General features: G+C 45.5%; 1 long non-coding RNA gene across 1 annotated transcript; it reads right to left on the bottom strand.

Annotated features, from left to right (window-relative positions):
• Window positions 1-77,880: 77,880 nt before the first annotated feature.
• Window positions 77,881-143,307, bottom strand: LOC136012199 (uncharacterized). The gene is made up of 4 exons (XR_010611608.1): window positions 143,232-143,307; window positions 81,140-81,282; window positions 78,241-78,372; window positions 77,881-78,105 (listed from the first exon to the last, which is right to left on the bottom strand). It is a non-coding gene; the product is annotated as an uncharacterized LOC136012199 (long non-coding RNA).
• Window positions 143,308-144,179: the final 872 nt, after the last annotated feature.

Genomic DNA, 144,179 nt, shown 5'->3' with positions numbered 1-144,179 from the left:
TATATTACCCTCCTCATAGAATCACAGGAGCAGCTGAGTTGGAAAGGACCTTTAAGATCAGGTTCAGCCTTAAGGCAGGAAATTCCTGCTAGGCATGGTGTCTTATTTTCTTATGGACTCTCTAGCCATTGTTCCTGTCTGTAGCTATTTCTTGTCTCACTTTTGGCTTTTACTTGTCCCATTCCACAGAGACGGAGAGCAGGCTTACCAACAAAGCACTACAAAATGTGCAATTGGGAGGGAGTAATCCCTGAAAGTCTCTCCAGAGCAATCAGATGCCCAAGCTACAGGTCTCCTTCTTTAGCAAGGCTAGGAAGAATTTGTAAAGCCAGCTCAGCTCCAGCAGGGATGGACACTACCTGCCCCAGGGCGCTGTCAAGGCTGAGCCATCAGAGCACATATTGCAAATGCACAGCACTAACAAGGAGGCAGTGGGAACCATCAGGCTACCTGTCATCCTCACATCCCTTCGTGGACAATAAAATCACTGTTGTGCAGAGGGAGAGCAGCAAGTGTGGAGTGTACAGGGGGACAAAGAGATGCCTCCTCCCCTCCCAACTCTTTGTAGCATCCCCTTGAGGAGCAGGATGCTGCCCCTGTGGGGTACCAGGGGACAGGTTAGGCATTTCTGAAGGCCACCTTAAACTTACTCTTTACATCCTCACCCCTTCCCTCCCCTCTACCTTGTAGAAAGCAGTGTTGTTGCCCATCATTACAACCTCTGGGATCTGACGAAACAATGTTTTGTCATGCACACTTTCCTAACAACAGACTTCCTCTGTTCTAGAAAGCTGGAACCAATCATTATGTTCCCCCTGCCTCATTTTCTTCTTCCTTCAACTCAAATCAGTGATGGGCTTGGAAAACTGAGTGCAACCAGTGGCTTCCAGCCTGACATTGAACGCTGTGCAACTCAAGCATAGAAGCATAGGATACTTTGGGTTGGAAGGGACCTTCAAAGGTCATAGGGATGTATCAGGGGCATGGGGGCTGCTGAGATGGCTTTGCATGTGGTTGCAGAAGTAGGAAGCTCCAGCCAAAGAGGTTCTTCTCTAAAATACCCATGAAGTTCCAGGACACCCCGTTTTTCCCCCCAGTTTCTCTCCATGGGTGCTATTAACACCATTCTGCTCTGAGGCTGCAGAAATGCCATTTACCACGAGAGGACACCATCCTACCTCCGACTTCCTCCACGCACAACGGCTGGGTAAAAATATCCATAATAATATTACAGCGACCGACTGGAACACACACGTTGGAGAGGAGAGCAAGAAAGAAACAATATGTTTATCATCCTGCTATATCCAGCAAGAACACTGCCCTCCCATTTATTTATGCAGCAAGCAGCCCTTTAAATATACAAATCGCAGGAACATTAGGCTGTAATAGGCAGACCAGGGATTAGTCTGAATATACTTCATCTGGTAATTTGCGAGTGCCTGCGTGTGAAAGGGTACGTATGTGTGCATGCGTGTGTGTTGGTTGACTTTAAAATGGAATAAACCACATTTAGCAGCTAGGTAGCTATGGAAACATAACCAAAATTGTTCTACCACCTTTCTGCCGCACTGCTTTCTGCAGCCCTGCAAATACTGTCAAGGGAGGACTGAATATTGTTTCTTATAAATAATAGAATGTAAAGAGCTACAGAAAGAATCATTAAATTAGGATCTTGAAGTGGAGATAGTTCAGGAAAAAAAAAAATAAATGCCCAGTTGCTGTAATATTAGTTTCTGATGACTTAGCAATGGTGAAGGACTTGATTTTGTTCTTTTGTCTGTATTTTTGTAATGTAGAGAAAGATGCAGGCTGAGGAAACGTACGTATTTTGGTGCATGTACTTGCGGGGAGGTAAGGATGTGTGTGTATGTATATAAATATACATGCACAAACACAGTCCAAATGGCATATGCACAAACAGAAATCTATCAACAGCATTTTGGTGTTTAAAAAGCAAAGGGCTTCGCCTGCTCCCAGCTTTTTCTGCACACCACAGCCACAGCCAGAAGCAATCCCAGCTCTGCAGCTTTGCTCTGCCCTGGCTGGGCTCCCCAGTTTCTCTCCCAACCTAAGGATTTGCCATTAATCCTGCCCATGGCCCTTCCGAAGCGCTGCCAATCTTGTTGAGGTATTTAGAGGCTGAGAAGACTGGTTATATATCACAGCTGATTTAAAGAGCCTTTAAAATGTGGAATTAAATCCTGGCCCACTGGATTCAACCAGAAAATGCTCTGTTGTTTGCACTGGGGCCAGGATGTAATCCTCAGATGCACAGAGGTTTTCCAGTACTAAGCAGTCAGGGCGAGTCCATTTAAGTTTTTTAGGGCTGCAGTTTGTCACCCAGTGCAGCCCAGATGACAGCACGATGTACAAATGGCACCTTCCTGCTACCTGCCTTGCAACCCTCCCCCAAGCAAGAGGAGCTGACTGCGAACGGCCAGGATAAGGAATGGGGGAAAGGTGGCACTTGCTGTCTATAGGCAAATGCAGCAGGGGTCCAATTAGGTGTGCTCCTTCTTACTGATCTGCCCTCACTGATCTAACTCTTTTGGGTGCTGGCACAGTTCAGTTGTTCTAACTGCTGAATACAGAGACCCGCAGTTGTTCCTCTGTACAGCATTAGCTCTGGCCAGCTCCATGCCCACATTCTCCAAGCCACTCATGACTTTCTTCCTCCTTTGCTCCTTCAGTCCTCTTCATTTTAAGGTCTCCTGGTGACCGAAAGTCCTGCTGTTACAATAGGTAGCTCTGGTTTCCTTTCACATCTTCCATTGTGCCTGACCCCATGAGACACAGACACCAGAAATAGACTTAGCATCCGAGTACCATGAGATGCACAATCACATAATAACAGGCCCTGTTTTATTGTCCATTTCTTCCTTGCATTGCACTTGCCTTTGTGATCACTGCTGGCATTTCCAGAAATGGCATGCAATGCCTCTATAATCTCCTTCCAGAGAGATAAATAGCTCGTTTAGATCATGCCACTGTACAGGTTGGCCACTGTTGATTTTTCTCCATGTGCAGCTGGCAACCACAAATCTCCTCTGTGATGTGTCGTCACTTAGCCATCGGTATGCTGCTACCGTTCTGGACTTCTTTGTAGTCAGCTTTTGCTGGCACTGCCCTGAATAATGCTATGTCCTTGCAAATTTTGTTCCTCTGTCTGCTCCTCTTCCCAGGTCCCTTGTAGATAGGGCAGCAAAAGCCCTGCCACAGATCCCTGGAGGACATCACATGATATCCGTGTGCAAAGGGATTGCTGTTTCTCAGACACCACTGGAGAAGGCTGTTGGTTCACAACAGCACCTTCACTCCTACCCCATGGCAACTATCTTTCAAAAGCCTTTTTGAAAGAAAAGCAACTCAGAAAAGCATCTCAGTGCCCAAAATTTTCTGAGCTTATGCAAATACTGCTTTATGTCAGAAACACAAGCAATCAGCCCTCTCCTTTTCATCTTGGTGCACGTGCACACTTGCTTTCTGTCCCTCTTCTCCCTTCAAGCCAGCAAAGTCACACCTTGCCCTGCTCTCACATTTGGGGATCCATTGGATAAAGCTTCCAAAAGAACCAGCTCATCAGCCACCAGGTTGGTCTCCAGCAGCACCTGGATTTCACACCGCACTACAGTTCAAAACAAGGGTAGAAGCTTCTTCTGCATCTGAACCACTGACCCTCCTATGTGATCCGCCAGGCACCCAGTGAATGGGAACCTCTATCAGGACTGAGACTTGAGCTAGAAGACAGCTTGCATTGGGCTTGCCCAGGACTAAAAGAACTTAGTAAGGTGCAGGAAGCCCATCACCCCTCGCTAGGACTGCTGTGCTTGCAGCCAGAGTTCTCCAAGGGAGGTGGATGCTGAAGCACACATTTACTGTATTTTAGGGTCTGAAGCCGGATTTCCTCCTGCAGACCTTAGCCTGTCTACATGTCAGATGTCAAAAATATTCATGTAGAATCAAACTATGATCTGTCCAGAGAGGTCAACCCCTCTGGATACTGAGCTCTCCTTAGACAGGATGAGTGATCCTAGGAAGTCCTGTCTTTCTCCTGTGATTGCAAGAGGAGCCAGGCCAATCAACTCAACACAGGAGCCAGGCTGGAGAGGTGATGTTGGGAGAGAACCCTACGGCCCAGTGAAAGTACAAAAAAACAACAACCCAACTTTAAGAAATCACTTTCACAGTTCAGAGCTAGCTATCAACCTGCACCAGATTGCCTGAACGTTTTACACCCAAATATCACATGAGCTCTGTGCCTGAACCAGCTTAGGCTGCTACGAGGACAGAAGAGATGGCAGAGATTGTTCATTCTCCAGACCCACTGGTGGAGAATTTGGCTCCCACCAAGGCCTCTTAGCAGAGATGCCTTCTGGCACGGAGGAAGGAGAACAAGTGATGGAGCAAATACCTTTGGCAAGCTTCACAGACTTAATGCTGCTGATTAGCAACAACAGAGGGCTTCAAAGACAGCTGTGCTGCTCCATCCCCTTTGCCATCATCAGGCCAGCCTTGTGATGAGGCCCTGACCTTCTTCAGATATTGGATTTGCTGTGCACGGAAGCGGTAATGCCAACTTTTTCATCCTGCCTGATGGACAGTTGTATCACAAACCCTTATTGTCATTCTAGATTCAGAGATTGGGAGCAGGTCCCTCTTCAGCCCAACCTGTTGTTGCTTTAACAATCAGAAGGATGGAAAACCAAAACCCTTTACTGTTCATTGTTAAACTTTACTGTCTAATGTTTTAATAAACAGTCAAGTTCTTCCTCCGATCATTAAATCAGCAGTAAAGCAGGATGGAGACTGGTTTATGAGATTCTATCACAAACATACAAATGTGAGGTCTTGGCAGCTGCAAACAGCTACTCCCAGTAGCATGGCTTCCTGCCCACTTCAAGAGCTGGATCTGCTGCTGGTTTGGAAGAAGTACAGCTCATCCTGCCTCATGAGAGATGGGAATGAAGATACTGTAGATATGAAGTTCTGCCCCCAAGAAGGATTAGGAAATCCTCCTGGAAATGGTGAATGGGGTACATCTTCTCAGAATGGTTTAGGATAGGCAAGCAGAGCAGTGCTGTTTACTCCTAAGTCTTTGGCAATTGAAAGGAAGCATTAAATGGCAGCAGCTGACCATGTACGATGGTCAGAGGCACACTTTACAATTAGCCTATTAGCTAATCGCTCCTGTTGTACATTCACAGCATTTCAGAGGGGGTCATCAGGAGTCTCAAAGGATGACTCTATAGATGGAAACTAAACCAGCTACAGATATGGGCTTTAAAGTAGAAATAATTAAAACTACAGGGTCTGGGGTGAGATGGATGAGGCATATTATCACACGTCTTGGGTGGAACCCAACAATCATCCTCCATCAACAGATTCTGGCTCTGTGCTCCACAGCATTAAAGCTGAGACACTGCTCAGTGGACTCAAGTGCCATGTCATTAGATGGCACCTAAAGGAACTCAAACCCTTTATTATCTCTGGGATGATTCATGTTTGCTTGAAAGCATTAATACCCTTTTGTCTTTGTTTTTTCCAGAAATCCCCAGCATCCAGCCCAGCAGCTGTGGGCTTTATGGAGCCGAGTCCATAGTGGTCCATTACATTCACTCCATGTAGGACTAACTTCTAAACACCTTCCAAAAAGCTTATCTGCCACTTTTACTCTGAAAGTGGTAACGATCATCCTACCACCCATCCCCCAAGTAATTTTTAATAGCTCACAGTTGTTGCATCAACTTTGATTACTAACAGTAAGGTTTTATCTCCTCAGGGGTGGTTCTGTTGGCAATAGATATCAGGTTTCCTGCTTACCACCATTTGTGGGCTTTTCCAACTGTTTGTCCAGTCATAAAATTATTAACGCATTATCCCTGGGTAATGGCTTGTAATTTTCTCTTTTTATTACTCAATAAACAGTTTGGAAACCAACCCCCCAGAGTGAGAATAGAAACTGACTTACTACTTACACATACTTAACTGATGCCGCAAAGAGAGATGGTGAAGGAACACCGAAAGCTATCAAAAAAAAAAAAACCCAACAGAAAGGACAGAACACTTTTTAAGACTTTATATATATATATATATATATATATATATATATAATGAAAGGAAAATGTGGTATAAGACGTTTTCAGGGGAACGGAAGAAAGAGGCCAAACCTTGAGAAGTCCTGCAGGAATAAATCTCCTTGATACCAGCTGCAGCAGCGCTAGTGCTGGTTTTCCATACTTTGGTCACAAATGCCAACACTCCCAAGTGAGCATGTCTAGATGCCTGGAGAGCCTTGGGAAACTAAAATACAGCAGTTAGCTGACACAGTATAGCTATAGTCATTCCAGCTATATTATAGCTATATATTTTTAGCTATGGCTAGGAGAAGGGGCTTTGATGGAGGAAGGAGATTGTTCTACATGAAAAAGAAATGCAGTTTACAGAGTGTGAAAACTAGTCCTAAATCTATGCCTAATTGATTTATAAATAGCCTGGATGCTTTCTTTCCATTCATAAGCTTGTTAAACTTCTGAATATATGTATATGTAATCTTAAATTTGCTAAACATTTCTATTCAATTTTCTGTTTCAATGTGACATTTTCTATTTCAAAGTTGACCTATTTTTAAGCGTAAGAAAATTAGCGTATTCCTCCAAATCAAAATGCTTCACTCTGGGTTGAATAAAATGCTGTGGTTTTTTTCCTTTCTCCAAAGAAATATACTCCTCACTGGGAGCTACCAGAACAGATTTTATTTATTCTTTTGAAGTCCAGCTCAGCCATGGAACAGAAGACCCAAACTTCTGTACAATTTGAACAGCAATGATTTCCAGCCTACCTTCACATTTCCAATTAAACTATCCAATCTATTCCATAGATTTAGGATACAGGAATTTGAAGTGTAACTAGAGATTGATAAATTGAGTAATGGGTTTTGTCTAAAACAAAGGCTTCTTGGAGCAGTATCTCCCACAAAAGAACTGATTGTAGCTTACTCTGCCCTGGTGGACACAGACTTATCTTGATACCCACCACTGCAGTTCATCGGCAGCTTTGGACATGAAGGTGAGCAGAAATCTTGTATTGCACACCAGTCTGACAGACCAATCCCTGGATGAATTCACTCACAGCTGAGTAGCAGCTTTTAGGAGTCATTCTTCAAATATTTGGAACCTCCCCTGTCAGTATTTGATTACAGAGATTTTTAATCAATGCTCAATACCTGACAATACAGCTGCCATTGGGGTGAGAGGAAGTAAAAACTTCACAACGGTCCTGAAAGCCGAAGATCTATACTAGGGCACTTGTGCAAGCCTGCATGTTTCAGTTTGTTGTTCTTGGAGACGCTTGTTAATAAGGATGTCTTAATCTTTGCAAACAGCTGCAATGCTTTGGTACATGAGAGATGGGCCTCGACAGAGCTGGGAAAGACTGTCCCACTGGAAGGTCTGTGCAACATGACACGGCAGGAGGTTTTCTTTCTGATGCAGTTTACTTCGGAGCTATCCTGATGCCATGTTACCACTCTGCAGCAGCGTTAGACTGGAGTTAAAAAAAATACAAATCCATTTGGATTACTATTTGCACATCTCACAGAGCCTTTGCTCCAGGCTGCCTGGAGGCTGTTGGACAACTCTGCGCCATCACCAGGTTTCTTTGACAGTGCCTACAAGATTTTCTTTCTAAAGCTGGACTCTGAGGCACAGATCTCTGCACACCAGCCCCTGCAAACCAGTCCTCATTTGAAGATTCAGCCGCCAGAATATGTGATGGAGTGAGACCTGTGTAACATTCTGATAGCATAGCAGGAAGCTCAACTTTCCAAAACTTTTCACAAAAGGTTGTGTTGGGACTGCTCAGTGCAATCAGTGCATGAGCTGTTAATGTGGAACTCATGATTGCTTGCAGCAATCACGGGGTCTGAAAACGCAGCAGGATTCAAAGGAAGATCAGCCACTCACACAAGGTAACAAGGACATCTTAAAATGAGCAGCTATTGAATTGGGATTGGGAGCTAATTTATCCCAAGGGAAGGTTATTTGTTAACTGCCTCTTGAAGAGTTTCTGATAGAGCTGAAGGAAGGGTGACAATTCCTCTTCACAACAACCCCCAAGGATTATTCATCCTTATCTGGAATGAAAACTAAAGCTTCTTGAAGGAGGCGGACAGGGACTACAGAGAGCAGCGCAGATCCTTCAGGTTCAAATCCCTGGTGCCTGAGCAAGATGAAGGTTCTCCAGTCCCAGAGACCAGGTCTGACACCATCCTGTTTGAGATGTCCCAGCATATCCACCATCCCAGCTTGCTGCCATTCCAGATGGGTACATCATATCTGCAGCTACTGTACAGGTACTCAGTACCTGTCACTAGTACCAAACACCACAGTAAGGTGCCTGCATTAAAAAATGTCTTCAGCCAAATAGTGGGCATTTGAGATACAAAAAACCTTCTTATTCAGGCAAAGATGCTTCTTCTGATTCCACTGCCATTCATACTCCCTTGCTTTGATAGGCAGCTGTATCACTGATGACTTGCTAGACCCTTGGTTGGCCAACTCCCAAAGCCAGAAACATCACAAATACATCAGTCTTTATTTCTCTCCCTTAAATTTCTTGCAACATTTCCCAATCCTTCTCTTAGGATCTCTGTGAGAGACACATCTCATCAGCCTGAGACACACCTGGGCCCTGCTTACCTTCAGGCACTTCAACAGGCACAGTGTTTTCACATGGATAACATGTGACTGTCTCACATAGAAAAATTTCCTTTAAGGTGTTTAGAATCCTGAGGACATGGTAGAGCTGGTCAAATGGAGTAAGTCCCCTAAAAGATCAAGGACATGGAGCTCAGACAGATAGGCTCAATCTGAACAGCCAGTTCTGGGTGGCTGCAAGAAGTCAGAAGTCTGAGATTGAGAAGCAGAGTTATTTCCTCCTAGGAAGTTCAGTGGGTCACGTTCCTCCCGAACTACCAGATCATTCAGACCCAGGCAGAGCTGAACATCCACTTTTATCAGCCCTCAAATGCCCTTCAGGATGGAGACCGTTTAACCCCTTAAAACCTCAGGTAAGTGGACCACAGCCCTGTGAAAGTGAGGGTGCCCTATGCAGGCAACGCATCCTGGCGTCGCCGCAGAAGGCATCCAGCATCCAGTCCTGGGGCTCTGCTCCACAGACAGCATCTGACCCGAAATGCAAGCAAAGACAGAAAAAGAGGCTCAGAGAGAGCAATAAAATAAATCAGTGACAGAATCTCAAAAAGAGACAAATGAAGTTGAAATTCATCCTTGCTTATGTTAATGTTTGAAATGTTCTCGAGGTGATTTATACCCCCACTGCAGTGTGTTTCTCTCTCTTTGTCTCGCTCTCTCCCCTCCCTCTTTTTAACTTTAAAACAAAAACAAACAAAAAAACCCAACAAAAAAAACAAAAAAAAAAAAAAAAGAAAAAGGGAAAAAATATTTGGGAGTTAATTGGATTTCCAGGTTTCGCAGCCAGACACTGTAATTGATCTCCAAAGAGATGGATTTGTCAGTTATCTGGGCATGAATCTGACAACAGGAGAGGGAGTGGAAGAAAGATTTCCGCCTGCACACAGAGCACACTGTCAGAGCCTGCAACCCAGGGCAAAGACTCCCCCTTTTTCCTGACCTTGTCCTGGATTTCCAACTTAAATATCACTTGTTACTTCGGGCTCCTTCAAATAAGATGGCCAGGACATTTGAGCTGACCATGCCCTTGTTTAGAGCTATGTCTCAGGAATTTTTAGGCTTCTATTTTGTCCCAGGTTTTTGAAGCTACACGTAGAAAAATGTCTGTTTGCCATTCATCTGTGACATGGGATACCCATTGCTTTCCCATCCGCTCCTCTTTTTTGCCCTGCCTTGATAGTCCATTACTTCCAAAGTATGGATGCCTGAAGCAAGATGCCCATAACTAGCATCTTAAATCTCGAGTTTCTTGTCACAGTAGACTAGTTCACGCTGTGAAGTGGAGGCATTGAGTTGGGGGGGGTACAAGAATACACCTGACTGCCCATACCCATTTTGCCCAACCAGTTTCCAAGAGTTCCAGTGAAGCCAAGTTCACACTGTGAGCCAGGGGGCTGGTAGGCAGCACAACAAACCTTCACCATGCAACAGAGGTTTCTTGTCTGTTGTATGTAGAAAAGAAATGCATATTCTGGTGTCAGCTTAGCTACTGTGAGAGGCCTGATTCTGTCGTATGGACCGAGCTGTACTGGAGGATGCTGTGTCTGAAGGTACTTTGCTAAAACCTGTCACAGTCCCCTGCTCTCTACTGCCCAGCTCTGCAACAGATGGCAAGCAGCCGTTCCTGACAGACTGCAGCATGCTCTGGCAGCACCCATGGGGAATCCAGGCTCCCACAAATCTCTGCAGGTAAGCCCACATGGGAATTCTGTGCAAAATGCACATAGGAGCAAATTTCCAGAAGTCATCTGCATGGTTTAGCATCATCTGCCTCCAGAGCAGACAAGAAAGGCATTTCTGGGAGTGTCACTACACAGTGCAGCAACAGGACAAGCACTGGCTTCCCAAAGAGATCATCCTCCTCCCGTCACAGAAGTGCACCTACCCCAGAACACTCGAGCCTAAGCTACCAAAAGGCTTTAGTTATCCTGGAGAGTGCCACATCACAGGGAAAAAGCTGTCCACAAAATTCATCTCTTCAGTGTGAGACCCTCCTTGGCTCATTTCAGTTTTTGCTTCAGAGTTATCCAAAATCCCAGTCTGGCAGTCCACCGGTAGAGCTTGCAAGGAACCAGGAAAAATCAACAGCCTTTCTGAGACAGACTCCCCTTTCCCCTTATGGGTAGCCCAAAGGAAGGTATCACATTCCCACACACCTCCCAAACTGCCCTGGAGATGAGGAATTGCAGTCCTTTTATCTTTTAGAGGCCTGTCTGAAAAGCCAAGCACAGTCGGAGCCTGCACTAGTTATGCTGTGCTGATGTTTCGCCATTCAGAAGCAACCCTATAATGATTGACCCAGCATTTCTGTGCTGCTGACACCACCCTGGCAGAGGCCTGCAGAAGGAAACACAGGGTTTGCACAATGCATAATTAAGCTATGGAGCTAACTTCCATGGGAAGTTATCGTGGCCAAGAATTTGTGACATTTCAGAGAGGAAGCAGGCAGGTACACGGATAACAAGAATAGCCGGAGTTACAACAGCTAAATACCAACATTACTGCTGAAAGTGATATTAATATTGCAGGCACTCTCCAGCTATTGGTGGTGATGGAGGAGGTCTAACACAGGGCAGGTTTGCCTTCTGTTACACCTCCCTTTGCAATACCTGCTTCTGGCCACCCCTCGAAGATGATATGAAATTACATGGATCCTACCCAGTTTCAGTAGTTCCTCTCTTTTTTTCTATCCCAAAGCCCGTGTAAAAAATATTATGCAGTCTTATTTTGTCACTGTTTGCACTGGATATAAAATTCTATGCAATGGGACATTTTTGGAATTGCAAAGCAAGTTTATAGGCAGAAATGCTGCTCTGTGCAGGTGTAAGATATCACTCACTCCTGAGCACTACAGCTACTACCAAACTGTGACAAGAAAGAAACTCACAAATGGTCACGCAAAGGAAAACATCTGTTACGAGCTAGCAGGTACACAGATCATCTGCAAATTGCACAGCTTGTGCCTGATTTTCTCTTGCTTTGTTTAGCAACTTGCAGTGCCGCGATGCGGGAGGCAGCTGCTCACAGAAGGGACCTCCACGGCGCAGAGCTGGAGATGATGGAGACAAGGCAGAATCAGGCTCAGCGTCCCCCTGACCCTGCAGAAGATGTAGATCATGCCACAGGCATTATTTAACTCAGGGCCACTTGAGAAAGTCAGGTTACACTTTACAGCAGGCATGGTGCCCCTTACCCCTGAAGAGCCAGGTCTCTCTGGCCCAGAGGTGCCTAATTGTCCCTCTGCATGGGTTCCTCAGGCAGGCAGCACGCAGCGCTGCTGTTTGCCTCCACCTTGCATACAAAAGATTTCCTGATCTTGACTAGACCTTTACATCTGCTTTGTGTTATGGGGCTCAGATCAGGAAACAGAAGGATTCTGTTTCCATAAGACAGGATCTCTGGTTGATCTCCAGCCAACCTTGGGAATCAACAGCCATTCCCAACACCACATGCCTCCGTGGAAAGCAGCATCCTCCCGCACCTCTCCTGGTCACCTACTCCCTGCATTCCCACCTGTGTAAAAGGACTCAATCAGTGCAGATGCAGAGCACAGCACTGGTTGTGCCCAAAATCTCTCTGCCTGCTCAGAATCCAGGCCTCTGGAACCCTTCTTAGCATTGCATAAACCCTGCCTCCATCCATCAGGGAGACAAGGGTACATTTTTTGCCTTGTTTCTTCTCTTTCTTTAAAAAAAAAAAGAAAGAAGGATTTAACAATTTTTATATGCTCTTTACTCTTTGAGCAAAGCCAAGGGGGCAGGAAGAGAAGACCTGTCCCTGGCTCCACACTGTCATTGCCTGCTTGAGCCTGCCCCTCTCAGCTATCAGACATATCAATGCCTTTAGCACGTGATTTATCATGTCAAGAGGAATTCACCACTTATGCGCTGAGCAACAAGACTTATCCAGTCCTGGACACACACCTTCGCAATCAATAGGAATTTCAACTAGACTTCCTTGAGAAAGGGATCAAACCTTTTAAAATCCCATTCCTCAAACACAATGGTCTTGCATGTTACAGAAGCCCCATGTAAACACTGGGGCTTCTTAAGCATCTGCATGTACTTCAGGTGGGCGAAGGGTCACTGTACAGAGTCTGGTGAGACCGCACATGAAGCATTGCAACCCTTGTAACCCAAAATTGGGGTCAAGGACAGTGAGCTCAGACTGGAACTGGCTCAGAGGAAAGCTATCCAGACCATCAGAGCAAAGGTGGCCTTCTACAAGAGTCAGCTGCTAGGAAAGCCTGACTTGTTAGTCTAAGAAAATGAAGGTGGAGAGGTGATAAAATTGTTCTCTCTCCATGTATCAGGAGGTTTAACATGAAGGAAGAAAAACTGCTATTTAAGGTGAAAGGACAACATCAGCAAAAGGTCACAAATCACCCATGAATAAATTTAAGTGAGACACTAGAATAAGGCTTCTCACTGTCCAAACAATTCAGGGAAAAGCCAATGCAATATGAAGGGGTGTTTCAGCCTAGGAGAGGGACAAGAGCCTTCATCAGCAGAAAGCAGGACTTGATGGCTTGGAAGTCCTGCACCCACCCTATTTTGGTTGTTAAAGCAACATTACTGCAGTGTTGCAGACTAAGGATGCTAGAGGGGCAAAGCAAGAGACCACACATTTGTGCACAGTCAACTGCTTTAGCTGGAAAAAAAGCGACAAGTTTGAGGTTTGGATCTGACGTAGAGCAGTAAACACCAAGGGAAACATATATAAAAAGAATACAATAATGCCCAGAAATCAGCTGACCAGCCACCGAGTGCCAGGGGAAGAGAGGACAAAGCACGAGCAGAAGCTCTCTGCTGACAGAACAGCTCTGGCTGTTCCACAGCAGCCCGCACAGAAATCCATATAGAAAATCATTAAACAATTACAGCCTCTGTTGGAAGATCATCCTTTGAAGACATTTCCCCAGAAAGCTCCGTTCGCAGCTTTCAAATAACCCCCTGCCTCATCAGAATAATTGCCAGAAGTAAATGCTTTGTAGATCAGCAAACACTAAGCAGAAGGAGAGCAAAGCAAAACAAGCCAAAGCAGCACCATAAGCTCTATCTCTGTGCAAAGCCGTGGGCCCCATACCAAGTCGAACCAAAATACCACCGCATCAAGCACCCATGGAGCTGTCAGCAGCTTCAACCCTTACAAGCCGTGGTGACCTCCAGGGAAACAGTTTGTTTCCAGTGGAGGAAAGGCTTTATTCATAGAATAATCACTCCGTGCAAGCTCAGTGGTTTGCCAGAGGAAATGATCCGCCTCAAAAGATTACGCAGCCAAAAAAGTAAGGTCTCACACACTGGCTGATTTAACACACAGTATTATCACTCCCTACAGATGGAAGCTTCTCTTATTTTGAAGGTGCTTAAGCACCTGATTTCAGTTAGGCCTAAATACTTCTTGAAAATCTGGTCCTTCATGCAGAACTAAGATTGTCTTTGAAGACACAGAAACTCAACCGCCTTTGCTAAGTCAATCTCGCTGGTATTTTATTCAGAGTAAAAAAGTTCCCAGGGATCACTTTTCTACCAGAACTTGTTAACATTTTACAACTATCACCTTAATCATTAAAAACAAACAATGGAAAAGGGGAAAAAAAGGATAAATCATTCAATTAATCCTTGATCTGGAATCCCAGAAGAGAAAATTAAGTGTTTTTTAAGACTGCAAGAATTAGGGGCCAACCTTCCAGATCATGTTAAAACATGAAAAAGCAAGCGTCTGCTTATGCTGCCAGGCAGCATCTGAGGCTGCTGGAGGATGGGAGGGGGTTTTACATTGCTTTGAAGCTCTTTGCTGTCATTCTCTACGGAGCCTGGCAACCACATTGTGATAGAGCAAGGCAACGTTCAAGGCAGGATGAGCCTTTAAAGCTTTCAGAATTATTTCCAAAGGAGCATGGGCTGCATTGAGCATTGCAGTTAATGTGCTGGAGCTGTACTGTGATAACTTCAGCCTGAGCAAGGAGATCCAAGGCCTGCTGAAACACCACAAGGACCCGGACCTCAGCCTGCCACCCCTGGGCTTTTGGGGAAAGCACATGGCTCTTTCCTAGGAAGCTCTGACTGCTCTGCCACACTGTGTTCCCATTAAAATTAACATTCCTCCCACCCTTCCGTGTTTCTGACAGCCGAGTGGGCTCCTGGTCCCTGACCAAACTCATAAATTAAGGTAACAAGGCCTGTAGGAAACATTAGGAGCTTTTATTAGACCAGTTGATAGAGACAGAAACAAGGACACATCTTGGATGCAAATGCTGCTCTTGTCTCATGAGACTCCAAGCCAACACACTTGTCAAGTTTGGGTTGGATTTTTTCCGTTGTTTTTCTGTCCTCCTGTTTGGACTAATAAAGGTATAAACTGTCCTATGAAAACCAATTCACCACACTTACAACCCCACCATCACTAAAATAAATGCCTGTGTTAGATGGAGAAAAAACAGCACAGGGGCAGGAGGAGGGGGGAAGCACCTTTCAGTGCAGGACAGGGGAAGACTGAAGCAGACCTCATGATAGGATCCCAGTCTCAATCCCAGCCCAAGGTTTGCCAACACATACTTCATGCCCTGCATGTAATTGCGTAACTGAAGGTGATAATGGGAACGAATGGACTAAGGTATGAAAGCTGAAGGGAGAAAACATGCTCTCCAGCTAACTGCATGCATGCACAATACTGGACCTAGCTCACATATAGTGAGGCCTGGAAAATACAGTATTTCCTTCCGCTTGCCTGAAGGAAGCATTCTTCTTCAACAGAGCAACGTGCACATGGCTAAGCAGGCTGGTCTACCCAACAGAGGGCACTGATACACTGACCATGGCACCATCCTTTCCCAGTCCTCCCCACAAGTGTTACCTTCTCCTCCCCGTCACACCAGTGACGACCTTCCCACTATCCAGTTCTCCATCAGACTTCTGGCAGGGGCTGCCACATCCCCACCCAACACAAATCAATGGGGCGTCACCTCCGTGGGGCAAGGACGGAAGGGAATGTCCCAGCACCGTGCCAAACTGACTTCCTTACCGGTGCTGCCAAGATGTGAAGGGGCAGTCAGAAAGAATGCTGGTGGAAAAACCTGGGTGGAGGGGGGGAGAGTGGGGGAAATGGGGGCCTTCACTTTTTCAGGCTGTTAACTGTAATTAGCCTGGTTTCTGAGATGTAATTATCTCGCAATCTCAAAGCAAACACCCTGGAGGAAATTGCACAGTTAAAGACAGCATGGCATTAAAAATAAATTATGAGAGTCCTGCCTGCTATTGCTGCGGATCTGTCAGCATTTTCACTCTAAAATCCCTGGCTTGGGGGAGCTGGAATCACCCAGCTGTGACTTTCCCTGCCAAACTGTCTGCCTAGACAGAGGATTGCGCTGCCTCTCTCTTACAACGCAGAATTACAAACAGCAACCCTTCCCCGATCAGGAGGCATTCAGCTTTGTCACAGCCCAATTACAACACCGCCGCGCTCTGGGGGTGGGGAGGCTGCTCTGGTTTGGGTTTTTTCCCAGAGGAGTTAAATTCTGCAGGCTATTTAATACAGCGCACGAACAAAGCGTACTAGGTGTTTGGAAACAAGTCAGCTGCTAACAGATCACAATAGTCCTTCCTCTTGCAGAAGGAGCTCCCGAGCCTTTTTAACATTGCCCTTTCTGTTGCTCCTTGAGTGATTCCTGTAATTAGGATTGTGCTTTATCCCAAATCACCATGCCAGGGGCTCATCCAGGGAGGTGGAGGAACCCAAATAGTTCAAGAGCTGCAGTCAATGGGAAGCTGCATCGCCCCAGAGACTCATGGCTCATCCTTTGCTTAGGCTCTCACCTGCAGAGTTTTGCTCAGCCCCCAGCTCCATGGCCAGGCCACTGCTCTGAGATGGGTGTCTGAAGTGTGGGTGAGGGAAAGGAGAAGAGGGAAGCAGGGCTGAGGTCCTCACAGAGCTATAGAGCATGCAGTGAAGCCACCAGGGAGGACTTGAAGCTTGCTGTTGGCTTACTTCTCATTTTGGAGCGCTGTAAGACACCATCAGCCCAGACTCGGACTGGCTTAGCTCAGCAGGAGACCCCCCCCAACATCATACCAAAATGCCTTCCCTTGTGGCACTCCTCTCCCATGGCAAGTCCCTTCATGTGGGCAAAACTTCAGATCACAAGAAGGTATGAACTTACTGGAGCACACGTCCCAACCAAGACGTGGTGCATCACACAGAAGAACATCCTGGGAAGGAATCTGTACCTTAATGACTTTAAAAGCTGTGAGCAACACTCAAACACCTCCTTAACAGCTGCAGAGAGCTGGGACATGCCACTATATCCAAACCTCATTGCACAAACCACCACTTCATTTATTCTGCCCAGTTGAGGTGGGAAAAGGGACTCCAACAAACACGCTGAGCCCCTGATAAGATGCTCTCTCTACAAGAGATGACTCAAAAACGGTCACAGCTGTGCCTTTCATCAAAAACACAGCTTCCTTTATGAGTCCTACAAATGGGCTTCTCCAGAGCAGAGCCCTGCTCTATGTTGTGGGTAACTAGTGGGCACGTCTGGAGAACGAGATACAACCTCAAGCAGCACCAAGCCCCTCTTAGTTAAAACCCTAATACTTCTTACAGTGTGAATCAATCCCACTGTCTCTCCTCTCCACATATCTAGTCACTCAGAGAACGCAAAAAGCAAGTCTGGAGAGCCCATTAAAAGCCACTCAACTGGAAAATAGTTTCTGGCCTAATTCTAGCACTGGGGTCTTAGTCAGGGAGAGAAATCTGACAGCAAGAGTGTGTCTGCAGGGAGGAGGAGGCAGAGCTGTTAACTACTTCACCAATCTAATGTATAGCACTCTCCAAGAGTAATTAATAATTAATATTCGTAGCCTGCTTAAATCTGTTGACTCTGTAAACCACAGCCTCTCACTTAAAGGACTCTCGGCATGCTGAGACAAACTGAAGAACATTCCCCATGGAGAGACTCAGCATAAACAAGTGCAATGGCAACTCCCAGCTACTCAGCCCTAGTTTTAATCCCTCTGCTTCTCTTGCTTTCTTTGTCTTGTTGAATTAATTATAATTCCTCAGCAGTGTCTCTGACCAGAGATGGACAGAAAGTTCAGCAGCACTGCTACTGCTTCAACTGGAGCAGTAAGATCCTGTGTTGGCACAGGACACTGAAGTCACCAAGTCCAGCCTCCTTCAAAGGGCCGGCTCAGATGTTCACGGGCCACAGGCCACACACACTGCACACCAGAGGACATGCAGGACAGCAGTGGAGAAGGGTCTTTATTACAGACAAATGCTGCCAACAAATGGTACTCTTGTCTCCTTTCAAGCACTTGAGGTTATCAACCAAGATAGGTTATCAGAATTATAGATGGATTTATCAGATTCAGGAGTTGAGCTTATTGCATCAAAGATCAATTAGAGCTTTCAGAAGACTGAAATGCACCATTAGAGCATTTCAGCTCATCTTGTAGAAGCTCTGAGCCTGCCGTAATTCAAATCATTGCCCTCTTTTGCAACAGCCAAGCGGTGAAGGACTTTTTGAGAAGGCTGAAGCTCTGCACACTTCCCTCAGCAACAGCTGACCATATTAAGATGATAATAAACTAGCCACCAGTGATCCCTTATTCTTTCAGAGTAATGTTCAAGCACAGCTCCCTGTCTGCTCTTCACTAGCATCCAGACTCACTCCAAACTCTGCACTGTGGTGGGAAATCACAGCTAGGTACAGAGCTGGATGGTTTAAAGTCAGCACAGAGATGCAACATTACAAGCTGTCAATGTGAATCTGCCCTTCTGTGAGCATACTGCTCAAGGTCCATTTCTCAAGTGACCTCCAGGTACTAGTGAACTAAGATGGCCCAAAACTAATGTAATACAGGCAGGGCAATAGCAAGGTCTTTCTCAGAAGAAGCTGCTTAGGCCCACATGAAAAGTCACAGCTTTGGTCACAAAACTCCAGTTCACTGCCTTCACTCCAACCAGTTCTTCTTTCTGTGGTGCAGCACATAATCCGTTTAGCCCTCTTTCAAAGCTGCAGATGTAACTCAGTTTCCCTCTTTTTTCCACTTCCCAGCATTGTCTCAATCTTAATCTGAGTTTCAGCCACCACAAAATGCTAGATTGCCTAGGCCTCATGGGCATGGTATCTGTGGAATTTGGGTCATACGAGTTAATAGCACAGGGCTGCCTATCAACAGTGTCGTGGTTTAAGCCCAGCCATGCAGCTCATTCACTCACTCCCCCCTCTTCCTCCTTCAGCTCCTGGAGGGATGGGGAGGAGAATCGAAAGAATGTAACTCCCATGGGCTGAGATAAGAACAGTCCAGTCGCTAAGGTATAACACAAACCACTGCTGCTACCACCAATAATGATAATGATAAGGGAAATAACAAGGGAAGAGAATACAACCGCTCACCACCCGCCAACCGATACCCAGCCCGACCCCGGCAGTGATCTAGCCCTTTCAGGTAACTGCCCCCAGTTCTACATCCTGGGCATGACATGCTGTGATATGGAATACCTCTTTGGCTAGTTTGGGTCAGGTGTCCCATTTCTGCTTCCTCCTGGCTTCCACTCCTCCCTGGCAGAGCATGAGACTCACAAAGTCCTTGGTCAGAGTAAACGTTACTGAGCAGCCACTAAAAACATTAGTGTTATCATCTCTGTTTCCAGGCTGAAAGTCAAAACCACAGCACTGCACCAGCTACTAAGAAGGAGAAAAATGACTGCTACCGCTGAACCCAGGACAAATAGCATGCTGAAATCAAGCTACAGTAAACCACTTGAGGTTTCCCATGTTGAAAAGTGGTGATACAGGGCAGGACAGATTTTCCTCATGGGAACTACAACTCTTGAAGAACAAGATCTTCTCCTCCTAATGTCATAAACCAGAAGAATTAGGCACCTTTGTGAATTTGGCCTATGGGATCACCCGAACTGTCCTAATTTTGTTTCTGTAGCATCATCCCCAGTGTTAAGCTGACTTCCACAGAAATCACAGATGGCCTTTTCTTTTGGCTTTACTCAGGACTTGAAGGAGACCCTTTAAATATCACACATTGGGGTAAGTTGATATACACATGCATGACTTCTTTTGTAGCAGATTTGAGTCATTCATTACATGCGTATATTACTACTTCTGCTGTATTCCAGGTTTGGTAGAACACAAATAAATCCTTTCACATTATTCTATGATTTGCATTATGAGTTATATTTTATCGTAGTTACAATTTAATCTGGTGATAGCCTTCTAAGATACAGGAAATAGTTTAACATAGTAGGTCACATTTTATACCTTATTTCCCATGAAAACTCTAAATTCTGTTTAGTTACTTTAATCAGTATTCAACAAATACAGTCCCACTGAAATTTGTTTTTCTTTCCAAAGTGTAATGGAAAAAAGGCCTGCTTGCTAGCATTCAGATGTGAGCACACCAAAAAACACCTAATATCAGGAAACAATTACACATCTTCCTTTGAATTAATAATTTGCATTTAGAAAGGAGGAAAATACACTCGTAAATAACTTTTTCCCTAGCTTCTTATAAAAGCAAGGACAACCAATGTTATTCCATAGTTAAAATGTACCAAGGACATGGTTGTCCTGCAAAGATGTGAGCATGTTTTAAATACTGAGAAACCAAGCCTTGTGAGAATGAACCATGGGAGAATGTGGCAATTTTTGCACTGTGGTGTAAAACATCAATATTTTGGAGAAAAAAAAAAGAACCCAAAGAAACCTCGGTTGTTACCTGCCTCTGATTTTGTGCATGTTGCCTTTACACTCCAAGCCAGTAAGACCTTCCCTGGAGATTCACAGTGAGACAGATACTTAACAGTTCTAGTTCCCCAAAGGTTTAAAAACCTAAGCAAAAATTAATAAATACTTTTATTTGCTTTTCTACTAAAATGAGCAAAGCAATCATCTGCGTTTGAATGAAACCTCTTACTCAAACAAAATGCTTCATTTGGTCACCAAGCATCTGTAAACAGCTTCATGAGATTTCCAGACAAATGTGTGTAAGAGTTGAAATCTGAAGTCCAACATTTTCATTAGGACACGAAACAGAAGGCATCAAGGCAAAACAGGAGGTTTTGGGGGTACAATTTCTTTCCCATATCCCTCACCCTTATATGAGGGAAATCTAAATGAATTTCCAAATGTTTCAGGGTTGTCAAATACTGGGAGGGAGGCCACAATAAAAAAAATGCCCCTAGTGAAAACAGTAATCTACTCAACCCTCTATCAAGGGTTTATCAAGGAAGACCCATTGGGTCCACAATCTCTGCTATAGCTTCCAATTGCTAATGAGATAGGTGCCACCACGCAGGCAACGGGTTTGCTGGGCTCACCTTACAGCAGTTGAGTGCTGTCAGCTGAATTCCAGGCTTTTCCACTTCATCGGTGTATTTCAGTCGTCAGAGCAAAAGCATCGTTCCATGTCCAAGAAACATGGGTTTAAAGGGGGAAGTATCACACTGTACTGCCAGGAACAGACCTAAGGCACACCAAACACAGAAGGAGCATGGGAAAATGGCTGCCTTTTTCTCTAATTTCTACTGATGTTGCCATTAGCAGCTTCTCTGAGCTTACTGCTGCTAAACTTGACACCCACCAGCACTCTCTCACACCAATTCTTCTCCATGTAATCTCCATTCTTTCTTCACCCCCTTAGGTTCAACCCTACTGAGAACAACAATATCTCCCTGTAAGAAAGATGGAACAAGCAAGGTTGGAGAGCACAAGTCTCCTCCTGAAAGCACTCCCACAGCCAGCAGCTCCGGACAACAACATCCATTTTGCTAATGACTGGAATAATGATGGCATTCTTGTTAGTAACTGTGGAGATAACAAGGCAAACACTAGTCGTAATTATTGTAAAATGTGCAGAAAGCAATTCAGAATAATAAATGTTTCGAATGCAGAGAGCACACGCGCACACAAAAGAGCCCATAGCTAGCTGGATCTCTCCGCCTGTGGTATACAAGGGCCCTCCTGATTGCATTGTCTAGAACAACGTGTCGTGTGGTGGTGCTCAAATTGAACAACGCCAGGTCCCCCCCACTTTGCTGGCATAAGTGGGATGTGCTGGGGCCGCTGTTTGCAAGGCATCCTCCTGGCTTTCCAGCCAAAACAGAAAAATAAAGGCTGACCCAAGTTCCCAGGGAGGAGAGGAAACAAACAGTGCTCATGGGAAGAACAACCCCAGAGCTGGGGTACTCCAATGTTTCTCCCCCATGCAGATACCATCCTGATACCCCAGCAGGAGGCACGCCACCCGCCTGGCCATGAAGTAAGATACCATATTCAACAAGCCTGGTATTGAATGGGGACATCTCTTTGTGGCAGAAGAAGACTAGTTTCCATGCATGGATAAACCTTTGTGCTTATGTGCTGGAGAGGAACTTTTTACAAAGGATGTAGTGACAGGACAAGGAGGAATGGCTTTAAACTGACAGAGGGGAGATTTAAATTAGATATTAATAAGAAATTGTTTTACTGTGAGGGTGGTAAGACACTGGAAAAGGCTGCCCAGAGAAGCTGTGGCTGCCCCATCCCTGGTAGTGTTGAAGGCCAGGTTGGACGGGACTTGGAGCAACTTGATCTAGTGGAAAGTGTCCCAGCCCATGGCAGGGGGTTGGAACTGGATGAGCTTTAAGGTCCCTTCCAACCCAAACAAATCTGTGATTCTATATAAGGCAGCATTTGGGGTGAAATGTGAATTATGGGCAGCAGCAGGAGATGAGAGGCCAGGAAAGAGACCAAAGGGAGAAGAAGAAAGGTGGAGTAAGAAGAGGGGTCCAGAGGATGAGCAAAGTGGAGGAAGAAAGCACAGGAGAAGAAGAGGGACCTGGGAAGCTCTCATTTAAAAAGCTGGAAGCTCCCTGCCAAAGTAAACAGTTGGACATGTAGGGCTCTACATGTCTCTGCTTAATTTTGACCATCTGGCATTTACTGAAATTGCCTCCCTTTGTATTTGCTATGATGAAGTGGTTTTGCATTCCTACTTTCTCTCCCTCCTTTCTACTCTCAGTCTGACATGTAGCTTCTGTCCTGCCTTTCATCTGAACACGTCCCTGCGGTGACTGTTGAGCAAAGAAGACAACTGTGGGGAGCGAATCCCAAGAGGGTACCAGGCAGGGGGAGCGAATGCCTGCATACAGACAGCCATGGAGAGCTTACAGCTCTGCCCATACTGCTACCCCTAGTCTTACGTATTTCACTTCCCTTGGCTCCAATCTGGGAAAGTAACAGACTGAGAGGAAAGAAGGAAAGAGAAATCAGAGCAGAAGTTAAACAGGATAACAGAAAAGCAGGGAAGAAAAAAAACTTTAAAAAGGTGAAATTGGAAAGTGATGACAGGCTGGTGGAAGGGAATTAGCAGAGAGGAGAGCTCTGTTCACGTCCTCCTCTCCCTGAACTGCCGTGTGATTAGCCAAAAGAGCCATTTTGTAGGGAACTTTGGCGTCAGCCACTCTCCTGCATCAAGGGCGAGAGACTGAAATAATCAACATTTTCTGCAGAACAGAAATGCAAACATTCAAATTCACATCTCAACTGACAGTTTCAGTCAAAATACATCACCCTGACGTTCTTCAATTAGAAGAGATTCACAGACTCATTTCATGGCGTAGCCTGCAGTCCCAGGCCAAATTATACAGCCACGCTGCCATAGCTTGTATTTCCTGTAAGTGAGCAAGAAACCTCTGAGGCTCACCGTGCACTCCCAAGCCTATAGCAAGGAGAAGCTTTTGCCGTAGTTTTTCCAGGAAGCCTGTCCCAGTGGAAAAAAGACATGAAAGCAATACAACTACAAGGGTGGGGAAACGTTTCTTTTGCCCTGTTCAGCCTCTGAACACTTCAGAGCCAGAACATTATTCATTGCAAGGCCTTACCCAGCAAATGCATAGCCCTGTCACTCTGGTATACTGTTGCCATGCTTTTCATAGCCACAGTGCTGGGAGGACTGCAGGCAGAAAGAAGCTCAGTGGCTGTGCTGGCACAAATTAACGGAGCTGAAACTTTAGATCAGTGACAGAGAGTCTGCCTCCTGGGAGCAGTAAATTGTGATGCTGGTCCCTAAAGACCCTCCTTGCCATTAAGTGATTAATGAATTCATTAACACCTCTTAGAACACAGGAAATATGACATGGACAGCCCGCCTAGGCTTTGCAAAGGTTTTTGGTTGGGTTTTGGTCTTTTTTTCCTTTTAAGAACAGCAGAGAATAGTGACTAATTAAGCTATAAGGCCCATGGTAGCACTACTACATTTATCCACTCGGGATGAGCAATGCGGTGAGATTCTCTTGTCTCATGCTCTGGCAAGATTTTATTTGACCCATAACAAGATGCTAAAATAAAGGGTTTATTGCTAATATAAACCTTTCATTTGAAAGGGAGGGGGGAAGACTTTCTGCTGTAATGGCTTTAAATGTCTTTCCCAGTGTTGCCAATCCAACGGTGGAATAGTCCCAGGGTAACTGGAGGTAACAGTTGGGGCAAGGAGAGGGGGAGGAATTGCACAATGGTCTCTTCAAGCCCTACAGAGAGCCTTAATTCTTGCCCTAAAGCCACATTCAAGACCATTTCAGTGACAGTTTTATTTACCAAATGTAACATACCCAACAGGCTAAACACTTGGGATAAAGTGTGAGCTGGACTCAGTGTCTGACACCTGCATTAAATCAGGGCACAAGATTACCTCCCACACTGTACATCAGCAAGACACTCCTGGTGCTCCTGTGGCTCCAGCCAAGCAGCTGACAAGAGGTAATCATCCCCTGCCACAGTGATGACAAGTGCCTCTCACCCCACATGTGTCTTGGGAGGGTATCTGAGGTCCAGCTTCCTGCTGAGCCTGCAATCTAACCTCACCAGTCATGGATGAAGATGCCCCAGCAGCAGCCAGGAAGGGCTAGCACTGCCTTGCTCAGGAAGTGATGCTCACATTACCCACTCTGAAGGGACAAATAGCTGCTACTTGCAGCTCATTTCCTTTTACTCCTCTTGGGTTTGCTTGTACCCATGTCATATATTTGGTGTATGACTGTAGAGAACGCAGGTTTCATCTCTGCATCCACCAACTTCCGCAGAAATTCCTTTCGATAATGCAAATGGAACAACTGCCCTTCACCACAAAATGGCACAGCAGCCCTGAGGCTGGATCTTTTCCTTAGTTTCCAGTGTCCTATAAGACCTGCCATGGGAACATGAGCTTGGGCTGTGTCACAGTTCACTTCTAGATACAGTCTGAGTTTGCTTGTGAAGGGCCACACAAGTCCAAGGGGACAAGAGGTGCTCTGTACATGACACTTTGTGCCACTGAAGATAAATGGAGGTGACAAGGAGCCACCAAGTATTCCTGCCTGTGGGCAAGTGTTAGGGCTTTGGGAAATTTGAAATTGTGGAGAATCGGGCCCAAAGACAACACTTTCAAAGACAGTAAAATGAAGAGAGCTGAAAGAAAACCCCTACACAAAGATTAAAGGGCATGAGGTATTGATTTACTTAGGAAGATCAAAAGAGCTATATTTGTATATAGTAGTTCAGCTAAGTGATGACTAAGTGTTTAAAAGGAAGAGTTTGAAGGACATAAACCAAGAGAGGGACCATTAGGGTGAGTGCAGTGAAGAGGGCTTAACAGGAGTAGTAGAGTGACAGAAAAGGAAATTAAGATCTCAACCACTTGCCCACAGACACTTTTTGGCAGGCCCCATCAACACTGAACCCAAAGCCACATTTGTCAAACTAGCTTCCCAATGCATTCCAAGCCCCATCCTGAACCCTGCAGCTCACTGCACCTCCACTAACGATGCAGCTTGTGCAACACCACAGCATCCAGGAGCATGCAGGAAGGTCCTCAAGAGGACTTGGTACCATCACAGCCCATGCAGCATTTTTCAACATGGCAATACCAACGTATCTCAAACTCTCAACTGTGGAAGCCCTGTGCCTGCCCAGCTCACCTAATACCCCAGACAGACACAGAAACGAGGGAGCTGTATATCTCAGAATCACTTCTGAGGACTCAAGTGTCCTGCTGCATCCACTCCAAGGCCTAAGGACCTCGTCCCCGACTTTAAACTTATTTAAACTTTGTCGGAGCTATCGCTTCTTGTCTGGAAATGGTGTTTGCAAAGCACTAACCTGAGTAATGGCACAAAACTTAATCCATCCGCATGGTTCAGTAACACCCCAGCTTGCAGGAGACCTTCTGCTGGATTCTGCTTTCTCAGACTGCTCTACCTTTACTGAGCTACACAGGATTTGCAGGGCTAGAGCTGGGATCACAGCCAGAATACCAAAAGCTATTCTGTTCCTCAAGATAATTCAGACCCAGGTGAGAAAAAGTTAGTTAAAGTGACTTTTTAATAAGTGACCTTCCCTTAGCCTCCCTCTGTGGGCTCAAGTTGACAGATGTCTACCTAGTGCTTCCAAAAGCAGCAGCCAGAAGCATTTCAGAGACTGGTACCTTGGAAATCCTCCATGGAAAAGCAGTCTGTGTACATAAGACTGGCAAGAAACACATCTTTCCCATCCTGGGGAGTCTGACGGTGAGCCTCGAGGCACGAGGGTGTGCAGGACTGGATCTGGGGAGGACCCGGAGGCCAGATGTTTCGTTAAGCAGCTGAATTTTTGCATTACCTCACAGTGTCATGTCTGCTTACTCTGTTAAAGGCTGCAGCTGCCCATTCTAGCAATGCATAACCAACCCTTTAGAGATAGCATTTCCTACCCTGATGGAGAAGGGAAAGATAAACAAGACAAAGAGAATCTGATAAGAGAGCCTGATGGAACTGTTCTGCCATTGCCTGGAATATCCTGAAAACTTTATAACCTCACTTCTTAGTCCAAAAAAACACCAACAAAAAGCTTTTGCTCTGGGATTGACAGGTACTTCCAGGCAGTTTAAATCAATGCCAATGCTCTGAACCCTGTTCACATCATTCGGCACTTTATCCACCATTTGCTGGAGCTATACTCTTTGCTGGGCACATTTATAGACAGCAGAAAGAGAGGTCATGCAATAAGTAATGATGAGAACATGGTAGGCTACAGAGTAGGCTAAATGAGATCAGATACAAGGAGCAGGATTCACGGCCCGTTACAGAACCACTAAATACATTTTAGTCACCCTATTCTATCAGGTGTCAACAGAGCCTACCCCTGATCGAGGGGCCCCTGATCCATGGATTCAAGAGGATCAACATTCACACACCTTCAACAAGCAGGTGACATAACATACAGGCTGTTTTGTTCAGCTGTATACGGTCCCTTCACCACAAGCTGCTCACCCCTGATCTGCATTGCCTAGGTACATTACTGGGGAAAAAAGTCTTCTGATGCAACCAAATGCAAGATAACACCTCTGGGAACCAGGAATGCAAATTGCAGCTACTTACAGTATGAGAGATTACCTCAGAAAGCACTGACTGCATTGAGGACTGAAAATGCTTTCCATAGAGTAAGTGAATATTCATCCAAGCAGGGACAGGAACTGTGCTTTCCCTGCCCCTTTTCATTTGCTCTCTCTGTTACCCACCATTTTGCTGCTCTTTTATCTCCATTTACATGACTCCATATGGAAAAAAAAGAACAAAACCAAACCCTTCAACATTTTAAATAGATGTTTAGCTCTTGTGCAGAGCATTCCATAGGTCTCCATTTAGAGAGCTTTTCCAGGAGATGCAGGGATGTCTTAGGTAGAAAATACAACTATCCCTTCTTCAGCTACCATGAGCCATTCAGGGGTGGGGGACATCAATACATCTCTTTCCAGGAGAGCTGTGGGGCAAGTGTGGACCATATGAGGTTAACACAGGATGCTGTCAGTTTGAACTCAGCAGCCAGCTGCTCAACCTTCCTAAGGCACTGCCTCTGGGACTGGCCAAGCAGGACATGGGGGTGACAACAAAGCTGCTAAATATTCAACCATGTGCAACCAACCTTCTCTTCCATAGACTGTGCCTCAGCCCTTGGTGTCCATGCAGGGAGAGGAGACATCAGGGGGCATTCAAAAGGAGGCCAGAGACATGGCTGAGAGCTGGAAAAGCTCATAACTCAGCCCATTCAGTTTGTCAAAGAGTTGCTTAAGAGATCACAATGTGTCTAGACATCTCAAACATGGAAATATCCTGGGTTGCAGGGCACTTCCTAGGCCTTTGACAAAGACATGGCGAGATTCAATGCCTGGAAGTTCAGGTCAGATAAATCCCCAAATACAGTGCAATTTCCCAGCAGGGAGGGAAACCGAACACTGGAGGACCTCACAAGGGTGTGGATCGTCTTCATTTGACATCATTAGCCCAGCAGCAGATAACTTTTGAACAGCTAGGCTTTAATCCAGCTGGAGGGGGAAATCCAAACCCCAGGCTTGGAGGGAGTGGAGCTGGATGGCGCAGGGCATACCTCTGTGCCCCTGCTCCCTTCCTTCTCCCCTCAACCATGACAAGAACAGGAAATTCTGCATAATCTGCTGCTCAGCCTCCGAGCTCCTCATTAAGCCAGTAGCTGCAGTCCAGCCTCATTCCCCAAGACCTCAGCTGGTTGCCTGCAGACATAAGGAAGGAATTCATTTATTTGTTTTCCTCCTCCAGGCTCATTTGGCCAGACAGATGTTGCTTGCTATTTCTGTATGCTTGGTTTAGGTTTGTTTTTCCTTCCTTTCCTCTGAATGATCAGAGATTTAACTATAGCTGGAGACACCTCGCTGAAGGTTCAGCCCAGGGTTTACAGATGTACCGAAAGTGGGGTATGGGGATTGCCTTTTGCTGCACCCTTTGGGATCAGTTAACGCCACCTCATCCAGTTACCTGGACAGCATCTGCTGTAATGTGGGTTATAGACAAGGAGGTTCAGTGAAGTTCTGCTGTCATGGCCAGTATTATATGCAGAGTTCGCAACCCATACATCAGAAGCTCTGGTCTTTCAAGTGATACCGCTATTCAGAGTCTTGCAGACTGCCTAAATAAACATATGTAAGAGTTTAAATTCAATCTCTCCCTTGCCCTGTCCCCTGTAAAACTCTTTGATGACTAAGCCCATTAGGGGAGGAGCAAATCTCTTTTGAAATGTCACAGCTGATCTCTTCTGACCTTATCAAAGTGTAGGATCAATACGCTGACCCATTCGGAGTAGAAAACCTGAAGCAAAAGCCAGAGAGAAGCAATTATAGCAGAATTTCAAGAATGAGAGGGGAGGAGGGGGAAGAAATACCCTGTTACATCTCTGGAGAGTGGAAAACCAAATGAGCCAAAAGTAACCACGATGCTTAGAATTATCATATACATAATTAGTATTTGATAAAGCAGGAAATAAAACATAACATCCATTCATCATGCTGACAGCTTCAGGAATATATTGCAGGCTCTCACGTGTTAGCGGTGTGTGTGCGTGAGTGCCTGTGGCATTGCAGGTACTAATCCACACCACCAGCTCAGGGAGCCAAACACACTGTGCACTTTGCAGGATGCTGGCAGCACATCTCAGGGTCTGGGTCGGAGTGTGGAAGGCATGATCACGTGTTCCTGACTGCCTGGATTCAAAGGATGGAGAGGCATCAGTAAAAGCCTTGGTAGCAGCCAAGGTGCTTCCAGCAAGTCTATGAACTTCAGGCATACAGGGATGTTCAGGCATCCTAGAAAGCTAAACCAGATTTCCTGACATCTGGAGCTTAGCCAACTCCACCATCTCACGATTGCAGCAGCCCCTGACACGGTTTTGAACTGGGCTAATTATCACCAGTTTGATCAACAGCTTGTTCCATCTTGAGAGATGGCAAGGCCATTTCAAATAAATAACCTGCAGACAGCAGAAGTACAGACAGGGGCCAGGGAACAGCTACGGGTACCCAAATATATGCAGCCAAAGGGTTTATGGTCAGACACAACCCATTTCCCTGGCACCTATAAACCATAAAGCAGCACCTGAACCACCTAGCGCCAAGGCCCCATGATTCTTCATAAGACGTAGAAGTATTTTCAGATAAACTTGTCATTAACCTTCCCATTAAGAGGGCAGTCAGCAGGGTAGAGAACCGAGGTCAAAGAGCAGCTATGATTCCCATGGAGAAGAGTTGACATAGAAGGAGTAGATGACACAGAAAACACTGAACAAAATCAGAGAGGGGGATTGAAAGCTAACTAACTTGTAGGACTGCAGGCTCTGTCTAGAGCAGGTCTCTCTACAGGGCTTTGCCCAAATGAGGGAGGTTTTTTCTCCCCTTCATGGATGTTTTTGAGATTTACCTTTCCTCACAAGTGAACACGAGCCATTTACAAGCAACTCAGCGACAAAACAGGAAGATATCAACTTCTGCCTCGCCTGACAAAAATAGCCAAGTGCCTGATGGCAAAGCCACACACCCATCCCTGCTCTGCCTGGCTGGAACGGAGCTGTGCCACAGGCTCCCACGGCACATGCTGCTCGCCAGATTGCTGACTTGGGATAGGTCCCTGTCCATCTGTCGAGGCAGAATTATTCCACTTGAAAAACACTAAAAAAATTCCCTGGAGTACTGCAACTGTCCCAGTTCCCACGTGAACCGTCTCACCGTCAACCGCAAGCTGCTCTGAGGAATGGGAAGAGCTCCTGTCAAAGCCCTTCCCCTCATTCCCACCCTTTTTATTTGCAGATAAAGCCACCACCTCTAACTTCATCAACCTTTTTTTTATGGCTGTCTCCTTATAAACCTGTTAACCAACATAAGGCAGGATCCTCAGCTCTCTGGCTGTCCATCTTCATCCAGCAGAGAAAGAGCACTGTGAACAATCTCCTTTGGAGGTTATCAAAAAAGCAATCAAAGAAAGTCTCTGCTGTCCTGGGAAATTTTCTATGCACTGGGAGTATCATCAAACCAGGGGAAAGAAAGCAATAGCAAATTTAACAGTGCCATCCATAGCAGACACAGATGGCTGCAGTTCCTAAATAAGCATTACATTAGTGCAAAGGAGAGGGGAAAAAAATTAAAGGGAGAAAGAAAAATATAACAGCTGTATCTTAAGCCTGGAGGCTGATGCTACATCTATGTTTGTAGATGCTTTCAGCACTGGCAATAAAAGTCAAGTTGCTTCCATGTTAAAGGGGCACAGCTGAGTGCTTTATGCACTGTCCTTGACCTGCTAATCATTTGGTGGGAATACCCTCCAGCTGCCTGTCAGTCTGAGGCACCTGCAGCAGAACAGGAGGAGACAGGGGCAGAGAAGGAGAGCAGTGGGGGAAAGCATTAATATTTAAAGCAGTGCTTTGCACTGCTGTGAATGGAGTTCTGGTTAATAAAAAAATAAATTAAAGAAATCAATAGCACACGATGGCCTGCACTGCACTGACAGAAAGATCATTCGCCCCTTCGTCACTGCTGGCAAGCTAAGGCCACAGCTCAGACACTTTCCCCAGCACACGTCCTGTAATCCTGCCGGGCAGACAAAAAGGAGGTAAAAGAATAGAGGAACCCTAGAGTTGAAATGCTGACCCCTCCGAAGAGCAGTGCCTCGCTCGGGAGGGAACAGGGAGCTCAGGCAGGGTTCAGAGAAAGCTCTGCTCTCAGCCCGGGGATGCTGGAGATTTTTCTCCACAGTCTGGAAGGGAAAACATGAGGTTGATGCCAGCAAAGATCACAGTTGACACAAATATTGGAGGAGCAGTAAATGACGGCATGAATGGGTTGGTTACAGTAGGCAAGCTGTGTTGGCAGATAGGCAGGCTAAAAGTGGCCTTTAAAATACCCACGTGCCAAGCTGGGCCTGAGAAACAAAAGACTGTAAGTGCACTTAAAAGTGCAGGCAGTTTGAGGAGAGCTTTCTGGGTCAAGAGTATAACCCCATTCCTGGAGGTACAAACAAGGAAGCAATAAGGAAGGAGTTCTTCCAATACCGTGCAAGACTGGCACCATGGTCCTGAATCAATCTGGTCTCCATACTTGCGACCACATCCAGTGTGCAGCAAATTCAGCCAAGCACTTGAGAGAAGCATTTTCCTGAGTGAGCATCTGTCCTACGGATGGATGCAGCGCGCAGGCTGCTCCTCTGCAATGCACCTGGTCTTCATAAACAGAGGCAACTTAAATCACTTAGGATCCTGAAACACCAAGCTCAAATGACACAAGTGTTGGCCTTCGGGGGATGAGGTTTCTTGCAATCTCACACATCTGGTTTTCCCCTCCTCTGCTTTGTTGAAGCAATCAGTGAGGTTTCATTCCTGCTGTTTCCATTAGTCTATGACAAAGTGCAAAATTTCCCATCTCTGCTGTGTCAGAACTGTGGTACCTTCTGCCTCTTGTTGACCTGGGTCAGCATTATTTATCAATTGCCCTCTGTGACTATCCCCATAGCTCACAAACATTGAAGCATTATTACATTTTGCCATGATATTCTCTATAGTAGCTACACCGATTACTTATCAGCCTTTGGGATTGCTCATAGAGCACAAGTCTTAAGGCTGAGTAGTGAAAAGGATGGCATGTGGGCAAGGTTTGGCTGCTTTTACCAGAACTGCTTGGGGATTTTCCATCAGGAGAATGCTGATTTCTTGCAAAAAAAAAAAAAAAAAAAACAAACCCAAACAACTCATCTGGGCCTGCCAATATCAACATGTTCTTGTTTCCAAACAAAAGAATTACCTGAAAGTTTAGATAACATCAAAACATCATGTTTCCTGAATATGAGGGCATATAATACTTGGATATTCATTCTAAAGCAACTTTTCACTTGGAAGTGATATATATATACACCAATTGATTTAAAATGCCAAAATCAACTCAAAATACATAACAAATTTTTAAATAGTTTCACAAGGCCATTTTTGAACAAAAACTCTATTTAAATTAAATGCCAGAATTTTGCCAGGAAATAGAAAATAGATTTCTTGTTCAGCTCTAGACATGAGCACAACACCTTGATAAGCTTTAATATAACTGAGAGAACACACTGGGCTAACAGGGGCAGCTGTAAAAATGCAGGCTGAGCTGGGAGAGCAAGGAGGCAGAAGGATGAGCTGAGAGCAACGCTGTAGGTCAGGGAAATGTGAATTTGTGATGCCAGGTGGGGTACCTGCACATGGGCCAGCTTTCAGGGAGTCTGGGGATGCGAATGGAGAAGCTGCCAAACAAGGATATTTCAGAGCATTCACTTCAAGGGCAAACCACTGAATCATTTTAAATCACACTAGTTAGTGGAAAAAACCCCAAACCAAACCAAATTTCCTTCTCTCCAAAGCAGACTCCCTGATGTGCCAATTCGGAGTGCCATAGTGGTGTTCTTGGTGGCATCAAGAAGGAAATTGGGAAGCATCATCTCTGTCTGCCCAAGCCACTCTGAACCCTGGTCATCAGAGAACGTGGATCAGTGCTGAGTGGATGGCTGAGATAAAAGGTATAGCCATGCTCTAAAGCACATTAATTGCTTATTAATTACCCCATTAATCATGGTGACACCTTTGTCTGCATTCCCAGTAACACGCTTGCAGTTAGCTGGGACTGTCACACTGCTTTGTGTAAACTGACATAGCTTTGCTGCCTCCTTCCACGCCCTCCTGGATCCCAAAGGGTGAAAAACAAACCCAAGAACTCCCACAGCTTAGCAAGCATCCCATCGGTAGCACATCAGTCTGTGACCCAGTGCAGGCAGTTTGGAAACATGCCCCTCAATGGCAATGGGCAGGACAAGAAAACACAGATGACAGGGTACTCATAGGAAAATGATGAGCTGAAGTCCTCAACAGTTTGAGATCCAGGTTACAATTTGCAAAGCATCACCTTATGGAACCCGTCCAGGGCTTTGCTGCAGCTTCCCACAAGGAACTGCAAGTTCCCATTAAATCACAGAGAGCTGTAAACCAATCACCACAGAAAATTTCTCTTCCATCACCAGTGCTCCTTCTTTATTTTTTTTATTTATAGCACTCTCTGATTGCCAGCAACTTTTTTATTATAAAAAAATTATTTTCTTTGTCTGAAAATTGATATAAAAAGAAATCCATCTCTCAGCCGTCATTTCTCTTAATGATGTTTACATCAGCAGATGGGGAAAAAATCACTTTTTAAACAGAATTTATTACCCGCTGACCCAAAGCTTTACCATATATCACTGTGGTTTCAGAAAGTTAGTTTCCACAGCAACATGATGTAACTCTCCAGCGTGTCTGTGAGCTGCTGATGTTAACTCTTCCAGCTCCTAGCCTCGTTTTTGTGAAGGGGTATCTTGACCACATGGCAGTCACTAGGAGACCTCAAAGTCACTTAAGATAGGGGAGCTCATGCTCAGGAACCCTGTGCAGATAGGGCCAGCTTTAAATTCCCTCATTTAATGAGATAACAAGTAGCAGCTTAAAGCAACAGTGAAAGACTGCAGGTATCCCAGGCAAAGGGCACAGCTCTGTGCCCACCAGCAGCACCAGCTGGGTAGAGGTAGCACAGAAGGAAGAAGACAACAGATGACTAGAGATACCTACTAGTACAGTATGCTTGCCCAGAGAATGGGGTGGCAAAACAATACAGTCATTGGGATGCTTCAGAAAAAGGGAGACTAGTCTCTCTAGTCTCTTAGAGAGACTAGGAGAGTCTAGTCAAGCATACAAGCATATCCATAGTATGTTTGCGCAGATACTTAGGGACAAGCAGATACTACTGTTTTTATCTATACTACACTGCTTGTATCTATAGTATACTGCTTGCAAGCAGTAGCATCTGCTTGTCTGTAAGCAAAGACATCCTCACCTCTGGGTGAGGAACTGGGCTGGGTATCTTGTTCCATGGTTCTCCTCTTCACTGTGAAAATGTGGCTTGGTGTAGAAATACCCAAAGACTAGATGCCTTCCTGACTACTGATCACATTTGTGCAAGCATCTACAGAGCAATCACAGCTAGACAGCAAAGAGATCAAAGAATGAGCACAGGGCAATAAGAGCCACTGTCCTGAGGAAGGGAAGGGTCTGGGACGGCAAAAGGCAACTGCCTGCTCCTCTGAAGACTTGTGCTCTGAGATCACCCCCAAAGTTTGGCCACACAGGTACAGCCAAGCATCAGGCACAATCGGCTTTAGCAAAAAAGCTGGCTACCTAGCAATCAAGGTTCAGCTCCAATAGAGACAGTTGCACCTATCACTGCACTTATTGATTGCTGGGATGTTGATAAACAATTGATTTTTTCTGCAAATGTCACCTGGAAGGAGTTTTATACTTCTCTCTACAGGGAGCAAATGATAGTGAGAACCTGACAAACACACAGAAAGCAAAGAAACTAAATCTTCTGCTACGGCTGATAATTCTTGATAGAAAGTGGCCAAGTAATAGAATTAAGTTGCTTATACTGGGATTTGGGAGTCTACCATGGTGGGAGATGGGAAAAGCATTACTCAGTGCTTTGGCTCAGACTTCAGAATGACACTTTGGCACCTTATCAAAGAAATCCAACATCTACAGCCCCTTGGCTTGAGCCAAATACAGAGCAATAACTGATCCACCTGATGAGAGATGTTAATCAGCTTTCAGCAATAGATCATAGGCCAGGAGAATAAAGGCTGTTGGGACCGTGGGAAGTGCATGACAATATGTAGAGACACAAACTGTGCAGAGGAGAAAGCAAACTCAGATAAGGCAGGTTCCAAAAACACCACACATGGAGCTCTTGAGAAAAAACAACAGGCATTTACAGAGAGGACGAGAAGACTGCAAGTTACCTGGCTCTAATGCTACCTGAAAATTGATGCTATGTATCATGTTTGGAGCCAGAGGACCATTAGAAGACCACTGTATCATCCTAACTTGAGAAATTTAATGTAGCATTCACAAGAGACAGCAAAGCACGAAGGGCAGCAACACACAGGAAACCAGACCCTGCCAGCTCTGATCTCCTGAAGAATCCTTGGGAGATCAGAGTTGGTAAGGCAAAGCTCTGCTGGGAGAGTCCTCTCACGAATCCCGAACATACTTTGCAGTCTAAATCTGGGCATTTCTCTCTAGACATCAGCCCCATGTGTACTATACACACTGACATAACTACTATAAGGGTCTACTGAGGCAGACCTTCTTCCCATTCCAGGCTCGGGAAGACCCCAAAAGATTGCTGCAGGAACTGCAATGCCATCACCAGTTCATTTCTACTGATCAGTCTTCCAGACAGACCAAGCAGCACTTGGGAGGAAAGCTAGCAGCTTTTGTTCGCTGCCATGCTTGCAGCCTTGCTTGTAATAGTAAGCATCTGGCCTTGAAGACCGAGGTCCCAAAGCCATTGAGCACAAAAAGATCTAAACTCAATCTCCACACCCCAGCACTGTAACCATTGGGTCTGAAGGACAGATAAACCTCCCCAGTCCTAACATATTTCTTTCTGCTCTACCTTGCGCATTTCAAAAGCCTTCACACGATGGCCAGAAACGTTCCCCAACATACAGTATGAGAGGTGCTTCACAATCCATCAGCCACAGCCTATAAGGATGCAATGCAACCCTGTACCGAACCTCTTCTCACCTTTCCCAAAGCACAAAGCTCCCCAGACCTCATGGCTTCCTGAGTAGCACAAATAAAGGTAGACTCTGTCCTCCTCTGCCTGAATAAAAGGATTTGTAGCATTTGGAGATGTTTTCTGAAACAAAAAAGTCCCCATTCATAAATGCATTTTGACTGGTGTGTCGAATGTGTACTCATCACTACAATAATTAATCAGCAAACACGTATCAAGTTTGGGAAAGCTGTCTCCGGAAGTTACGACCATATTTAGCCAAAACCACTTGTTCTCATTGATTTTTTACCTAAAAACAATTCAAGCTTCCTTTTTTGCATTCAGTATGGCAGCTCTTGCACAAGTTAAAGTCTCCAGTAAAGCTCCTCTGTGCTAATAAGCATTGGTTCTGCCAAAGAAAGACACCAGCCACATTTTCAGAGATATGAGCAGTACACTGACAGGGTTAGTATCGTTATCAAAGATCAGATACAAGATTAGTATCATTATCAAAATCAGCCTACCAATGCCATTTCCTCCACTCACCTTAAAATCCTGGAGTCTATCAGAGGATGTTGACCTTTATATCAAAAAATGTCAAGCAGCCTATTTAGTAGAAAGCTTCAAATTAGATGACCTAGAAGGGAAAAGCTTTTCTAGAAGCAGCTCCCACCCCCTTCAACAGGGAGATGGTCCGTGTGCTGCAAAAGGCACAGGCAGGTTAGAGCCCACACCTCGGGAAGCCAGCTTCAGGCTCGTCAAAATAGTCTGCTTGATGGAAGGAGATGTACTAATTGATGGGGCATCACAGTCATGAGGTGTTGTACAATTCCTGCCGAGGACGGAGAGATACATCCATCATCACAGCTGGCTACGCCAGGCAGCAGCAGCGTGTGCAGCAGAGCTTTAAAACCTCGGCCTTTTTAACAATGCTGTCCTGTGCTATGAGACGAGGCTTTTGATTGAGCTTGCAACGGAGGAAGTCGCAGCACCATCACATCATGCTGTGGACAGGATCACGGGACTGGGAAATGTGCATTCCTGCCCTGTGCTCTGTGCAAGGGCCACGGTCCTTCTCCTGCTCAGGGATGCTGTGAGAGAAACCACGGTGGATGCAGGACTCCGGACCGGGTTGTGGATGTGTGTTCCCACATCAACGACAGTCCTTTCCCAAAGCTTTCCATATCCATTGCTTGGGTCAGGCTATAGTTCATCTCCAGCTCTGACAGTAATTTGAGCTAGTGAAAAATGAATCTGTTGGAAAGCAAAGACCAGGATACACAAACCATGACAGCGTCTTGAGCTCAGGCAAGTGAGCAGTAGAAATAACCCCACGTATGCTCCCAGCCCTTTGACAAGAGGTGTGCCAGTAGCCAGCCACTGCAGCTTAGCAGGCGTCTGGGCAGGATTTGCCTGTGATCATCTGTCTGTCCTCAGATCCAGCATCCTTCATTCATTTCCTGTGATCCCAAGGTCCTCACAACATGCTACCACATAAACTGGGGCCACTCGAGATCTTGCTACCGACCCTACCTGCCACAAGATGCTCCTTCACAGCCTTTCTGCCCCAGGGATCTGTCATTGAACTCAGCCTGAGTCCACCACCATTCACTCAAAACTCCCACTGGATTTAAAAGGAACATTAAATAAAACCAGCTGCTCTTTGCTGTCACAGCCTAAGTGCATTAATGTCTTTTTATCTACATGGGGGCACTGCAGCTGACCCCTGTTTCCATGCAATTGGTGTTAATAAAATCTTTCTCTGCAGAAGTGACAAGGGAAAGATACACTTCAATTGGCATGTTTTATCTGAATTGAAATTTGAGTGCAAGTCTCATGATTCATAAAAACCTGTGTTGATAACTCTGATCCACAACCCTCCTCTGAGACCAGCTTTTGGGCTGACTATTTCTGAAGAAAATGCTTAGGAAACATCTATATAAGGCAGCCCCCAGTGCTGGCTTACAATCAAGTCATCTTTGAAACGCTTATTTCAGGCAGTTTAGGTTACTTTCACTACAAAATTAGAAGCAAAAATTGTCCAGAGACAAAGCATTACAAAGAGCATATGGGAAATAAGATACAGAATAGGTCTTGAATCTTGGCCGAAAACTGGTTAGTTTAGATTTATGTAAGAGTCCTTGGAGCCAAGAAGCAGTAAGCTGAAGCTAAACCTGAGGAAATTAAAATAGCTGTTACAGCCTCTTTTTCAGCAAGCGTGGGCAAAGGAGGACAGTAGCTGTAGTCTGTAGCTGAGCACAGCTGTCCAACAGCTCCACAGGAGGAAGAAATGCTATTGCAATAGGTGGGAAGGAAGAAGAGAACCGGGCATGCAGCTGAGCAAGAAACACCTGGCTGGATCCCTGGATGCAGCAAAAACGGAGAGAAAGCTAGCAAGTATTTTTGACTACCTACAGAAGCAGAAGGAACATCTCTGAAGCATAACAGGTAGGCTCACCATGTGACCAAAATGTGCAGAAAGGCAGCAATATGGAAGGGAAGCAAAGGGATTGCTGAAGAAGGCCAGGTTAGCAACATCTTCCTGGGATGCCACAGAAATTGAGCTGTATTCCCCTGCTGTCCTGACACACACAAGGATAAATGCATGCATCTGTGTCTGTTTATGTGCTGTACTCTAGGGGTTATGCAGACACTGTGGCTGTACCCCGCATGCCACCTTCTAGTTAGTCCTGAATGTCCATGCGAAGTCCTCAAGCCATTCAGAAATGCTTCTGGAGGTATTTCACTGGAACCTTGACGGCCTAAGGACCAAGGCAAGACACAGTCTCAATACCTATTCTCTGATCTCCCCAGCTATACCGGCCCAAACTTTTCCTTTCCCCATGTCCTGGTTTATACTGGGATAGAGTCACTTTTCTTCCTAGTAGCTGGTACAGTGCTGTGTTTTGAATTTAATATGAGAATAATGTTGAAAACACTTCCAACTTGAAAGTTGGAAGAAAATTACCTCTAATCAGCAGAAACCAGTACGACCCATCTACAAAATAAGTTGATCCTGCTTAGATCTTCCTCCTTGCTCTTGAAGTGATGTTCATAGCAGGTTTTCTTCAGTTTCAAACTACTTCTACCTCTTCCCTATAGATCACTTATTCTGTTTTAAATGTATATTAACCGTTTTGCCAGAAGCTCCTTTTCTAAGCAAGCTCCTATATCAAGACCAACTGTACCTGTCCATGCCAAATGAAAAGAAATGATAAATGTGCTTCATCAGTCAGGGCAGAAAAAGTGATAGTAATGTGAAGAGACAGTAAATAAGCAAAGCATCCACAGAGTATTTCAAAAGTAAATCAAGTTATGGAAACAATTAAAAGAAATAGAGAATTTTTGTGCAATTAGTACTCATATTGCTTCTCCCACCCATACAGTCAGTTCTGCAGTATCAAAATGAAGAACTGACTTGCATTTTTAAAGTCTCAACATTTCATTAGTAATAGCAGATTTTTTTCCAATTGGGAGAAGAGGTATAATCTCCCTCTCTTCCTTCCTATTTAGACAGCTCTGCTGAGAGGTAACTCAGTTGTAACTTGAATATTAGATTCAAAAACAAGGCAGGAATGAAGCTACAGTAGTTGAAACTCAGCCAAGACCCCCCTGCCCACAGGTCCAGTAGAGCTTTTTGCAGGAGGTTTCAACCAGATAGGAAATAAATGCAGACCAAAAGCAAAACACAGCTGAAAGATTTAATTTGCCATTCTCCTGGTGCATTTTTCAGAAGTTCCCATTATAGCAGGTGAACCTCACTCTTCCCAGTCTTTATTAAAACAATGGCAATAACGATTGCTTGGTCTACGCTATCTCTGCCGAATGCACATAGTACTGCCACCTTGGTACTGAAAAAGGCTAAATTAATGACTGGCACTATCTGATCGATTGTGGAAGGCAAATGATTATAGACTGGGAAAGAGGGCAGTGATTTGTGTAAATTTTACAATTAATCTGATTAATAACCCCCAATTTATTTATTTCTATCTTGCCATAGGCAAAAGGGGAGGTGTGACTGCTGCAGATGAAGACACAGGCCAGCATCTCTGACAGCTTCAGGGTGACAGCTCAAGCTTGCAAGGGTCACTGCTGTCCCAGGCACCACTTCAAAATCCAAAACCCCTTTTGTGAGCATGGGGGAATGGACCAACCCTCCTCAGAGATATTCTCTGACAATAAGTGCGCTTAAACTTCTGATGTGCTCAGACACAGGGAGACAGAAGCCGAGACAGAAGGATACATCTCTCCTGCAAGGCACTGGAGCATAGCAGCCCCGCAGGATCTTGCCTTCAGCTAGGAGAATGCCCTTGTAATGCTCTCCCTGTTAAAATCTTTATGCTTTGAGCTGCCTGCAACCCTTTCCATCCCAAACAAGCTACTTCAGAAAGCAGAATCCTGCAGCAGAGATTCTCGTAGGTAAAATAAATATAGATTTCTCCCTCAGTGTGGAGTTTTTTCGAGGTTTATTTGACCTATGGATAAGCTGAATGAAATTTTTTGGGAAGCATTTGTTGCAAAACTGAGATGGAAACTCTTCACCTGGTCCAGCCTATGGGAAGGGTCTGAATCTCCGTAACACTCCCCAGGACTCCAGGCCCTCACTCTTGGGGCAGCCTGGGATTTTAAGGAGCAAGAATAAATTGAGTTTCTTTCACTGCAGAAAGAATGAAAACAACGATTTGCACAAGTTGGAAGCTGTCTCAAGAGGAGCCTAACTGCAGTCAGTTAAGACCTTTAGCATCACAGCCTAAGTTAAGGCTCCCCAGTCTCACTCCCACCTTCCTCTTTCTTACCTTGCTGAAACTTCCAGTCTCCCACATAGTCACCTCAGTCAAAGTCCCAGAGGAGATAAGACAGTTCACATCACTGTCTTCTTATAATCATTCTAATCATCTCAGTATGCACCTCACATTTACTCCAGCATGGGGACAGAGCAGGAGAGGCAAGGCAGCCTTTCCCATATCAAGCTCACTGCCCTGAGGCTGGAGGGGGACAGCCATTCTAGAGACAGAAAGCAGAAAGAGAAGCCAAAAATGGCTACAAATCAGGCAGATTGGAGCAAATTATGAAGCCCACTTGTCGAACATATATGGCAGTGTCAGGCTTTGCCTGGAGCTTCCCTTCCTGCTAAAAGAAATGTGACAAATTAGAGTAGGGAAGCATACACTATTGCTGTCCTGAAGAGCAGGGGAGATGTTTTATGCATTTTGCTCTCAGAAGTCAGACAGAAGTTCCGCAACTCCTAAAGTTTGCAAAACAACAACAACAAAAAAAAACCCAACAAAACAACACTCCCCCCCCCCCCAAAAAAAAAAAAAAAAAGAGAAGAAATTTGGCCCAAGGATTGTGTTGCTCCAGTCTGAATTAGGGCAAACTTCAGCTCATCTGAAAGTCCCGCAAAGCAACCGGAGCTTTTGATTTAAAGAGAATATTTTAAACATCCCAGATTTGCTGCTTTTAAACTTATTTTTGTTTTAATCAAATGGAAAAATGATTTCAAAAAATATTCCTCGGTAAAAAAGCAGGTTTTCAGGGGAAAGCTTCTGAAATGAAAAATTCTTCTGCAGGTTTCCTCTGAAGAGGAAAAGGCATTATGCATTTTTCATTGAAATGGGTGGCATGTGTCTTTTTTCCCGATGAAAGAGAACGGTGCTTCTAGACAAATCCTGAGCTGGCGCAGAGGTGGATTATAACATACCCAGCTCCAGCCAGCAGCAAGGAAATGGTATGAGAAGCCCAAACAGCTCTGTGCTGCTGCTTGCTTAACCAACTCGGACAGATGTAATGGAGTTTCCCCCAAAGTGAGACTCAGAATAGAATCAAGAAAAACTCAGTTTTATCTTAACTTGGGATGCCTTGAGATCCTTTCAGAGCTGGACTTCTAAGCTATGTGTTTCTGCAAAGTCGTGGAGTCATAGGAGTGGTAGCTTGGGATTGTCAGTCTGTTTTCCGAGGTGCTCCTTTCCTCTGGCTAAGGGCACGACACTAGAGAGCACAGTAAAGATGAGCTCACTCCAAGGAGGACAGCCCATGCCAAGGAACAGAGCATCTTCATTACAGTTCCCCAAAACCAGCCCTGGCAGAAGCTCTCCAGCATCGCATTTACTAACTGCAGGTTTCGGTTCATTTAAAGCAAAGAATATGATTCAATCTCAAACAAAGCTCTTCGGTTTGGATTTGCCCCAGTTTTAGGGTTTTGGTCGGTTGTTTGTTGGCTTTTTTGTACACTGTAAGCTAGAAATCAAGAATTACAGAAATTGCTATGCCCATGTAACTAGCATTTCCACCGCAGTGGAAAATTCCCATCCAGCTCTGGCCCCAAGCTGAGAGCAGGTCCTAAACACATTATTCGCTTTGAAGAACCAAATGAATTTTCCTCCAAGTTACATCAGGAAGCTGTAATGAAATATCCTCTTCTAGAATAAAAAACACCCTGCTAACTTCCAGCAAAAATCCCAGCATTAAAAGGGTTCATTAATGCAGGCAAGATTTGCCCTGCCAGACAAGAGCACTGGTGCCCTACCAGTGCAGAGCGTTGTCTCTGGAAGTGCTTAATTCCATATGCTTCAGAGGACAGAAGAGGAAAAAAAAAAATAATTAAAAGGCTCTTAATGCATCTGGCCAATTAAGTAAAGCTGTAAATGGTGAGGAAATAATTCCTTCCTGACCCCTGCAGCAATCATCTGCTGACCTGAAGCATGAGAATTGATTAGCCTTATCTTACTGTAGCATGTATAACTACAAATGTTATTATTGGCCATAAAATCATCCAGCCCTTTATGGAACCCATTGGTGGCATTTGGCTCCATGGCCTCCCAAACCATGAATTTTGATAGCTAGAACAAATCCCCATGTGGTGGGAGAAGCCCTGCTTTGCTTTCCTGTCAAAGTGGGTCAAAAGGGAAATGGTTTGCTGTGGTGGGCAGCACTATCCCTGTTTACCAAAGTCTAGCCCTCAATAGATTTGGTGATGTGCAGGGTAAAGTGCTCAAAAGAATAAGATAACACTTACAGCTCTGAACTTCTGGTATCATTCTTCACTGCCAACATCTTAGCCTTTGTGCTGACATGGGGGTAAAAGAGGAGAGCCCAGGCTTCACCTCACCTCCTCTCACTCAGTTAATAACACAGCTGTCAGCACCAGGTTAAATGAGACTCCTCAGAGACAGCAAAGGCTGGGGTGTGATCTACCCTTATCGTCTTCAACCCTACTCATCAAGATAAACCCATCTCCCTAATGCAGGTGCTCACTCAGCATCTGTGCTGGAGCCCCCTCCAGACCAATGCCACTTACAAAAGCTGAAGCATCACCTCCTGAGCTAATCAATAAGTAATTGCTGGCTCTCTCACAGCACAGAGTGGTCTCTCCATCTGTCATGCCTCTTTCTGCTACCTCCCTTGACCTTTTCTGCTGGACTAGATGCACAGGGAATCATGTTTGGTCTTCAGGATGTCTGAGAAGCAAACTGCCAAGTGACATTAGGAATAGGGAACAACTTATCTCCTTTAAGAGATGGAGCTGTATCTGTCAACAGCACTGATGAGGCTACATGGTATGATCAGAAAAACTGGATAAACAACAGTACTTGGTGACTTCAGTACTTAAAGGGTATGGAGGGTATCTCGATAGAGATACTGGAGTTGTAGCCCAAAATCTGCAGTCTCTGAGAGGTTTTGTGCAGCTCAACCTGTCAAGATCATTAGGGCACAGATATTTCCTATGTCCCAGACAAACCTAGAGGGCACGGGCATTTGGAAAGAGATTGCTCCATGGCATAACGGAGATCCTACCACACTTCAACCATTACTATCGCTCTGGAACAATGAGTGTTTAGAGTGCTACCGAAAGCAGTGGTGCTCTGAGGAATTAATCACACTTGCACTGCACTGAGAAGGGAGTCGGAAAGAGGAATGATTAGCTCTGGCCACTCCTGGGCACCAGCAAAACCCAGCCTTTAAAGCCTGACAACATGAGATTGAGTACTGAAAAAATACTGAGATGGTGCAAGTGATCAGCACACAGAGCAGTGGCCTAATAGGAACAGCCCACCCTGTCTGGGGCGCAGCATTAGAGATTGTTGAAGTGAGATGATGCATAGGGATGCTAGGACACAGACTGTCAGAGACGTTAATTGCACCAGGCTTTCTCTCCTTCCCAGGCTTTTCTAGAAGCCTGGCTGCAGACAGGAGATGCTCCATGTCAAGAACTTGGCAGTCCTGGGGTAACGGTTGGACTTGATGACCTTGGAGGTCTTTTTCAACAAAGTTGGTTCTATGATTCTAAGGAACATGCCCCTACTAATGCTTCACAATACTAGCATTATACCACCCTTCAAGCAGCAGGTCCCTGCACTGCATTGCATTGCCTGCGTGCCTCTCTGAAGTTACTTGGATACCGAGTTTCACCCCTCGTGATCAGGGGAGCACATTCACATTCATGAACCCAAAATAAAACATTAAAAAATAGAAACAGAGGTGAGAGAGAAGAAAAAACAGAAGGCAGAAGGGGAAGGGGGACAAAAGGGAATGGGCAGCTGCACGCTTCAGATCCAGACCTGCTTGAACTCAGCTCATCTGGAAACTCATTTCTTTTGATGACAGCCCCAATTAAGCTTGAGGCTGGCTGGCAACCCAGGCAGCAGGGAGCTGGTCTCTATGGAGAGCTGGAGATGGAGGGAAAATTTCATTCACCTGCATGGCTGGAAAAAGCCAGATGCACTTAAATCTTTTAGATAGATGCCCATGGTCATATTTAATGTTGCCACATAACTAGAGCTGAGAAAGGTGGTGAGTGTCTTGAGTCAGTGTGAACATGTAGCTTCCCAGCTGGCTTCTGCTCTGGCTCTTCCCTCATTGGCTTGTGACACTCGGGTCCTGCTCAGAGAAAGGCACACACCACGAGGTGCTATGAATTCACAACAGAAGGCAGTACTCACGAGGCACATGCTTTTATGTGATTTCTCTGAGGACCTCCCTACAATGGCATAAAGGCCAGACAAAATGAGACTGCTCCTCCAGAGCCACACTCTTCCCCTTCACTTAAACAAAGGGAGGTGGCAGCAGAAATAGGATTTGTCATCCATTTTGACCATCAGAAGCCTGGAAAAAAAAAAATTACATGTATTTTGCTTCTCGCATCTTTGCATCTCTCCTACTCAGTACCAATTCTTCCCAGCTTCTGGGCAGGGATGTGTCCCATCAGGTGATGAGCAGATGGGAACTCTTCAATCCAAGTGGCAGGTGCTAGGAACAGAGAAGTGAGAAGTGGAATAAAGAGAGCAAGGAGATGGCAGTGAAGAGAAAGGAAGCAAAATAAAGAGGTGAGTGGACACAAGAACATGAGGCAGGGAGGGCTAGCCGAATCCATTAGAGGAACGTCTTGCCAGCTGCTCCCTGCCTTCACCCTGAGCTTTGCAGGAGCTTTACAGCTAAGTCCAACAACAAATATCCACTGTACCAAAGAGATTATCAACGTTTAAACAAGCAAGAAAGAAGAAAGGCTTGAACAGAGAAACAAAAGGCATCCCTCAGGGCTGAGCAGGACATTCCAGCTCCTGGATGCTGGTGGTTGCTTCACACCCGCATTGCTCAGCACACCATGGGAAGCAGTACTGCTGGGAAGCCCAGACCAAAGGCTCTATCTGATGTCTGGATGTCAGGACCAAGACAGTGCAACCTAATGCAGCATCTGATTAAATCTTTTTAATCACCTCCACAAGCTCTAGATTTCAGCTAGGTTTAACCACACACAACTGCACTTGTGAAAGCTTTAACTTATTGGTAACTCCAGGGTGAAAAGCAGCGTAATTTTAGGTCACACACATATGCCCAGGTGAATGCTTTATAAATATCTCTATTTGCCTAAAAGAGGTAATAACCTTAACTCTGCCTTCCATTTTCAAGCAAAAATCAAAACACAAGACAGGCCTGCAAGTACACCAAGATGTTAGCAGGAAGCATGCAGGCTTTGAAATGTGGCACACAAATAACAGTAACATTGAACAAAATGTAATAAATCTCCCTTATTAAATCTCTTCCTGCAAAATCCAAGGTACAAAACACATGGCCAGGCCTCCTTATTCGGTCTCCCCTCAGCTTAAATACATCATCCAAATCGAGGCAAGGCTCCAGGACATGCAGTTCAAATAAATTCAAGTGTTTCTGGAGTTTCCTAGCCAAGCAGCTTTTGGGATTCCAAAATGCAAACCAAGTTAGGAATGTTACTCAGACAGTAAATAAAATGCTTTACCAGACTCCTTAATAATACGCATCTTTAAAAAAAAAATAAATACAAAAAACCCTGGATTGGATGAGTATGTTTAATTAAAGTTTTATTTATGTTTTTACATTTCCTCATCCTCACTGATGCACTAAGTGCAGCTTGAGCATCAAACAACATGACTAACATCTGTCACACATGGTACCTTCTTCACACCCTTCTCTCCCAACCTCCTCTTACCACCTCTCTCCACACAGAAAGGAGGAAAACTGTGCAATGCAGTGTTTGCTTTCAGTGGGATTTTGATTTGGGGGGATTATTATTTTAGTTTCTACTCTTCTAAACCAGTACTTGACTTAAAAGGGGGCAAGGTATCACACTTGTGTTTGAGGAAAAGTCAAAATGCAGCACTCTCATTCTAAACATGCAATTTTTGCACAAAAATGCCACCTGGAGTTATTTTCTTCTTTTTCTTTCAGTAAATACCATAAAGAAAATAAAAACATCTGAGGCCAAACCAAAGGGCTCCAAACTATCACACAACAACTGACTTCTTAGCAGAGTTGGGTGAGCTCTTGATAAAATCCAGTAGTCACTTGACTTAACGCTGGAATTCACTATACCACTTTTTTTCTATCTACTTGCACGTGCTTACAAACCAGAAATGTATAAACAAAAACACAAGCACAAGAAAGCACCCGCAGGCATCATTTGAGTGTACTGAATCCTGCTGTAGCACCCCTTGAATGGGACATGAGGTACTGACTCAGCTGAAGCTCTGCTGGTGACTCAGATCTGATTAGACTGTGTCATGGCAGGTTTTACACCACATCAACTCCTTTTCCTTGGCCAGCATAAACCCCATGTCATGAGATCTGGATAATCCAACAGAGGTGAAGCAACACACCAGCATCTGAGTTAAATTCATGTAACATGGGTTGACTGGAAGTTCCCAAACCGGAAGATCCTGAAACCACAGTTCCCAAACCCAAAAATCTCACAAGCCTTCACCCCTTATACTTTGTTGAACTTCCAACAGGAGAAGAGGATAAATGGCATATGACCTAATCAGCCCATCTGAACTGAATTGTCTGCATACACATCAGATGTATTGAGCTTTTTTAGGACATTCCTTGGAGCAGACACAGCTTGGTTTGCAGCTTGATCTTGTCTCCCATTTCAAAGGCCAGCAAAACTATATCAAGTCATTCTAGGTGCAGCTGAACTTACAAAGCAGCACAGATACACCATCCTGGCACTGCTTTCAGATACGTTGGTTTCCTCTCTTTACAGTGAAGCTGCCATGTGGCCAGTATATAGCAACTTTTTTTTCTCCTTTTCATTAAAACTAATTGATTCTAAGCAGGAAGCACTTTTTAATTTCCTTTAGCATTAGAAATAATGTTAGCCACCGTAGATGATATGAAAGACACCTCCCAAAATGCATTTTTAAATGTTCCCTAAATAGCAAATGACATTTAAATCTGATGCAGCCAGAATTGTAATTGGAAGCTGCAAAGAGTCCTCTTTCAGGATTCATAATAATTGCTGTTTCACTGAAAATGCTCATGTAATAAAAAGCCTTTGAAAATAAGGACCAGCTTCTCCAAAACAGACAGCTAATTCTAGTCACTCAAGCAATACAAAGTGCCCAAAAACTCCCTTTAGCAGTCAGGTAAACTACATGGATAGTGTCACCACATAGTTACAGAGGTGCAAAGAGAAGGAATACAGCAGGGGAAGGTTCACAGAAGGACAACAAGTATGATATAAGGTCTTGAATGGCTCCTCTGTAAAGAGCAGCTCAATGGGTTGGGATGCTTCAGCTCACAAAAGCAGGAGGTAAGGAGGATTTAATAAATCTTGAGTCCGCTGGAGGAGTGGGTGAGGATTACTTGCTAACCATCTTGCCCAACCCAAGAACTAGGAGTATCAAAGGAAAGTAACCAAACAGGCCCACAGCAAATGAAAGGAGATGGTTCGCCATGTGAAAGGTGGTGGGTGCTTATGAGAAGATGGGGATGTGAAAAGTTTACAGGGGCTCAAGGCAAGGCTGGGCAAGTACTTAAAAGGGCGATCCAGCAAGGATTATTAAGACAGATGAGATGTACCAGACACAGAAAATACCCTAAGAATATAACTAGAGCCCACAGGAGTACTCAAGGAAAGTATAACAGTTTGCCTCTTCTTAACTGTTCTCCAGGAAGGCAAATATGGCCAGTGGGTTTCTACAGATGTTTGGGTTTTTCTTCCTAGCAACTGTCTTTACTGGGATCTCCCTGCAGTGCCAGTATCAATCTGACCAAGCTTCAACACCTGCCTAGGGAAGGGTAGAGCCATGCAGAAGGAAAAAGAATACAGAGAAATCAACTAATGTCAGGGGACAAGAATGGAAAACAGGGAGGTAGGTAAATGAGATGACCACAGATGTACATGTTGTCTAGGTTGCTCTTATGACTCTAATCCAGGTCTTACTGACTTCAAGTGAAAGGGAGGAGAGGGCTAAGCTTCTGCAGCTGGGCTGTTGTAGCTGTAATCGTTTCAGAAGAGGAATGTGAAGAAGTTTATAGGGAAAGGTAACATTTTCAAGCAAGACACAAGCTCAGTCAGCCTTCTTGATATGCAAACACCCTATATCGAGCCCATGAAGAAATCTCAAGTGGCCCTTGTGCATCCCAAAAACTCACCTATTTCACTCTCATACAGGTTTATCACTCTTGAACTAATACAGGATGATAGCTCTCCTTCCAAATCTTAACTCACTGAGTCTCAGTAAGACAGATGATACCCAAATAAGAATCAATAACCAGGTTTTGAATAAGGAAAGATGTACCACGTAGCAAATGGATACTGAAAAGGGCAAGTTCTAGGGAGGAATAATGACAGGGGATGAGGGGTTGGCATGCTGTGAAGCAGAGGAAGCCATGCTGCTCAGCTCCTCAGGCTTTCAGGAAAGGAAGATTTTAGAAGGAGAGCTGCATCCAGCAGTTAGGAATCCAGATGCTGGTGAAAATGCACTGGCACTACCAGTGCTGTGGGGTTTAGACAGCAGAAGGGACAGATCCAGGGACTAAGGAAGGAGGTAGCAAGTTATGAAGGGACATTTCTCAAAAAGAGAGGCTTATGCTAGTAGCAGACAACTCAAGAGGGAATACAGAAAAAAACCCCAAACCACTCATCTTAAAGTCCCTGTCTGTTTTGCCTAGAATAGTCTTATCTTTTTCAGTTATCATCTCCTTCCAGTCCATAACCCTGTGGCCAGCAAGGCTGCCATCACACTAAGAAACCCTTCAGTCTTAGGTCTCTGTCAGGATGTGGGGGAAGACAATAAAGACACCTTTTCCAACAGCAGCTGCACAGCTTGCACTAAACACAGGGTGCTTGGAGCAATGTTACCTCTGAGGAAATTATTAAAAGAATCGGGCTAATTTTGTAATTCACACCTGCGCTGCAAATGTGAAAGTCTGCAATAATCTCTAATGAAATATTACACTGTTTAAAGAGTTCCCAGTGAAATTCGCCCTTAATTGATTTTTGATCTGTGAAAAAACACTGTGGAGAGAGAGAGGAGATATTAGTCATATTCCTGTTTTATCACTCCTGCAAGCATTTTCCTTCCTTTGTTTCCTTTGTCCCCAGAGAACCAACACGGCGCTGAAGAAAACAGCCTGGAAGATACTACAGAACTGATAAATAACATTCGAATGGGAATCCTGAACCTCACACATCCTCCTAAATCATCCTGAAAAAGGTAAAACAGTCTCCTAGGACAACTAAAATGTCAGAACATGGGTTCATAGCTATCACTGTCCTGGGCAAGCCCCATAGGCTGAGTTCTTCTCCACCCGCTAGGAACCTCCCCGTCAGGACCCAGACCAACTATTTGTGCAGATGCACGTTTCATCTCACTCTCAGGATAGCACAGGGGAGCTAGCTCCAGAAATGAATGACTTACAGCAACAGCCAAAATTATTGACTGCAAAAGGCTGACAGAAAAATCATTACAGCATTAACGTCAGATCAGGATGCACCAGGGCACGAACAGCTGCTGAAGCCAAAGAAGCAGGTCACTATTAACTCCCAAGTTAAGTCACTGAAAAGCTCTTCCAAAAACCAGCAGCAAATGATCACACAGTAAAATATAGCTAGAAGAGACAAGTGGAAATGCATCTATAAACATCACTGGAGACCAAAAAAGCTGCTGAAAGAGATGACTGTAAAACACTAGCCACTCAATGAGACTTTAACCGACATTTAGAGCAGCCAGAACATTTGTTTAGGATAAAGCAAAGTTAATAACTGGGAGGGAGAAAGAAACCAACAAAAAAAAACCCAACAACCAAACCCCTGATGACCACCATGTACAAAGGTTTTCTTAAGAGCTGCTGTATAAACACACATCACAGACTTGCCAACTAAGCAGGCATGGTAACACCTTTCATGGCAAACAAGTTGTGATGGGTGGATAGTAGGTTGAAATCTGTGAGGCTTTTAAGTGAAATGGAAATCCCTAGGCAGGCTGAACACTTTCAACAACAAAGCCTTTAACAAAAAAAAAAAAAAAAAAAAAAAAAAGGATAACATTTATTACATAATAAAGAGGAGAATAGTATTCCGGAATTATGGAAAAAATAAGTAGTGTTGAGTTAGTGTAAGAGAAGGATGAACCAAGTGACTGAAGTAGAAGGTGAAGTAGTTTTTCCCCATCTAGGTACAGTGGGACAGCAGGAACCTGCACAGGTCTAGGCAGATTTAAAATGCCTTTGAAAATAAAGTTGTCTGGAAATCATGAAGCACTAGTAGCATTCAGCAAGTAGCAAATGTGAGATCCACCACCCGACAGGCAGCTGGAAAAACATGACCAAGGGCCTGGCTATGACTGCTGCACAGAGCACCATGAGCTGGGATGACCACATAGGAGACCAAAGTCATGGGATAATTCACTATGTTTGTCATCTGCCTTTACAGCTGTTTCCCTGACTAGCTCTCATGTCTTCTCCAAGTCCACCATTCTGTGCTCAAAGGAATTTGTCTCACTGACCTTTCCCAGTTTCTATTTGGTGTAACACCTTCTGGTATCAAGCAAAATCCCACTCTCCTCCCCTGGCACTGTGAGGTCTGTGTACCTCTACTAAGACACTGATTTCCACTGGTACCTCATCATTTTAGATTTAGAGGCTTTCACCTCTTTAGATTAATTCTGTATCTCCTTCTCCTCATGCAGCTAAACCCCAAACATGTTTGCTCTGAGCCACCACCTCCCACTGTTCCTGTGTTTGCCTGCTACCTTTCAGCCCATTGATTTCATTAACATCCATTAGAGATCAACAAAGCAAGGTGAAGGCCTGGTGAAGTTGCAAGATAACAATGGAAAAGACCATTTAGCAAATTACTCATTAGGATGAAATCCACTCCCATCCATACACAGCTCAAATACTTAGCTTCATGGGAACAGGACCAGAATAGCAGCTGTGGGGAAGTCAGATGAACCCTGTTTTCTTTTAGACTCAGCAGAAAAGTCCACTGGAAATCTTGTTTAGCTTCTGACATGGTTCATATTGCTCACTACTTACTGTCAGGGAGGCACCTGCTCAGGCAGGACGACTCAAGAGCAAGAGTCTGATTTGAAATGCAGGTTTTGAGATGGGAAAGAGCCGCTGTATGTGAAATATATTTATTCTGCCTCAGTTTCCTGGGTGTAATCATGAACAGCTGACTTTTAAAAATCCAACATAAGCTAAAACCATTTCATACCTTGTACAGCCCTTTTCCTTCTGGGCAAAAATAAATAAGCAAAGAACTAGCTACATACGATAGCCATCAGCGATACCCCTGGAAGATTACAGGTTCCAAGGCAGTCCGTACAGAAAGGACCTTCAGGTAGCTCTTTTCACATCTGCTGATCTTAAAAAGCATCATTTATGTCAGGTACCTGCTCTATTGCAAAAGCACAGAAGTTAGTGCACAAGGACATATGGTGATCTGAGCAAGGTCACAAAGCCCATTGGCAGGGACACAACTGGGAGCTAGGTCTCCATGGTCCCAAGCCTCTGCTTTATTCACTCTGCCTGGAGGTGGAGGCGCTTGTTTTGTTGTTTAAGGTACAATTTAGTGTACTTCTTACCTGATTCCTTTGAATATAACATTCTCAATTTGTTTTTTCTGCCTTGAAAGTCTGCTGGTTACTAATTCATATTAATCTGTCTAGTTTTCCTTGTTCCTTGTACACTGTCATTTTTCTAACTGCAACGTATTCAACTACATCATCCCAGGCACTTTATTTGTGTGGTTCTGCACTAACGGCTAGCTTAGCTGTTTCAAATTATGCCTTGCTTTCAGTTTTGCTTGAGTGTAAAAATGTCGTGTAAAAATGAACTACTCTGATGAAGGCTTTCAGACTTCCCATTTGAGGAACAGCATGTGGCTTTTTTGGGGAGCAATGGGAGAAGGATCAATCCAGCTTTTGTTTTACAAATTGCTACAATAGATAGCTTCCCCGTAGGAAGTGTTACAGTACTGTATTATGCTTATATAAAGGATAATGACTGGGAACTTGGAGAACTCTATCCTTAGGAAGTGCCTGAAGAGCGAGAACAGCAGGTGTGGAGGAAGAAGAAAGCCTAAATATCTTTCTATCCTGACTTTCTCTTCTTTTATGTTTGGAGACTAAACTCAGTGTCAGAAGCAAGTCAGCTCCTGCAGGTACATGAAAGGGAACGGTATGAAAGTGGAAAGAAAGGAAACCCAAACAAACAGAGTAAAGGAGCCCCAAAACCTGTCCCTGAGTGGGTGGTTTTGAAAGACATTGTGCTCAGCAATAGGACACTCTTTGGCTCACTATGGGTAAAATAAGAAGTTACAAGAGGGGCTGGATAAAGGAGAAAAAGTGACAGCAAGCACGCTGCTAAGGTGGGGAAAGGCTGCTTCATGTTACAAGAACCTCTGGCTATGGCAGCAGGCAAGCTGAGAAAAAAACCACACATAAACCCCTGAATAGGCTCGACAAAGCCATTTTTCAGCCATTTTTCACCCGGATAAACATCAAATGCAAAAGATGTCTGTTCTTGTAGACCTGATGCTAGATGTGCCTTCATGCTGCTCAACAGCATAACAAGCCCACCACAGAGAAAAATACTCTAAAGAAGTACCCTTTGCTTTGTGTATAGTAGGCACAAAAGATGTAAAAGCCCAAAAGGAAGACCCAGAAAATGCCAAGAAGACCCATGATCTGCCGGAGTCTGAACTGCAAGGGCCTGCAGTAGACAATGCTGATTCAGACAACAGCTCAGGGAAGGCACACAAGGGTCTTCTGCGAAAGCAAAGACACAACCCAGCACAAGAGGGAGAACTGAGATGAAGGCTGCTGCTCCAAGCAATGCAATGAACAGCTCTTGGGATTGAATGAGAAGCTGCTGTTTGCCTGGTTTACCCCTGACGAAAACACAGTCTGGATCTAGAAATATCAGTCTCCTCACTCTTGTCCAGAACCTTTGGTCATCTCAAAGTCTGAGTCAGAGTTGCAATGGGGGCTTTCCCAGTTCTGGGGGTTGCACCTGCCTGGATTACCTCTGTTCCCTACCCTGGTGCATGTTTAGCTCCATGATGTCCAACTTTCTGGTGGCCTTCAAGAATAACTGAAATAAACACAATTAACTAAAAAGCATCAGGAAATTGCCTGAATGGAGGCTTGTAGGAAATGACTGAGGGATAAGAAAACCCCTATGTGTTACACTAGTCACTGTAAGCATTGCTAAAATCAACCTAATAAAGGGGCAAGAAGCTGCCCAGACAACACAGTATTGCACATGTTGGTTCAGAACATGGACTGGAACACCTCAACGATATGGCTTGCTTCCCTTTCCAGGTTGAGTTTTATGAAACCAGCAGTTCACAACCAAGCAGGCAAAGAGATGGTGAAGCATAGCATCAGTGAGCATGCTGCACAGCAAAGACCGATGCACTGTGAGGAACGAAACAAAATACAACCAAATTAAAATGTCTCTACCAGTCACAATACCATGAAGACAATACAAGTCACAATGCCAAGGGAAACTAGAGAAACTGAAATACTAAGCAGTACAGCCAGTGCAGAAGCTGTTACATGAGCCTAAAATACAACTTCATCCATGAAGCTTCAATGCAAAAGTTGCAGGAAATGAATATACAGCAGACACACATGCAACAAGAAACTGAAAGAGGGAGTGACCTCCACAATCAGCTCACGAGAAAATATCAAATGGTATTTGAAGGAGTGGGATGGCTCTCCAGCATGCTACAACCAGAACTGGATAAGAAGAGAGCAACACAGCAACACATTACAAGAGCAATATGTACTGGGAATGCACTGCATTGAATGAAAAACACTATGAGAGCAATAGACGTTTCTGATCCAGAAATCTCCCCATCACAGGATAAGGTGCAAAGCAAAGGAGCCTAGCAAACAAAACATCTGCATGCAACTGAGCAAATTCACCCCTGGCCAGAGAGCTCACATCCAGATAACAAGTGACCTTTGTCAGAAGCAAAAGGAGTCAGCAAACTCTAGCCCTGGAAGCAGAGCACACAAAAATCACACATTTCTGAGCCAGGGAAGCAGCAGCATTACCGTAATCTCTACATTGGCAGTCAAGAGGTGCAGGGACAGGAACGCTTCCTGGGGTCCAGACTGCAGGGGAAGATCTCCAGTTCCACCAGTAAGTAGTGCAAGCAACGCTCTAAGCGGTTAGGATCCCCTCTGATGCCACTATGCTGTATGTTTGAACTCCCCACACATGATTATGGAGCTGGCATACAAGGACTAACTCTCCTCTGACTGCTGGAAACAGCCAGAAGGGGAGAGCTAAAATGAAAATGGAACAGATAGACAATCATACACAAGCAATTTCCCATCTTCAGGTTACAACCCCATCCCAAAAAGCAAAAGCAGCACAGCTGACATCTAAAGATACTGGAGAGACTCAGAGATTATTAGGACTTGTGGATGATCTGATAAAACACCTTCCTAGTCCTGCTGTCCCCCAAAGGCAATGCCTGGACAAACACACAGTACAGCTGCATTAAGACGACACAGCTGCTATATAAAACAAGCAGCTTTGTCAGAAATGCCTTGATGCGAATGAAGGCGAAATCAAACCGCATGATGGCAGGGAACAGGGACCTAAATTCACCCCTTATGCAAAAGGAACAGCTAATACCTGCGGTCATAATGATCCCTGGAACAAGTCTGTCTTGCTGCAGAGCCTGCATACAAAAAGAGACACAATATATATCCAAAGTCAGTAAGTCTTCACGAAGAAAGCCTCAAACCACTGTTGAGTATTCTTTTTAAAGCCACAGTTTGCAGTCCAAAATATCTCCCGTGCCTCCCACTGAACCTGAAATATCAGCGCTTTGCCATGCACTGCTGAAGGAGGGTTCTCTTCAGGGATGCTTCTCTCTCAGGGTGTTATTCCAGCATCAGCTGCAATGCTGGGATCTTCACCCAAAAACAAAATCAGAAAACTGCCCACCAAAGACATGAAAAGCATCAAAACAAGATATCCACTTTGCCAGCTCCAAAGCCAGGCTTGGATAATCTCTGGGAACAATACAAGACCAAGCTTTCTTCTGCGGGAGCTCCCATCCATCATCCCATCATAATGGGCAGATACCAGATCTAGTGCCAGGCTGTGGAGAAAGGTTAAGCATGGAGGCCGGTGCTGGCCATGCAGGTCCACACCAGGACAATAATGCAAAAGTCAGGTCATGGCATTTCTGGAGTAGCTGGAAAACCATAAAGCTATAGGAGATGGTGGCAGAGTCTGCTGACATTCTTTCTGCCCCAACTCTACCTGTAGCACTCTTGAGAGCTCCTTTTCTGCAGGTTAAGCTGAATGGGAGTAGGGATGTCAGAGGTGTGGCAAGTATCAAAAATAGAAATACTGATCAGAAAGCAAAGACATACATGAAATACACACAATCCTTAAGAGACCTAACAGCGAAGTAAGGAGGAGCCTGACATGGAGAACAACACCTTATAATTAACCTCGCCTCTTCAGCCTTCCAGAGAACCTTCTCATGGGGCTGCAGGAGGTGCCACGGAAAACATAGCGAAGCCAGTTGGCAGCAGGTTTATCCCAACACATGCTTGTTCAGACAGCAGGCTCCAGGCTACTTGCTGCTCCTTTGTACCATTTACCTGGGAAAGGAAACAGCCAGATCATTAGCACTGGGTCACAGTAACTGCAAGTGTGGAATCCACAATCAAACAGCTATGAATTAGCTAAAGAAAAGGTGCGGAAAACAAAACGGGAAGCAAGCCACTGCCAAACACTCCTGCTCGGGCAACACTAGATGTCTACATCCAGCGTCTCTCACTCTCTGTGACTCCAGCTAGTAGTGCTGGGAATGGTAACCAGAGATAAAGAGGACTCATGCAGGTGAACATCAGTGTTACTGGAATAAGCGACCCAAGGGACCTAGAATTAGTCAGCCTGATTCTGTGAAAAACAACCCTTTTCACTTGGACCAGCCACACAGGAAGCAAGCTTAGACTGAACACAAGAACCCCTGCTCCTGAAATACCCGCAAAATATTAGTACATTCTCCTCCGTGGACCTAAGCAAAACAAATGAATAGAGGAAGCTGAAATACAGGCATAAGAGCTGAGCAGCGGGAAGGGAGGAAGCAGAACAGGTTGACAGGTCTCCCACAGATGCTGGCAGAGGCTCTCACCTTCATCACAGCCAACAGGTCCTGCATGACGCAATTTTCTGCCACCATGGGGAAGATGCTCCTGCCCCAACACGGCACCACCTGCAAGAGACACGCTGTCACTGCATTTTCAGGCAAGTGCCATAGATGACAAGACACACGCTGTGGAGCTCAACCAGAGCACCTCGCACAGATGGAGTGCATGGGATTCAGGCTGCTGCCTGACATGCCACAGGAAAGCAATGGTACTGTGACAGATGGCAGAGGGCACTGGGATAAACTGGGACAGTGGGGAGACCAGGAGACTGCTGAGTCTCCATATTTGAAGATGCTAAGAACAAGAGACCTGTCTGTCAGGGACAGTTAAGCAATGTTGCTATGGTTGGGGTAGAAGACCAACAAAATCACCCCAGCCTGCATGGCCAAGCCTCACCTGAGGCAATGAGACCTTCCTTAGAGCCTTGAAGGTAGCAGAGCTGCTACATCACGTTGTAAAGTGCACCCACCTTACCCCTAAGACCTTCTCCCCCATGCAGAGGAGCAAGAGGTGATGATGTGGGAGTTTCTGTTGTAAGCCCAGCTCTTGCATGGCACAACAGCAGCAGGAACTGGGAGAAGTCTGTATGCAGGGAGGAAGAAACTGTCCCATCCCACTGGGGTGTCAAAGGAGAGCTGATATTTTACACCACTCTGCATGGTTCACAGGAGAAACCACAGGCTCTCCAGAGGCTGGAAATGAAACAACAATTCGTTTTATTGTAAACTTCCCTAAAACTGTGTCAGGAGGTGGTAGGTTCTTATTCTTATAGAAGATACGAGGTAGAAGGGGAAAAGGAGAAAGGAAATCAAGAAGAAAACAGAGATATAGGATCACCATCCCTTGAATCCAGCCATATCTTCTCAGTCACTGAGTGGAAATTCTTTCAGTTGCAGTCCTTGGATCCCTGTGGTCAGTGAGTCTGCTGGGGTCCAGGGTGCAGGGATGCACCCCCCATGGCTGCAGGATGGTGTCTTTTTATAGGGTCAGGCTCTCTTAGAACCCTCCCACAGGTGGAGACTCATTCCCAGGGGATCTGGTGAGCCCCAGACCCAGTTCACCAGGCACTGCAGTGTCTGTCACTGTCTCTGGGCACTTGATCTTCTTAGCCTCAGGGTGGACAACACAGTGAAGCATCCCCCACCTTCATACAGCAGCATCCCTGCTTGGCCCCACTCCTGGCTGCCCCAACAATAATGAGCTGCCAGTTCCTTCTCTCTTTTGAGCTGTTTTGAAACAAGCACAAAAAAGGGTCTCTTGACCATCGCTGCTCCCATATCCCGGCTATGCCTCCACAAAGATGTAGCTGTTTAGCAACACAATTCAACATTTCAGGCCTTGGGTTTCCATCACCAGGACTGGGACATTGGTGGGGATGATTACTCCCATTTGGCAAGCACTGACAGCATGCTCGCTGAAACCAGAGCTGCATGAAGTCAATGAGAGAGGTGCTGCCTGCACAGGCTGGAGTGGTTATCGATTTGCTACATGACCTTGGCTAAGCCACTTAACCTCGGTTTCCTCATTGTACATTGGGAATTATGGGACCTTGCAGAGTGCCACAAATTCATCAGAGGGAACTACTTAAGAGCCCTATTATGACTTAATGGGATTTCCCACTTCAAAATTACTCCTATAAGGATTGAAGCAACTGGATTGGGATATTCATAACCTGACTGTAAGTGCAGAGCTTTTCTGCCCTTTTTAATGGTTTTCCCCCCTAAAAACACCCATGTAAATCTTATAGCTCAGGAGCACACAGTCTAAGGGTGTCCAGGTTCAAAGCTCTTTGGAAACAGTTATTTAAATGACTTTGGCCTAATCAGTTATCCATGCTAACAAGCCTTTCCCTTGCCCAATTCACACAGTTTCAAACAGAGTTTCACACCATGAGCTGCTGTGGTAAGATGCTCAGCTGAGTACTCGGTGTGAAGATGCTCAAATTAAGCTGCAAACTGTCATGTAATGGCTCCAGGAGAAGTGAAAATCCAGAGGATCGTGTTAAAAGCTAAAGGCAATACCAATGGCCCGGTTCTCTCAGGAATGCCAGGTCCAAGGTCCAGCTTCACCTCGGTGCAAGTGTGATCCCATCATCCATAGCAAGGTTTAAATCACTTCATACTCACTGCAGAATCAAGGCCTTTGAGCCTCATTCAGTGTCACTGCAGACATAACATAGGCATTAAAGTTTCCTAAAGAAAAAACAGAGCACTCATTTGCAAAGGAACTTAAGATACCTCGAGGATGAAGCAGGCTATGTGGTGAGAAGCTTAAAACAAAAGCCTTCTCTCCGACAGATGCTTTTTCAGGGAAGCTAAGATAAAAATATAGCGTTTGTGTCTTAGTACAGCTAAGAGTGCTTTATAAGCACAGTCACAGACTAATACACACAGCCACACCATTTCAAGACCACAATACTAAATCTAAACTGTTTTCCTATGCTAACTTGCTCTTCCATTGGGAACTTAAACACTTCCAAGACAGGAATACCTAACTTCTACCCTGTCACACTCCCTTGCTCCTTTCTTACCCTTCCCCTCATCACCCATACAATCACTTGGTACTTATTCTCTTTTATTTGGATTTCCTCTAAGCAGAGTCATTAATCTTCCCTGCAGATGCACAGCTCTGACAGCTAAGGTCTTGACACCTCCAGTGCCAGTGAAGGACGTTCTCGTACTCTTCTATTTTCCCCTTCTCCTTTTCTCTCTTTAAAGAAACCCTTCATACCTCACCAGCCACAGGGTTTTGACTAGAAGGTCATGTGAACTGGAGACAAGTGTGCTGTGGGGGAGGAAGGCAAGGGAAGAGGATGCAACTCCCACAAGGAACTCCCAAAGTCCCACTGAAAAGGTCAGCATGCTTTTGAGTCATCTGAGCTGCTCCTCAACACAAAAACATATACTCAGCCTAGTGCAGAGATACTTGATAAAGAGTCTAACGAAGTGGAAAGAGTGTTGTAGGAAAAGAATAGACCTCTCTCATCCTGACATCCCATGATGCTCCATCCAGTTGCTATGGATACTTAAAAAGAGAAGGGGGTTTGTTGTCTTGAAGGACCTTCTCCCTTTCCCAGTAACCTTGACCTTTTCCAGGTTTGTGTGTGCATGTGTATGTATTTAGAATAAAAGAGATAAGGAATTCCATTTCTTCTTATCTGGTCATGGCTCACCGGCTGGCACTGATGCATGTGGGGGGCCTTCAGCTTGTCTCTGTGTGTAGTTTTGGAGAGGATAAGAGCAAGAAAACACAGAGGGAAGCAGTTAATTAAGGCTGATATTGTAAAGGACATTGTTTGCTGAATAATGAATTCCATATGCTTCAGAAATACAAGTGCAATTAAAGGTGTGAGAGATGAAGGGCAGGAGAGGAGCGATGGGTCATATATTACCATACAAAATGGCCCCACCGGCCTTCCAAAGCTAGGGGTTCAAACAAAAAAAATGCTATCATGTATCACAACCAGAGATTATTTTTCACAAACAAGAAAGAGGGGTTGCTACAGTTCCCACAGGTGAAAAAGGGTTACATGTAATTGACAGCTATTAGAGAGCGATGTGAAAGTCATTTAGACACATTGAAACAGCTAGATTTATGTGATACCCAAAGCAAGATGAATATGGAGTCAAGCAGACAGGCTAATGCAGAATAATTTTGGACGCACGAAGTTCATGTTCATTCCCTCCCCGTTATCTGAAGAAGCCGTCTACTTTCCATTTTCAGCCAGCCCTACAGTACAAATAGCTGAGATGCTCAGAAATAGGGTTGTCACTAGAAGCCCATCACTTGTATCCTCCATTGTCTCTCCAAATACCTGGCAACCACCTTCCACCTTCCCTGTCTCCTTCCCAAGTGAAAGAGGGAAACCTGGCACTGGATATGGTGCCTTCAGCTTGGATCCCCTCCTGGCCCAGAGACCACTACAGATCCTGCTGCTGGCTCTCCATTTGAGGGCATAAGCTTCTGTGTCTCATCGTGTTGTAGGACAAACAAAAGAATGTAGATTATAGGAAAAAAAACACAAACATATTGTTTTGTGGGATAAAAGTCAAAAAGCTTGGCTTAGAGAACTTTGATATCAAGAGTGGAATGAAGACGTGAAACTCTCCCCTACCGTAACCTCTAAAACAGAAGAGAAAACCAGCCAGTGGACTCCAGCCAAGAACAAAAGCACCTCTAGGGTAAGACCTGGGTTTGCATGGGGTGTTGTACAACCCTATCTTTAACAAATAAGGATAACTCATGTAAGATGAGCAGAATTTGACACCATTTTTACACCTGGTTTGCTCAAGTTGTAGATTAATGAGAATCTGATGTCTAGGACGTCTTTGAACTCCTCTCAATTACCAACAATAGAAGCATCTCAGGGTCAGATTTCTAAGTCCTTTAGGGATTTAGCTTATCTTCCCCTAAGGAGATCTTGGATAAGGTTTATGGTCATCACTAACCCTGTGTTTGTGCACTCCCTGTATTAACAGAGCATTGACACAAGCAGGATAAGGAATCAATCTAAATGAACCCCTGATAAATAACATTGGCCGCTGCCTGCTCTCCACCTTCCAAGCCTGGGTAAGCTTTCTCAGATTCTGACTGACTTGAAGCAGCTCAGCTCCACTTGCTGGTCCTGACAGCTTGCTGTATCACCACTTCAAGTGAGAAGAGAGTAAAGCAAAAAATGTAAAGAAATTTATTGGAAAATATTTCTTTTAGCTGACAGTGCTGTTGATATGATCCCCTTTCCATTTGCTGCTTGTATGTGTGTGTGCCTCTCCCCAAAACCCATCTCTCAAGCTTATGGTCTGAACAGCCACTCAGGCTTGTTTGTCCATTCCCAGCCTGCCAAACCATTTTCAATAATAAGATCCATCTCTTCCTGCTCAAGGCTGCCTTGTCTTCATATCCTTGGAGATCAGATGTCTGTTCTCCCTTTTATCACTTGAGCTGCACGTGTTTTGATTGTAAACACCCTGATAACATTCTTGTTAGCCCCTCACAAGTGAAATAATAAAGGATAGATAACATTTCTAGACGTGATACTTATACTGTCATCCTACACTGAGATAACAAGGAGCAGACAGCCTGTGAGTCTGTCTTACTCTGATAAGGATCTTGTCACCATAGATACAAAAGAGATAAACTTTCTAAAATAATATCCTTGTTCATGTCACTTTGCTCAAGTTGGATAATACATAGTGCAATTCTTTCCCCCCCACCCCCAAAACCAAGTGTATTTACAGTTCCTACCATCCCATCACCAGTAAAAGAAGCCCTTGACATATTATGAGACAGGAATTTACATTTCTCACCCAGGTGAGAGCAGCTGACAGACATCATCTCACAGGATCATGTTTTGGGTGCACCCAGTGAGAAAACAGCCGTGATCCCAAGCACATTGTGTGGCAGACTGGAAAACACACCTAACACTTCCTGTAGAAGAGTGCTATCCATCACAGCCCAGACAAACACAAAGTTATCCATATGCACAGACCCACTGAATCTCCGTGTTCCAAAAATCCCGTTGTTCTGTGATGATCCATTCAGCATCAATGTGGTCCATCACAGAGCAAAAGCAGGATGCCACTCACTGCAGCAGGTGCCAACATTCAGAGCCTGTCTATATCCACGATAACTACAAGAGCTGCTTGACATTTCTATGTTGAAGCATTTAATAAATGAAAAATGATTTTGCAATCAAAATGAATAGGTGTGCAGAAAAAAAAACCCTCTCCAATTTGGTTTAAAGTTGCCAGGTTTAGAAATTGGAAACTGAGTGTTTCTCTAATATAGTAAAATAAAAAAATAAAATAATAACAATTGTTCAAGAAATGCATCTAGCAATTCAAAACTACTGTAACCCTTTGGAGTTGCTTTTCTTTTTGGTTATTTTTTAGGAAAGCACTTTTAAATGATTAAGAAAGTATTTTGAAGAAGACAAATATCCAAAAAGAAATGTTTCTAAATTGTCATTTTCTCTAAGAAACAAGGCAAAGTACCTGTTGGCAGCCTACCATATACAGCTGTCTCACTGCCAATGGCAACAGCCAACGCCAAAGCTGACATTTAGCGGCGACGGGTCTTTATGGTCTCCCATTGTAGAAAATATGAGAATTTATTTTCCTCATGGTAAGTATTGACCCTGGCTTTGTTTCACTGAATATTTACCTCTTAGGTCAATAAATTACCATGTTCATCTCAATAGGAGTCAGTATCTGCTTATTATTATATTAACCTTTACAAGGCAGATAACAGTTGTTTTCCCCTTATAATAAGATACTGCACAAATTGGATAACTAAGAAAGATTTCTTTGTGATCATCTTTTTCTGACTACCATCATTTTTTTGCTCAATTTGAGGCATGTGAAGCAATACACATGTAATACACCACATGGAGCTGTCTTTCTCCTACAAAAGACATTCACAGCACACCTTAAGAACCCAGGAAAATTCCTGAGACATCTGGAAAATATGCATGCATGGTGCCCATCATGATAAAATTGCTGCATCATTTGGTTCTCACAGGCAGCTGGACGTGGCCAAGCTCTCATGCTGGTTAGGTTAGCATGAGGCTTTACAAAAGCGTGCGTCACAAAGACGGGGAAACCCAGCCAAAATTTGGGAAGAAAACAGATATGTGAATTTGTGGTGAAGGATGGCTAGGCAGAAGGACAGATGGAAAGCACGAAGATGAACACAGAAGGAAAGAAGACTGACACACAGGAAAAAGTGAACCTTCATTATGGAGAGAAAAGGCTATGTGCTGAAGTTGAGCCCAGCCTGCATTCACCAACACAGAACAGTGGGGAAAGATGCAGGAGATACCTGCTGAGGCAGTGCTTGCTCCCCTCCTATCACCAGCCTTTGTAGATTAAAGACAGCATGGCGCTTCTTCAAAAGTGCAGAAGACAGTCTTGACATCCTGGCAAATTCAACCCTTCAATAAAAATAAATGACTTCCAAGGCTGCATGTGAGATATGGCTTCACATATGGCTGGCACATTTTCCTACATATTGCCTGAGCTGCCACTATCTACCTCACTGCTTTGTAAAGAACTCTGAGATACAGCTCCTTAGCTCTTGAGGATACAATATAAAATATAATTCTCCTTTGCATCTTAAGCTCAGAAAGCTCTTTAAATATGATATATACACTTCTTCACCAAAATCTAGATTTTTAACTGTACTTCTTTCACACGAAAAGTGCTACCCACAGACGCAATCCAAACTCCCTATGTAGATGTAGCTAAATACTGCAAATACATTTATCGTATGTTTCATTAGAGTAAACTACATTAGGATATGTGTCATTAACCTGGTACCCTGTGCATATCTGCCCAGTGAAGGATGGTTGCTGCTGGGAGTGAGACAGGAGTGGGTTGAAGAGGATGGGGAAAGTTTGAGCATTATGAAAAACACTGAACAAGGAGGATATTGGGACAGAGGGCACAGCAGAGAAGAAACAGTACAAAATCATACTTGTAACCACTATAAAATCCCACTGGAGTCAACTGTTTGACTATGGATCTGCATTTGGTTCCAAACATCTCTCTGTTTGTAAACAGTTACTTCCAAAAGCTTCTGAGCTGCTGAGCAAAACTAAACTCCAGCCATGATCTGTGATAAACAGGAAACAAGCCAGAATAAACACTGCAGCAGGAACAAAGCCTGAAACAGAAAATACAGAGCCCCAAGGGACAGATACCATGGAAAACATGAGGAAAGCATGCTCTTGTGAATGGGATAGACATCTATGGCCAAGCAAAGGAGGAAGAGCTCCACCAGGTTTTCTAGGAGGATGGAGAACCAAGGTGAGCTTTACAGCATGGCAGCAACCCCCCTGAAAGGTTCTGAGCTTTTCAACTTCAAAATAGAGCAGAACTGCAATGCCATGCACTTGGGTTAAATTACTGGTCCCCACCATAAAATCTGTGTTAAGCCAGGCAGAGGGTGAATCTCTGTTAGCAAACAGCAGCTCCAGAGAAAAGCCAGCCAAGAAGTAATTGTTCTTCATCTTCCATACTATGAAAAAACCTGGCTTTAGAGACTTCACTCAAGATACCCAAATTCTTCAGCTGGGAAAACCCTTCCAGAGTAAAGTGTGTCTAGCTCCCTTCACCGGGGCAAGGATGAGCTATGGCCAGCTCAGCTAACCCATGAACAGCTTGTGCATCACCTACAGAGTGGAGAAGACAGTGCCAGACACCATAAAAAACCATAGCTGGGAACAGCTGCCACTACCTTGTGCCAGCCCAGGCTCTCCCCTTGGAAAAATGCTTCTAAACATGCCCAGGGAAAGGAAGGATGTCCACACAGGTGACAGCATCACTTTACCAACTTCCAGCCTTTGAAATGCTTCCATCCTACTACCGAAATCCCAAGCTGAATAACTCGAAGGATGAAGGACACCTGTGCTCAAGGGTATGTTTCATTCATAGTGGTGCTTTACTGCAGAGGCAAAGATAAGGAACCCAAGCCCTCACCCCAATGACAGGAGGCTTCCTTCTGCAGTGGGAAGGCAGTGACAGAGCAGTGTATGCTCTGTGGCACAAACACTGCATGGGATGATGGGCTTACATCCAGTCCAAAAAATTTTGTCCTTTTTTTTTTTTTTTGTATGTGTGTCTTTGTTTTTTATATGATGGAATTGAAAGTTTTCCTGATGTGCTCTGAAAAGGGCAGAAACAATAACCTTTGCAATTAGCACTTGGCAGAACAAGCTCCTGTCCACAATAAATTAACGGAACCAATTAGGGAGGAGGGAAAAATAATCCGATGGCATAAGGTAAATCCCAGCTCTGCCAGCATATGAGCAGAGGCTGTTTCTGGAGCACAGTCACACTGGGACATCCTGCTGGGTCTAAGGATGGACAGGCGAAGGCTTCCTTCCCAGTGCCCAAGCCTTGTCTCAGCCAAGGGAGGGGAGGGAAGTTAAAGCACGCTTCTTTTTTAAACCTGTCATATGATATTTATTGTCTTGCCCTTACCCCACTCATGGCAACCACACCCCAAATGGGCTTGTCAATGCATGGGGCTATTACAGACCAGTTCCCTCAAGAAATGAAGCTCTCAGCTAGGATGTGATGGGTGGATAACACTGTGTTATCTCCTTTTCTCTTTACTCTGCTTGCTCAAAGGCCATCAATTCCTCCATATCGTATCTCATGTCTGTAGGACATAGAGGATCCCCACCTACCACGCCACGTGGACAGCCCATTCTCTGTGACTGCGACATCGAGCTACTGCCTACTGCTGTTGCTTATGGCCATGGAGGAGCAGGCTCACCTGATCAAGACACAGAACCATAGCCAGTACCACTTACAGCGGCTACAAAGACCACCACAATGGGGACTCATTGTATAAAAGCTTCCCAGTGTTGAGCTGTCCTCAGCAGGTTGTGCGAGAGCAAAGATGGCCTGAAGAACACTGATTTTTCAGCCCCTACCTAGTAAACATCCTCCAGGCCTCCATCCAACTGAACTATAAAACTATTTCAGCTTTAGGAAGATATCTGATCCAGCATCCCCTGAAAGTTCACTCTGATTCTCCATTCAAATTACCTTGGACATGAGAGACGACGTGTTCTTCAGAAAGAGAGTAAAGAACCATAAACCAGGCAAAGTGATAAACAGCAACTTGTCAAGATGGGGAGATGTGCCTGCTGGGGTTCGACAGAGATCACTGTTAGACCCGTCTTTTGTCACCTCTTCATTAATGAGCTGGAAAAAGAAGTAAAAACCAAAAAATAGAATTGGCAGACCACGCTGTTTCAGGAGATGTTGCCATCACCAGAGAAGGACGGAAACATAAAACAAATCAGGAAACAGGTTAGAAATCAGGGCAGAAATAAAGAACAGCAGAGAAAAATGTCTGTCCGGGCAGATTTACAGAGGGAATCAAAACCATTCAAGCGACCAGAAATGCTGCTTTGCAAAGGGGTTTGGTGTTTCAAATCTGTAGGCATTGTTAAACAAAATCCAAAACAGTCCCTAGAAGACAGCAAATGACCATGTCAGACAATTATTAATTATTTGCTGGTTTCGGGTTCATTTTTTTCTGTCTGAAAAGGAAATTCTCAAGAAGTGAGAAGCCTGTGAACATCCCAAAGGGCAGAGAGCTGAAGATCAGTCCCCATGGACATCCCCACAGCCATGCCTATTGAGCCACCTCATGGGAATCCAGTCCCATTTCTCACTATCCAAAAAGCCTGTAGATGAGCAGGTCTGGTTTCATAGCTTCAGAGTACATTCAACACTCACCTTTAAGGCTTTTTTAATGATTTTATTTCCCTCAGCAGCCCTTTTTCCTTTAGCACAGGTTATAGAAACACTCAATTCCCAGAACCAGTGCTGTGAGAAAATACTAATTCTCACAAGAGCCCCGAGCATCCCTCTCCACTCGGCAGCACAGGAAGCTCGAAGGAGCCAAGCAATGTGTTCATGCACCCAGAAAAATTCTCAAAAATCCTTAAGCAGACTCTAACTGCATACAAAAAAAGAAGAAAAAAGGCACTGCGGGAGCAGGTCAGCGATCAGCTGATTGGAAGCGTTGTTTTTAAAGCCACACTTTAACCGCAACACTTCGAGGCGCATTGGTAGTTCACTCAGGTATCTCCTGGAATTCATCTGGGTGTGGACACAATGGAAAGAACAAGATTTAAACAAGACAGATGCACACAAATGGCCAGCAGGAGTAGGAGGACTGAAGAAATATACAGCACTGGTATTTTAGTGTGTGCATCTGTATAGGCACATTTTTTTCTTTTAACTATATATATAGTATTAGATGAATATGCTCAGAAACCTTTGAAGATGATACAATGAGTTCTCAGTGTGAAATATCACCCTACCCAGGATTTTTTCCTATTCTTCCTTGCTGTTTCTTAGTGGATTAGAAAGACAGCACTCTGGACTACAAATGAATACTGAGCCACTGCTGGCCTTCTCCCAAGCCTTAAATTGTTTATAGCTCACTCGATCTTCACTTACAGCCTTGGGTCTGCTAATCTAATTGCATCTTCCTTCTATAGTTGGACATTTTTTCCCCTTTTAAGCACCATCTTATCTAATCTGCACCATTTGCATTTTGTGAAGTCTATATGTGGTACAGGAACCCAGTAAATCAGATTTAATAAAGCAAAGAGCTCTTATCTAAAGCTCAGCATTTTTTTTATTTAGGTATGTGTATGTCTGTTCAAAGTAGGGATTTGTGAAAATGTTTGGGATTGGGTTTTCTTCTCAAGGTTTAGGGATTTGTGGTGCTAAAGTGTGGCTGAGGTGGAGTTTCTGCCATCATGTCTTCTTCACCTCCCAGCCCATGGAGCGGAGATGTTTCTGCTACGCTTTTCCTTACTAATGTAGCAGACTGCCTGGGATAGGCATGGTTTGTGTGATGGCACATGGACAGCTTGGAGCAAGAAGAGGGATCATAGATCAGTCAGGATCTCTAGAATAAACTTATAAGACAGTGGCATGATGAGAAATCCAGATCTCTGCGCATCCCCCAAGACCTGAGCACTAGTGAGGTATGATAGATACAGTACCAGAGCAATGGCAAGTGGCATGATGGACCACTTCATCACTCCTCACTTCTCAGCTGGCTCCTGCTATGCTCAGCCACTTTGATTTCCCAAGAGGCCAAAGACTGACACAGCGTCCTCTAGGTCACTGAAAAGGAGGGAGTTTTGCAGGCTGCTGCATCTCACTGTTTCCTGATTTATAAATATTTTTCTCCATTTAATGCTTATTCATGCGTCAAAGAGCATGCCTTTTCCCATCTCTGCAATAACTGAGCACAAACATTGGTTTTTAATTGCAAGATTAAAGATCTCATAAAAAAAAAGCTCTTAGAGACTTATTAACCAAAGGTTTTAGGAGGGGCCCATGATCCTACTGGCAAAGACCTACCATGCAGACTCTTTAAAGTTGGTGTATCAAACTGGACACACATTTACTCTCATTCCCCAGAGAGTCCTTTCTCCATGCCTGCAATTTCTGTCTGAATTTAATCTCTACTTTCCCTAGATCATAGCCACTGATGCAGAGACGTAGGTGAATTCTGCACATTGTTGTCCATCCCACCTCTGAACCCTGGTGAAAAGCTCCTCAGCTCCTTCTGCCAGCCCACTTCCCAGCTATGACAGACATCAAGTACAAGATAAAGGGTACAGCAGCATTTTATTCAATACAGCATCCTTTGAAAGAATCACTCAAAACAGTATCAAAAAGCAGATTTCTGCTGTTTAGTCTGGGCATGACTAAACCAGGGCCATCATGCTGGATTTGAATTGGAACTAGTAGCCCCAGAGCTTTTGCCTTTTGGACCTATAGCAAACCCAACCACCCTCTGCCATGTTGCTCTGAGAGTTAGGATGAGGCAAAACACAGACCTGGATCTGCTTGGTGTTATTTTACCTAAATCAACAAACACAAAAAGGGACAAAACCCTACACGAGATTTATCCACAGGTCCATTCACTCCTCCCCTGCTGCTATTAAAATAATGACATCCCAAAGACATCACAACCTTCTCATGCTAAACCAGCCGAGTCCCCTGATAACAACGGACATACATCCTCCTTCTGACAGAGCTGATTCTGAGCTTCAATTAAAGTAGGTTTCAATGGACTTGAATTCACAATTATTCCCTTTTTCTTTCTGTATGTTTGTTTGGTCGTTGAGTCTTGTTTCTCTCCACAGGGAAGTCTGCTCACTAAACCTGTTTCCTTATTTAAAACTCAGCAGCCTTAGCCCACTACCATTTTGCCACCTGAGACCACAAACTTGGAGTCCCCAAGTCGTTAACAGAAAGATGCAATTAGCACCAATATCGACTGGCTCACTCCCTCCTATTCCGTGCCCATGTCTGAAGCTCCTTCCTTTGTGAGCTCTAATGCGTGTTTAATGTGCAACTTAATTATTTGATTACAATGGCATAATTATGTAATTGTAATGTATTGTGCAAGTTGGCTGAAAGGAGATGGAAGACATTTGCTGGGTGATGTGGGATAAACAGAACAACAATAACATCAAGGAAGCAGAATAAGTCTAATGAGATGATAATTTGGAGGACGAGTTAAGAAAATGGGCACTTTGGAAAATGTAAAGTAGCTGGATTTTTTTTTTTTTTTTTTTTTTTTTTTTACTTTTTGAAATTAATTTTTTCTTCCCTCCCACCCCTTTGTGATCAAGAAATTCCCATCCATTGACAAAGTGCTGAAAGAACAGAGCCAGGCAGGCTGTCCCATCCTTGCCGTGCTCCTCGCCTGTCACTGCTCCCAAGTGGAGACATGCTTAAATTGTTCTGAGCTGGCCCTCAGACAATGACAACACTGCAAATGCATATATACTTTACTGGATTACAGGCACACAGGCACAGCTCACCTATGACCACATGCAAGCCACAAAACCGAATAACCTCTTGCTTGCCATGGAAATCTGAGTATAGGCACAAAATGGTTCACAGGGCAATTTATCACAGAGCAGTAACTCAAGTACCTGAATGAGCCCTCTGGGCCACCTCAGGGTGACACACTTGCTCTCCAACATCTGGACTTCGTATCAGAATGCTCATGTCCATGGACTGAACTCAAAATGAGGGGATAAACAGTGGTATGATCAAGGTAACCAACAGACACAGTAGAGCTCACTGCAGGAACTGCAAACCACATCTTGGAGGCAGATTTTGAGTCCAGCTTTGTAAGCTCTCTGGTTTATCCTGCTCTCCTTCAAAAGACATTAATAACTCTCTTTCCCCCAGCAGCTAGCACATTTTCAAGGAGACCACATCATAAATAACAGTACTAGACAACCAGCTCAGCCTACTCACCCAACTTCTGGTGAGGTACAGCCCAACTGCAACATCCCAGGTCTCTGTGGGAGACACAAACTCATGGCAGGTATTTTAGGGAGAGCTCTGAACCTGTTTCTCATCACTAATTAATTGATAGCAGGCAGAAGGCTTGTACCAGTAAAGTTTTCCATAGGAGGGGTCTCTCCAGTCAGAGATCAGCTACTGAAGCACTTGCAGATAGACCCAAGCCAACACCAGAAGAGAGGTGATGCACCCATGACCCTTGGCAACTGCACACACACCAGGCACACTGTCAGACTGTTTTACAGGTGACACATATACAACTGAGATTACACTCATGACTGTTTCAGCCAAGTTTCTCTTTTGTGAAACAGCCTTCCCAAGCCGAACTTTGGTCAATGTAGGATTCTGACCTATTTCAATAGCAAGCTGCAGTCTGATCTCATCACAGCACAGACTCCAGAGCAAGCAATTCAGTGACTGTTCTGATACTACCAAAGCAAACAGGCAATGGCAACCTACTGTATCTGCCACCTATTCATATAAGATTAAGGAAGGAGCAAATTCTGTGACATGGAATTGGTCCTTCAGTCAGCCAATGCCTGTAAAAGCAAGCTCCTGTAATGATGCCAGCCAGGGAGTGATGGTGAAGATAACCAAATAACCATAGGTATACTCAGACTCTATTTGCCAAAGTTGTATCAGTATCTTCTACATGAAACCTGATTTCAGTCCAAGGGATCTGTTTCTCCCTGAAGTCTTCTAGGAATGTTTACATCAGGGTTAACTGTGTGTTGTATACGATTACAGTACAGTAAAGCTTCACCCCTGGTTTGCCCATGGAAAGTCCTGCAGGAGCTATTGGGAAGTTCCATCCCTTCCAGAGAGATAATTTTGAACGAGTCTCCTTTGTGAATCTAAATCACACACCACAACCCGCAAAAATTCTGCCATCTCCTAACTCATGGTGAGACAATGAAATATTTTCCACCAAAATAAGAAGTCAGCATTCTGAGACAATACTTGAACATAGAAGTGTTTGTTTGGTGGAATTTCAAAAGAATGCTTTCTGAAGTCACAGTAAAACCATTCACATTTTAAAATTGGGGGGGGGGGGGGGAGAAGAAAACAGAAGAAAAAAGAGCATTTAATGGAATTATGACAAGGCAGATTTGGCATACTTCACACTTTTCATCATGCTACTTTAGAATAAAAATGACAAGAGAACTTTCTGAAGATTTCTTGCTGCTTGGCTGACTACAAGGTAAAAGAGTCTGCAGCCTGGCTGATGCCATCAAGGACTTCCAGAGCATCTCTCAAAAGCCACCAGGGCTATCAGTTTTTAAACCTACCACTGATACCTCTGCCATTCTGTAAGAAGTCATTAACATTTTTGCTCCCAGATAAAAGAAGATCTTCTGTTGATCTGGGCGGCTGCTGGATTACCGCAGCAGCATCTATCACCCGGCATGTGACGTCTAAAATTCTTCTCATTGCATCAGTGTATTTGTCTGCATTTCTAAGTGAGAATTATTATGTTGTGCAAACGCTTGTCTAACTCTTCAGGGAGGTCACACAGACATGTTATATATCCAACAGATATGAAATAAACACAATTTAGCACCGTCTACCCACCTCCAAATACTCTGGTTCTTGCTCACAGGAAAAGAAAAATGAAACAAAGCTTAAATAATGCATCAGTGATAGTTTTGATTGTTATTAGATTTGTAGATTCAATGGCAGGGGTGTGACATTCACTGCACATATATACGCCCCAAGCAAGCCACCATCCTGACAGCAATGGACAGATTGATGCTGAAGAAAAGTGAACAGCACTCAGCAGGGGACAAGACTGAGTGTGACCTCCCTTCAGGGATGATGCCAGTCTGAGGACTGGAAGGCTGCCTGCAGCCTTGCTGCTGAACCTCAGCCCATCCCTGATCTCCCGTCACAACTGCCACTCATGCTGGCCAACACAAAGACAAAACTCGGGATGCATGGAGATTTAGACTTGCTTTTTTGAAGGAGTGAGCCTCATGCGTATACACTGGTACGATTACTTACAGTTTGCCTGTAGTGAGGGCTGTAGCCCTCTCTCAGTGCAGAAAATCTGGTTTAATGCTGCTAATCGAAAGGGATAGAAAATATGGTAGTGAGGACCAAATATCTTCTCTTTAGTGGAGCGAATGCATACAGCATGTCCCGCTAATCTGATTAAGATCATCTAACACAATATGAACTACAGTCTGAACACTGGTACGTGAACACTTAGCATAGGTCTGTATCTCCATGACATATCTTCACATCCTTCACACTTGTCCAAAAACTGCAAAAGTTGACACAGGTTTTGGACCAGGCCTTTGTCACACTGGCCATGACTGGCAGAGGATCTGCAAGGCAAAGGGACCGAGATTCAGTGCATTAGTTTAAACTGAAGACTTAGCGGACCTCAATGCCAGGGCACACCATTGAGATTATGAACTCTGATGCCCTGGGAATACAAGATAGTTCCCAAGAGCAGCACAAGGTAGATAGGAACACCAGAACACAAAAGTAGTCTTTCCCATAAGGCTGATTGGACTGGAACAGATCTTTCAGAAAAAATCATCCTACACTGCAGAGGCTTCACTCCCTCTGCTGGGAAATGGTCCAAAACTTTACAGACCAAGCCCATAAATAAAGTTCTTGCAGGAGAATTAAACACAAAGGTTCCACCTCTGGCGGATGAGGCCTCCCTGACAAAGATTTCGGAGCTGGAACTAGAAGCAGCATCACTGTGCTTTTACCACGTTTCTTCTAGTGTTTCACTAAGTATCTGTTCCTGTGCACTGATTCCTAGTGTCAGAGAGGATACTGAATGGATGACACTCTGCTTCCATATTATTCTCTGATAGAAGTTTGCCTCTTATTTCTGGGTTAGCTTTTCTACTGGTTCTTTGCAGTTCAAACTAGTGAGACCTCTGTTCTCAGGAAAAAAAAAAACAACCAACCAAACCTGCTTATAGACCCGACTTTAGCTGTCTTCATCCACGCACAGTTATGCAACATTGACTTCTGGTTTTCAATCAAGAGGTTACACTCTTGTCCTGACCAGTTCCATCCCATCTTCTTCTCTGTCCTTCCCTACTGCTAGATGAGCCACTTGGCCTCTCCTCTGCCAACCCACAGGTGGATAATTGAAAAAACCCACCCCTGTTTCTTATAGACAAGCAGCTCTCCATGTAAGCATTAAATATCAATTACACAAGAAGCCATGCAGTGCTTTAATTATAGTCATGAAAAATCATCCCATTAATCAAGTTTTTAATCAGCCAGTTTCTAGTAATAAGGTAGCAACTGTTATTTTATCGATTAACTCTTAACAAGCCACCCAGATAAATCAATTCTACATTGTTTTGCATATATCCTGTCTTACAACAGCAAAAATGCTCCCTTTATCAGAGATGTGTCTGAGAGCAAAATAAGCTCCTCCTTGCTTCTTTTTGGCAGCGCTGTGCTTCCCTCTGGGGTTTGCTCATTGTGGCCAGAAAAAGGGCCCCGTTGCTCTTGCACCCACTATCCCAGCTCAGGCTCCGTGGGAAGGGCCCTGTTATCCTTCAAAGCTGTGATGTAGGAGGCTGGGTCCACTTCAGATCAAAAAGAGCAGCAGAAATAAAGGGTGATACAAGAAACAGAGAGCTTTGCCTTTTGAGAGGAGATGAAAAGAGCTCAGCTCATTTAGTCTGGCAAAACAAAAGCCAAGAAGGGACATGGCTGTGGTCTAGAAATACATGGAAAGCTGGAGAGGGAAAAAAGAGAGGGAGGAAACAAGGGTGAAAAAGAGCCATTTCAGCTGAAGAACAAATGAGAACAAAGCAGCTGTGAATTAATATAAGCTGGAGTTTAGAAATACGTGCTAAGAGGCTCAGAGCAGAAAGACTTTCCAACAGGCTTCCCTTGGGAGTCACTGGGCAAAACCTAAACAAGGTTTTTGCATCACTTGAGCTGTGCATGGGACAGGCATTATTGCAAGGCGTTTGCAATGGTTAGGCATGAATGCAGGGCTCCGAGGAGCCTGTCTTGTCCTCAGAGAGGGTTTTCTGGGGTCTACATTCAGGTTAGGCATGAAGCCACTTGATTAATTATTGCCTCTGCTGACTTCTCCCACCTACTGCTCAGTTCAACACCGATTATTCAGGATCAGCTCATAATAACCTATTGAAGAGGTACAGCTTTTCATTTGCATAAGCAGTTTCAGCCAACACAGTCTGCTGAGACAGAAAATATACACTGAATATTTAGCAAGTCTGACGGCATTTTGGAAGCATGTGATAGTACACAACCAATGACATCATGTGTGTCTTGTGTTTCCTGAAGCTGAAGGCTAATGCAGCAGAGAAATTAACCCAAAATTGATTGGAGCAGTGTTCAAACAAAAAAGATGCAGAGTGCTTCTGAATTTAGATGCGACTCCCAGAGAAACCCTTCTAGCCATAGCAATACTGATACAACACTGCAAAGCTATATCCAAAACTGCTGAGGAATAGAGATTACAGACAAGTATCTCACTCCTCCTCCTTGGAAAGGTACAACAAGGTAGTGTTACAGCCCAGATTTGGTCTGACCCACAAACCCACTGTCAGATCAGGCCATATATATTTCACAGCCTGCTGTTCCAGCCTGGCAGGTGGCTGTGTTATAGCTTTAGGAGCTTGCCCAGGTTTCGGAGAGACCTGTTCCTTGCTGGGGTTGCCTATTGAATACCCATGATCAGAGAGGTTTGCAGACCTATGCATTTTTTACTGCTGTGACTTGTCCTCCCACAAAACACTAAATATCCCTGCAGCTGGGATGCACCAATATTAGCAGAGGCAAAAGTCCCCATGTGTCCTTTCACCTGTCCCAGTGCTATTTTCTTGGGTCTTATTCTACCCATCCTACAAACCACTTGGGCAATCATTAGTCCATTGGAGGCTGCCACACTGGGGCCTCTCTTCAAGGACAGCCAGCAACACACATCTGGCTTGGCACAATTCGGCATTACACAATCCCTTTTCAGCTCTCCAATCTGCCAACCCTATTTATTACTTCCATGCATTTGATGCCTAAATAATACCACACATTATCCCAGCATTAGCAGTAACACCCCAGACCAAAAGGGAGGGTGCAGTTGCACAAATACCCATTTTTCTGTGCTACCTTTCCAGCAAGTGTCATCCGCCTCTCCCACTGCTGTTCCCATCCAACAGCTATGGCGAAAGCATTTACAGCATGAGCAGCAAATGGTAAGAACTAGTGCAACAGAGACCAGAGCTAGCACAGCAGGCAAGACGTGGAATCACTGAGCATGCTGTCCTGCGTTGCTGTGCAAACAGACAGGAGGCCAGCGGAAAGGGCATGGGATGCAAACAGCCTCTGCTGCCTAAGGGACACCCTCACACCTGCCTGGAATGCTTGGACCCACTTGTCAGACGTGTCCAACACATCGCACATATGGAGGAGAGGCACATACACTGAACAGTGGCATCCAATGGGCCTTGGGAAAATCCAGCCAGCAATGGATTTAACACCGGCACTGATCCTGCTGGCAGCCTGCTCTGCTTTTTCTGAGGGCAATGAGTGCTAGGGCACTGAAGAGCTCTGCTTGGAGAAAAGCAGAAATCAGCGGTGGGCTGAGAAATACAACAAATCCCTGCCTGAGTCTCCAGCATCCCAGTCTGTTCCTGATATCCCCAGATCTGCCCTCTCACCCCTGTGTAGGTACAATCAGGTCAGGAGAAAGTTTTGCTCTTTGGTTTTTAGACCAATGCTGTCAGAAAGCACGTTTACATCGAAAAAAGCAGCTCCATACGAGAACATGCCCAGGACAACAGCTCAGCTCTGCCCACTAATTTTATTTTTAACTGATATAAAATAAGAAATCTTTCCCTGCAAATACCTGTTAGCTTAGAGAGAACAAGAACAGTAAATCTACACCTGCTTTTGCTGAAGTCCTGCCATATGCTACAGAGCTTCCCCACGTGTGCACACGCTTGTGCACCCATCATCTTTCAATACACTCACATGCACACAAAACCATCCCAGAGCAGATTTCCGCCCCCTTCCCCCCTCCAGACAGTGCAAGCGTTTGAGTCTCTAAAGAATAATGAATGGCTCCCCTGTGCCATTTCCACTGCCCACCCTCCCTCGGGAATTCTTGTTCAGCCTCAAGAATGCTTTCACTTGTGTGGCCTGGGACAGCATCACCCAGCAGGGAATTAAAGCAGGGGGCAGGTCTTCAGGCAGGCACTGGGGAGGACAATAGAGAGCGGGAGGGAAGAGGGCTGTGAAAGCTGCACACTTTGCCAGGCATCACTCAGGGCTGGATAAAGGGAGAGTAACGAGCTGGCAGAGCAGTGAAAGCTGTTTGATTTATTCTCTGCCACAACAATTATTTATTCATCAATAAAAGAGGAATGAGACCGGACGCCTGCTCAGAGGTGGCATTTGTGGGAGGAAGGAAGGTACAAGGACCCCACCCAGGGAGGGCTGTCTGACACTTCTCCTCCCCCCACCCGCAATCATAACCTCTGATTTAATTGTCTTAATGGGAACAGGGGAAAAATCCCAGACAAAGACAGCAGAAGGGAGAGCAGGCACCGTTTTCTCAAAGGCTTCTCCCTATGCCCAGCAGCAGTCTCACTGTGCCTGATGCCCTGGATATCTTTTGCTCTCCATCCCCTAGGAAAAAGCCACATCCTGACAGTCCTTCTATTTTCCCTTTGCCAGTAGAAAGCCTGGCACATACAACATGTCCCATGCTGCCCGTGGGGATAGATGGGGCTTCATGGAGATGCTCCCCAGGCACCATCCTGCCATGCCAGCAAGAGGGACCTCACAGATGGTGACAATCTTGGTAAGGCTGCAATAGCAAGGACAGGATTGTATGGCAAAGAATGAACGAAAAAGCCCAGGAAACAAAGAGAGAACAATTAAATGAAACAGCTCACTATCACCAAGATCAATGCCATTTAATAATAGTTTTTCAGGCCAAGCCTTGTGGGCCTTGGAAACAGCCTGAACAAACTGGGGAGAGTTTGGGCAGATATTCAGTACCAATGAACCCAAGCATGGCCTCCTGGACCTGCCAAGTTTTGCTCCAGTACCTGAAGACAGCACACTTTGGGGAGTGGGTATTTGCCTGCTGGCTCTTTCATGCTCAGGAATCTCACTTTCCAGGATGTCAACAAGGCCACGATAGCTAGAAATGTACATTTGCTTTTTAGTGACAGCTGAACTACACAAAATCTGGCTCTAGGGCTCTAGGAAAACACAGTAAATACCATTAAGATTCGCAATAGAACTACTCCACTTGACAACAGAAGGTTTTTCTTACCTACTGCTCCTCCAAGCTCCTTCACCTTCTCGCACTCACACCCAGCAGCTTCATCTTTGCTACCAGGAGCCAGTATATGAAGCTCAGCCACTACACCCAGCATCACATAAGCAAGCAGATCAGCCTTGTACCCTAGGAGAAAGAGAAAGCAAGCTTCAGTACAGCCCCAAGCAGCCCAACCAGGGGCTTCCAAGCACAGCACAGAGTAGAGGAGCCCCTTGCTCTAAGGTCTCCCAAACTCTCTGAAGGGGCTTCATTGCAAACTCAAATGATCCCAGCTACACATTAGCCTGGCTCCATACTGCTGTACAAATACGTCTGTCAAGCACAAATAGATTTTGCCTTCTCAGAGAGGGAAAATTCAGAGAGAATTAAGGAGAGACCTACTGGGTCACCAATCCCAGGTCCTGGCTGCAAGCGACACCTTGTACAAGCCCATATGGATGCTAACTAAACACAACTCCAGACTGCTGCACCAGCCACTCAGCACCTACTTTATTCCAGCTGGAAAAGATATCAGGACAGACTCTTGCATATCCCAGCAGCAAGGAAGAGGTTAACTCACCCTAGCCACAATAGGGCAGTTAAACCTGTTCCCCATCATGGTCTCCCATACCCACCAGCCATCCTTGTGTTTTATCCATGCTGCCTCTGGCTCACTAGCTTTCCTGGCTCCGGCCATTACAAAGCATGTGGTTTAAAGATTGACCATGTTTTAATATTAAATGGGAGAAATAAATAATAAATGGAATAAAAAATATTTTTTATCCCTAAATGGGAATATCACTCACAAAAACAAAAGAGGCAAAGGAAGCCTGTCCCCAGGGCTGTAAAGTACCACAGCAAGCAAGGCACCAGCCTCCATGCTATTGCTAAATAGTCCTCCACAGAACCTGTCAGTAATTAAAACAAGAAACACAGCATGTGACGAGAGAAAGTTTTTTTTCAGCATGGAGGTGAGTAAAACCCTCAGCTCCTGAGCTCAAAAACGCCTCTTGCCCAAGACTGTCCCAGACCTGATCCCTGTGCAAGGAGTAGCAAGGTAAGACTATGGAAATATAGAGTCATAGAATCACACAGCGGTTTGGGCTTGGAAAGGACCTTAGAGATCATCCAGTTCCAACCCCCCCTGCCATGGGCAGGGACGCCTTCCACTAGAGCAGGTTGCTCAAAAATGGGATCCCCAGCTCTCCACCCACCAGATAACCCACCAGCTAGAGGAGCAGGAGCATTGCTGCTGTGTCCTTGGGGTGGCATTGGATGCCTCTGAGTCACGGAGGCTGTGACTGCCCAGGAGACCCAAGGACATTCCTGAAAGCAGGTATGTGAGTTATCAAGATCAGTCTTTGGAAGCCGACAGTCACAATGTCTGTCATGCTCTCATGACCAAAGAGGACAGTGAGAATGCCTCATTCCCAAACATCGCACACACAGAGTGAAACAGTTTTCAGTCCATTTTGAAGCACTGTAGAGAGATGGAAGCATGCAGCCCCTCTGTGCCTAGAAGGATCTCTCTCAGAAGCTCCTGCAAATGGCTCTGCAAACTTTAGTGACAGCATAATTGCACATTATCTCCTACAACTTCACTTTGACAATTTAGGGGACAATGCAAAGAGCAAAGAGACTGTAATATTCATATTGACATTTCCCCAAAATGCTTCCTTTCCTGATAAAGCCATTGCCTTATGAATATGGAAAGCTTGCCTGAAGGCTTTGCTTAAATGTAGTGCGTTAGTATTTAATTAGAAGAGGTGGAGTGGTAGCAACCCCTCTACAACAATGGCCCAGCACACTTTAGGATGTGCAAGACGTTTTCCATTTTAATGGACAATTCTGTTTACAATCCCTCCTCTAAAAGGGCTTATAAAAGATTCACTTTGCCTCGGTATTTGAAACAAGAGTTAGTCAGAAAATAGGATTTTGTCTCCTACTCTTTCCCTGTGGGAATTTCTAATGAAAACCATTTTTTTGTCTGAACTTTTCCCTAAGAAACAAAAAGATTTTTTTTCCTCATTGGTAAAAACCAAAAAAAGTAGTGAAAATTAAAATTCTTCAGGCACAGCTCAACATATTGTGAACTGAAATGAGTGCCAGAGTGCCTCAGGAGAGATGCATGGGAAGAGCCATGTGAAGGGAAGCACAGTGTTTTATAGACCAAGTTCCAGGCTACCAAAACCAGTGCAAAGTTCTGGTTGGAAAACCACTGTCAGTGGCTTTCTGCAAGGTCAAGCATCTCAAAAGCTGTCCATGCATTTGGGTGCATGTTTCCTTGGAGTAAAGAAGCTGGATTTTCAGAAGGCACATACTTGGCACCTCTTGAAAAGCAAAACTGCTGACAACTGATAACTTGAGTTGGAGGACAAGTAAATGCTTGGGCCAACTTGGAGAAAAAGAATGCCTTTTTTCTTTCCCCCCCAAGGGTGAAATCCATGGAAGCCTCTGTGATTTTTGCCCTGTACTTCTGAAGAGCCAGGGCTTCACCCGTGCTGTTTCTCTTCACAGTTCATTGATCTGGCAGAGGGGTTAGAACCACAATGATCTCTAAGATCCCTTCCAACCCAAACCATTCTATAATATGATTCCATGATCTGTCTCCACATCCATAACGGACACCTGGCACCACAGCTGTTGATGTTGACAGCCATGATATTCCCCCCGCCTCCCTCTCTTAGCTCTTCAGACACGGATACCACCAATCAACTGATTCCCTTTAATGCCACTGTAGAGCAAGTCTAATTTTGACAGATTTATATTTAGACTCGCTTTCTTTCTTTCCTAAGTATTTCTGTTTACCTTTTGGGTAGAGCCCCAAGTTCACCCACAGAGGCAACTGCTGAACCATGGAAAGCAACAAAAAGGATGTACAAAACACCAAAAAACTCTGTAGTTTCTGTAATACCTCAATTAAGGAGCATAAATATTGAAGCTTGAAGTATCTTGAGAATCTAAGCCATCAATTCTGACAGCAGAAGGTGCCACTGCTAGAGCTGGGGAGAAAAATCTTTGCCTTTCTTTGCACGAGCAAGGAATCTCTCTCTCTCTCTGAAAAGGCAAACAAAAAATGTAACAGTATTATTTTAAGTTCTGTTGAATTCCACACTTTCGGGTTTATGTTTTACCTTTCAGTTTTCTGCTGGCAAAGCTAAGGTTGGGTTTGTTTTTTTTTTTTTTTTTCCCCAATCCCATAAGTATTCTGATTTTGCAATATGGCTGGAAAGGTTTAAAAGAAACGTTTGTTCCACTTTCGCAAGCTGGTCAATTGACAGGGATTCAAGCATCTCAATTATAAAAAGGATAAGCAAACTTCTGGCCGTGGTCCAAATTTCAGAGTGTAGGGTAAGAAAATCTGTTCATAGATGACATCAGTGAACTAGGTAACACCTTCAAAGATGGTCAAATACTTAGTCAAAGAGGCTGGGAAAGGGAATTATGTGAAATAGCTGCAGTTCAGGAAGCATTTTGCTGTCAGGTGCTCTTTCACTACAGTTTCTCCCTCCGAGAAGCAGCACAACAGACAGCACTGGTATTTGGAAAGATTTTTGTTTCCCTACCCACAAGTTCCCCAGACAAACCCCCTCTGAAAGCTCAATCCTTCGATTTGATATCCTTCCAGGTCACCAGGCAATCTGTCACATCCCTGGTGTGACCTGGCCTTTTAGGGAGCCAGGAAGCGATGGGGAAGCACTGCTTAGATATTTTCAAATGGCAGTATAGTAAACTATGATCCTCAAAGCAGCATCACTGCAAAGCTCTGACTGAAAGGCACAGCTACTTCCTTGGCCAACAGAAACCTTTGTCCCTGTGATTTCATGCAGGAGGATGAGTTTTCTTTTTCCCAGGCATGAGAGAAGCAGATCAGCAGGATGCAGTGGACAGCTTGGTTGCCAGTTCCAAAGACAGGATAAAAATGGATTGTCCTGAGAAAGGGCAACACATGTCACCAAGACCACAGAAATGCTATCAGCCTCCCCATATCACAAGCTCTTGGCAAGATCAACTAAACCCATCTCAGCCCTGCCAGGTTCCCCACAGTTCACACCTCCTGCCCTGGGCCATGACTTCAGCCCAGACAAAAACCTCTCTTGTCCTACAGCTATGCTGGACCTGGAGGGAGCTTTCCCCAGGTCATGCTGTACCATTGCTCTTTCCAAGGTTTTTGCAGCAGGCCCTGTAGCAGGGAGGGATTTTGCTTCTTCCCCTGCTGGGCTGGATATCAGCACCATCCACCCAAGAACCAGACACAAGCTGGACCTGCCCAAGGCCCATATGTCAGAAACGGGAAGGGACACTGAAACCAACTCACCATGGAAACTGTTATGATATACCTCCTAGGCACTAATCACATACTCATCCGGTACAAGCCCCAGGGCCCCCTGCAGACATCATCTGCCAACCAAGAACACAGGCTCCATTGCTTCATTGCAGAGAGTTTCCATACAGGTGAACAGAAAGGTTGCAATCAAACAAACAGCAGGAATTTACATCAGCAGATGTTTCTGCTGCAATCCAGTCTCAATGCAACAATGGGCACTCTGTCCTCTCTCTCACGGAGAGATAACAGCAGCTGACTCCCAAGGAACTTCATCTGGGCCACCAACACTGCTGTGAGTCCCCAGCACAGCAGGACAAATCCCTCATCCTGTTGGCACAGCCTCATGCTGCGATGGTGAGCACTTCAGCACTGGCCAGGCACCACATCCATCCCAGCTGTGCAGCAGCAGCAGGGTTTGCCTAGAGAGCACATCGGGAAGCACCTGGTCTCCAGCCACATGGGCTAGCACTGCATGATTCAGGATGAACTCACAAGCCCTCAGCACAGCTTCATTTTATTGCAATAAAGAAGAATCAAGTAATGATAAGCTGAGGGGTGAGCAATGGGGTAATGGGCAAACTGCCATAGAGCAAAGCGAAAGGAGACACTCTCGTCCTGCTCTTTGCCTTCCTCCACTCCCCAGCCACTTGTGATTGCCTGTGGAAGTGCCAGGCAATGCAGAGAAAGCTGTTGGACAAAGCTGTCACCGAAGGACTAATTCATAGATGCAATTTATGCTCGGCCTTTCAGCCTAGTTGCTTCCTCCTGCTGCAGCAATTAATGACAGCAACCTTACTGCACACCCCGGCTCTGCCTGCTCTCTACCTGGCCAGCCGGAAAGCACCACTCCTTTGAACTCCTCTCACTATCAATACTGCATTAACAGCAGACACTTCTTTAATGTTGGTATATATAATCACCACTAAAGAATACGGTCAAGTATAGTGTATTGGCTTTTATGGCAAGATAAAAATGGACCTGCCTTCATAGGCACATCCTTGCTTGGACACCAGCTCTGCTCCAAGAGGCTTGCAATGGAAGGGGTGAAAACCTGAGATGTGCTGACAGGATGAAATGGTCTCCTGAGGCAGCCACAGCCTCGGAAAGGTTTTTGCAGCCATCTTGCTCAGACTTTTAGCTAAAAACAATTCACACCTGCGCTTTGCAGTAGGTGATCCATCGATTTAAATGATGCAGTATTGGCAGGTCAAGAGGGCACAGCTTCTTTTGAGCACTCTGTCACATTAACCATTAACAGCAAAGCTGACTTAGTTTTACAATTCCTTGCACAAGCTGATTTTCACAGTTCTGCAGGCTTAGCCCTATCAACATCGCAGGCAAGCTCAGTTGACCACCTTATATCAGAGCCACCTCCTGCCCTCCCAAAAGCAAGGCCCTTTAGCTGAGCTAAGAGCATCCCAACATATGGCAAAGTTGTACATGCACAAACACAGGAGTGCCAGCAGATTTCAGGGTAAAACTACAGTTCCATCCCCTCTCAGATCGTTTTAGCTGGGCTGATTCTTGAGCCGGAAACCACAGAAATAATTTGCCAAGTGAGACACCCAGACCTTCAGGTGCATTCTGAGTATCCATCCTCATTCAGTTTTCCCAAAGAAGCAGAGTGTACCAGGACAAGCAGAGTGTACCAGGACAATCAGAAAAGCAGTATGTAGTTTCCATCAGATGCCTCACAGCAGACCTAACCACAGAACCACAAACGCGATATCCTCCCCCAAATCAAAATGAGCTTTTAAAAAAGCCGACCTAAACACCACAGTTTAATAATATACATAGCTGGTTCATGCCAAAAACCGCAGATTCACATTTCCTTAGACATGGAAGAAAATGGAGTAAGAACCCGCTTTGTAACTGCTGAGACTTACACCCACCTCTACAAATAGCCAAGCTAACTGCACTGGACCTCAGAGTGTTTGAGAAAGTATTTGACCCTCTTTTCCCTGTCATTTATGTGTGTTTCTGATTTCAATCATGCTGTGGCACCTAGGGCACCCAGCTGGATTAACAGGAAGCTGACAAGCTTGGACTATCATTAATTTACTGTGATAATCCCGTAGGCATGGCCGACCAAAGGGAAGAGCTACAGAGAAACCAGCATCATCTGCCACAGACCCTTTGCACAACTGTGGAGCCTTCCCCTCTTGAGTGATCCCCTCTAAACGGGGTAACAGCACTGCCTTACTTCCACAGAACCTGGGAGGAAGGGAAAACACACTCAAGTCAGGGAGTTGCTCAGGCACGGTGATAATAGGAGCCAGGCAGACACACAAGAGCGAGAGGACTTTAACCCAAGCAGCACATTACATATAAAAGAGAAGTCACCATGGATGTTAATATATAGCATCAGGATTTATTCCCCCCTCCTGTTCTCAGTATCATGTGACAACATTAATTAAATGTGTTTCTGACCCTGCTGCGCTTCTTTAAATATTTGCCATTCTTCACAAGCACTGTTTGGTTAATGAAATGAAATTAATGAGCTCATTAGATTGTGCTGTAATCTTTCAGATGCGAGCCTGGCACTCAGAATCACTGTTCCCTTTCTTCTGCTCTCACGGTTTAACTCCACACATTCAGCCCCAGAAGCAACAGCTTAACAGTGGAGTAATCAATTAATGGGGCAGTCCGGCACAAGAAGCGGAAGGAGGGAAGACCAAGCCAACAAGATGCAGCTTGCTAACTTTCCCACGGGAGCTGATACTGCAGAGCCCATGACTCTGGCACATAGCTTCAGTTGGTGGATGCTTCACCAAGGTGAAGATCAGCTAGAGGAGTCTGATGCGGCAGGACCAGAATCCATGGCTACATGCACTGATTTGTTATGCGAAAGCCAACAGACCTTGTGGAAGAGGAGCTCAGGTTTAAAACTTCCAGACATGTGTCTTACTAGCAGCCCCTGGATCCGGCTAAAATTGAAGGAGTCTCACTCAAAACTAATGGAGGCCATGGGGTTGTCCTCCCACCACCCATACCACTGTGATCTCTAAGCCACTTCCTTGAGCATCTCAGCAAGGAAAATGTACATGGCCCACATCCCTCCACCCAGGCAACTCCCCATGATCACTTTGATAATCATCACCTGAATTCTCCCCCATGCTGAAACACAACCCCCAGGCAACCTATCTTTCCCAAATCTTCCTCCTGCCTGGAGCAGCACTCACGTCTTGGTATCCACCACTGAAATAACACCATGAGAGCAGCAAGCAAAGCTCTTTGCCTTCTGGCTGCACCACCTCACCAAGTGAGCACGATTTCTACCTTTTTTTGAGCAGGAAGGATTCTCCCCAGAGCAGTGCTCTCTTTTTCTATTGTCTTGTGAAGCTTCATCAAAGAATTAACTCAGATTAAAGAGTTTCTACAGCAGCACAAAATCCTCTGATGGGGAAGAAAAAAGGAGGGGTAGGGTGGACAATAACACAAAAAAACGCTTCAGTAAATCTCTGTCCAAGGAAGCAAATAGGTATACTTCTGCATGCATATAAGCCCCACAGTTCAGAGACTGTGTTAGCTATGGTGACTCCTAATAGCACCAGAGGAATTCAGGGTAGGAAATGTATGCAAATCAAATTCTCTCTGCAGCTGTATTCCCCAACAGATTGGATCGCAAAGCTTTATCAAGCTCTCAGTCCCTGGGCTTTTGTAATTTACCTTTTAGCCCAGAAGTTGCATGACATTGAACTGGGCCTGCTGAGGAAAAACAAGAGGATGATGAGCACAAACAGAGGGGGAGTGAGAGAAAGGCATTCACACAGTGAGACACTGAAAAACCCTAAAGATAGAAAAAAATAAGGCGAAACACAAAGTCTCCACAAAAGCCTCCGGAAAGCAATGCCACAGTCACTATTGCAGAGCCCATGAAAAAGAAAACAAACAACGCAGCAAAACAAAACCCCAAACCTCTTTCCACCAAAGCTGGAAACCCCACAATAGCTGTATTCCCACAGTCATCCATTACACCATCCCCCTGCACTCAAAAGGTGATCTCATACATGCTAGAGCTGTGTCCCCCTGCAGCTTCAAGGATTATCACACCTTAGGTAGGAAAAAGCCAGCACCACCTCTATCCACCTCCCCACCTCTGAAAGTTGGTATCACAACAAGCAAAATGCCAGGCCCTGAACTAAAATATCCCTGGGTTAGCCAGGTCTTTTACAACTCTTCCATGGCTGTGGCTCAGACGCGCAACAATCCACTCAGTGCGGTTTGACTTTCCTCTCGTTTAGGGGATTCGAACATCACTGCCTTTGGTGACTGATGGTTAAAGCAGGTGGGAAAAGCACAGCTATCATTCATCTGTGACCTTGGGGGGGGGGGGGTGTGCTTCAAATAATATTGGCTTGCCTTCTACTCTGTCTGCAAAGGGGAACTGTAAGCATCTCAGCAGGTAGCACTGCAGAGGGAGAGATCACTTTAGGCAGTTGACACCATGTAGGAGAAGATGTACAGAGGAGTATAAGTGGATACCAGAGGATTACGGAGGTGGATTCTTGCCACAGCTATGGATGACTCTTAAATGAGCAATAGTATGCTGGATCTTCAATAGGGTTTCCACCAGCAGTTACTGCAAACTCAGCAGCAAAAATGTGGCAGACCCATTGAGCAGCACAAGGGCAGCTGTTAGTCTAGCCAAGCAGGGCTTGTGAGCTGGTATTTGCTGAGAATGAGTTACTTCAAAAGGGAAAGCAAATTAGCTTTTCCACATGCAGGACATCACAAATAGCACTAGTCACCACATTCATGTACATAACCCTCTGTTTAACCCTCCATCTTTCCCCAGAGGCAGTCACAGTGCTACCTGCAAAAATTAGGTACCGATGCGCTCACAAAGCAAACTTGTAAGCTGTGCAGCACACAAAACACGTGAGGCAGAGCGTGGCAAGTTAGTTCATACACATGAAAGGCATAAGCAGCATGAGCACCTTCTCCATAAACTGGCACTAGCCCCCCCATGCCAGGCTGAGGTCTCTGCACCATGCACAGAGCAACTGTGACCCATGTCTTCATCCTGCCTTATCCCAGACCCCAGCTGGCATAAGCCATGCTGTTTCCACAGTGTTGGCTTATTTAGAGTGAGTGAACCACCTTCAATTTTGTTTAAAATCACATCAGAATTCAAATTTTGGCTCGGATAACGCAGCTCGTCTATGCTGCAGTCAGAAATATAACATCACACACACACATATTCAGAGGGATTTCACCATGACTTGAGCTCCAGTTGATGTGCAACTGTGGAAGCAAAGGCTTCAGCACAGGCACTGCAAACCTGGCCCAGCACCTCTGTGTCCTCAGGACAAGCACAGTATGTGCCATCAGATGCCTGTTCTGCATCCAGGTGCCCCCAGCAGTAGACATTTACCTGGGTGGGGATGCACTTCACACCACTTCAACCCACACAAGGCCAGCTCCTAGAGGAAGAACAAATAAATGCCTATATCCCTTGGAGTATATCTTGGCAGATGACTTTGCCCTCACACTTTGTCCTTAGTTTTTTCCTACGGGCATGCGCGTGCACAGAGGGGGACCTGCAGGGATGCATGGCAGCCCATGCAGAAGATGCCTTTGTGGCAGCTGCAAGCAGAGCCAAAAGCCACAGGGCTGATTTGGTATGCATTCTTACAAATGCAACTGCATTTCCGAAGTGTATTTATATCTTATCTATGCTGTTTACCCATATGTTCAATAAATCATTACTCATTATCTGATAAGGTGCTTGCACTGAATTTCTAAGCCAGGCTTACAGTTAGCATAGAACAGGACATGCTGGGAATACAAATGGAAAAATAAATAGAGCAGCTGTCTCCAGCGTGGCTGCTCGCTACCAAGGGATGCTGCTGACATCGCCAGCCAGGAGACCAAAGCCTGGGTCACCAGGCCTGCTGAGCTGGATACAACAGGCTTGTGTTATGCAGAACAGCCTCCTTTTTAGTTAATTACACGAGTGAGATCCTTTCCAATGATAGAAATTACATTACAAAGCAAGCCATGTTTCCTCTCTTTTGCACTGCATTCATCTCTGCCCTGCCGGGCCCTTGTGACAGCCAAGCAGAAACAGCCTCTCCTGTTTGGTATCCACACCACAAAAGTCTCAGCCTGGGAGCAAGGAGGGTAAAAGACAAAGTTTGTGTCTGAGATCTGAAGCTTGAATAGACAGGAAGATTCTTATTTGTGCTGTCTGCAGCCCAGGCATAAAACCAGAGGAGCAAAAATAATGTAGATCCAAAGCCGTGTCTGACCCTGTCGTGTTCCAGCATAAAATGAAGAGATGGGGAACACCTAGAGATGATGCTCCATGGTGCATCCCAAACCCTCCTTGCTCCCTTTTGATGCTTCCTCCAATACCAGGAAAAAAAAACCTGCCTCCATTTAGGCCAGGCAGAGTTTTACCATAGCTTTCAATACAGCTGGGTTCTCTCTCAAATCTCAGCTCCTGGTCCAAGGATTAGCTGTATTGGATGGATATTTCGATGGGGAACAGGGGGAAGAAGGTGGAGGAAGAGGGCAGGGAGTCAGGTTCAAGTCATGTGAAAACCGTCTGCAGCACATCTTAAAAGCAGGCTACAAGGAAGTGTGACATCCAATTTCTTGGGAAGGGGAGGCAGAACGGTAATTAAATTTTCTGATCTTGTTAGCCAATTTCTCCAATCACTGCCCCTGAACTGGAGAAGAGGAAGGGAGAGGGGAGATGCTTGCGTCAGCGACGCTTGTGAGGGAAATTAGGTTTTCACGGATTATTGGGTTAGTTCCACTTCTCCCACTTTTTAATTTATTTGTCTGTATGTGCTGCCGAGCTGAAAGGCCAAGAATTTCCCCCTCCCTCTTTTTTTTAGTGTTTTTTTTATTTTTTTTAATTAAAATCTGTAGTTTTAGAAGATGAAAACTTAGGGCGGGGGGAAGGGAGAGAAGACTGCAACAATACAACCATGTCAGGTAAAATTTGCTTCCCTCCCAAACTTCTTCGTTGACGCCTTTCCAAAACAAAAACCTTAAAAGATCTCTCATTAGAGCTCCAAACAGTCTTTGGATACTCTCACAGAAGAAAAAAAAAGAAATACGAGTGAAGTTTGTTCTATATTGAAAAAGAACAGAATTCACTTACTTCTACTTGCAGGTTGGTTCTTGGTTTGTTGTTTTGTTTGGGGTTTGTCATTTTCCCCTTAATGCGACAAAAGAAGTATAAGAATTGCTGCCTGTGCAACCCTCTGCCTTTTCTCAAAAGACAGTAACACTGCCTGTCTTTCCAATTTCTTTTGAAATAGAAAGAGAAGACAAAAATATGCCTATTGGCTGCATTCAAGTGAATTATCTGTATGATTATTTCCAACTGCCTGGTGAGTGGTTTCCTAGGAACAATGCCAAGGGGCTATTTTGTTTAAGCTTTCTAAATTTTGGATAAAAGAGAAACTATGTAGTTCACATAGTGCCCAGACATCCCCTTTCATGAAAGCTTTAGGAAGTATCTATGCTACATGGATCATTGCTAGCTAGAGGATGCTTACAAAAGTTTCTGGGAAGCCAAAAAGGCTGGAAATAATAGCTCACAGACAACAGGAGACAGCATATCTTCAGAATTACAGGGCTGGAGAAAGACCAGTCGCTCCATTCAACAGCATCCTGCAATAACCAAGAGCAGCATATCAATAGCCTGGGGTTGGGATCAGGAGATTCTCTTGACCATTTCACACGCCAGGGCAGTGACACCAATGGCCAGGCTCTCCAATCTGACCCACCTTGTAGATGGATGCTCTCTGCATTATAGATATGTCTTCTACCTCCTGGGGCACTTTGAGTCTAGACCAGAACAGCTTTTTGAAGATCTGCCCAGGCCCTCTCCAGAACTATTGGGACTGATGGTAGGAATCACTGCTGCTAGCACAGTTGACCAGGTCAGCCAAATAGGATTTGCGAAGGCTTGCTGGCCTGCTGCCTTTTAACCTATGGAGAGTCCATACAGGAAGACCCAAAGACATATTACTGGGGGCAGCATGTAAGAGATACCTGTCAGTTCTTCAGTTCTGAAGAGGCTCTTCAGGCTTACCCATCTGCTACAGCTTCCAGCTTTCCTCTAGACACAAGAGATGCCATGAGGTTCGGGGCACTAGACCATTCATTCATATGATGAGCACAGGTAAAGGATGAACATGCAAAAGAAAGATGCAGAGAGCAAAGAGATAGTGGCAGAGTTCTAGTTGGCTGGAGCTTTGCAGCCATTTAACAATCTTGTGCACTCCTCTTGGACAGTTTTTGATCTACAGCTAACAATATCTTATGCCTCGCCTTCACCCTGCCGTCTTAAATGCCCCTTGGGCAAAGGACCTTTCCAAAGACATTTGGAAAGCAGAGCTGGGTTATTTCTTTCTCCCTTCGCCCACTCAAAGAGCATTGTGCATCCTGTCCATCTATCCTGCCTGTGTGGGACGCCATCAACCATCTCACATTGACTGCTTTATAGGCAAACCACATTCATACCGTGACCTTTCATAGGGAGGTGCGCATGGACGAAAGTCCTCAGTTAGGATAGTAAAGAGGCCAAGCCAAGATCACACAAAGCTTCTAACCAGCTAAGTACAAAGGGTCACAGTTATCAGAGTCTGATTCGTTTTCCATGGAGAGTGGAGATGACCCGCCTCTAGGCAGTGGCAGAGCATCCTACCTGTGGAGCTGGCCGAAGGTCACTTCCTGAAAGTCTTTAAACAAAGCAAAACACACACACGCGCACAAACTGCTCCATTCTTCTTGCCCAATTAGGGTGAGCATACTGGCTGGAGCCCTGATTAAGATCCTCATCATGGTTGAGCTCCGAGCTGACCCACCCTCATCAAGCTCTGCAGTTTGGAAAAAGCTAACTCCGATGGCAGGGAAGAGGAGGGGGATTTACTCTGATCTGCCATGACCCAGACTTCACAGCCATTCAAAAGGAACAGCAACAGCCATTAAAAGCTTCACTCTATGCCCTGAAGAGGCTCATAAAGAGAGTGTGAATTCGTGGAGCAGAAGCTCAGAAAGCCAGTTCCCTGGGTGTCCCACAGACTGCTGTTGTCTGAATTATGGAATAAAAGAGAGGTTCATATTTTACTTCAGACTTATTTCACTCTTCCCTTGTTTTCTCTGTGGGCTGACTAAAGAGGAAGTGATTTATAAGGGGAAAACGAGGGGAAGCGGTTCTAATTAATTGGCCATAACCGTTACAGCTGTACTGGCATCCAGCAAAGCACAGGGCAACAGTGCTGAGACAGAGATGCAGCACCACTGAAAGCTTACTCAATAATCCTGCTTCAAGCCAGAATAAAATGAACTTTTTTGTGCTCACAGTGCTGGTAGAGACCCCTTGTACAAGGCTTCTGGCACCTGACCTGTCTTTTTACACCAAGTCAGCAGGATTGGAGAACTGAGAGGGTCTCTCAGATTGAAACTCTGCCTGCAGACCCCTCTGTTCCCTCTCCAGAAAGGACTCAGAGGTCATTTTCACATGAGCTGTAGGTCAGGTTGTAGGGAATGAGTCTATCTTAAGGAATCTCAACTCTGGGTGCAGGAGTGAGAAGTTTAAACTAACTGAAGGCTAAGGCACCTTGCTCCATCAGACCTTGTCATCTCACAGCTGGGAGGAGAGCATGGGGCTCCTGGTGCACTGCAGAGACACAGGAAAAATGAGAAAGGCTCTTTCTTGTCCAGAAACAAATGTGTTTGTTTTCAGCAACGTTATAGCCAGGAGAAAGGGTCTCTGGAGAGCAATAGATCACACACTGCAGGTGCCTAGTTTCAGGAGGGGAAACTGTCCAGTTTTCCTAACTACATGTGCCAGAAGTTCTGTAACTGAAGTCATGTTGACCTCAGAGGGCTGGCCCTATCTATGGGAGGAAACAGAAAGCCTGGGCATAATCGGAACAAGCTCATAATTAAAAGTGCTTTAGCCTTTATGAGTTCCCAGATCACATAGCTGCAGCAAGAGAAGGTGTTTTCATTTTACCTCATTATGTAGGGAACAGTGCAACGGTAATGAACAGCCTGGCATTTCCCAGAGCCTACTGCTTGCAGGAAGAGGGCAGCCGACACCAGAGCAGATGCTAACACAAGTGTGCTGCACCCTGCTGCAACTCCTGGCACAAGGTCACCCCCTCTAGGAGGAGGGACTTTTATGGGTAGAAGGTGTGGAAAGCAACTAACCAGGACACCCTTTAACACTGGTGTCAGGGGGGGAAGAAATGCAAAACACAAATAAGAATGGGCTTTCCCATTTACTGTGCTGAAGCATCTTGTCCTGAGACCCATAGATGCGGCCCAGGAAGAAGAAAGCCAGGCTCCTGCTAGCTCTCCCACAGGAACAGACACAGTAGTTCATAAGCTCCAGTGGTAAGCAACAAGTACCTTATAAGCTCCAGCTCCAGCTTCTGCAACAAGTGAAAAAAAAAATAGACACTAATATTTGCCCAGTACTTAGCTAGTGCTGAGCACTATCGTTCTGTGCCATACAAGATTAACACAAACAGAGTGCTTTGTGGACTCACTACTTACTGACATCCCTAGGCAGATATTCCTCTGCGTGCCTTGAAAAGGGTCTCAGGACGTGAACTTGCATTTAGCAGGCAGCTGGAGCCACTCCGTGAGGCCCCTATTTCCTCTCCACTTGGCATCCAAGCAAGCCACAAGCCTGTCCCAGGGAGCCTGTCTGATCATCTGCTCTACTTGGGACCATGGTAGTCCCAGGGCTTTGTGTTCCAAACTCCCTGCGGAGCCTGACATCTCTGAGAGGTGGTGGACCCCTCTATAAGCCACCTACCCCACTTCCAGGCAAGAAGCTCCGGCAAGGCAGGAGCTCTTGTTATTTATTTGCAACAACAGAGAAAGGAAAGCCATTTCTATGCCTTGTTGTCAGTTTCTGCTGTGCCAGCTGGAAAAGCAATAGTCACTTGAAAGAAAGAAGACCACTGTACCTGATGTTTCTGGAGGAACATAGGTGCAGCAGGATCCATGGGGAAAAGAGGACCTTCCTCCAAACGGAAAACCCCCAGGCAACTGTTGCCCCAACTGCTGAGGTCACTGGCACAACCACCAAAGCCTACCTCGCTTTGAGAAAGGAGTTTTCAAAACAACCAGGGGGAGGGTGGGCTAAAAAGGAATAATCACTGTTACCCTTCAGGGCCAGCCCATAGCACCCTGCGCCCTGCAGACAGCCCATCACCATGGCACACGGGGACTGGGGACAAAGGGATGCTTAGGGGCAGACACCTGAGGGATGCTCAGGAAAGTAGCAGGATAGGACTCTGTGCTGGTGTTAGGAAAACAGTGATTTATTTCAGAGCCCAAAGAAGACCAAGTGCAGCATAAAACAAGCTGAATGACAAGCACTCCTCTCTCCTAGGTTGAAGCAGCTCCATATTGCCAGCTCAAGAGCAATAGAGACCTTGTCTAGGCAAGTGAGGTGGTGCAAGCTGTTAAGACAAAGCCTACTGTTTTCAGATATGGCAATGTTATAGACGAGCACAGAAAGCAAAGGACTTAACTCAGTTTTCTGCAGAAAACAAATGCAGTGACCCTGTTGACCACTCTGGAGAAGAGTAGCTGGCCTGTTACCAAATACAAAGTACCCAAGTCATACATCAAGTCCTCTAAAGCTACGTGGGGAAACAAGGGCTGAACAGAAGTCAAGAGTACCATAGCTGGCTGCCCTTCTGCTTCTGCAGCAGGATGGGGCAGCAACTGCTTCTGGAAGGGTCTCACTGGCCATCCACCCCTGGCCAGAGGCAGAGACCCTATTGATAATCTGAAGACCTGAGGTCAAAGCGACTCAGAGAAAGCCAGAGATGGAGAGGACGTGCTGGGGAGGAGGACTGCCGAGGAATGTGCTAATGGCTATGCCGTGCTTCTGTGTTTGTACAGCTGGTCCCAACGTGCTGCTAAACCACTGCCGGCAGGGAAGGCGAGACATTTTTGCATGGGATATTCATTCCTCATCTGTCGAGCTCCAAGCAGAGGTTTCAAACACTCAAGTGTACACTTGAGACAGCACCTGGGGAGGCCTCATCACTTGTGTGGAGGAGGGAAGACAAATTCTGCCAAGATCTTGCTCCTTGTAACATACAATGCAATCAAGTCACATCATCATGAGTGCTAGTAAAGAAGGGTAAGCGAGCCATGACCAGCAGCAGAGCCAAGCACAATAAGATTATGTTCTCCTGAGCTGTGAGTAGGCTTTGAACCCGCAACCTTCACTAGGCAACTGTGACCTTCACCCAAAAAGCTCCCACCACTCAGGCCCCCCACATGCCAGCCCTTGTAAGGCCTGAATTTCAAACAAGCAAATCTCAAACCCGGTGCACAGATCCTATACATAGAGGGCAGGAGGAGCTCAAAAGACAGACAATAGGAATGGAGGCCAGTTTCTTGCATCCCATTCCTCTCTGCAGCTCAGCATGCAGGTCCCAGGACACACGACCCATCCACACAATGGTCCTCTGGGACAGGGCAGCCACCATCTCTTTCCAAAGAAGTTTTGGAGAGGACATGAAGACTGCTCTCAGGCTAGGAAACAGCCTGAAGCTATGAGGTGGTGGTATGAGGACAAGAAGGCTCCTGTTCCAAAGGCACTAGACAAGGATACACCATAGTCCACTTGATGGTCCAGCTCTGTGCTCTCAGAGCATCTCAGGAAAAAGGATGAGGCCAGCCACAGGCACACACGATGCTGAGAGGCAAATGCAAGTTATGCAAAGCTCTCCTAGGCCAAAACTCAATTGCTGCGGCTCAGAATCCCACCAAGAACAGGCTCAAGCACCAAACATGTCCCATGGCAACTAAGCCTTTGATCTGCACACCCCTCACTTCAGCAGAGCCTCTGCTAAATAGTGTTATGGCTCCTATCGTTGCTTGCATGGGGCAAGTAGCCATGAGAAACCACCCTCATGGTGAACAAGGGCCTGGTTCATGTAATATAAGTAAGAAAAAAGTGACCACAAGCTCAAGAAGCACAAGAACAGGCAGCAAATAAGTGACAGACCTCCAGGACCTCATATTGAAAGGAATCAACCTTTGCCACTCTTCATCAGCTCCTGCTGACTGCCTCTGCTGATTGAGATGATCAGAGGACACTGAAAGAGTTGCACAATCAAATCTCACCAACCTCTTTCAAAAAGGTTTGGACATTTAATCAGATTTTTGATCCCACCCTTTTCGAGCATCTTCCCAAATTCCTTGAGGATTTCACTTCACACTACTTGCCCCAGAAGAGGCGTAAATTTTCACCTTCCACAAACCAAGCTCAGCCCTGAGCAGTACTTCATACAGGATTTCATAGTTAGCAAGTGGGAAGGGCAGGGAATCTCCCCATCTGATGCACATTCATAACTTTCTAAAACATCTTTTCAAGGCCTGCTTATATCAACTCAACTGTGGATATCAAAATACATGATCCACAAGGCAAAACTAAGAGAAATACAACCAACTCTAATCAGCTAAGCAGCCACCAAGTCTTAACAACAGACTCGTATGACACAATTTGTCTGAGGATTAGATTAGATATTCAAAACATGAATCCTGGAATAAGCTTATTCCTAACCTGTTAGGAGCAAATAGAAACCCACCCTGTGCTCAGTTTTCTGCTACATGCAGTACCACCAGTGCTAATAATGTCTGCTAGCAGCATTATCCTCCAGCCTAACGCTGTTGCTTGTCAGACTCCTCCATATACTACTGATGAGATGGGACTAAGAGAACAATTCAGTTGAAAAGGACCTACACTGATCATCTAGTCCAACTGCCTGACCACTTCAGAGCTAACCAAGTTAAAATGTGTTATTGAAGGCATCGTCCAAATACCTCTGGAACACTTGACAGGTTTGAGGCATTGACCACCTCTCCAGGAAGGTTGTTCCAGTATTTGACCACCCATATTCAAGTACCTGAGCATCCCTTTTAAAGGGTGGGGCCCAGAGCTGCGCTCAGGACTCAAGGCTGCACTACTGCTGAATCCAGCAGGATAATCACCTCTTTTGACCAGCTGGGTTTGCTGTGCTTGATGCAGTCTGGGACAGGATGCAGTTTGCCCTCTTGCCTGCAGGGGGACACTGCTGGTTCCTACTGAGCCTGCTGCCACCCAGCGCCCCCACATCCCTTCCTGCTGGGCTGCTCTCCAGCCGCTTCTCTCCCAAACTATACTTAGAACTACAAGTTCTCTTGTCCCTCAATGAAGTCAGCAACACCTCCCAGTTGTGTATCACCAGCAAACTTACTAATGGTGCATGCAGCTCATGCATCCAGATCATTGATAAAAATACTGAAGAGAACTGGACAGGACTTTCCCTTTGTGAACCCATGCTGACTGTGCCTGATGATTTCATTGTCCTTTAAATGCCTCTCCATAGTGCCCAGGATGATGATTTTTTGATCCCTGCCAAGCACTGAAGTTACACTCACAGGTCTATAGTTTCTATATAATTAAAGTTTCACAGGGCTACCCCATCCCTGGGTCTTCTCTCATGCCCTTCTTGTAAGTTGGAATAATGTTGGCTAACTGGGTCTTACTGTAACATCCACTCGCTTCTTCAGTGCTCTGGGATGAATTCCTTTCAGACCCATGGACTTACTGACAGTACACTGACCCTAACTTGCCATTGATTCTTGCCAATTGTAGTCTTAATGCAGTTCTTGATGTCAGGTGTTGATTGATCTGACCTTGATGAGAGCACTTGCACAGATTCCTCCTTCTCATCTCATCATGTCCTTTGTCTACCATTCCCAGAGCATCATTTACCTGTTCTGTAAAGAGCTGAGAGGGCAAGGAGAAGCTCCTCTTGCAGATGCCTGCAGTAACTTGCTTCCATGCCTCCCTGTCCCTTGTAACACTGCCTTCATCCTGGCACAAAACAGGTACTGGACGTACCTCAGCAGTGGCCATGCCAGTTGGCTTGGGTGTACTAGAGACAGCAGAGCAAAGCTCCATTGGTCGATCTCCCCACCAGACTCTCAGATGCTCCTCAATCTGCCCACCTGCTCCAGGCAGAGCAGCTCATCTACGTGCACACTTAGGGGGAAAAGGATGGGGTCACAACACATGGCATTGCTGTGTTTTGCATGCTTACTGTTCAGTCCCTTTGGCAGCACACATCCTCCCATCCAGCATTACAATGTACAGAAGAAACACTGACCCATGTTGCAATTCTTTTCCGGTAAGGGCTGGAAAACTTCCCTAAGCTGACATCAATTAGACAGCAGTGTCAAAACAAAGTGGTTTAGAGCACCACTGATAGACCTGGTTTAAGAAAACATGAAATACAGTAGGGAAGCTCATCCCTGAGGAAGCTCCCTGGACTACAATGGTCCCAGCAAGATATAGCCAGAATTTGTGGACACTGACTGTTGTAAAGAGCAAAGCCCTGATTCTGCAAGGTGTCCTTGGAGCCCTATTATCTGTGATTAATAAGGTATGATGCAAACACTTAGTTAAATCTGATTAGATCAATAGTACACCATGAATCACTTCCATAGGTTTCCTATAATATTTATATATACTGCAGTTATCAGCAAGACTCTACTGTAAAATTGTCTGCCTTGAAATTTATTTGAAAAAGTACCTTTTATACTCTATTAAAAAAGGCAAACTGACTTTTTTATTTTCTCTTAGAGCCAAATATAACAGGCATAAGCTCAGGGAACAGCATGTAGCTTTGCAAAACAAACATTTTGAGACCGTGCTGCCTGTTTTGTCATCTCCTGGAGCAGGAATGTCACCTCCATCTCCTGTCCCCATCCTCCCCCAGCCTCTTTACACACACTGAAAAAAAAATGCTTCTGCCCCCAAGACAAGAGGGACGTGGAGCTGTCGGAGTGAGTCCAGAGGAGGCCACCGAGATGCTGCGAGGGCTGGAGCAGCTCTGCCCTGAAGACAGGCTCAGACAGCTGGGTTGGTTCAGCCTGGAGAAGAGAAGGCTCCTTAAGAGGAGACCTTAGAGCAGCTGCCAGTGCATAAAGGGGCTGACAAGAAAGCTGGAGAGGGGCTTTGGACAAGGGCCTGTAGTGACAGGACAAAGGGGAATGGCTTTAAACTGACAGAGGGGAGAGTGATATGAGATCTTAGGCAGAAATTCTTCCCTGTGAGGGTGCTGAAGCACTGGCACAGGGTGCCCAGAGAAGCTGTGGCTGCCCCAACCCTGGCAGTGTTCAAGGCCAGGTTGGATGAGACTTAGAGCAACCTGGTCTAGTGGAAGGTGTCCCTGCCCATGGCTGGGGGTTGGAACTAGATGAGCTTTAAGGTCAATGATGTTGACCATTCTATCTGCTGCTGCCTGGGGTGGTGGAGAAAGTTGGGGTCTTGAATGCTTCTAACTTCCCAGGAGGAGATTGTTGCACCTACTCAGTGCTTGTTGCATGGGACAAGGCAGAGAATAGGGGATAGGAGGACAAGAAATCTGGAGGGGGGCTTTTTACAAGGGCCTGTAGGGACAGGAAAAGGGGAAACGGCTTTAACAGGACAGAGGGAGATTTAGGTTAGATATAAGGAAGTTCTTCTCTGTGAGGATGGTGAGGCTCTCGCACAGGGTGCCCAGAGAAGCTGTGGCTGCCCCATCCCTGGCCATGTTCAAGGCCAGGTTGGACGGGGCTTGAAGCACCCTGCTCTAGTGGAAGGTGTCCCTGCCCATGGCAGGGGGTTGGAACTGGATGAGCTTTAAGGTCCATTCAACCCAAACCATTCTATGGTTCTATGATTTGTAGCTTGCTGTTGGTAGGACACAAGTAGAAAGCAGGAGTGCAGCAGAGATAGCGAGGGGTGGAGAAGCCAGCATAATTGCATGCTGGTTTGGTGATGACAAAAAAAATACAATGCAAAAATTTGCATTGTGTTTCAGGAACTCCTCCTGCACTAAATCAAGGTAGAGAATTTACAGCAAATTAATGAAACTAATTTTCTGACTAGAATCATCATCTGTGAATTATCATGTCTTTACTCATTAAATAAATTATCTGTGTCTTCCAAGACATTAAGAACACATCATAAATTACAGCCCTTCATAAATAATTTGATTTTGCCTAGGTTTAAATATAGAAGGAGAATAAAGCAAGAGGAAGAAAAGAATACAAGAGATGAGGGAAGCAGAGAGGCAAAAAGGAAAGCACAAAGAGAAGGGATGAAAGGGAAATGAAGAATGAAACGAGCAGAGAAAGAGAGATAAAAAAGACATGTGAAAATGGAGACATATGATATGTCCAGCTTAGAAGGGAAGGAAATGAGGAAGGAAAAAGGAAGCAAGGGGATGAGAGGACAAGTAGCACCGTGTAATCTTGCAGGTCTGTGTTAACTGCAGCTTGTGAACATGGCAGGAAATGAACTGCTAATATCCAAATCCTCTCGTGACTTTTATAAATTATTTCATTTCAGTTGAGCCTGTTTCATGTCAATAAGCACAGTCCATCCAGCAGATATCTGAAAAGGGATGCCAAAGACAGAAAGGTACTTTGTCATGGCATAGTGACAGTGCTTGCTGAGAGGGGCCCCAGCATTTGTAAATGACAACTGAAAAGTAATGGCAAGGACAGAGAGTCAGGAAGACACAGCTCAACTGCCAAATGGGGGCAAACCAACATCACTTGGACTTCTTCTCCAAGGTCCCTGCTGCAGACTGTGCCAAAGCAGGCACCACAGTCTTCTGATCCAGTTCCCAGTCTGCCTCTAATCTGGTACAGCTCAAGTGCACAATGTGGAGAAATACAGCATCTCTGTACAGATGAAGCCACCTTGGGACAAGAAGATGATACACCAGTGCAGACCGTGTTCCATCATCCAGCAGGATTTGTGAACACATGTCATCCAGGATATCAGTACTTAGCATTTAACAACTAAATGCTAATGCCTCACTAAGAACAACTGCAACCTTTAACACTTCCTAGAGACCCTGCTGTTCCAGGCAGAGGCTGCTAGACTAACATCCATAAAGTGGCTAGAGCAGCTCTTTTCTCAGTTAAACCCGTGCCAGCTTCTGGATGATGGATTCCCACTTTAGCTCTAGTGCCAACAGACCCAGGTCCACATCATCAGTTGCATCCCAGGCTTCCTGCCACAGAAACAAACCATATCCCATGAGAAGAAGGGGTTGGTGTCTATTTGCCTATACACGGCGAGAGCCACTCTGCATGGAGAGCCTTCCCATGAGCAAGACTTTTGCCGTGAAAAGTATGAGCTCTGGTTTAAGGCGATTTCTGATGAGAAGTGCTGAGCTGGACAACGTTTAACAGCCATGGTGATGACTAGCATGTCTCTTGACCTTTCCCACAGGACACATCACAGCCGCATGACTTTTTACTGGCAGACATGAGCTCACTTTGAGATGGCCAGAAGTCATGCAGTCAAACTAGAGTGGCGTCAAGCCCAGGGCGAGTATTTTGCTTCTCAGTGAAACTCATTAGCCGAGCACCACAGAACTGCAGCAGCAATGGTTTTTTTCTGGCCAGCTCAGAGCACAGGCACACATCTGCCTTTGAGATCTGAACATGACCATTCCCTTGCTAAGTCTCTCAAGCCAGCTGTGGTTTACACCCTTGCTTGATGATGTCGAGTTTCTTGTCCTCCATTCCCAGGATTTGGCTGTGTCAGCACCCACAGCGGGGCTCAGGGACAGGGCAGGGTCACAGCATCTGTCCCACCTGTAGGCTCCCCACTCACAGAAGGGTGTTTCTGCAGGAAGCTGGAAGGTGGCCAGTGCTAGGAGCTCTTGGAGAATGAGCACAATGGCAGCTGTTTCCTATTTGGAAGTAGAAGAGCTCTGATCTCAGCCCATGTGAGGCACTACTCAGGATGGAAGGAATGTTTTCCCTCTTCTTCTTCCAAGTCAAAACCTGACCTAGGGTACACGTAGGCTCAGAAAGTCTGCTCTGCTGCCATCAAAACCACTGCTTAACACACAACAGCAATACAAAGGCAACAACAAATGTGAAGCCGCAGCAAGGTAGGTCCCCCAAAATAACATCAGTGCAAGCAAACAGCTCTGGGAAACCCCTGACTAGGTGATAGCACATATGCCCTTATCATGGGACTTGGGTTTAATGAAAGCATCTGAGGGTTTTCATTTTGAGAGTCCTTCAGGGGTATTTGAAGGGCAGCTCATGAAGAACAACTGTTGCCTTTGATGCAAAAGAACCTCCTTGCTACAAACACAGGAGCTGATGCACAACATTTGTACAACTTTCACGGCACTAGCAAGTTGCCTACTGACTCAAGTGTCTTTTTCACTAACCTGCAGGCACGGAACTATGCGTTTTATATATACGTATGTCACATACATGACATCCTCTAAACTTAAGGCACTTTGGCACAACTCTTCCTACTCTTCAGATTTACCCAGCTTGAGGCTGGAAATAGCTTCCCCAGTTAATTTCATCATTAGCACAGCAGCCTGCCAAGGCTCAAACAGCAGTGGCAGGGGCTGGTGCCAGGTTCACTGCCTCAAGTCCCTACTTAGGGACCTTGATTGCTAAATCAAACCATTTGGGTGTTCGACAAGATCCTGAGCAATGCAGCCAGCAAACAAGAGGGAAAGAAGAATCCCATGAGCATCCTCTAGCAGGTAAAAGGAAAGAACTCAGTTTTCTGGGTAGACTTTAGCTGTGTGAGCGACTTCTACCTACTTCCCACAGCGCCTCTGCCATACCTGCTCACACTGCTGAGCAGAGGGACTTCTGCAGAGTGAAGGTCACTTGCAGCACCTATCATTTCCCTAGTGCCCAACCAGCTTTCCCCAGCAGAAGGTGGCCATAGAGCAGCACATAGGCTTTTCTTGGAAAAAAACACATTCTTTTCTCTGACTAGAACATCTGCATCCAAGACTGCTGCAACTGCTCACCACAGGGTCACATCATGCAAGCTTTTCACACCTCTTTGAAACTGCACAATTGCCTCCTGCTTCCGACTTGGCTGCTTCTAAAAGAAATGACCCCAAATACTGTGCAAGCTGCAGTATAACCTAAGCCTGTCCTTTCTATCCTTTCCACCCCAATGCCAGCAGAACAACTGCACTCCAGCTGCTCTTCCCAGCCCAAGCTCTCATATCCTCCTTCCCTACACTGCCCCCATGACCCTGCTATCAACGAGCCCTCAAGGGAGGTAACATTTCACTGACTCCAATAACACAGGATGGAGGCTCATTGGTAATGGGAAAGTCTTTCCCAGAACAGTCTCCAGCCCAGTCAGAGCAGCCAGCATGGATCCCACTCCCTCCATGCAGCCAGTGGCATCCCTAGGGATATCTACCTATCCTTGCCTTTGGTAAAAGAGCCTATTCTGCTTTCTGTACACTGCCCAAGGACCCTGCAGAAGCCTTCTTTTTCTCACACCACCAGCCCAGATTGTTTTGAAACCCAGTTCAAGAAAGGGGACTTCCCATCCATTCCCGCAGTAACAAGTGAGTCCTGCCAAGTGCGAAGCAGGTCGCCCTCCTCCTCCGCAGCTTTCCGAGCCGTGTGTTTTGTGTCAGGACTGTGACAAGAGCTGGCCTCGGGGGGATGTATGGAGGACAACTGCAGCCAGTGTTTGCCTGCAGCCTCACGCCTCTGCACTGTCCCCAGGTCCCTGCCCTGGGTCTCGAGCCAGCACACATCTGCCCCACAGCAGGAGCTCCATTCCTTCCTCCCCAGTCCATGAGGATTGGGAGCCGGAGATTTATGTACTCCACCGTTTTTATGTGCTCTCAAGAAGGCTATGGAGAGAAAACTTCACTGCTCACAAAAGCCTCCATCTGTGAGTTTATTTATCCATGCTGGGAAGACTGTTTATTCTGTTTCTGTGTGGAAACTACTCTGGGATCATGGCTTAATTGTATTGTTTGTTGAATTAATTGCTCTGTTTGATCAGCTTTTCTCCCATAATGCCTGAGAATGGGACATTTTTGCGGCAGTGTGGGAATGAAGAGTTGAAGCTGTTTCTTCCTGGCAGACAAACACAGTCCAGCACGGTCTGATAGACAGCACGATGCAGATGAACGCAATTAGCAAAAGGGACTATTCTGGGGACAGCACATGGGTTTCTCAATGCAAATATTGCTGCAGAACGTGTTCAGTGAAGTTAGGCATCCTGGGGAAAATGTACAGGCCAGAGGCAGAGAAACACATGGATGCACAGGACACGCGGTTGGGCTTTTCTTTCTTTTTCCAGCTACCACGTGCCCAGCCAGCCCTCCCCATGATCAGTGAGCCCAAGAGAGGTCCTAGTGCTGAGGCTCACCCCCCTCCCTGACCAGTGGCCTGTAACCTCCTCTCCAGCAATGAGAGCAAACACTGTGGATATGCCAGGTCACTTGGTGAATCATGCGATGTGGAGCAGACAACAGCTCAGCATCATTTTCATGCTGGAACATTTTTCCCCTTAACTTCTGAGGCTTCATTCCTGCCTCTCCCACTTCCCACATACACTTCCTTTTGCCTGCTGGCCTTTGAATGAAACACAATAGCCAGTGGCAGTGTCTGACATGGCATTTCCCACACACATGCTTTTTCATTTCACCTCTTCCTCTCTGCAAAATGTAACAAGCGTCAGGACTCCTGATGCCCTGGGGTCATTGCTCTTCCACCAGCCCTCACCCCAGGCAGGACATCTCTCCATGAGCCATTAACTGTCTGTAGAGACTTCCCTACCCGATACAAGAACCAGGCACTAAAAGCAATGACTAAAATCAACCAGATGACCACCTCCCAACGTGTCAGCAACTTCCCAACCTGGTTTCTCCCACTGAATAGACATCCCAGTAGAGTTTAGGGAGCATCTCAGGCCAGGAAGGTAAGAACCCGGAGGACTGACCCTCCAGCCCTGTTCCTGTCCCTTCCCCTCCCCTCTGTAGGATCTGGGAATCTCCCTTCCACAGCAGACAGAGAGCTGCTGAAGGCAGCAAGATGTTTCAATCAGCAGATCTCTTGTGTCTGAGTCAGACCCATTCCTTGCTGATAAGGAATGAATACTGCCTGTGTCTGTCCGGGTGCGTGTCTGTCTCTCTATTTCTCTTTTCTCCTTCATAAAGCTGTCACACCAAAAATAACGTATTAGTGGAAGAACGGAATGTCAGGTGTAATATAATAACGTGATCAGGAGGCTGGGGGAGTGTGTGTGCCTGGCTGCTGCACTGGAGTATCTCTGCAACAGTGCTATGGCTCAGGAGTGCCTTTCACTCCTTCACATGCTTTTCTCCCACTGTCCCCCATCAGACACAGAAAATGGGATGATAAGAAGGAAGGAGTGACTACTCAGCCCTATTCTTCTACCAAAGCTACTTGTGTGTGACACAGCAGGCAGATCATACTTCCCCAGGCCAACAACTGAGGAATATTACAGGAATGCCCAAGACCACATCAGGCTGCAGGCTGAGCTACCAAGGGCCCCATTTATCCCCCAGATGAACAGAGAAAAGACACACTAAAGAAGGCAAACACTTCCCACAGCCTCCATCAGGCTGTGTTTTAGGTATCTGCAAGGACAGAAAGAATATCATGCACCGCCTTGTATTTAACTGACAGTCTGCTGCAGTATGGTGTCCCCCACAGCTTCCTGCGCAGTCCCCAAACCACCTCCAGGACTGCAGACCTACTAGTAAGCAGCTGAGATAAAGCACAAGCGTCTTTATTAGGAGGACCTGGCATAGCATGGCCACAAGACCTATCCACTGACACAGGAGCACAGGTATGCATAAGGGACTTGAAAATCCAGTTACAAGTGTTGACTAGAACAGAGTCTTGGACAAAACACATGGTGGGGTCACACTTGCTGAGGCCAGCTCTAGATTTTAAGGCCAGGACCACCTAACGTTGTTGCCTGGCATATTTACCTCATGCCTAGCAAAACACCCTCCGTGGAAACAAATGACTTCTGGTGGAGCATATCTTTTACATATGTATCCAACATCACCTGAATGATTTCCAGTGAGGGGGAACTGATTGCATCTACTGGTAATCTGTTCCAGCATCTAGATACTTTTCTGCTCAGGAAAAGAGAAAGAAGAAATGCATAAAGAGGAAGAAAATGTGTCTTGCTTCCACATAGGTCTCCTCAACTTGGATGGGTGGGTCACCATTCTGGCTCTAGTAAGGAGCCCTCAGGTATCAGGTTCTCCTCACACACCTTCGACACCCTGCATATTTCAGCACTTTCCAAAGAACCACCCCAGGACACAACACTATCGCATTTCACAGTAGTGTGGGTTTTCTATCCCCAAGCTCTGCCTTGAACGATGACATTAATTGAAATGGCTGCAGAAGTGCCAGGGCTGAGATCCAGCTCTGTGACCTGCTCCGAGTACAGGCTCCTACACGGCTGGTGCAGACCCACTGGCTCTCAGCCCACTGCAGAGATGTTCCTCTTTGCTATTAAGTATTCTCCCTCCTGCCCATTCCTCTTTATTTCCTCCACTCCATCACCACAAACCCAAGAACAGACAGGTGGGAGTAGGCCTGTGGCCATCTTGTCCAGTGTCCAATTTGGGGATGTGCCAGGCTGAAGTATAAGATTCCTACTGACAAGCACATATGCAAATCAGGTCTCCTTCTGCAGTCTTTAATAACCCAAAAGCGATTTAACTCTTCAAACAAAGAGCAAAATCAAAACGTGTGCTACTGTTCCAAAAATTCTGGCTACTTTTGATATGCAAATACCAACCCAGCCTCCTGTAAAACTTGCCAAGTTCTTGATTTCATTTTCTTAATTTCATCCAGTTGTGCTGCCTTGCACAGAAAGATGCAAAGTGTTTCCTTTAGCAGTTGCTAACTAATTCAACAACTGGCCCTTTCCTTTCTTTGTTTTCTATCCTACTCCTTTTCAACCTGGTCAGTTGTTGGAGGTGTCTAGGGTACCCGTGAAAAGTCCTTTAGGCTATAAAGTCACTGTGATGATTCTTCAATTAGCTGTACAAGGATGTGCACCATCACACAAAACCTGTTTCTTCTGCTAATGAGAACTAACGATCCCATACCTGGGGGATTCTGCGTTCTGATCAAAAAGAGTCCAATCAAAACCTCTGCACATTTCTGATTAAACCACACAAAGGAGGCAGGACGGCACCGAGTCAGATGTTGAATAGATAATAAAATTCACTTCCACTTTTCCTTCCAGAAAGTGGTGAATCTAATAGGCATGACTAAGCAGCTACAAGGAAAGACATGAACAAATTTGTAAAGAAAAGGGGAGTTTAAAGTTCATCTCATTTTCCCCTTCTGCAACATTATGTGCAATCATATTATGATTTAAAGGCCACCTTTCCCCCAGCGGGAAGCAGGTGAGAAGGATGTGCTTCCATTTTGCATACCAAATCTGAGGGGAGGAGGAGAAAGGCCAGGAGGCACAAACTGAGCAGCCGCATCCCTTTGGCACTATTAAATGTGTGCTGCTTTTTCCAGGTCTTCAAGGTACAGGGAAAAAGAAATAATAAAGACATGATGGCATTTTCTGTCTACATTGTACATGGAAAGACCGCACCTTTCACCACTGGGAACAAAGCCAGAACAAATCCTGATTCAATCAACACCAACCTCCTGAGACCCTGGTCCACCTTGAGAACCCCTCTGGAAACCAAACGACAATCCTGCCTTTTCCAGAAGCTGTCGCTGTTCCCTGCTGTATTTCCAGCTTACCAGAAAGCAATTGTGCTGCTGTTGGTTTACACCGTTCTCACTTGCCAACAGGATTAAACTCATATCCATGTTACAGCATTTAGGGATGGCAGCTAGACTGTTGCAATTTGAGGGAATAGGAAAGAATTACCACAGAGGCTATAGAAGAATGAAGCAAAACAGCATGTACTTCTGCCTAGGTGTGTTCTGCCTGCCTTTTCTGGCCCCCCATGACTTAATAGATAACTCTTTTCCAGGTAACATCCATTTCTAATGACGGCTTCATGGCCATGATGGTATTGAACCACAAGAAGGAAGGCATAAATGGAAGAATGGAGTTGTTTGCTGGACAGGGAAAGCTTGGAGAACTTTCACCAGCCAGACAGAGTAATGCAAGTGCTAGTGAAAGGGATTTTAAACCCAGTTAGCCTGTTTAAGAACAGTGCAGATCTGGATGATGGAAGATCTGGACACCACTCTCTCTTCTGCCACTGACCTTCTGCAAATTCATGAGCAAGTCACATTGCCTGGACCCACTTCTCCTTCCCCTCCCATAGTGGCTTTGTCTCATTAGCAGCTTGGCCCAAGGCAAAGGATCTGTCATCATGGCCAGCTACGGCCCAAGTTGTGTAGATGAGCAATGATCAGGATCCCCAGCATCCACCATCTTGCCTGGCTTTCCTCCAAGGAATGCTCTGAGATGTCATTGCTGCCCTACCAAGAGGGCAACACCAGCAGCCAAGCATAAAATAGAATGGCTCATGCTCCCTCGGCTACACACACCTGTATCCTCCAGTCCAATAAAGTGACATAAAACCAGAAAAAATTGATAATAAACACAAATAGATCAATAGCATTAGAGCTACTCTTAATAGGTGCCTCGGGCTTTTCATACTGCATCTTTGAAAGTGTCCAGTAGTGAGTAATTAATGACCAAACCAAGTAATTACTTGATTTTTCTCCAAACTAGAATTCACCCGAAGAACTCTGAGTTTTTCTGGTGCTACATAGCAAATTAATTCAGTAAGTGCTGATATTACAAGTCTGCATTAAAAAACGGTAGTGCTATAGAGTCTGTCTTTTCTTCCTGTCTGATGTAACCCTTTACATGCTCCTGCAGCTGCCTCCAAGAAAGCAACTCAACCCTCTATTGCTCCGTACATCAATCTTCACATATTTTGCTATGGTGCTCTTAGGCCAGGTAGTAAAGAAAAGGCATGTCTTAGAGGAGATGCCAGGACTTCAGTGTTCCCAAGCCAGCAGTACAGGGATTAAGCAAATCCTCACCTTATGCTTTTACAATTCATAGAATCATAGAATAGTTAAGGTTGGAAAGGACCTTATGATCAGGTTCCAACCCCCCTGCCATGGGCAGGGACACCTCACACTAAACCATCTCACCCAAGGCTTTGTCACAATGAACAAGTAGGAATGGAAACAGGAGCATGGGGGCCACTGTCCTGAAGCCACACAAAAGCTGGGATTGGGACCACAAAGGACTTCCAGATGTTTCAACAGATTTGTTTCCAGCGAGCAGGGCAGGAGCCTTCTCATGCAATTAGCAACTCCAGCCTACTCTGGGGACTTTTAACCCCTGCCTGTAAAGGCAAGGATTTCTGTCTTTCCAGCACACCATTCTCTTGAAGTATTAGTATGGATGTAGCTTCAGTTTCTTGACACCTGCTCTATTCTATATGCTTGATTTCTGCTAAGAGTGGCATCTCTGAGAATAGCCTGAGGTGTCACCTCAACACCATCCGTGGCTTGTTTTGCCTACTGACCCACTCAAAAAAATCAGGGCACAGACTTCTAGCAGCCATGGCACACCCTGTACACAGCCAAAAGGAACCTTTGCAGGATACTTCTAATGAGGCCATTTTTATTCTTATGTATTTACATGGCTCCAGCCACCAATTAACCCAACACCGTAGGAGGAATTGCATGTAAAGCTCTTCCACAGGCAGTAAACAGAAGCACAAAAGCTCAGAGCTGCACTCAGACTACCTGCTTGGAATGCTTGCATAACACTGAGTACCCATTGCAGCATCTAAGAAGAAGAGGTGAAGAGCTATTCAAGCCACCCATTACCCATGTTGCCAGATATATCCTAGAGAGAAACATACACAAAACTTTAGGATCTCTGATGGGAGGAGGAATGCAAGTCCAAGTCTTCCAACATCACTTCCAACATCAGTGAGCCCTTCCTCACTTAGCCCATCCTTGTCACTGCAAGATATCTTGGACACCATGTCAGAGGAACAAGCTATCCAAGCAGTCCTAGATTTCAATCATCTGCAGCATGAGATGCTAAAAAAATGAGCGTTTCAATTGCTTGTACATGTCCACATGAGAAAATACAAGTCAATAAGCAAATTTACCAAAGTAATCCTTCCATCCCTACCAGTGAGGAATTATTGCTTCCTTGCTCCCGAGAGCATGGTTGTAGCTTGGGAGCTTAACATTCAATCTGACATAGACCTCAGCACGCACTTTTAATCCCTCTAAGCACAGTGACAGCTAACAACAAATCCCTCAAGCAGAGGACGCATCACATTTCTCTCCCATCTTTCCATTATCATATTTTTAATTGGCTGGGAATATCTTTTGCTTTTGTCAAAACAAATTCTGCTAAACCACCCCTTCAGATTTGAACGGAAGAGCCAGGAACCGCGGCAGAGAAGCCAAGACAAATCCCCCTGCAAATGAAGACTTCTGCTGACAGAGGCATGGGAGGGAGGAGTGAGAGCAGTGTCTGCTCACTCCCGTTTGCATTGCCAAACACACAAGCATCCCCAGTGCTGCAACTGCTTCTGAGGCTCTAATGCAGGGCAGGCCATGAAGAGGTGTCAGCACAGATGGATCTGCTGACATGGTCAAAGGGAACTTGAGAGAGGAACAGAGATGATTATGGTAAGGAGGATATTAAAGGACAATATGGTGGCAAGAGTCCATCTAGAAGTTCAGAGGCCAACAGCTGAGTGAGGCAGAGCTTAGAGAATGATGAACAAATAGCCAGTGCTACAGAGAAATCAATTTTAAGAACATGAGAAGCATAAGGCCCTGGATGGGACATCCTGTCAAAGGGAGCATGGCAAGAGGAGGAGGAAGAGCAGAGGGAAAGGAAATTAAATAGATGTACCTGACATGAGTTAGATGTTTTCTTCTTTGCCACCCTGTTTCCTCTCTCCCCCCTCTCAAAGGAAAATGGGCTTTGACAAAGCCTCAACTGTATGAAAAATCTTCCAATTCCCTGTTTCTTTCTTTTTGTTTTAAAGAAAATGGTTGTGGTTTTTTGACAGTGAGAAAAGAGCTAACCTCTTTCTTCTTAAGTAAAAGATTTTTCAGAAGGACGTGATGGAAAACAAACAAAGCTGAAGCTGCTGGTGAGGTGTGGGAGGCAGGTTTCTACCCAGCACTGTCTTCCCTATGTCCTGAACCTCTCAGGCTGACTGCTCAGCATGTCCAGCAGAAAGTGTAAATACAGCCCTGAGCAACCTCTTTTCATTCACCTTCACAGCTGAAGTCAACAGGAAAAGTCTATTCACTCTTGCAGGGGGTAGGGAAGAAGTTAGTTAAGTACTCCACAATTTGTAAGCACTCGGCAAATCCCACTGCCATCAATGAGACAAGTGACACAGGGAAGCCTCTCCCATGCCTAAGCATCCCACCAGGACAGGGGAAAGGAGGAGATAAACATGATCTAAACAGGCTCATTGCACTTAGCAAAGAGCTAAAATGGGGAGATGAACGCTCCCCATGTTCATCCCAGGATGGACAGACAGAACTGGGCCACATCTTGGTTTGGTTTCTATCCTCAATGCATTAACAAACAAACAAACAAAAAATAATCTTATTTTCCTCCACAAAAGGCCCAACACAGCCCCCAGGGACAAGGGGGAAGTTACAGCCCCTAATTTGTTGCCTGCTCTGCTAAAGACTGCATGTTGCAGCAGAGGCTGTTAAATCAGATCTCAGCCATTGCTGCTAGGGGCTAATACAGGAAAGCAAATCCTGATGTCATTTATGCAGTTAAAGGGGGGAAATCACACACAGAAAGAGTCTGACAGTGCAAATGCAAAGAGTGTCATCAAGCACAGGTTTCCAGAAGCTTCAGTGTATCAGCTTTAAGCCCAGAGAGGGTTTGCTTTGGTGTGCTGGAGTGGCCTTTTTTTGCTCTTTCTCTGTTTAGTATACATGAGTTCTAAATAAATCAGCAATATACAGGATGAGTACGAATCAAGCAACAGAGCCTGTTCCATAAAGGCACTGAATGGCTCCGTCTCCTCAGGGACATAGCAAACAAGCTGCTTCACCAGCCGTCTCCATCAAGTTAATTTCTCTGCCCTTTTATTACGTTGGGCAGCCCTTACGCTCATTTGCGGTATCATACAACAAGGGCTATACACAATAATCTGGGCTTGGAGAGTACTCAATGTCCTTACTCTGGAGCTAGGCAGCCTTATGCAGCAATATGGGAAAGACCTCAGGATACAACCTGCACTAAAGCGGAGTCCCCACTCCATGAGTCATACCCAGTCTAGCATCTGTGATGTACCAAAATATTCACAAGAGAGCTATGAAATATGGAGATAATTCACCTAATGTGTCCAGCATTTAAAGGCTGATTAGTATTGCTTATATCTAGCTGGGCCAGGGACTAAAGTGGCCCAAGACATCTGGTCCAGCATTTAAGTGTCAAAGGGGATGCTGCTAGCATAGAGGCAAGGCTCCATCCTTCTCCCTCTTCTCTTGGCTTCAACCCCAAGCCATTAGTAGACTGGTGGGCAGTACATACAACAGAAACATGAATCTTGCCCCTGCAGATCAGCTCCTGGCCTCCTCCCGTGCTTGACACACAGAGTCCTGCAAGACTATTTTGTATGAGAGCGAGTTATATGGCCAAAAATTTGAGCAGCTTCTCCAACAAAGCCATGCAGGTGAGACCCTCTGTCACCCCTGTATTCGGAGGGCAGCCATGCAATGGGAAGATGCAACACTGACAACCTGACTACACAGCATGTGTTGTGGTAGGTCACAACTTGCATATGCCTGCTTGGGAATCAGTATATCTCCAAGTACTAGATCTATGCCTCTGGATGCACAGAATGGCCACAGTTACAGGGGAGTTGGGAGTTCACACACACTTTGGATAAGCCTAGAAAGCTAGGAAAACAGCAAAACACAAAGGACAAGAAGCACAACCGAGTGCCTTCACAGAAAGACTGCAGAACCAGAGAGCACAGACCCTGAATGAAAACAGGTAAGACAGTATGTTACCAGACAGAAAAAGGCCAGATCTGCCTCTTTGCAGAATTCCTTGGAATAAGGACATGACTTCATCAGCAGCTGTGTTGCAAAGTGGACAGCGTTTGCCCTGCAGCAAAAAACTTAATACTCCTCATCGGAACTGCAGACTTATCTTTGGAGGGTCTCTGTGCGGGAAATGCATGCAGTTGATGCTGGCAGCCATCCCACACCACACCTGCCTAAACATACATCTGCTCTGCATCACAGAAACACAGAGCTCCAACAGGTGGGTTTGTTTTGGATCAAAATGACTGCCTGGGGAGGATTTCCCCTTGAGGAGCCCCTTCCTAATCCCCCCAGACAACCAAGGCCATGGAGCTGATGGAGCTGGGGTGGGTGTACCTCTTGGGGTGCCATTCACAGGATAACAGAACATGAGCTTGGAGGGCAAGAAGCCCATGGGCAAGGTTTATGGTCAAGATTTTTTTGACCAAATCCAAGGCTTTGTTGCTAAACCCAAGAGTTCAAGTTCTTAGAAATGTAATCCCTCTGTTGAAACTGAACACAGAGGAAAAGCAGCCAAACCTGCTAACCTGAATTTTCAGTGTAGAGGAAGCAAATCCTTCCCTCACCCCTAATTGGGACATATTCTTACCGCATAGAACTGGTGAATACAACTTGCCCTGCTTTGGCCACTGCCGATGACAAGGAGCTGTTCTGCCTACCAACAAAGAAGAAAGTCATTCCAGACCATGCCCATCACCATCCCCATCCTCTGCCACAGGCAAACCACAACCAGCCAGGAGGTAAAGTCATGTAGGGACCCTGCTGCACATACGCAGTTCCCACTCCAGTGGGATCCTTCTGTGCATCTCATTGCTAGCTGACAAAACATTAGCCGAATGAGTGGCTGACAAAACCACTCTCTAGCATGAATTATCAGCCTGTGATCACATAAAGCTGTTAGTTTTTGGAGATATCACTGAAAACTTTATTATGGGTACAGCAAAATTGTGCTGCCACTCAGGGAAGCAGAGGGGTTAAGACTAGAACGCAAGCATTGCCTACAATCAAAGAAGCTAGCATTTCGTGAGGCCTTTTTTTTTAAATCACAGGTATCCAGTGATAGGATGTGTGGGAATGGTTTAAAGCTGCACCAGAGGAGGTTTATACTGGATATTAGGAAGCATTTCTTTACTGAGACAGTGGCTGGACACTGAAACAGGCTTCCTGGAGGGGTGGTTGATGCGCCATGCCTGTCGGTGTTTAAGAGACATTTGGACAATGCCCTTAATAACATGCTTTAACTTTTGGTCAGCTATGAAGTGGTCACACAGTTTCACTAGATGATCATTGTAGGTCTCTTCCAACTGAAACATTTGATTTTACACAGCCACCATCCCACAAGGCTAACGAGCATCAGCATTGATTTTAGTATGAGCACAGAAAAGAAACAGTCAGTGAGGTCAATTAAGCAAAACCTGAGACATTCCGGGTCTGGTTTAGTCTGAATAACTACCTGAGATCTTACTACCCACCTGGACCTTGCAGGGGAGTATGCAGACAGAGGAGATGGTCCTCAGCACTCCAAGTACAGCGGGGAGCTGGAAGTTTTCAGTGGTTTTTGGGTTTAGCTTGGCAAAGCTGCAACAAGTCTGAAAATCAAGCTAAAAGCATGGGCTGCAGATCAAGCCCAATAGATATGTCATGGAAAGAAACACCTGGAGACACCATTCCATGGTATCCCATTGACTCCATCCTGTGGTGCTCACTACCATGTAAGGTAAAAATGAACTTCAAAGTACAACCAGATGAAAGCCAAGAACTGAAAGACTCAAGGAACAAATACAGAAGGAAGACCTGCATTTTCTAACCAACAGGTTTTTGCTTTGGATTTCATCTAACTGTGTTAAATATTTCTACATCTACAGAAATACATTTCCACTATGAAAGGTTTCTACTGAGACACTTGAGGCGTGATTTTTTCTTGCACTGGAAGACACTAGGTTGACAGCCCTAGAGGGAAATCCTCTGTGCACAGGAAGAGCAAAGGAAGTCCACTGCCAACCTAACACTCAATGTTTTAGCCCCAGTGTAGAGATTCAGGTCTCAGAGGTAAAAAGATTGGCACCCAGACAGGCCTCGGGATCCCAGCTGAGACCCCTACAGGATAAACACGACAAAAGCTGCACACCAAATCTCTTGCCCTACTTGCTCCCCTGCATCCACTACAGCTGAGCTCTGTCCTCTCTTGCTGTCACAGGTTCTTGCATCACTTCATCTCCTTTTTTCAAGCCCAATCCGCAGCTTCAGTTTTCTGCCATCTGCAGCTCAGATTTGGCTCCTGACCCTGTATCTTGCATTTCCAAACTACAGTCACCTCCTGCGAGGTGACACAGCTACCTGATCTCAGTTTCCCAAGCTATTTGGCAATTGGCCCGTGCTCTAATAACAGTAATCTTGCATCATTTGGTTTCTTGAATCTATCTTCGAGCTATTTCCCTGGATTTGCTCTTCTGGGAACCAAGTTCACTCTTCTCTTCCTTCTCTCAACAGCTTTTCCAAGCTGCTTTAGAGACCATGTCCACCCCTTCTGCTCTGCAGTCACAACATCCTCAAATCACAGCAGTTAATCTGAAAGAGCCCCTTTCTGCTTTCCAGACCTGGTACCTTGTGAAGCCAGGGGAACCAGAAAGTTGACTTTTACAGTCCCTAGCTGCAACACGAAGTGAGTCACATTTACTCATCTTGCCTTAAGCACCTGACCAAAGGCTTCCTATACACAACTGACAAGATGGACAGCACCTGCCCACAACCCAGCTCCCTCAGGTTAAATCATCGTGGTTCTGAAGCCCTGAAGCAATCGCCTCCTCATTTCAGGTGCTGCAAGGAAGACATGAGATGGAGTTTATATAAGCCACTGTGAAGCAGTGCCCTATACTCCCAAGTCTGCATTCAAGTCCCAGAGGACCTGACCTGCTGTTTCCCCATAAAGCCAGAGCTTCCTTCCCAGCTGCAGATTCAGCCCAAGGTTCAATACACACCATGAACACCAAGGTGGCAGCTGCCAACACCATGTTGCAACCAGCTAAAACGAAATAAACCTAGTGAATTGCTCATATGGATGCACAGCTAGAATTCACAACTCTGTAGACTGAGACACAGTCTCCTCCTTCCCCAAATTGCTGAATGCTAAATCTTCCCCTATCTGCCACGTCCATCATGCAGACTGTGAGCTTCAGCAGCTAGAGATCTGTTTCCTATAAATTTTCCGCACAGTGCCTACGATACTTGTAGTCTTCTCTAAAGTAATGATTGCATTGTGGATAGAGGAGAACAAACAGTTCAGACGAACAGTTTATCTGATGAATTTAGCCTCTTCTGTTTCTGCAGTATCAGGTGGACAAATCTAATTTCCTCAAATGCATTTGTTGTTTCAGTTTATTTGACAAATACTTCCCCAAACAATTGCCTCTACATTCACTTAGCAAATATTTAAAATATGAGCTGAGCTGTTTAGTGAATCCCCTGGCATTGCACTAGTCCCTAGCGGAGTGGAAAAGTTAGTTTTGGTCCTAACTTTAGTTATTTCTGCATTTCAAATTACATTTTTGCCAGCTCTCATTCTCTCGCTGATAACACCAGATGATTTGGTGGTGCTTATTAGGAAAGGAGCTGGTCAGTTTTCTTCTGATGAAATCATATTTTGTGGGAAAGTAATAACCCATTGAAGCAGACACATTCCATCAGAGCACCTCACAGCCAAATGACTTACAGCAGCTGAAGCAGCGATGCCTGTGCAAATTCAGCTCCCAGAAATCCATGATGGTTGTTTTCCCAGGCAATGGCTATGCATTGTGTCAGTCACCCAGCTGAAAGCTAGGAAATTTTGGCCTTGTTGACCTTCTTAAGATGGGGAAATCCCGTGACACGCATGGATGAGGAGAACGTAACGGATCCAGAGTAATGGTGCCCCAAATATCTTTTGCCCCATAAGGAGGCTAAGGGAGCTGGGCTTAGGTGGACCTAACAGCAGCTTTCCAGTACCTGCGTGTGGGTTACCAAGAAGATGGAGAGGGGAAACAACAGGCATAAATTGAAACAGCCAGACATAACCAACTGGATGAAACAATAGTTCCCATGAAGACTGTCAAATGGTGACATGGTCTGTGCCGTCTCCATCCTTGGAGGATTTCAAACCCTGGTCTGATCTCAAAACTAACAATGCTTTGAGCAAGATATTGGACTAAAGACATGCCTAGACCTTTCCCACCTGAATTATTCCAGCCTATGACTCTCAGAAACCCTTTACCAGTCCAGATGAAGCTAACAAAAATTAGAGTTTCAGATTAGCAGCAGAGTTTGAGGGATATAACATCATTGCTTGGCTAAAGTTTGTTTCTAGAATTGCCTGTTCATAGCAAAGTTTTGGGGAAAAAGAATAATATTCCTTTTTGGTCCAAACTGGACCAAAACCAACATTGGAAGAAATGCTGAGGGACCAACATCTGCATTTCATCGAACTCAGCTACAAAGACACATAATTTCAGACCCAGGTAAAATCAATTTCTATGTCCCATGATTATAAAGAAAAACTCAAGAGCCTGAAAAGTTCAACGAGAAGCAGAAGGCAAATAAAAAGAAATCACAATTCATTATTCATCAGAATCTTCTCCAATCTGTTTTAAGACCATGTCAGGATATTTTAGCACTGCAGGTATCAATGGTGATAAAAAAACAAACCTGCACATTTGCTTTTCATGGGTTTTTTTTTGCCCCTGCCAGTAAAAATCTCATTGCCTGAACACTCTTGGAAAGGTACCAGGGAAAGGTTGGGAATATCGCCCAAGCAAATTCACTTAAAAATTCAAACACATCAGGACGCAGTTTTGCTTTTGTCACCCAGCTATGGAGGAAAGCTGAGCCGTTAGGAAAAGGGCAGCAAAAGAACGAATGCTTCACTGAACCTGTTTTCAAGCAGAAGAACAACAGGCAACCTATTACTGGAAACAGCATTTCCAGCTCTTCAGTCAGCCAAGAGTGGCTGAACACAACATTGGGTTGGACAGAAGCTCTCCATATTTCGATTATTTATTCTGCTCTTCAGAGGGACGCAGCCAGGACAACTCATCCTTCTAAGCTGCGTTCAACACGGGAGAGGGAGAAGTTTTACATTCTCACTCCACAAACTCCCACCCTCTGCCAAGATCAGCAAACGACACACGAGCACACCAGGCAGGCAGACAAAAAGGATAAAACAGGCTTTCTGAGACATAGTGAATTCCTTCCTTGGTCACCAGAATGCCTTTTTTTTCCATTAAAAAAAAAAAAACGGGGGGGGGGGGGGAAGGAGGAGAAAAAACCAAAGAGACACACACAAAAAAATCCAAGCAGGTGGTGGCTCTGTAGGGGATATTTTTGGTTTTGTGTTGTTTTTCTAACCTTCAGCCCAACTGTGTCAAACATTCACAGGACTAGGTGAGGACAGAGATGATGGCTGAGGTTTTAACTCGAGCTCTTCTGCTCACAGGTCCTAATCCCTTCCTTCCCTTGAGGGGAGGTAAAACATCAGCAACCATGCTGCAAGAACCATGTAGTTTTTCTAGGTTGGGTTGACCAGAAGGTTTTCTAATGAAAGCTGGGTTGTCAGCTAGGCTTGGGCCAGCACCATGCCTCCAGCAAGCACCCAGAAAGAAAACCCGAGAAAGAATGAGGAGATGGCATCTTAACAGCATTTACCTCATGGGATTTGGAGCCTCTCTGTTCTACCTGGGTAGTGTTTGCAGTTGTCAGTATTAATCCAATGCCTTGCTCCCCAGCTCAAGAAGAGGAGGCCCAGGGGGACGGTTCCCCTTCCCACATCATCTGATGGATGGAAGGGAGCTTCCAGAAGTGTATTGAAATACTCAGCTGGTGAAGTCTGTACCTCAGTGCCGATTTATACCAGCAGATTATCTGCCCAAACCATTTCCTTCAGGGCACACAAAGGAAAACCAGGAAATGCTTCTGACCTCTGAGGGCTTTAAAGGGAGAGAAAAAGAGTCAGAGGTATGAAAGCAAGCAGGGAGATTGACAAGGGCTTGGGAAAAAGCAGCACAATAGGCTCCTAAACTCCTTACCTTACTCTGCGTTTCATGCAATCAAAGGGAAAAGGAAAACCAGGAGAGGGAGGGAATTATAATGAATGCAAAAGCTTCCCAATTTATTAATCACTCCTTTTATTTTGTGAAAAAGAGGCTAGAAATATCTACATCTGCTCCGCTTGGAAGGCAACCCTGGCGCTTGCTCTGAACGTTCCCCCCCAACCCTGCCTGCACGCGGGGATAATTAATCCATTATGGAATGGATCACGCCGTGCCGCCCTAAAAAAGAGATATATTTCTCTTTTGCTTTTCCCCTCCTCCCTGAAGAGACATCTGAAACGTATCATATAATAAATGTTTCTTGGATGGAAGGAGAGGTATTGTTCTCTTGCTGTGGAAACAATCTCGCCAGTGGGGCCAGCCAGGCCAGGAGGGAGCAGGGCCGGATACTTCACTCGGCAGCTCTTACGATATCCTGTATGGCAGGGCGTCCTCCAAAGGACGCATTTCAGGATATTCCTTCTGAAAAGCAGCTCTCAGAATAAGACTGGCTGGACTGGCTCTAACCAAAGGGTATCTTGGGGGTCAGGGTTGGGCTTCCCCCCTGCTTAAGCATCTATTGCGCTACCCCGCATACAGTGGGACACCTCTGGGATTGGGGAGGTGGCCCAGAGTCCACTGCAGTACATCCAAGTCCCTCCAATCCTGTGTCCCGGCCCATGCAAACACCACAGCCCTCTCCATCCCACCCTGCTGGCCCATGGCAGGGTTTGAGAGCAGCCACTTTGAACATCTCACAGCAAAGATCAGCCTTTCTTACAGGCACATCTCTCCTTCAGTTCGAAATAATCTCTGCTCCGAAGGAGCTAGTAATGAGGTGCAGTGGACTCTCACCCTAGACTTGATCACCCTACAATAAGTATGGTGATTATGCCCTATCCCTGGCCAGCCATAATCACTATATGGGGTGAGATATTTCACTCTCATACACCTTTTTCACCCTTCCTGCCTGCCTGCTACACTGCCACACACTCACAAAGGCAGGAGCTCCCTTTTGTTGTGCTCAAATTGCACACAGTACAAAGCCTGCTTCATCAGGGTATGGATTTTCACATCCTCTCTCATTAAAAATGCCTGCGTGCCATGCACTTCATGCTCCTTTGCTGGTATTTACGTGAAATACAAGCTATTACATCAAAGGCTTCTTGAGGAGGACGGGGATCAGAGACCCTTTGCTCTGCGGTGCTTTCCATGCGTGGAAATTGCATGAGATCAGAGCTACCTAGGGCTGATCTCACCCCTGATCCCAGCATCCCATTTGCATCAGTTTATCAGAAACATTTCTTCTTTCTGCTGACATCCAAATATTCTTGGCATGAAGAAGCTGCTGACATTTATTCCTGAATTGCCACATTGCAGGAGTTTTGGCTACAACCAGCGTTGCATAGGAAGAGCGAAGGGACCTTGTTACTTGGTGAGGATGTGTCTTCCTCAGTCTATCAGTCTAGATTAGACTTGGGTCACTTCCTCTGTTCATTTCCCCAGACGCTTTTCTTTAAGGCTCTTTCAAAGAAGCACTTGAGCTCAGTACAATGTTCTTGATTGCAACCAGAACAGGCTGAAAAATGCTGAACTAATTGAAAGACATTTTCTCTTTCGTTCTTTCCTCAAAACATTTCCAGGGGTTTTGGTCAGTACTTGGAACTGTGAACATACACACACACACACATCCCCTGGGCTCCACTCTACAACAGCAGCAGGTTTTTCCACAGCATCAGCAGCATTTTGGAAGCCTGTGAGTTGATCTTACAGTTGCAGAACTACATCTGTGTCTATTGAAGACAGAGGGATGTCACAACGCCCCATGATGTTTTCACCAAGACATCTCTCTCACTGACATCCAAGTCATGGAGATCAGCTCCCCCTACCTCTCCCTCAGCACATGCTCTGAGAACATCCTGAAGCTCTCTAAAAGCACTTAGCATCATTAATCCTATCTCTCACATGAGGAAAATGCGGCATGGGGTAGCAGCAGCTCCTACCGCAGTAGAGATCTGCCACCTCCCAAGTCCCCATGAGGAGCTCTGCACTCTAAACCACAATGGGATGTCCTACCACCTGCTACCTACAAACCTCCACATCCCCCTTTAAGCACATGCAAGTGAGCCAGCTCCCATCTCAAAGCCAAGGCGCACTGCAGAGCCCAGTGAGCGAGCTCTTCCTCCACCCCACTGTTTCCTCTTGAGGCTTTTACTGGCCCATTCCTCCTCACCAAGATCTTCCTATGTGGCTCACAGGAAGATGGCATATTTAATCTCAAACAAGAAGCAAGACAACCACGCACCCACCCAAGATGCCCAGGCTTTCTGGCAGAGGAGAGAGGTTTCCATGCTGCTCATTTTCTCCCCTGTTGAATTAACATAACCTAAACAATCTCCTTTCTTCCCTGTGCATTTCTTCTCCAGGCAGCCCCTCCTCCCCTTACTTTCTTTTCCATTTCAACTACCTGAAGCAGAAGGCCCTTCGAGGCACTAGCGACTTCAAAAGACACTAGGGCCAATGTGCAGCAAGTGATAAAAACCTACACAGCATGTGTTGGGCAAATTAATATCCCCTCCAGAGCCACCAGCGCCTCAACCTCAGCAGCACTGTAACGAGATGTTACAGTGAAGGGGAGGGGGAACTCGATGCAAAAAGGGAGATGTATTTAATGTATGCAAATTGACTAGCATGCAAATTGATACCAAGTTAAAAAAGCACATTGCATGAGGAGTCCATCTTTTAAAGCATTTGTTTATTCATTAGGGTAATATCTATTATCAGTCTCCTTGTTTCCTTCCACATTAAGTGCTCACTTTTAAGGAAGTTGGTGTTTTGCAGATCTGGGAGGTAACTGTGATTTCCCACTGATCTCAGCCTCTGCACAGCAACACTAGTTCTTTTCCCTTCCATTTCCTTCCAGCTCACAGGCTACAGGGATTAAACTCACCTCTCTTCTTAGGGATGAAGCTCAAATAAAAGTGAAGGACTTCAAGGACAGAAGCCACTACAACCACCCAGACCAGCTCCTGTTAGCCAGAACCTTCCCCAGAGCATCTGTGCAGGCTGGGTTTGGATTAGGGTAGCCAAATTGTACCGAAGGCACAACCCCAGCCTCTGCTTCTGAGAAATCACAGTGTAAACTCCTCCTTCCAGCCTGAGCTCTGCAAGGCAGCCTTTCTTCATGAAGGCTCGGCACAACTCGTTAACATTAGAGCCCTACTGGTGATGTTAAGCACTGGGATAGTTACTGACAGAGGCCAGTACACCAGGCTGATCTCATGGCGACTCCACTGCTGGTGACACCTGCCATTGCAAAGGAGCAATGGGGCTTTGAACAGGGTCAAGTGATAAGTGTAGTAAGGATGGTAGCTTGCCATTTCAAGACAATATTTGAGGATTAAGTCTACTGCCTGGGAAGGTATTTGGACACCTACAGCATTTGTTTTGTCCAGCATTTTTTGATACTGAGACTTTGCTGCAGGTTTAGGAAGGATCTCAGGTGGGATCTACATCAAGATTAGTCCTTCATCCAGCCTTGCTAGAATATGTTAACACCTTGCAGTCTTTAGACATACAATGCCTTTGGGAGACAGAGGTGAGGGGTAACCTGCAAAGGTCTTACACACAGTTGATGGTGTAGAAGAGGACCAGGAACTAGACAAAAACTCCAGCAATCCCCAAACAAGAGAACAATTCAGGCAAAACTCTGCTTTAGCTGTAACAAATGGGCCAGAATCAGAGCTGCATTGGCTGGACTGTTTCCAGGTCCCAGAGGAGCATGTTCTGGGGTTCTTTTTTTCATTTATTATTACTCAGCCAAAGACTGACAAAGTTACAGTGTTCGTGCAACCCTCCAGCACCTGACAGTAATCAGGAGATTTATTACTTCACTAGTTAATTCTGCTCCTCTTGGGAACCTTGTTCTGTCCTGTGCATGGTAGGGGCTGTAAAAGTCAGAGAGACTAAAAGGAGTCTAACCACAGCAATTAGCATTACTCATTTTGTTTCTGCTAGCTAAATCAGTATACAAACAGATACACTACCAAGAACCACGCTTACCATTCAAGGGGCAGCTGGGCAAAGAGGTACATACTGGAAGAGCAGGGCTGGGCTCCCTACTCCAAGCATGGGAGCAGGCTGCTCCTCCTCTGCCCCACCAAAAGACAAACCTGTGCAGGGACAGTGATGGAAATCCATCCTCTTAGCAGCAAGTGTAGCTTTAAAGTGATCAGGTTAAACTGAATTAACCTCTGTGTGGACACGGTCACTCTAGATTTGAGTGGCCATTGCTCAGTTTAATGTAAGCCACTTCAATCTGACCTAATTTGCCACCTGAGTAAATAAGCCAAAACAAATAAAGGTTAATGACTGCAAGCAGGTGCCTCCCCAGAGGAGAGTGATCCACTCGGAGCTCACCACCTATCAAGCCAACAACAGCCATCAAGATTAACAGCAACCCACTGGCAGACACCATCTCTCATCCCCCTGCCTAGGGCTCCAGCTTGCAAGAGCTATGGTATCAGAAAAGTCCATTGAGTCCTGAGTGTGAGCACAACAATAAGAATTGGGGTGACCCTTAATTAAGGCAGCAACAAAGATTACAAGTCAGGTCAGCAAGAACACTTACGTCCACTGCGCATTCCAGGAGCTCTTACCCAAGCCACAAGTTTAAGCATGCCAAGAGATGGGAATGGAACAGGACAAAGATGTAGCCCATGCAGGCACTTCCCACACACATTAGAGTGGCAGAGAGCCACGCAGAGCAGCTCCCTCCAGCTGCCAGGATATGGCAAAACTATCTTCAGCTGAAGACACTGGAGTTCAAGACTTGTCATGAAGATGCAAGTAACACTGCAATGGTAGCAACCACCCTACAACACCCCATCTCCTTCACTGGGGAAGGCTGGAGGAGACAGGCTCCTTCAATCCTTGTATAGATGTGATACTACAACTGCAAACAACTAAGGTGGGGTGTGGGTGACGGTAATCAGCATCAAAGCACAGGGCCACCCATCAGCAGAATGAGATTCATGAACCAGATTCAAAAATAACCACTCCAAACAGAGACTAGAGACAAGGCAGAGATACCTTTTAATACCTCTGTTCCAAACATTGCAGATGCTGGGCACAAGGAGAATGGATGGCAAAAGGGGCCAGACTCATCACTCTGGCTCTCTCCAGAGGGCACTTCCTGCTGCTGCTGGAAACAGTGACCTGGGTTAGATGAACCCCTGGTCTGGCTCAGCAAAACATTTCTGTCCCAAATGGTCCAGCTTGTTCCTGCCCACACCATTCCCTCTCCAAGCCTTCTGGCCCCAGACAGTGCAGCCCCACTGCTGTGGCAGGCAGGCGTCTCTCACCCACCTATTCAGAAGAGGATGGAGAATGGCACTTAGCCCATGGCAGCTGCTCTTTCAGTGTTCTCTGAGCTCATCCAAGTCAGAGGTTTCTTTCACGCACTCCCTGTTCAATCCCCCTCTGCCTATGCCCTGTTCCTTCCCCCACTGTTTGTCATTTCCAGTGACATGCCCCAGTGGTGACTGAGCTGGTGGCTATCTCTGTCACTGAGGGTTGAGGTGAATGATCCTGCCAGGTGGTGCATTTTTCAGAGGATGAATAGTGACTGAGCCCTGAATCCCAATGAGCTTCCACCCTACTGCAAGGGTTCAGTAATGTTTTCCCAGTGTCAATCACATGTACATAGATTATCCTTCCAGCCTGAAGCACATGAGCCACCTCCCTTTCCCATTCATGAAGCCCCAGCAGCTGCTGATGAGAAAACACAGAATAAGGAGCGCACTTAGGTGTTGTGTGGTGCTACACCAGCTTCCCTCACTGCATGCTCAGATTGGAGGCACCTTCCCAAGTGTAGGCATTTCTCCAGGAGCTCCAGGGTATGGCCTAATCCCATCACAGAGCTCGTAGAATCTTAGAAGGGTTAGAGTTGGAAGGGACCCTGAAGTCCACACAGTTCCAGTCCCCTGGGTGGGGGGGGACATTCCAATAGACCAGGCTAGTCTCAAAGCCTTGTCCAACCTGGCCCTGGACACTGCCAGGGATGAGGCATCCACAACTTCTCTCATCTAATCCCAAAGGCCATTTAATGCAGTTAGTTGTCTGGTATACCAAACTAGTTTGTTTAGCCTGCAGCTACCAGCAAGAGCTGCTGTTGACCTGTTGTGTGAAGACCACTCAGAGTTGCTAAGCAATTTATTTCCCTGTGAATTCAGCGTCTTCTATCAGCTAAGTCCTGCTGCGACTCCTCGACCTGACACAGCCACCCAGCTATCCCAGGCCAAGAACAGACTAACCTCTCCACTCTTAAATAAATCTTTTTTTTTTCTGTTCACTACTGCCAATAATTGCAGCAAGGGCTGCAATCTTGAGACTTAAAGGTTAGGGTATGTTGGCTGATGAATTTGAGCTCAACCCAAATTAGGTAGCAGTATCAGGAATTCCTGCTTTGCTTGCAAGGTCTGTTCCCTGCTAGCATCACTGAACAGCCTGGATACATTCCCCACCAAACGGCACAAACTGGAATGCTTCCTAATTAACTGCACAGGAGAAGACAAAAATTCCCTGCTTTCCCCAGCCCTGCAAAAGTCAGCAATGCGAAGAAGCCACCACACAAGCCTGACACTGGGGCAGGGCAGACAGAGCAGCCGTGGTGAAAAACATACTCACCAACGCAACAATTTCAGCTTAATCATCTAGGGCACGTTAGGTGGCCGTTTTCATAAGGTGGAGCACGCCCACAGGTCCAAATTGTGGGGCCTGAGAATTAGAAGCATCACAGCTTGAAGCGCAGGGATGCGCACTGCAGAACTCTAATTGCACACTGCTAGGCGGCAGACAGGACTGTCAAACAGCTGGCAGAGCCAACCTTGTCACCTCCATGCCTGCTGTTACCTGACCCAGGCGCTTCAACCACAGCATCCTTCTCCAGATCCATTAATTCCTGCCAAAAGCAGTAACTCTGAAGAATGGCAGAGAGGAAACGATGCAGCTTGCTAATGCTCATCACATACCGCAGTCCAAAGCCTGCACTGACCTCTCCACTGCCCCACGCCTAGTTCTCAGCTAGCAGATTCAGAGAGGATCATAGTTTTGAAAGGATCTGCTACAGCCAGTGACCTTTCACTCAGGATCACAAAGGCCACAGCTAAAGGAGACACCAGGCTCTCCATGCCAGTCATTCTTCCAGCTCCTTGCTGAACTGTTTCATCACTGCTGCGCCGGTTGCAGGAGTCATTGCTCGGTTCAGCTCCCAGCTTTCCTTCCTGCTATCCAAATGTGGCCCACCCGCTATGATGGGGAAATCAAGGTACCACAGAAGTAATGAATTATTGATCACAAAAAGTGAATTGAGCCCTGAAGTTCTGGGGTGCAGTGGCCTCTGTGAGTATCTTCACACATGCTTCCTTTGAGGATTTGGTGTCTAAGCACCGAGGCTGCACAGTAAACCAGAGATTAATGCAGAACAGAACAGATTACTCCTAAGTGAGAATACAAAGCAGAACAAAGGCTACCTTGTCATGTCTTCAGCTCCTTTCCCACACTTGCCTTTTATTTATTTAATTTATTTTACAAAAGACTTCCTATGCCCAACTCCCAGCTTTCCACCCTGACTTCGCAAAACACACCACCACCACCATAGTAGCCTCCCCACCCTTAGCAGGAAAATAAAGATCCTGGAAAGCCAAGTCCCCATCAGATTTTCCAGTCAACCTTCTCTCATGCTGCTTCCAGAAGGTCCAGCCAGCCAGAGTCAGCTGTGAAATCTACCCTTTAATGCCAGTCATCTGCACCCAGGGAATCACACCTAGGTTCAGAGAGCCCCAGCAGTCAGCAAACCCCCTACTTTGACCCTTAGCAGGAGGCAAGGAAGTCTTTCTGGAGTCACTGTTCCACCTGCCTTCAAAATGCAGCCAGATGAGCAGAGCCAAGAGCAAGTGGGAAAGCAGAGCCGTGTGGTGGGGTTTTGCATTGCACCCTAGCAGAAAGAGCAAGTGCACATCTTCCATGTCTTACACTGCTTATAAAACACTCTGCAGGCCAGTCAAGAGCAGTTGCTGCAGAATATTGTTCTCATTTCAGAAAAACATTTTCAAGGTCTTCCCCTTGCATCCACACAGCACAGAATCATCTCCCAGAAGTTGCTGGTTGATGTTCACACACACTGCAGTGAGCCATCGCAGAGAGCTACCACCACACACTGGGGGAAAGCAGAGAACTCACATTAACAAGGGTAGGTCAATCAGTTAGAATCATAGAATGGTTAGAGCTGGAAGGGACTTTGACGCTCATCCAGTTCCAACCCCCTGCCACGGGCAGGGACACCTTCCACTAGAGCAGGGTGCTCAAAGCCCCTGTGTCCAACCTGACCTTGAACACTGCCAGGGATGGGGCAGCCACAGCTTCGCTGAGCACCCTGTGCCAGGGCCTCAGCACCCTCACAGGGAGGTCATAAGACACAAGGTCTCCCCTTAAGGAGCCTTCTCTTCTCCAGGCTGAACCAGCCCAGCTCTCTCAGCCTGTCTCAGAGCAGAGCTGCTCCAGCCTTCAGAGAATCTCTGTGGCCTCCTCTGGTCTCGCTCCAACAGCTCCACATCCCTCTTGTGTTGGGGGCAGAAGCACTTTATTTTTCCAGTGTGTGTAAAGAGGTTGCTTACTATGTGCAGCCCCAAGCCTTCATTTTATTGAGTTTCTCTTATCTGTATTTCACAATCAAGCACACGTCAGAAAGTGCAGATTTTGAAGTGTTTTTAATTTTCAATGGGCAAGAAATAAGGTACTGTTTGCACTGGCCAGGTTGTGAAAGGTAGAGTATCTCTGATCCATGTAAGGGGCTACCAGGGAGAGGCTACTTACAGGGCAAGTGAACATAGGAGGACTTCCAGCTGCAAAGGCAGACTCTGGGACAACAGCATTGGTAAGATACTACACCAAGAGGAACACAGAGACACAAATGCACTTGTGTCTATTTTCTACACTACAGCAAAGGGTAGAAAGCACTCCCATGAATTTCAATGGTAGAGGAGCTTGCATGCCAACGCAACAACTGGTTCTGACCTATTGACATTCCTGCAGGCCCACGATTCGTACACGGGGGCTGTCACTTTAAATTTGAGTTGCTTGTTTTTTCTATCACAAGAGCCTGGTATTTTCTGCTTGTAAAGAATAAATATTTACAAACCTTAACTCTCGCCAACAAAAGCATTCTGTTCCAGAATTTTCTGGGGTTTTGTTCTGTTTTCAGACAGTTTTAGAAAGAGTTGCCCAACACTTCCATTTCTGTTATTAAAACAAGCAGCGCAGTGAAAGATACATGAACAAGGCGACAGACCTCAGAAGCTCGCTGTTAATGTTCAAGGTTTTTCAGTGACACGTTGAAGAACGCCTGAGAGCATTTGCAAGAAATGCAAATGATAATAGCACAGCAACTCCAGACAAGGACAGTTCACCAGCCTGTAGAAAATACATTTTCCTGGTAAACTAATGGGGGTTCAACAATTTCACACAAGCAAACATGAGGCTGCAAACAGATTGAAAGGAAAGATTCAAGATAAATACGCACTCAATGCGTCAGCCCATCTCCTCCAGCCAGAGGAGCTGACTCCATGCTACTCAAACACCTAGAGAGCTCCAAACAAAAACTGAGCTCAGGAAAGAAGTAACCAGCTCACCATTTAACAAGCATTTGTCATCCCTAAGTACCTGACAACCCACATGTATACACACATCATCTCCAAGTGCAATGCACTTCACAGAGATGTAGAGAGGGGCTTAGCAAGCCACTTTCGGGACAGTGAGCAAAGGTGAAGGTAGACATCTGACTACACACAAGCATCACTCTGAGGCTTTAGCATCAAGCTGAGGCTAACCACACTTGCTCTGCCCAATGAAGTACAAAGGGAGTTGTATTTCACATTGCTACCTGGTGCTGGCAAGAACATTGCGTCCAGTTTTTGTATTCACACTTCCAAAAAAGTGTCAGAAACAAGGAGTTCAGATAACGGCTACAATAATAATTTAGAGTGAGAACCTTAAGGAGTTCAGTTGATTTAGTTCCCCAAGAAGAATGTTAAAAAGCAACTTGACTCTGGTCCTTGCATTCCTACATAAAACAATTTCTGATGTTAGTAGCTCTTTAATCTTGCTAACAGCAATCCAACAGTCAGACTGGAGCTTGAAATGTCCAGACACAGACCTTAGGTGAAAATTGTTGCCATATGGGTCTTTCAGATTTAGATGTCTTTCCAGAAGAGATGTTCCCACTTGATTACAAATGGTTGTCCACACAACAAAAATTCAGGGGTCGCATTCTCCTGCCTGAGTTATGCTGAAGCCAAAGCACCTATCTCTGATTTCAACAAAGCCCCATTGCTCACCCATCCCAGCTCCAGAGGTGATGGTGAGCACCACTTCATACCCTCCATAGGTTATACAAAGCCAGGTGAGAAAGTCACTCCGACCACACAGCTGCAGCAGTGTCTGCTTTCTGGATGGAATACAAGTGGGCAAGCAAGGACACGGCCATGGCTGAGCTGCTGTGTGACAGAAAAGGGAAACCCAGAAGGGGAGAACTCCAGCATGTTTGCATCACAGTCACTGCCAGAATGGGCAACCTGGCAACACCTGTAGACAGAGAGATGGAGAGACCAGGCTGGGAGCAACGAGATAAATACTAGAGATAGATGATGCATTGCATACCCCACACACAATATATAGCTGCTTGACTCTATTAGGTAGATGGATGGCAAGGAATTTAAGGAAAGAAATAGATTTTTTTTACTAAGCTAATTAGCTAAAAAGGCTTGTCTGGAAACACGGGCCCCATTGTGTCTGAAGTCTGCTGACACACAGCTCACAGCAACATTTTTCTTCCCTGTTATTACTCTGCCTCCCAGAGCATCCTTCACAGGCACACAGAGGGGGATGGTGATCCCTGCAGCAAAGCACCCAAGCTGCCCAGCAAGATGCTTAAGTGGCACAGTAAACACACATGTGTATACACATGTATCAGTGCATACACACGCATGTATATTCACACATCCACATATATACACAAACGTACACTACTTATAAATACGTTATACACATGTATGCACAAAGAAAAAACGTTAAAATCATGAAAGAGCACAGTTTGCTGATTCACATTAGCCTGCCCCTTAATTTAAAAGTAAACCAGGGGATACTTGATGAAACAGAAGGGCTGTAGATTTGAGGGAAATAAAAGGAAAATACGACCTGACCCAGCACAGTCGCCTCTGGAATCCACTACCCCAGGAAGTCATGGAGACACACACCAGTGGAACAGACATTTTAAAGGACTGGATAATTTTATGAGCATTAATAACATTTGCAGCTATGCAAGCTAATAAAATGTTACAAGGGTAATCAAACTTCATGCTCCAATGTGTAAGCTGATCACCTGCGAGCACTGGGAAGGAATTTCCTCTCTGGTGCTGTTGCACTGAGCAAGTAGCCAATTGCACCACAGGGGCACTTTGTTAAAAATAAAATATATACACATTAAAAAAAAATAAGATAAAACAGTGTCACTGCTGCTCTGTGATTTGGTTTCCTCCCTCTGCAGCAAATGGCACCCATTAGAGAGGCTAATTTCAAAACACCAGTGAAAATTTTGCTGTCAACTTCCTAAGGATTCCTGGTTCAGTTTTGGAACAACATATCTGCCACAATCTGAAAACAGCATCGCTTTGCTCTCAGAGAGTTGTTCCGATACGCTGGCAGCAGGCTTACGCCAAGCTTAACCCGTTGTTCCAGGACCACAGATACCACATGTACTCTTTACTGCTCCCCTATTGCATGAGTTATGCTGGACAGCAAAGCACTGGCTCTTCCACTAAGATCGCCCTGAGCCCCGTCACAGCAGAGCTCCAGGTATTATAAGGCAGCTTTTGAGCCATCTCTACCAATTCAGAACTACCCAGTATGTTACTTGTAACATCTGAGGAGCAACCTTGGTATTTCTAGTGTTTGCTAGTCTCAGAAGTTAATGACTTTGTAATTAATGAACCGACAGAAAATGTTGCAATCTGCTGCCACAGGCTTTGCAGGAAAAATGACAGACTTTGCTCCTGTGCCTACCCTTCTGTTCGGGGAAATCCAGATACAGTTCAGCCAGCTGGGGAGAAGGCTGGAGGGAGGATGGGACATAGCAGAAATGTCAAAGTAATCCTTCCACTTAGAAATAACCAGCACAGAGATTTACAGACAGAAGTCCAAAGGGCTGAAGAGGACTAACGTGTGCTGTCAGGCAATTGGTGTGAAAACACAAAAGACATGGCGATGCCAGCAATCAAGCAAGAGACCTGTTGCAGGAGCCTTCCTTGTCCAAAACAAAAAGAGCTGGAGTATATTGGCAAAACATCTGCTCCAGGCTCTCTACCAGCTTACCATGGTTTAGTCCACAGCAGGGTCTCGTGTGCTCTCCTGTGAAGTATGGTCCCTGGAAATGCAGGATTAGAGCCCGCTTTATGTCCAAGAGCCAGGGGTCTAAAGCTGGCTCTCCCTTTGTCGGAAGGGACAAGACACAGTTCCCTGGGACAGAAGGAAAAGCCATCTTGTTAGAATTAAGAGGTACACCACTTATCACCTGGGGCCTTTTTTATCCACAAATTCCTCATTTGTGCAGAAAGCATGTTCAAATGAGTACCATGTAGATCCACCAATCAACCTGACCATGCATGAGCCTTGGCCCTTATTTCCTCTCCTTCCTATTTGTCCTTACAGAACATCAGTTCAATATTCCTTTGGGAGAGAGGAGGCAAAGCATGCAAGGATTACGTGCATTAGTCACCCTTTAATCCCTTAATAACCATTCTGACCCTGACAGTCACCTCCAGGCCACAAACCCTGTATTTTTTCTGTACATACAGCATATGAAAACTACACTCACTGCCCTCCAAAGACCCTTCCAAATTATGCTCCCTCCTCAGCAGCAGCAGCAGCAGCTGGCCCAGAGCACACTACGCACTGAGAAAGCTGTAACTTCCCCCATCAGGACAGGAAAGCACTTTAAATCACAATTAGAAGAGCACAGTCATCAGCGACTGGAGCTGACAGCACATGTGGTATCACACACATGAACCCCAGCATGGTGGCAACAGCCATGGGCTCAGATAGATTTTGAAATTAGCAGCAATAAAGCATGACATCATGATGACATCATAGAAGGATAAATTTTATTCCCAGCTCAGAGGCTATCAGTTACTGTTTCATTCTCAAACCTGTCATTATCTGCATGAGCAATGAGCAGAATCAATCACTTCCAGGGGTCTTTATGTCCACCATAAATTCTGAACACTTATGTCTCAGCCCACTTCCCGTATATACGCAAGCCCATCTGCTGGCTGCCATGACGCTCCCTCAACACCCCAGTGCAACAAAACCCAAAACCCACAAGCACATTTCAGGTGGAATCACAACAAATAATAGAAATTCATGGCTGGCATGAGATCACGCACGCTTGGCTTCAGGTACATCTGAAACTGTAGCTCTGAAGATAGCTCTGCACATGGTTTTCTTCACTGCTGTGCTGACACACAGGGGTACACCATAGGCTAACACACTGCCACTCACGCAACCTTTATAAATAGTTTTAAAACCTGTTTTGACAAGCACTTTTAAGACAGCTGCTTCAAGATCACCCATTATAGGCTGCCTATCTCACCTCCCCCTCTACCAAGGCACATAATACACGTTAATAAAGTATTACTTTCACATATATATAAAGCACACAGCACAGCAGGTTACATCAGAGGCAGAGGTGATTGTGTTCTGCAAGTGAAGTTGAAGCAGGTGGAATACTTTGGGATGTTCTTATGAGTAGTTGATAATAATCTGGCTACTCTCACAAATAAGATCTGGCTCGTGCTGTCTTATATTTAACTCTAGTCTTCATAAGACCTCCAGCAGTGATAAAGAAGAGCCTTTTCATAAGATTCTTGATACAGAAGAGGTGCCCCTTGACTCTGCCTCACTCTTTTTTTACCCATTCCTCGGAAAAACAAAGCACTGACACAACCTGATAGATATCTCCTATAGTATCAAAGTATATCAGAGACCTTTGACTGTGTTATTTCCAGTCATAAGCTAGGAAACTTCTCCATTGCAGTGAACTGCCATTTCCAATTTCCTGACCTCCATAGCGTGAGATCCAAACAGTCTGATCTTTACCAGATACCTTGGAAATACAGAAATATCCTTCTGTTTGCCCCCACCAAGATGCAAGATACAATTTCCCATATGTATTAAAAAAAGTGGGACTAATTTTCACCAATTGCAACTGCACTTGTCCTGCTAACTGCTTACACATCCCATGTAGAAAACTCATCACATACAACAGTGATCCCCCTACACTACCAGTGTGATGGCGGAAGGACTGGCAAGGGGAGTTGGAACTAGATGATCTTAAGGTCCTTTCCAACCCGAACTATTCTATGATTCTCTGATTGCCAGCCCCTTGAGACCTTCTAGATACCACTGACTAATTCTCAAAATGCTAGACCAGGATGCTTCATGGTGGTGCCTTTAAGGGAGTTCAGTTGAAAGACATCAAACATTGCATCAAGTTTTAACATACTTTTAACTTAATGTACAGAATAATGTTGCTGATCCCTGGGGAAAACACAAAATCACAGCGATAGCTGGACAGAAAATACTCAGCTTTTGTTAAGGGAAACCTCAGTAGCAACTATCAGCTGGATTACAACTCAGTGCAGAGTTCACTTCATTTTCAAGATGTTTGATAAGATTGTGTATAGACAATTCATTACTTCTGCAGAAAGATCGAGGATAACACTGGGGTTTGGAGATGAAAAAACTTTGCAAGTCACCTTCTCTTTTCTCACAGGTAATGAATAACCCAAAGAACAAAGCAGATTCATTTAAGAAGGGCTGTTGGACAAGCTGCTTATGAGGGAACCTGCGGGAGGCTGTTGGTATTCAGGAAGGGCAAAGAGCTGCTAAAATTCCTCACATAACAGCCCACTTCAATTCTCAGGTCTTGCTGTCACAAAAATGACTGTATCATTTCAGATCTGCACCTCTGATTACTTGTAGGCTTTCTGGAAGTGTGACTTCGCACTAATATCCAGCGCTGAGAATGATTTTAAAAAGCCAGTGTGTTTTTCCTAATCCAAGTTCCACGGTCCCTAGCAGCAGCACATGACTAACAGATAACTTGAGGCAACTTTTGAGACAGCAGCCTCCGTGCAACACTCGCCACGCTCAGCATGGCTGACACACTGTACAGCTACATCTACACCAACCAGAAGACATAAAGACAGACAAAGAATTGACTGTATTTCCTAAAAGTTGCTGTATAAATGTAGCTCAGAGTTAAACATCAAGAACTTATGCAACCAAAGGACCAGCAATTACTGACTTTTTTACTGCTTCAAATATCATGACAGGCACTGAAATAAATTTCATTTATATGACATACAGTCATCTAAAAATGCCTTTTTATTTTTCTTATATGTGCTTCTAGAATGTCAATGTACTACACGCGGCTCCGTTTTGAGACCTCTCCAGACTGGAGATCAGGCAAGATATACAAGCCTTTCAGTCTGCCAAGTTTCATATTTGTTAAGATTAAGCCTGAATTCTGAATATTTTCTATATGGTGCCTCTGTGAATGAGATGAAAGAAGGCCTCTTGCCATTAAATGTTGGCTGAGCGCATGCAACACACACATGCTTGACTGCTGCTACAACCTTTGGGAGCAGGGTGAGCAGCTCCCTGCCTGCTGCAGTCACCAAGCCAGCAGAATGCAGTTGGGGAGTAGACAAGACAAATTACATTTCTTTCCCCGGCTAGAGGCTTTCAAAACCACCTCTCATCATATCGCAGTGTTCCCTCAAGGCTGGGTCTGTCACTCCTGTGCTCCAGGCACCAATTCTCTATTTGCCTCTGTAGCTTAGGCTCAGGATCTTTCTTTGAAGCCTGAACCAGAGCACAGACATTTCTCCTTGGCCTTCAGGCATCCCCTCTGGTACCCTGCATCCCCATCCTCCTAGCACACTGACACAATCACACCAAGCTAGAAGACAGGGTGGGCTGAGGAGTTTCTTAGTTGTTTTATTCCAGGATGCCAGCCCTCCCATGTGCAAGATCTGAGCAAATCCCACCAGCATCTCCCTCAAGAGGTCCTGCCTCCAAGTTCAGAGTGGTTGCATTCCTGAAAGGCATGGTCCTAATGCTATAGCTTCACCACATCACTCTTTCCTAAATACTTAGGAAGGGGACATGGCAGGTGTTGCAACTGGGACTGATCACACCTACCCACTGAGCAGAGAAGAAAACCACCTGTTATATTCCTCCATTTAAATATCACACTACCACAAATTACAGCTCAATTAGTCTCTCCTGGAATCCATCACACATCTCCACAAGAACATGTTCCCAGCTACTGCGCTACCCAGGCAAGTTGAGGCAGTAAATAGAAAAGTCTAATTGGGGAAGGGGGGAGATGCCATTTCCTGATGTTAAAAATATCTGACACTTCCAGGAAATAATGGTATAAATAGAAAAAGAAACCATTACTCTTCCAAAAATATTTCATAATTACATGTCATAAAAATAATTAGGTTATGGTGAATTAGTACAAATGTTTACAACAAAATTGCCATGCAAAACATTATGGGTAATAACATGCTAATTGCTGTAGAAGCAAAAGCTGATTATGTTTCAGCAATATTAAAAGTTGCCAACTCGGCGCTTCTATCCAAGCTTCAATCTCTCTCAGCGGTATCTAGGGACACAAGGAAAACTGGTGCTGAGCACAGGAGATGGCAGGCCCACACCATGCTCTGCCAAGCACTTTCCTTGTTGAGTGGCAACTCTTAGAAAGCTCAGGTCGGGTAATACGCAGTTATGAACACAGCACAATGGAAACACTCGGCATAGGTTGCTGCATGGTCACGTTTCCATCTGCTGAGAGGAGATTACCCAGGCTGGGAGCTGCCCAAGCAGATCAGAAGTAGCTGAGCTACCTCCTGCAGAGCCAGCTCCAATCCAGAGCAGCACAGTCATTCCTGCAATTGTTATCTTTGAGCTGGTTCCATGCAGACACCATCTGAGCATCTGCTCCATGTAGACAGATCTGCCCAAAGGCAGCCTGTGGCCAGCAGAGCAGCACAAGCTGCTGAGACCTCATAAACCTGGGCAACACCATGCCACCAGCAGGTGCTGAAGTAGAGCTGATATGGCATGTCCAGAGTGTCCTGCAGGGTAGGTTACTCAGTCTCTGTACGTTGCCTTCTCCAGCACATTGCCCTCCACAGAATACCTGATCGACTGCCTGGAACATTGCAGCTCTTCCCACTGTTTCAGGTGTACGGCACATTCCTCCTGCTCCAGCCAAGAGCTGCTATATCATGTGCCCAGGAGGGTCCAGATGCCTGCCACAGGATACACCAAAAGACAGTCTTAGTGCATGGCTAATCCCAGGGCAACAAACCCTCTGCTCTGTCCACTGCTGTTTCTGCTGCCTGGCACTATGTGACCTCAGAGGGCTCAATGTTCCTACTTTGAGGCAATCCTATAGCTGAGCAAGAGCAGATGAGTGTACATACAACAGTATGAGTAGCACCGTTATGCACAGAAGTGCCCTCTGTTTGCTCAGGTGCATATCTGGAGCCTCCGGACATGACAACAGACCCACAGCACCCTTCCTACAACCTGATGTATTCTCCCTCCTACTTTTGGTAAGGCCATGGCCTTACCTCCAACAGCCACCATATGCCAAGGCTGAGGGGTTGACTGCTCCTCCATGCTCTGGTTCTGGCCACATCAGAGCAACCCCCTTGATCGTCCGTCAGCAGCCAGAGAGTGGCCTCTGCCCATCAAGGGGTCAGGACCTGCTTTTTCAGACCACCGTGCATTGCCTCCAAACTCGCATTCCAAAAACCCAGGCTCCTGCCCTACGGACCACAGGTCTGCAAAGGGATGAGCTACAAGTACTAGCGGGCTGTGATGTGGTTTGCAGTAGCTGCTGCCTGAAGATGTGTTTCTGCATTGCTCAGATGCCCTCCTGGAAGCTGACCTGTCTGGAGCCCACATCTCCAACCTGCTGGTCAGCTAACCCATTGCCTGATGTTTTTTGGTATGTATTAACTTGATCCAAAATGTTTCAGAAGAATTTGGGTCTTAAATATTTCTAGAGCATGGGTAGGGGTCTTTGTTACACCCAAATAAACTAACTGGGTTCCTTATATCACCAGATGTGGCTAACCACTATCTCACAAGAAGCATTAGGTAAAGCTTGGGCATATTAGTCGAAGGTGTGGATTTAAAGTGTATTACTTCCAAATTAGCAAATCCCTACAGGGTGCTCTCATTCAGGATTGAAGTTACATTAATTGGGTTTACCAGACTCATTTCCAAAGCAAATTATGATAAACCAGATTACATTTGAACAGGGCACATTCACATAGAAATTTAAAACAGTTTAGCTAATCTTCTTTGAGAGCAAATCTGGCTTAAACCCTCTAAATGCCCCATATTTCAGTTTCTCCTGCAGGAGAGATGCAGAGCTTTACCTTTAAAAACTTCACTTTTGTCCCACCATTTTTAGGTTGGAAAGAAGGGGTTTTCCAAAAGGCAGGAATTCTTCATCAGCCTCTAACCCAGTGCCCAGAGCTGGGCAATTCTCAGACCATTACAGGGGAGAGATGACCTGAGTAAACGGTTCCAAGAGCAGGCAAAGCCCATCTCTTTCAAGGGACCAGCCACCTGCCCATGTCGAAACTTCAGCGATGCCCCTTGCATTGACGCTGTTGAAGCGCCTCCCTATCCCAGCCTCCCAAGTTTACAAATACTGAATGAAAGGAGCCCTGGAAATACTTTTCCTTTTCCTTTAAACAAAGCGTGGTTTCAGATGTTAATTCTGACACTGGCTAATGAGGGGCTTTTGCTGTGAATAGACCCAGTGAGCGGCTCAAAGCCCAGCCTCTCCCTCCCGCTCGGCTTCGCGATGTTAAAAGCGGTGTTTCGCGGCTCTGGAGCACTACCATCTGCTGTGCCCCGTTCATTATGCACCGAGTCACACCGGGCAGCTCCCGGCAGAAAGTAAAGACAGAGGTAAACTAGTATTTGAAAACAAAGGAGGGCTCTCTCCATCCTAATTAGCGGCAGGTTGCAGAGTGCAGCGGCGGAAGGCGAAGGTCACTTCCCACAAGGCTCTGCTCAGGATGCCAAAACACCCACTTAATTCAAGCAGCTCAGCGGGCAGAGTCAGACCAGAGCAATTATGCTCCCTGGATTTCCCCAAGGAAGGTTTTAACAATGCAACTCTTGGAAAAAAGATGACTGCAGGAGCTCTTTATTCTGCCACCTTGGAGCAGGAGGAAGCGCAGTCTACCCTGCTACTGACTCCAGGAATGGCTGCCTCTTTGTGCTTCTGCACTGGGAGGCAAGCTTGGAAGGTTTTGTTGGGTTTCCCCCCCTTAAGAAATGAATAAGGGCGAATCTTAACATTTGAAAAACAAAGACAAAAAAAACCCCACAAACATAAAGATTTTTGTAGTGGGTCAAATTCCCCTGAGCACTCCAGATTTCATTCCAGATGCCTGAAAGTGAGAATTAACCTTTAAAGGAACCATCTAAGCTTGATGCTCTGGGAGCTTTCCTGGAAGAAGCAGCTCCTCTGCTAGGATACTCTTTGCCTGGCTCAGCCCAAGAATTCACCTGTTCTGTTAAATGACTCCCTGCACCCTGGCCACCTCACACAGCAAGAGGTCAAAGCATCATTTATAACATCATCTGTTATTTCCCACTTTCACACTCCCTGGGCAATGTTCATCTACATCTGCCCTACTACTTGCACCTCTCACAGTTCCATGATGCAGCATCTCTTCCTTCAAAAGCATCTGCACAGCCGTTGACGTCTTCTGCCAGTGCCAGGTGCAGGAGTGCTACCTAGGAACCCAACTTTCTTCATCCCTTCCAAAAGCTCCAGAAAGCAGAATTTCATTGGGAAAGGAAGATGGAAGGTTTTCAAAATTTCAAGTTTTTATGTTTACCCCAACAAACAAAAGATGCAGACACCATCTGGATCCTTCCCCAAAGGCTTCAGCTACAAAATGTTGTCCAAACCCCTCTCCACTGGTCCAGCTAACAGCAAGTGATCACCATCACATGCTATACATGATCCACCCCAATCTGCTCTTGGATGGGAAACTACTTCAGGCAGCAGCTCTGCAGGAGACAGTAGCCATAGGTTTATTGCAGTCTTCTTTAAATCATTTGCAAAACACTTCTCAGAAGACAACCTGCAGCTCTGTCCCTCTGTCACACTACATGCTGTTCAGCAGTCATCTCCCAGCACCAAGGAGTTTAACAAGACCTACCGCTTTGCAAGCCTGAGTCACAGTTGACTTGTGCTACACAGTCATCCTCTGCGTTGTACCAACAACACAGGCAAAATCCTTTAGAGATGCAATTCCCCCTTATTTTCTCTCCCAGCTACAGCAGCAGTAACTAACACTCAGCCCTGGCATTACAGAGGTTTCCAACTGTTTATAAGCAGCCCATAAAATAGCCAGCAGTGTTTGATCAGTCTCTAGTGTTTGCATGTCATAGCTGTGCCCGCTGTTTCCAGCAAACAGAACTGGTTGCATGTTTGCCTTGGCACACAACGAGGGACACCAGAGTGATGGGCACATCGTTTGGGTCTCAACTGCACAACACTCCTGTTTGGTCACAGACTGTAAAACCTCTATCTATCCTGGCACTTCTTTTGGCATCAGATTGACTTTGCAGATCAGTATGGCTGAAGCTGAAAAGTGGCTTTCTTCTTGCTCAGATGTTTGCCATGTCCCTTTCTGAAATGACCAAGAGACAGTTTTAAGTGCAGGCCTGCCAAAACCAGTGATGCCCAGGGAAGGGGCTTGCTACCAGGGATGTATGGCTCTCCATCAAGCTGGTAGCCCCATCATGCCTCCATCATTCATACTAAAGTGCTGATGTGTCCCATTTGCACTCTGGCTGCACTCCCCACCACCTCCAGCCACAGTCCTGATGATGGATCCCATCAAGGTGACAGCTGCTGCCTCTCTGTTGCTCAGATTTCCTCTGCAAGGACTTACTAAGCAATAAAGCCTACAGTGACATGAAAGCAGTGCCAGGCATGCCACCATCACATCACCCCAGTACATGGAGTGAACATGCCTTCATCTCCCAGGTCTCTACCAGTCCACAGGGCAGTTACCTATGGTCAAGCAATCAGCACTCATCACAACCAAAACTGCAATAAGGGCACCCACATTCTCAGCCATTTGCCTCTTCTCTGTGTTAAAAACAAACTTACAAAAGCAACAAGTACCTCACAACCAGCAATTCAACAAAGTTAGGTCACCCCACTTTCCTCCTCCTGACGCTCACTGCCTGCAGAACCAGAGTGAAGAGCCGTTTACCTCTCCTCTGCTACGCCTCCACATCTCCAGAACCTCTGCTATGAAGAAGTTTCAGCTGCCCCCTCTTTCTGCGCAGGGTTGTTCTTGACCTGTTCTTTTTCCTGGTCACATGTGTTATTGGGAGATCACTCAAGAGATGAGAAGCTGCTCGGCTCATCAAACATCCTTTAAGCGTTTGGCAGGCATCTGCTGAGCACGACAGCCAGTCCCAACAGAACTCATCCTGTTGCTTTTAAGAACTACGCCTCTCGCACCTACTGGGCTTAAGGAGAGGGTGAAAATGGAGCAGTGCAGCTCAGCTCCCTCCCTTCACACACTGCGAGAGCCATGAAAAGTCCACAGTGAACCTCTTCCAAGGAAAGAGATGAGTGCCAGGAAGGAGAAATGAGTGTTGGAGCATTCCTGCAGGGCACAGCTCTGGCACTAAGCCAGTGTCACCCCTTCCAGTTATGCCTCTTATGAGCCTGCTCCACAGGCACCAGAAGCACCCTGGGATTAAAACCTGTTCTCCCTATGGAGAACACTTTGCCAGCAATCTCCAAACCCACAGATGGGAGGACATCCCTGCCTTCAGTGCTCTGCTGACCAATGGACCCTCAGAAACACCTCTTCTCCTCCAGCAGCAATTAAACCTTCACTGCCTTGGCTGGGCAAGATAAATGGTGTTTATTGGGATCACTTTCCTGCATGCCGACATAAAACAAAATGCCAATCGATAATCCCAGCCGCCTCACCTGGCTGTTTTATTTCTCTTATTTCTCCCACCCTCACTTTTAATTTTGCTGCAAACCAGAGCTCTCTGCGGGGCTTGCGTGATGGTTATAAACCAACACATCCTCATTAAGCCACGGCCTGTGGGCAAGTGCAAGCTTTCACCTTTTCTCTCTCTTTTTCCCTTTTTATTTATTTTTAAAAAATAAAAAAACCCAACCTCTCCCTCTATCAATATTTGATGAGGGTAATTTCAAAGACTTGTTTAGTATGATCTCCACATAAAGAGTCCTTCGGAGTGTTTATCACGTTCGAGGTATAATTACATTCAAATCCTGAGACACAGTTGCCAGGGTTACAGCTGCTGGTCGTTCCTCCAGCTTTTGTGTGTCTGGGGTTTCTCACCGCCCCCATTGCACACACACACACACACATACCGCATTCTCTCCTCCTTTTGCTGTTGGGATAGGAGGGGATAATGATGGGCAGGTTATGGACCAGGTCACAACAGGCATCTCCCAGCCTAAAGGGGAAGTCAGCATCACCACGTGGGATAGGATAGAGGGTTGAATACTGCTGACAGAAGTATTATAGTAAGAACCTCAATGGCTACAGAAGTTCCATAGAAGCAGAGACAGAAACATCGTTCCTTCATCCCTTAAATCTCAAGTCAAAATGAAATCGAAAGAGTGAAGACATGAATTGACAGGGATATACAGTTGCATAATCCTACAGGAGAGGTCCAAGAAAGGCCAGTGCTGCTGCCATGCCAGCCTGGCTTCTCCTTGCACTCCTAGCCTTCTCCAGGAGGGACAGGATGACCATGCAGTCCTGCCACAAGTTCCTCTGCTCTAGCTAAGCCAGGAGAAGCCTCCTGAAAGGTGCTAAATGCCCAAGGACACCAGCTCAGGAAGTACCAACAGAACATGAACTGGGTCTAGGGCATTCTCGCAAACATACCTAGCATTAGGCTGGTTTAAACCATGTACATACACATCATGGGCTACTTGCTGGGTTCGTGTTACTGAACCATGCAGAAAAGGGAAGGGGATGACACCTCTAGCTCCCTGCCTCGATCAAATGCGATTTTCCCAGCTATGCACAACAAGGCCATGTGCATGAAGTTAACTGTGACCACCAAAGCTGGGAGCACCCTAGCACCAGTGTTAACTGGTGGTGTGGATCTATTGAAATGCCCCCAAGACCCTACTGAATTGGAAGATTTTAGCAAACAAGAAAGAGAAACTAAAACCTTGGCATTTCTGCTGCAACACCACATCCCCTTCCTGCTGCTCCAGCTACCTGGTTATCTGCAGGACAAAGGCAATGCTTAACGAGGTGTTAATAGGAACCTTCATGGCAGGGGCAACCCAAGTCATTCTCCCCTGCTGCGCATGCTTTGTCTGTCTATCCAGCCACATTTAACTCCTTTCCCTGGCCTCAAGACAGACAGAAACTCAGCTCATACCTTGCTTGCATTTCCTGGACAGTGTCAGTAAATGCTGTTTTACCATAGAGCAAGGAACTGGAATTGAATTGCCTTTGTTCTAGTTCCAATTTTAAATAATATGAACCTTCATACAATAGGCAGTGTTATCACTAATCCCCACAGTTGAGCCTGAAATAAGCTTACAAACCATGCAGCAGTCACTGTGGGAAGAACAATTATTCTAACAAAGGATGGGGGGGGGCAGGGAACAACCACGAGCTCTTTGGGTTATATGGAGGGTGAACACAATTGTTGTCAGACCACAGTAAATTTAAAAAAAAAAAAAAATCATAAAAAAGCACACAAACGACTGCAGTGTGAAGGCTTGGTAAAAATATTTACAAATATTTCAAGAATAGGAAAAACTACCTCCTACAGTCAATAGGTTGTAAAACAAATTCGGATAGAACCTATTGTTTACCCTTAAATCAGCTCTAATGCACTAGCAAATGTGATTATCAGCATTCTGTGGGGAAGGGCAGCATCAGCATTCATTACAGGTGTGCTCAGTAAAGACTCTTTTGGCCACAGGTTCATTTGCAATTATTAAAATGCATCTAGTTAGCCCACACAGAGCATGCAGCAAGTTCTAAATTCCTGGGCACCAGCATGCAGTATTTGCTTTAATTTATTATGTGTGCTTTATGTATTATTTTACTGTGTCAATGCCACAGTGCAAATGAGAAACCCCGTCTCAAAGACGCCAAATGGAATAGAGCTTAGCATTTTATGTCACCTATGCACTCGGAGTTGGCACATTCTTTGTTCCTCGGGGAAAGCTTTTACATCAAGGACAAGCAGCCAGAGAGCTGGCAACCGTGGCAGCTATTCTCACTGCCAGGGGTGGGGAAGGGACTAGCACAGTACACTAAGGGGAAAGCAATAATATTGGATCAGGAAAGCCTTGTTATCTTCCTAAGGACACAAACCAGATCACTGCTGGGCCACCCTGAGCACTGTTGTTATCCTACAAATACATAGGACTGACAGAAAACCAGGAAAGGAGAGAAGCCACAAGATAGTTTGCAGTATAAGATGTGAGGAATAGATAAAGCACGCCCCATCTTACTTACCCAAGACAAGAGGGAAGACAACGCCACAGGAGAAGTTATGGAGCAACTATGCCTAGGCTGAAGCTCTTGAGGATAGTAGCCCTCAATTGAACACAGCTGAGAGGGAAGGCTTGGGTCTGATTATTAAAGGGACCAGCACAGGTAGATACCAGAGTCACGGGGGTCTGAACATCTCACCCCAAATGCATGTTACTATTTCTAAGGCAGAGGGCCAGGTGGAGATCTGATCCTAAGTATTTTCAAACATCAGGAAGGAGGATGAGGACATTGGGATGAAGGTCCAGAGCAGCATAAAGAGCACGGCTTTTTGATCCCACCTCAAAATGCAGTGCTACAAGGGACACCATTTATCAGAGGAAGAAAATGGGAATAAGATGACCACAGAGCTTGTTTGAGCATTCAAATTACAAGCAGGTCTTGTAAGGCGCAGGATCTGACATTTAATGCCTCTGTTTGTAAAGTGCTTGACATTCATGATAACAGACGTGACACAGATAGGCAGCAAGGCCTTCTGTCCTTCTGGGAAAGTATGTGCACTGCTAAAACCAGCCTGGCTTTCCCTGTTTGCTAGCTGGGTCCTTGGGAGATGCGAATGCAGGGTGGTGTGTGTCTGACATGAACACCTGCAGCACCCCTGGGACAGACTGCCTCCAGGCTCCTGGAAAAGTTACCTTATCCACTTGTTCCTTAGCTTTCATCCACAGAAGAAGGATCATCTATTCTGCTTGCAGGCTGTGCAGGACACGTACCGCATAGCCCTAAAGAGCCAGGTTTTTATCTTACCTGGGGCTCTGAGGAGCCGTTGTAAGAAAAATAAATTTCAACACTCATTCCTCTATTGGAAAGCTATGGATTACAGCAGACTGGATGGAAATAACTTATTTTAAAGGGTGCCTCACCTGACAGCAGTTCAGAAATTGAAGCGGCAGAGGTGGAAGGAAACAATTA

Source organism: Lathamus discolor, chromosome 3 (assembly GCF_037157495.1).
Source record: "Lathamus discolor isolate bLatDis1 chromosome 3, bLatDis1.hap1, whole genome shotgun sequence".
Lineage (NCBI taxonomy): Eukaryota > Metazoa > Chordata > Aves > Psittaciformes > Psittacidae > Lathamus > Lathamus discolor.
The sequence above is the reverse complement of the archived record's forward strand: the minus strand, read 5'-3'. Positions and strand labels throughout refer to the sequence as shown.